Source organism: Perissodus microlepis, chromosome 6, assembly GCF_051167445.1.
Source record: "Perissodus microlepis isolate ML-2025 ecotype Zambia chromosome 6, ASM5116744v1, whole genome shotgun sequence".
Classification (NCBI taxonomy): Eukaryota; Metazoa; Chordata; class Actinopteri; order Cichliformes; family Cichlidae; genus Perissodus; species Perissodus microlepis.
In genome coordinates this window covers 41,065,101-41,186,171 of record NC_140466.1, presented here as the reverse complement: position 1 = coordinate 41,186,171, position 121,071 = coordinate 41,065,101, and the positions used below count along the sequence as shown (strand labels likewise).

General features: G+C 42.4%; 4 protein-coding genes, 1 long non-coding RNA gene and 1 pseudogene across 7 annotated transcripts; 2 read left to right on the top strand and 4 right to left on the bottom strand.

The window, feature by feature from the left end:
• The first annotated feature begins 7,518 nt into the window (after positions 1 to 7,518).
• LOC146386264 (dual specificity testis-specific protein kinase 2-like) lies at positions 7,519 to 31,328 on the top strand. Its single transcript, XM_084932359.1, has 10 exons — positions 7,519 to 8,608; positions 19,762 to 19,883; positions 20,535 to 20,583; positions 21,062 to 21,208; positions 21,377 to 21,459; positions 21,825 to 21,915; positions 24,061 to 24,144; positions 24,454 to 24,540; positions 24,650 to 24,743; positions 26,034 to 31,328. The coding sequence occupies exons 1-10, from the start codon at positions 8,402 to 8,404 to the stop codon at positions 27,263 to 27,265; spliced, it is 2,196 nt and encodes a 731-aa protein (XP_084788485.1). The 5' UTR covers positions 7,519 to 8,401; the 3' UTR covers positions 27,266 to 31,328.
• A 4,079-nt stretch (positions 31,329 to 35,407) lies between these two features.
• LOC146386263 (uncharacterized) lies at positions 35,408 to 37,339 on the bottom strand. Its single transcript, XR_014800416.1, has 3 exons — positions 36,208 to 37,339; positions 36,019 to 36,111; positions 35,408 to 35,895 (listed from the first exon to the last, which is right to left on the bottom strand). It is a non-coding gene; the product is annotated as an uncharacterized LOC146386263 (long non-coding RNA).
• A 611-nt stretch (positions 37,340 to 37,950) lies between these two features.
• adisspa (adipose secreted signaling protein a) lies at positions 37,951 to 60,808 on the top strand. 3 transcript variants are annotated; one of them, XM_084932358.1, is made up of 6 exons: positions 37,951 to 38,188; positions 42,362 to 42,434; positions 44,030 to 44,166; positions 44,510 to 44,663; positions 46,651 to 46,751; positions 55,737 to 60,808. In XM_084932358.1, the coding sequence occupies exons 2-6, from the start codon at positions 42,416 to 42,418 to the stop codon at positions 55,773 to 55,775; spliced, it is 450 nt and encodes a 149-aa protein (XP_084788484.1). In that variant the 5' UTR covers positions 37,951 to 38,188; positions 42,362 to 42,415; the 3' UTR covers positions 55,776 to 60,808. The 3 variants fall into 3 exon arrangements, with proteins under 3 accessions (XP_084788484.1, XP_084788482.1, XP_084788483.1); XM_084932356.1 differs by having other exon boundaries at positions 37,958 to 38,188; positions 46,651 to 46,776; XM_084932357.1 differs by lacking the exon at positions 37,951 to 38,188 and adding an exon at positions 38,198 to 38,295 and having other exon boundaries at positions 46,651 to 46,776.
• Positions 52,768 to 53,076, bottom strand: LOC146386262 (pancreatic progenitor cell differentiation and proliferation factor B pseudogene; annotated as a pseudogene).
• Positions 60,809 to 63,647: 2,839 nt separating the features above from the next.
• On the bottom strand, positions 63,648 to 81,752 carry LOC146386260 (E3 ubiquitin-protein ligase TRIM39-like). The gene is made up of 11 exons (XM_084932354.1): positions 81,654 to 81,752; positions 77,519 to 78,035; positions 70,764 to 70,917; positions 68,519 to 68,614; positions 68,078 to 68,167; positions 67,839 to 67,982; positions 66,420 to 66,567; positions 66,132 to 66,176; positions 65,997 to 66,023; positions 65,606 to 65,781; positions 63,648 to 65,300 (listed from the first exon to the last, which is right to left on the bottom strand). The coding sequence occupies exons 2-11, from the start codon at positions 78,022 to 78,024 to the stop codon at positions 64,932 to 64,934; spliced, it is 1,755 nt and encodes a 584-aa protein (XP_084788480.1). The 5' UTR covers positions 78,025 to 78,035; positions 81,654 to 81,752; the 3' UTR covers positions 63,648 to 64,931.
• Positions 81,753 to 85,712: 3,960 nt separating this feature from the next.
• On the bottom strand, positions 85,713 to 112,015 carry LOC146386259 (zinc finger protein 638-like). Its single transcript, XM_084932353.1, has 25 exons — positions 111,900 to 112,015; positions 102,968 to 104,657; positions 100,867 to 100,928; positions 100,199 to 100,228; positions 99,391 to 99,587; positions 98,683 to 98,790; positions 96,136 to 96,314; positions 95,380 to 95,595; positions 95,095 to 95,193; positions 94,808 to 94,842; positions 94,367 to 94,413; positions 93,197 to 93,234; positions 92,963 to 93,082; positions 92,064 to 92,195; positions 91,873 to 91,914; positions 90,957 to 91,091; positions 90,447 to 90,611; positions 89,920 to 90,315; positions 89,340 to 89,840; positions 89,111 to 89,251; positions 87,394 to 87,568; positions 87,083 to 87,313; positions 86,771 to 86,896; positions 86,478 to 86,599; positions 85,713 to 86,166 (listed from the first exon to the last, which is right to left on the bottom strand). Exons 2-25 carry the CDS (start codon positions 104,297 to 104,299, stop codon positions 86,110 to 86,112), a joined length of 4,686 nt encoding a protein of 1,561 aa, XP_084788479.1. The 5' UTR covers positions 104,300 to 104,657; positions 111,900 to 112,015; the 3' UTR covers positions 85,713 to 86,109.
• Positions 112,016 to 121,071: the final 9,056 nt, after the last annotated feature.

Genomic DNA, 121,071 nt, shown 5'->3' with positions numbered 1-121,071 from the left:
CAGGTGCCCTAAAAACGTTGTCATCATGCTAGTCCATCACCATATTATTAGGATCATATTTTTTGGTGCTATGATTGTGGATTTTTACCGAGTTATATATCATCATATATATCAGACCTTCCCAAAGTGTGGGGCCCGCCCCCAGGGGGGGCGCAGAGCCATTGCAGGGGGGCACGGTATGAAAAGGGGGGGAAGAAAAAACAAAACGCTTGGACACTGCTAGCACGGGGCGCCCACAGAAATGCAAAGCAGGAGATGAAGCATCGCTGAATATGTTTCCAAACTAACTTCATTCTAAGCCAAAGACTAGAAAATATGGTGAAGCAAATCTGCCCTTTGGTTTCACCTGCACAAGTGCCGAGGTAGGTCTCCCTGCATAGTTGGTTTTCCCTTCATCGGGAGCAGCGCTGGGCTGTTCAAATCACGGACAAACAGGATCCCACAGCTGTTTATGTTTTTAAACCCATTTTGCACAGAGAGGCATTTTTTGAAAAATGCATTGACAGCAATGTTGAATATTATTACACATACAGTAAAATAATGACACCGTGACGCCTCTGCCTTTCTAAATGGAGGGACAGTAACTGCGTGTAAAACCTGCAGATAGTCAGATTAACAGTATTTTGTCTCTATCTGCCATTCTGCAATTCATCTCATGTAAACAATAACGTGGCGCACAGCTGACGTGAAAAAAGGCACATACCTTTGACGTTGCGTGACGAACTCTGTATTCCTCGTCCACACGTAAACGCAAAAAAAGAGTTTAAAAAAATCTCCGTTTTCGGTGATTCCAAACGCTGTTTACGTGGACGAAACAGCTGCGTTTTCAAAATCACCCGTGTAGGTGCGGACGTAGCGTAAAAGAGTTAGTAGTTTATTTTCTTACTACCTGTAATTTATTGCAGATTACTTGTATTTGCTTAATTGTTCACTAAATGTTTGAGGTGTGAAATAAACCGCAATGGAGCAAAATATGGGTGTGTGTGGTTGGAGGACGTGGTTGTGCGCGTGCATGCACGCGCGAGAAAGGGGGGAGGGATGAAAATTTTTTCTTGTAAAACAAAGGGGGGCCCAGCAAAAAAAGTTTGGGAACCACTGATATATATCATCACTTTTACTTCAGTTTATGCCCTATCCTATCATAAGTCCTTCTTTACATCTCACTACATATATTTGATTTTGTAATATAAACAATGAACAGTATTGGCTCCATTACAGACCACCCCTGGGGGACATCACAAGAAATGTCCAAGCATAATGAGGAATATTCTCTCAACTTCCTGTCATTTCCTGTCACAGTATTTCGCTTAAATAATAATAATTTCACCCTCTCCCTCTAGAACAGGGGTCGGCAATCCTAGGCACGCGTGCCAGGTTAATTGATGGTACGACCATAGCTGGACTGGGTGGCCCGATGGTGATTTTTTGTTTTTATGGGCCGATGATTTTTATTTTTTTGGTAACAGTATAAACAATGAGAGGTGGTGGATTGGCCAGATGCTGGCAGATGTGTAAAAATAACTCAGTTGTTTGGTGGTGGCTGTGGCGGAGCTTCCACAGAGGCCAGCAGGTGGATGAGAGAAAGGTGAGGCAGAAGGAGCAGAGACCCGAGGCGGCCGCTGGTCCGAATGTCAGGTGAACTGAACTTCAGGTAAGAAGTTATGACCTGCAGTCTATCTGGTCAGATATAAACCAAGTTTAGGTGGAGTTTATTCTCGTTATGCTGACTTTTTACTGTCAGTTACAATAACTCGTACTGCGTACTAGCTAGCATGACGGAGTCTCTATACAGCTGGGTGGGTGCTGTGATGTTACTGATAGTGAACTTTATTCATAAGGTTAGTTAGTAGAGTTTCCAACCGTCCCATAAAAAGCTGAATCGTCTCGTATTCAGAGAAATTATTACGCATTTCGTGTTGAGCTGCGAAGGAACACAGTTTGTCCTGTCCTTCAGCTAGAATGGAAAAGACACAAAGCTGGAGTTATTCTGTGTGTTTGCTGTCAGCTGCCTCTTCTCCTCTCATTCTCTCCCCTCTCTCTCCTGTTTCTACTTCAATCATGAAACTGATCAATGATCAGCTGATCGGCTTTTCTCTCTTGTTTATTTATCTCCCACTTTGTACCAGAAAGAGGAAACCAGCGGATGTCGCGCTAAACAACAGCAGCAGGTTTAAGCTTGATCAGCTGTTGTTAGAATTTATTTAATATTAATTTCTAGTATCAGCTGATGTTTGCTGGAGCCACAGCTGTAAAGCTGCTGGTCATGATGTCGGTTTGGATATGTGGTGAGAGGGAAACATGAAGATGAAACCAGGAGATGTCCTTACTGAATCATCAGAGCTGAACAGGTGATGGAGGAACAGGTTTACCTTTTAGGTGACATGAATGAGTTGAAGGGAAGTTATGAACTGATTCTGAGAGACAAATAACACCAGGATCCTTTTCTAAGTAGCTGACAGCTGGTAACTGTGCAGGGGCGGGTCTAGCAAAGTTTTGCCAGGGGGGCAGGTAGGGCATTAACAGGGAGAGGGGGGCACAAAGATATACTTTTCTTTCTTACTCTCATTTAAAATGTCTCGCTTTTATTAAATAATTATCTGAATCTTACAACCAAAGTTTTTATCCTACGTAAAATGTATAGAAATCACACATATACCAACAAGACTGTACATCACTGTCACCACAGCATCTGTTTACATTCAAAGGCTTTATGTCTCCAGTCAAAATGTCCGGGCTGTTTTTTCGTCCCAGTCCAGCCCTGGGCACGACACGCAGTGAATTAATCTGAGAAGGTGCATTAAAAAATAAATGGCCGGGCCAGCGGTGCACATCGCAGATTAGCTCGCAGAGACACATTAGTTGTGCTGCTTCTTAATGACGGTATCTTAGCTAACAACCCAACTACCAGATTCAACTTGTAATTGGCTAAAAATAACTTCGCCTACTGGTGAGAGGGACGTTGTTAGCTTTCCACATTCTGACACTTCAAAAGCTTCAGCAGCTGTCCGCTCAGCACAGCATCAGCACCGCGGAGATACACGGATACATCCGTAGACTCGAGACAGAGTTCACAATGCTTTTTGGGACTTTCAGGCGTTTGGACCAATGTTTTCTTTTCTGATCAAACCAGAAATCTTTAATGAGCAGCTGGATTTGTCTCACATTAACTGGCTGAGTTAATACCAGTTAATGCAACATCGAAGCAGCTGGAATCCACAGCTGTGTGTGTTCATGGAGCTGCATGTTCACCTGCTGGACACCTGACAGGTTTAACTGTCTTCAGAACATTGCAGAGGCCTTATTGACAGTGTTTGGCTCTAATATCTGTGTGAGCAGGTTTTCTCTCACATGAGTCCTCAGGTAGCCTCTGAATGCTGGACACTTGGAGACCTGTGTCTCTGAGTGGGAGACCAGAGATCACATTAACATGTGTGTCTCTGTATTAACAAACATGCCATATTGGCCCAGTTTATTTTTCTTATCACTGTTGTGAGGAGACCATAAATAGCATTTGTATTTTCTGTTGTTCAGTTCATTTGCTGTTATGGATAAAAAGTCTTTTTTTGTTTCATAATAGCTGATAACTGTTCGCTGATAGCTGCCAACATCTGCGAACAAATATGATTCTATAAAGTTGTTCTATCTAGTGTATAACTGTTAATATAGAGCGTTATTACATTTATTGCTAATGCATCATATGGCACACTGATATGGGCAGAAATCTGTGCCATCAGAAACTGAATTTGAATAAGTTAAATTTGAATTTGAATTGCTCAGATTGAATCTGAATTGTAACTTGAATAAATGCTTTTGAAAACTGAATTTGAATTAGTCTAATTTGAAATTGAATTTATGGTTTGAAAATGATCATCACTAAATTGAAATTGAATTTTATATTTTGAAAATGAATTGATTTGCTTTGAAACTGCATTTTAATAATTAATTAATAATTAATAGAACTACGTTTTACTAGCGGACCGAAAGTGTTACTGACGGGAATCTACAGCGTCTTGAGCTGAATTAAGACTTCAGAAGTCATTCGTCATGTCGAATGAGCAGCGGATAAACTCTCAGGTTGGTAATAAATGTATTACATGTATAAGAACAAGCGTCATGTTAACAAATGATAGCCGTACAGTAACTTTTATGCTTATTGTAGCTGTTAGCTCAAAACGCTAATTTAGCGTAGTTTGCCCTGGATTCAGCTTTGACAAACAAATATGATCGACTGTTTCTAGTAGAATTCCAGAGTTGTCATCTTGTACCCTCTCAGAGTACCCCCTCTGTATGCTTGCAGAGACCCCTACAGTAGGGAAACATGCAAAACGGTGTCCAAACCTTTGTGTTTTAGCTTTATTTATGTCTTACACAGCATCCCAACTCTTTAGCTAACTTAATAACTTTAGCTAAAGTGAATAGTTAGTGTAAGGGTTAGGGGTTAGGGGTTAGGCTAGGCAACCTGAACAGCGCGACGAAGCGTATACCGTCCCATTTCACAAGCCTCTCACTTCCGCACTTCTCGTACTTATAGTACGCACCGTACGTAGTACGCGTAGTGCGCGTACTTCAAGCGTGCAGACCCTGAATTGGGACACAGCCTTGGTCCGCTAGTAAAACGTAGTTCGACAGCAGGTTTACAAACAAAGTGATCAGGAATATTTTGATAAACGAAATTTGCCCTAATCCGGTTAAAAGAATTTGAGACCATGGAGGTTAAGGCGATAAGAAAAAAGTATATTTCACTTCCTCTTTCCCCTAAAGTAAAAGAGGTTCACTTTAAAATCATTAATGAGGTTTATCCAACCAATGAATTCTTAAGACGGAAATTTAACTTAGATGTGAACGCCTGCACATTTTGTGAAAATGATATTGAAAGTCTGGATCACTTCTTTTTCTACTGTGAATCAGTGCACTCCTTCTGGACTGACATGTGGAGCTGGCTACAGTCCAGGAGAATTCAGTTACCACATTTGACGGTGACAGTAATAAAATTTGGAATACTTGCTGAGAATGCAGATTTTGACCTGTTGATTAGGACGTTTTTGTTAATGGGAAAAATTTTTATTCACAAATGCAGATACTTTAAAGCTAAACCATGTATAAACAGATGGCTGAATGACTTTAGACTCTGGGCTAAATCGCTGAAACTTGTGAATAACAGGAAAGCCCATAAACTTGTTGTTTTATTTAAAGAATTTAACCTATGTTAAAAAAAACCTCCCTATTTTATAATCATGACTGCCCTTTTTTTGCACGTTATTTTTTGCCTTTGGTTCAAATCATTCAATGACTGTTCTTTCTTTTTGTGCTAACTCTTTTAGCTTTGTGCTTATTGTTGTTGTTTTTTTGTTTGTTTTTGTTCGTTTTGTTTGTTTGTTTGTTTTTTTGCTATAATGCTCAACCGAGGATGTAACATAATCGGATTAATGATGGTGCCTTGTATGTTATACTGTTGTTTGTAAATAAAGTTTAATTAAAAAAAAAAAAAAAAATAGTAAAACGTAGTTCTATTAATCTGCGCTTGAACCGGAACCGGATGTAAGTTCCAAAAAACTGAATTTTGGAACTGAAATTGAATGGTGAGAAGTGAAACTGAAATTATTCGAGAGTTGAATTTTTAAAGGATAAAATGCAGTTTCAAAGCAAATGAATTCATTTTCAAAATATAAAATTCAATTTCAATTTAGTGATGATCATTTTCAAACCATAAATTCAATTTCAAATTAGACTAATTCAAATTCAGTTTTCAAAAGCATTTATTCAAGTTACAATTCAGATTCAATCTGAGCAATTCAAATTCAAATTTAACTTATTCAAATTCAGTTTCTGATGGCACAGATTTCTGCCCATACACTGACCTCTGAGGAAATTTTAGATGCACTCATCATCAGAAAGGTTGCCGACCCCTGTTCTAGAAATACTCATGCATACTGTACCTGTAATCTCATTGAGTCAGTTAATGCTGGTGATGTGTAACTGTGTGATCTGAATCTGTATTGATTGTCAGAGAGTAATTTATGTTTATCTCAGAACTTTTCTAATAACATATTTCTAGTGATGTGTATCTGCAGTTTTATACAGCAGCACAACATGACTCATTTCCTATGCCATGCAGATGTTGATTAGCGGTTCTGAGATCTCTTCTATGACCCGCTCAATAATTAACAACTGTTATAGTGACATTATTACAATCAGTGGATATTTTCTATTCACACCTGTTTACAATACAGTTATTTCCACATTTATTATTATTTTTTCCAAATATATCTGCTCACTCCATCATGTCATAGAAAGAGGGAAACATTGCCTCTGTTGATGAATCCAAACCCATGATGTCATCCTCGTAGCTGACATCATTTTTAACCCTTTGCTTATTTTATTTTTAAAAATCTTTTATTATTATTTATTTTTTATTTATTCCTATTTCGCAGCCTTATATCAAACATATGAGCTATATTTCAAGCACTGAATTTACACTGTAATGATGTGTTTGTTTGGTCGTGCAGTAGCTGGCGTGCAGATAGTTCCCTCATCACTTCCGCCAACGTGAACAGGAAAAACATGTCAGTAGGACACAGAGGGAGGACCGGGGGGGGTCGTCACTCCTATGAATATGGTGGGGGTTGTTTTTTTATGTTTAATTGAGAAATGATCCTCCAAAATAAATGATGCCATGTTACAGCAGCAGCTGTGTTTCGTTTTTATTTAATACTTATTTCATCTGTTCGTTTATCTTTCTTCATCGGTTTGTTCATTTATTTATTTTAATTTCAAAATGTGTGTCATTGCTACAGTGCTGCACTTCCGGCTCAACTGCTGGTTCGGGATCGGTTTCCTGTACTAAGGCGCAAGTGTTCCCGCCACAGACTGACCTCAGATCAGCTGTTGGGGTGCGCCTCTGCCTCCCCATCTTCTCCAATCACAGCTCCGTCCTGTCTGTGCCAAGTGTTGAACTCGACAGAGGTGGGAGGGAGAGGGGGGTATAAAGGAAGTCGTACCACTTGGCCTTCAAAATAAGAGTCTGGAACTGAACCCTCAGGGTAACCTTACAAAAATGGAGAAAAAAGAAATACTTTACTTTCAAAGCACCAAATATTACCACATAAAGCATGATGATGTATCAACTCTTTCAATAATATTCTTGCTAATAACCTGTTGTGTGATTTGTGCAACCGTGTAGGTTTAAGCAGCCCTGTCCTGACTGAACTTGTTCCATACATGCATCACGTAGAAAGCATTTTCCCAGTAAACACTCCTGTTTTGTAGCGTTAGTTAGTACCTCTGTCTCTGCAAACCTTCCGTTTGTGTTGTTGGCCGCAGAACTCAGTAACCCAGCTTAGGCTTTGTTGCTGTATATTCAATCTAATCCATCAAACACACACACACACACACACACACACACACACACACACACACACACCCTGAATAAATACTCGATTAAGAGTTTTGCTGTGAAGTGTCGAGCAGGAAGCAGTCCGAGTGCCTCTCGGGCGCTTGGTTCGGCCACTTTCGTTTGTGGTATCCGTCCCAGCCTGCTCCCGGAGAAGCACGGAGGCACACGGGATTAGGAGCAGCAGATGCTCCGGTCCTCGGAGCGCAGGACGTCCCCGGTCACACCGACGTGTCTACCTGTGGAAGCTCCCGTTATCAGCAGCGAGGGAGGCGCATTACAGGGAGGATCAGGACGCTGCATCAGCGGGACTCTTTATTCTAAAGCAGCAGGTTTAATGGGGCCTGTCAGTCTTAGTTAGTCAGGCAGTCTGGTGGAGCCAGCCCGATGTGATTGGGTGGAGGTGGTGGTCACTCTGGCTGCTGGTGTCATGGTTCCAGTCGGAGATGGGCCCGAGCTCTTGTTCTGCGGCGCAAACAGCGCAGTGATACGCGGTGATGCGGATCGTGCTCTCTTGCTGTAAATCCACCTGCAGCCACAGTAAGGGCTGCTGTTCCTAATAATGTGCCTTTAATGCTTCCGCAGGGATCTGCGTGTATGGCCGGCTCCCGGTGCCGTGGAACTGCGGCATCCATCAAACTTGCGGGATGACGGAAGGAACCGAGCCTCCTCTCTCACCCACACGCTGAGGAGGCGTTCATGGGCAGCGGGAATTCCAAACACTACGTGACTTGAAAGAGTTGAAACTTTGTCAGCCAGGAGCTGTTGGGGCAGCATGGGGGGGATGATGAACAGATGAGACGTTTGGCTCAGTAACGGAAGAAGGACATAAACTGAGCAGTAACCTACAGCACACATTGGGGCGACCACAGCAGCGCCGTGGTTAAACAATACTGTCGGCTCATTGGTCTTTGTGACACTATGATGGTGGGAGGCACCATCACCTCGTACCCGAGGACTGCGGTGGTCTGAGAATCAGGGTTCCAGAGCATCTGGAGAACTGTCAGCACTATGGACTACCACTCCGAGTGCTGCTTCTGTGACCCTGAGGAGGGTCACGGCAGCCTAGATGAGCCAGCTCTGCATAGCATCCACGCACCCAACCGGATCCGGCCCTCCTCGTACCGAGCCTTGAGGAGTGCTGTGTCCAGCCTGGCCCGCATCGATGACTTCTTCTGTGAGAAGATCGGTTCAGGCTTCTTCTCGGAGGTCTTCAAGGTACGTGACCTCACCTGAGTCAACTGCAGCGTCAGAGTAGTCCTCTGCTGGTGTGCCCCATCATCCTCCCGTGAAGAAGCCATGTTTCCTTCATCTTCCCACACATTCAGATAGACAGACAGTGGCTGGGGTCTGACACTTTATAGCAGGTGTGGGGAACTCCTCGAGGGCCGGTGTCCTGCAGGTTTTAGATGTGTTCTTGACCCAACACAGATGATCCACATGGCTAAATGACCTCCTCAACATGTCTTAAAGTTCTCCAGAGGCCTGATGATGAACTAATCATGTGATTCAGGTGATATCTAAAACCTGCAGGACGCCGGCCCTCCCTGCCCTGCTTTATAGCCTTTACAGATGAGTTTCCTCTGCTGAGAAAATCAGTTTGTCCTGCTTTTGTTTTTGCTAGATTTCTGCTAGCTTTAGATGTTGGAGGTGAAAGGTGTGTGGGACAGTTGACAGTTTATTGTCAACTAATGCAGACTGACAGGAATTTGGAAAGTAGGATGGCATTTATCGTATTAATAAATGTTTCTGAAGTAGAATTTTCCTGGACGTGAATTTTTGATTCTCTGAGCACACGTTTTAATAAGACTTTGCAAAAAGACCACATTTGGAGAGTTGAGGGTTTAGCAGTGACACGAATCGTTTTGTCACTCACAGACTTTATTCACAATAGAACACAGAAAAGAAATACAACTTTTAAACTAAGAAAATGTACCATTTAAAGGAAATATTAGCCCGTTTGTAATTTGATGGCAGCCGTACAGCTCAAACACTTGGGACAGGGCTGTGATTCCCCCTGTGTAGCATCCCCCTCTATTCTCCGAGAGAAGGTTAAAGTCTGGGACCAGACTAGTACCTGGATGTTTGGGAGAGGACTATGGGCCCGCTGTCTAATAGAGGATTGTAGCTGCTCAATAGTCCTGGGTCGTCTTTATTGTAGTTTTCTGTTTTCCATTGCTCGGTGACAGTTGGAGAGCAGACAGGTCAGTGCACCATCTTGACTCTTGTACTACGAAGCCGTGCTGTTGCCATAGATACAGTGTGTGATCTGAGCTGCAGCCAGTTGCTCCCCCTGGATCATTTTTAGCCTTTTAGTTTGTTGTTTGTTTGTTTTAGGTGATTTTCAGTCACGTACTCTAAGTTATATTCGTTTATTAGACATCAGACAGTTAAAATGTTCTTCCTGCTGTGAGTTTGTAGTTGTTATTAATAATGCTTTGTTGTCAGCTAATAAGCTATTGATTTACTACTTATGCCATGATCCACAACCTGAAAAGAATATGTGACAGCACATAAAGCCACCCTTGGTGACAGTCATGTGTCCCTGCACTGTAGTGTTTGTGAGACTAAATGAAATATGAACTGGTGCAGGTTAACCCTCTGTACCCGGTTAGTATTCCCATAGAGCGTCCAGAACTTTGAAGGAAACACTTGAATGTATCGAATAAACCACTGAAAAGTGTTAATTTATATTTTCCATGAGGGTACGGTGGGATTTTAGATGGGTGGGGTGTAGGGGTAGGAGAAGTGTTCACCTCAGCCGGTCGCAGCAGATGGCCCCGCCCCTCCCTGAGCCTGGTTCTGCTGGAGGTTTCTTCCTGTTAAAAGGGAGTTTTTCCTTCCCACTGTCACCAAAGTGCTTGCTCACAGGGGGTCATATGATTGTTGGGTTTTCCTCTGTATGTATTATTGTGCGGTCTACCTTACAATATAGAGCACCTTGAGGCGACTGTTGCTGTGATTTGGCGCTGTGTAAATAAAACTGAATTGTATATGAGCTGAATAATAAACTTAGTCAGTCATCAGCACAAGACCATAATAAAATGAATGACCGTGTAGTTTGGAGCTGGCTGAACAACACATGGCTGGATGGCATGAGCTTCATCACACTCCTCCTCCACTGCTCCCTCGTCACCTCATTCTCTTCCTCCTGACCTGAGCCCTTACCTCCTTAGCTGACGTCAGAGCTGTAATGAAGGAAACTGTGCATAAACATGCAGAAATGATTTAGTCATGATATATTTGCAGTTATTGCCAGCAGACTAGATGTGCAACCCTTCTCTATAGAGAAAATAAAATAGTCTCTAAAAACCTGACAGCTAGCCACCTGTGATGTGATGCTAGGACCACAGATGCAGCCCACAGTGTCTTTAAAAAGCCACACTTCCTTGTGATAAAGGGTTTGATTACACTGGTACATCATCTGAGAGTTTACTTGCTGATGACGTCAGAGCGATGATGCTGCACCTCAAAGCTTCAGTAAGACCAGCACAAGTTTAGGATATCCTCGTCACCCCTTGGTTATCGTTGCAGCAGACGCTCTCTGACCTGTTTCACAGCCTCCTCTGGAGCACACGGACATGGATGCTTCACACTGGGCATGTTGACAGCGGAGCTAAACAGCCTTCTGACAGGATACAAACTACAGCCAGTGTGTTTTGATTTGTCGGGGAAACATGGAAACTATTTGATGCACATATATCTGTTTTTAATCCTAATTTATGATTAAGTGTCTCTAGTCTGTGGTATACGCTTGTCGGCCAGTGGCAGTTGTTATTAGTCAACAGTGGGATACAGAAGGTTAAACAGAGCATATGTGTGTGGGCGGAGTCACAGGCCCATTTTGGCAGTTTGGTTTTGATTGATCAAAGTGTTCCTGAGACGATTTCATTTCCTGTTGAGGAGTTTTTCCAACTTGTTATTAGTGGCACCAACTGTGCTCGAGGCACAAGCTTGGACCCGTTTTACGGCTCCGGTACCCACTCAGACCAGATTTACATCAACTGGTGCCAGTTGATCTGTGGCTATGGGAAGGGCTACCCCAATAAATTCACTGGTGACTGCAGGACACTTACCCCAGTTTTTGCCAGCTCACTCACGATACTATATTATGGCAATTTTCACCTTTTTTTCAGTACAAATGATGTCGTCAAAGTTTAACTTTGACAGTATCTGTTTGATCCAACATGACAAAGTTGTGGTATTGTCAAGCGCTGTCACTGAAACCTGGCGTAAATGTTGCCATAAGAAAGAGTCGTCCTGCTGTCGTCCTGCTGTCGTCCTGATATCAGTCTAACTCAAAGTTAGCAATTACATGGAATCTGTTTCAGATAGTACGAGCACCGACTACCATCAGAGACTCTCTGACTTTTAAAAAGGGAGTCCTTCCTCCCCACAGTCATCGTAGGAGATCATCTGATTTCAGTGCTATATGAGTGAACCATTATGAACCATTATAAACTGGAGATATACAAATGAGATTGTATTGAACTGAGAAGAGGAGACAAAGGAAAACCAAACATGTGCAAAGCTTTTAAGACTTGTTTTCTTCTTCCTTTCCAGGAATAGAAAACATTATCACAGCTATTCAGCAAACCACTCACAGCAGGTCTTCACTCCAGTGTGTTTATGTTTGTGTTAATGTTCAGAACAGCACAGATGAGTGATTCCTCACTGACGATCGCTCCTCTCTTTTTTTAATAAACGGGGAAAGTTTTCGTTTAAAGCCTTCATTCAGCATAGCAGTGGACACTTAAATTAGCACGTTTCTTCATTTGGCATCATTAATTGGAAATATCTCATTAACTACTTGAGTTTTCAAATACAGGAAACAGCTGTTCCTGTGTCAGTCAGTCAGTTTTAGAGCTTTTACTCTTATTTCTTTTTGATTGTACAGACGTCAGACTGACATCTTAACAAACTTCTCCATAGCTCCTTTTCAACAAAGACACAGTTTAACAATTTCCCAAAAGAAAAAATATTATTTGGAAATACACAAGTTAGCTTGTAAAACATTGATTTGAATCTACATTTTACATTTCTGATTTTAGCCTCATATAGAAACAGAAACTTTCCTGTGGTCAGATTTAGTGAATCGTATGTGTGCAATTTAAAACTCCATGGGGCGGAGCAACAGATACTTCCAGTCCTGGATGTTGTCTCATCCATGGATTGAGGTTTGCATCAGCTGCTGACAGCTCTCAGTGACGCTCAGCATTAGAGGCTGACGCGACTGCCTCGGTTAGTGCCTGATGATGTAGCTCCCTTAAACCTTGCATAGCAGTTACACTGCAGTAGGTAAGCAAGTGCAAGGTCTGTCACTGATTTACCAAACATCAAGTAATATTTGATGCTGGACCTACAGCAGGCAAGCTGAAGGCTGCCAGCATCCTTTTTTATTTTTCCAAAGACTGTTTCAGTTCTCATCCAAACAGCTTCATAATTTGTAAACTGCTGATGTGAAGTTCCAGATATTTACCCCGTAGTGAGGTTGTCACCTTGTCCTAATGGTAGCCTGTGAAAGCGCCAAATCACAACAACAGTTGCCCCAGGGCCTTCACGCTGTAAGGTAGAGGTCCTTAAATGACTGAGAGAACCCCAACGGCCTCCTACGAGCGAGCACAGCGAACCTGTGACCTTAATGACCTCATGTGACCACGCGCACTCGCTCTTTTTTTGTCTCGTGTAGACTTTTATTTTATGCTCAGCAAGAAAGAAGAAGCCGCTGTTGTCGTCTGTTGTGTAGTTGAAGATAATCACTCGGATGCTCCTGGGCCTTGGTCCCTCTCAGCAGTCCTTATACTCCACCAACTCCATCCACTCATGCATCCAGAGCAATGTGCATGTTGGCAAGAGTGTGAAATAGAGCAGCATATGTTGCAGCCACGGTGGAGCCGTGCAGCAGTGTCAGTACCAACAGTTACACAACTCTTCTGCTTCAGGTTTAGTTATCGCTGTACATTAGTGGTCTCTTATCATTACCATAGCACAACAGTAATGCTAATGTGGGAGCTAGGCAGCAAATGCTATCAGTCCCATCCATCTGCATTAATGGACAGTGTTCATTCAACAGGCTAATGCATCTGTGTGTTGTTGCAGTTTGAAGAAACAGTAGCAGCATAAAAAAACAGCTCTACCTAAAAAAGTGTTTATTATTATTTATACCTTCAAAGTTATGTTGCTCCCATTTTCAGAATTGTCACTGTTGGTATTGTTTGTATTACACGTGTTGCCGTACAGGTGCGTCACCCTGTTGGTGGGTTACCCTGCTGCTACTTTGATTTAGCCATATGTAGTAGTATACTCATGTGTGAGCTACAACCAGCTTCCAACATCAACTATTTCCCCATATTCTTGTTATCACATTATGTATGTGTATAAGACATCTGCCTTACATGCAAAAGAGCACTGGTTAGAGGTTGAGAGGAGACACAAGCCCAGCCGAGGGTCGTCACAAGCTGCTGTAGTCCTAGCCTGGGTAAATGGGACGGTTCCTTTATATGTGGCACAAAGACTTCTGTGGTCAACTTTCACACATGTGGTTTGATACCAGGATTATTCAAAAAGTCTCAGATGTGGTTGGGTTTCCAGAGCTCATCAAACAGCTAACATTTTTACATGTAAACTGGCTAAAGACAGAATAGTTACGAGTATGTGTGTCATTATTGTAAACAGCTGCACCTGTAGTGTGAAGTTTCCTGCTGCACTGCATCACTTCCCCCAAAGTAGAGCAGCTCAATCGCATTAAGTAAAGCTGCTGTGTGACTACAGTGTAGAGCTTTGTGTCTGCTGCTCGCATGCCTGCAAACTTGGTGCTGTTACACAAAAAGCCGAGTGTAAAACCTTCTTTCTTTATTTCCTTCCTTCTTTTTTTAATACTTCTTTTTGTAAGAAATAACAAATATGCAGAAGATGGATGGAAGCACATTTAGGGGCATCAACAACTTTCCCCTTTTGCACCACAGTTCACTTTTCTTCCAGGTAACCGTGTGTGTACATGAGTGATCGCCTCCTGAGCGGAGGCTCGAGAAGATGTGAAGGCATGCAAAGCAGCACGCCTTATTATTTGCTCAGGGAGAGGTTTATACAAAGTGGAGATTTTTCTTCTTATAAGCCAAAGCTTTACCCCCCCAGAGCCAAAGAAAGAGCAAAAGCTTTTATTGTCAGTGTGAAAGTGCAGACGTGAGTGTGGAAACGTCACCAGTTTAATTGTCTCACACATAAATGAATGAATGCTTTCCCACACTTAAACTTGGGTATTTTGCAGCTTGTTCTTGTTTGCTCACCAGAAAAATCAGTTTGCGCATGGTTTCATTCTCTAAAATGGAAAAAATTCAAGATTGTTATTTGCCATTTGTGCACGGGACCAACAGTCCATGCACATTTTAATTCTTGTGCAGAGCTCTCTAGGACAAGTCACATTTTAACCCTCTCAGGGCAGGCGTTGCAGATTTGCAACAGTTAAAAACGAACAACCTGATTACCCCACATACATCAATTATGAGTTTCTTTTACTCAGGAGTACCACTGCAGGACTTGGTTGTGCATTAGCAACAAAAAGTTTAATTTGAGCCTGAGACGGTTAAGAGGTAAAAGCAAAGCAATGGCTGCTGTGCAGGTCTTCTTAGGTTTGGACATGGGGACCAGCGGGGACAGACTGGATGGACCGTAGGGTCAAATGCATCGTGTCCACTTCTTTTATTCCATTTTGAAATGAGACTGTGTGTTTTAAGTTTAACAAATGCATGTTTGTTAAAGTAATTAATAATTACATTTGACCATATTCTGGGAGCGCTTCTTCCATGTTTATTGTTTTGTTTGTTTTGTAGCTAAAGACAACATATTTAAGATTGCATATTCAGCAACGTGGCTGAGCTCTAAATAATCAAATAATGGTAGCAAGCATGATGAGTCAGCTACATCTATAAACTGTGTAGATGCTACACACAGATGAGGTCTGCTGCAGTGCTGTTTGGCCCTTCCTGACTTCCTATTTTTTGTATGTTTGTTACTTAAATGTTTCAGACCATCAAACAAATTTAAATAGTAGACAAAGATAACACAACTAAATAGAAAATGCAGTTTGTTATTGAAGGCGTTAATTATAAAGGGGAACAAAAATCCAAACCCAGGCCTGATTACTGCCACAGCTGTTCCAAATCAAGAAATCACTTAAATAGGACGTGCCTGACAAAGCAGACCAAAAGATCCTCAAAAGCCGGACGACATGCCGCGATCCGAGGAAATGCAGGAACAGCTGAGAAACAAAGTTACTGAGATCTCTCAGTCTGGAAAGGGTTATAAAGCCATTTCTAAAGCTCTGTGAGAGCCATCATCCACCAATGGTGAAAACATGGAACAGCTGAAAGAGCGACGACTCATCCAACGGGTCACAAAAGAGCCCAACATCCAAAGAACTGCAGGCCTCACTTGCCTTAGTTAAATCAAATCAAAATCAAAGCAAATCAGTTTTGTTGTCACATCACATGTACACTGGTGCAGCACTGCGAGGGACATTGTTGTGTGTGAGCTTCACAAGCAACAGAGGTGCAAAATGCAATAACAGAAGAACAAGCAAAATATAAGAATGGGAATCTGAGAATTATAAGAATGAAGATATGTGCATTACTGAATATGTATATCTACGTGTGTGTGTGTGTGTGTGTGTGTGTGTGTGTGTGTGTACATATATATAAAAAAATAAAAATTAAATCTACAGAGGTTGGCAGTTGAAAATGTGCAAAACAAATGGCATTTATCTACAGTGTGGAGTGCATAGTGTTGAAGTTCTGGTAAGAGAAGATGAGGTGTCTATGAAGTGTTCAGCAGCCTGATGGAAAAAGCTCTCAGTCTGCTGGTTCGGTTCCTCCTCACTTTCTTCAGGCACCGCTGCCTGTAGATGTCCTGGAGGGAAACTCACCTCCAATTATCCTTTCGGCGCACCGCACTACTCTCTGGAGAGCTTTGGTTGTAAGCGGTGCTGTTGCCGTTCCAGGTGGTGATGCATCCAGTGAGGATGCTCTCAATGGCACAGCGGTAAGCCGTCTCATCACCTTTGGTGATAAGACCCACCACTGTAGTGTCCTCTGCATACTTCACAATGATGTTGGAGTTGCTAGTGGCCGTGCAGCCGTAGGTGTAGAGTGAGTACAGGAGAGAGTTATGGTCAGTGTTCATGACTCCAGGCCATTATTGCCCAGAGTCTTTCTTATGGCAGAGTTCAAAGACGAAGCCCACTGTTGAGCAAAAGAACCATAAAGGCTCGTTTACCAGAAAACATCTCGATGATCCCCCAGACTAGAGCAGGGCGATATGACCAAAAATATTTATCATGATATACATTTGAAAATTTGTGATAACGATATAACTGACAATATAATTGACACTAGACAAAATACTTTACAACTCCTCAACTTTATTAGTGCAAAAAAAAAAAATCAATGTATTTTCACTTAAACAAGCAGCTGTTTTTTATGTGCATTAAAGTTATATAAAAATGTAACAGTGCAAATGCAAATTCCTCGCTGACAGTTTAACCAAAAGGCATTTCCAGTGGAAACTGGCCGACACATCCTCAGCATAACCATGTATAACATCCACAAAACTTAAAAAGAGGTTATACACACACAATACGGTAATATTATGTTGAAGCACAGTACGTATCACTCCGCGAGGCTCCGCCTACGACAGCTGTAATGCTCCCACAATCCATCGAGCGGTGCGGCTTCGTAGCTTAGCAAAGTCGTACTGAAACATTTGACAGGTTTTCGAGCGCCGTGTACATAAAATCGTTTCGAGGTCAGTAAATTCAATTCAATTCAATTTTATTTATATAGCGCCAAATCACAACAAAAATCGCCTCAAGGCGCTTCATAGATACAGAGAAAAACCCAACAATCATATGATTGTTATATCAGTAAACACAACCAGAGTTCATACATAAGGCTCACGGGATTATAAGGGGCTCTGTCGATTTTACAGAAAATCAAAGGATTGATTTTAAGTGTGCCGTATTTTCCAAACAACACGGTAATAACGATGATCCGCTAGCATGCTCTACCAAAAATAGTGCTTTGTTGTGTATCTGACGGACGAAAGCTAAACCAGTTCCACACCAGTGAAGCTGCAGCATTTTTACAAACCAGTTCTGGTTCATCGTTTCATTCAACGATCTGCTTTCGCTCTTCTCATTCTGTGTCACCGCCATGTGCGTATGAAAACAAAGGCACTGCGCATGTGCGTTTTACCCATGTTCTATCGCCATATTTCATTTTCTTATCGTTGCCCAACATTATACCAGTATTACCGTGAACGGTATGATATGGCCCAGCCCTAGCCCAGACTTTTGGAAAAACACTCTGTGGACTGACGAGACAAATGTTGACCTTTGAAGGTGTGTGTCCCATTACATCTGGAGTAAAAGTAACAGCATTTCAGAAAAGGAACATCATACCACAGTAACATATGTTGGTGTTAGCGTGATGGTCTGGGGCTGTTTTGCTGCATCAGCACCTGGAAGACTTGCTGTGGTAAATGGAAGCATGAATTCTGCTGTTTACCAAAACATGATGGAAAATGTCCGCACATCTGTTCATGACCTCAAGCTGAAGCTCACTTGACAATGATCCGAAACACACCAGCAAGTCTACCTCTGCATGGCTTAGGAAAAACAAGATGAGGACTTTGGAGTGGCCAAAGTCCTGACCTGTATCCGATTGAGATGCTGTGGCATGACCTTTGAAAGGTGGTTCGTCCTTGAAAACCCTCCAATGTGGCTGAATTACAACAAATCTGCAAAGATGAGTGGGCCAGCAGTGCTGCAAGAGACTCATTAACAGTTACTGCAAACGCTTGATTGCAGTTTTTCTGCTAAGGGTGGCCCAACCACTTATTAGGTTTGGAAGGCCATCGCTCTTTAACACAGGGCTAAACACCTTCATCTGGAAACTGCATTTTGTGTTTACTTGTGTTATCTTTGTCTAATATTTAAATTTGTTTGATGGTCTGAAGCATTTAAGTGTGACAAACATACAAAAAAGTAAATTAGGGAAGTGGCAAACACAGTAATAACATGTTTACTAACAAATTTCACCCAATAAAACTACAGTAGAGTTCTTGGATTTTCTGTGTCACACAGCAGAGCATATTATTCGTGTAATAATTCCATTACAGTGCACAATAAGCAACAACAGCACAAAGACCACATAAAATGCAACCAGAGGAGCAGAGACAGCTGCTGCAGTGTTAGTCTTTAACAGTTTTTATTTCAAATGTTATCACTTTTACTTTACAATAAACACGTTCTATCAGTATCAGGACTTAAGTCTCCTTCTTGTCAGTTTGAAGGTCCAATCACAGCACCCAACTCAACAGTAGCCCTCCATCTCTGATGGAGGTGAGCTGGCGTACAGGGTGGAGGTAGAGAACAACCTGAAGCTAAACATCCTTAAAACCAAAGAACTCATAATGGACTTCAGGAGGCACTTCCACTCCCCTCTCATTATAAGTGGAGAACTGGTGGAATCAGGGTTCTGGGCACCCACATCTCTGCTGATCTCAGCTGGACCCACAACACTATCACTCAGGAGCCACGGCTGAGAACAGGAAGGCTGCACAGAGAGTCATTAACACCGCCTAAAAAGTCATTGGCTGCCCTCTGCCCCCCCTGGAGGCCATCACCAGATCCTCCTGTCTCAGGTAAACCAAGGCCATCACAGGTGACCCCTACACCCCGCCCACCACCTGTTTGACCCGCTGCCCCCTGGTTGGCTTTAGGTCAATCAGGTCCCACACCTCCAGACTCCTGGGCCATTCAGACTGTTAACAAGCACTGGTTGTGTGTATGTGTGTGTGTGCGCGTGCACACACATGCGCTCTGCTCAGTAACAGCCCAGTGGATTTGTGCAGATCAGGAGGAGTGATGGGAAATCCAGAAAGCCTATTAGCTGTACTATTAATATACGCACACAAACACAAACGTATGCAAGTGCTTGGAGGTGCAGACACTGTATCAACTTTGCAAGCACCAGTCAGTGACCCTGGTGACCACATGACCTACTGTAGCTGCAGCTCAAACCGTGCTCAAAATAAGGCGAGGGAGACAGAGTTTATGGCCTCGTGAGGCTATCGTGTTAAAATGTGCAGCTGTGACGAGTCACTTGGACCAAACATTTCTCCCAATGAAACATTCAGATGAACAGAATCAGCGTTCTCGGGGTCCAACGTTACAGGATTGTGTTACATGCTGGTCTCAAATTTCACAACTTGAGGTTTTGTGACAGACTTTGTTGAAGCAGAGGTGGAGAGACGTTCACACTGTTAGTCTGTGAACAATCATTCTCTGCCTTTGGCTTTCTCTTTCTCTGTACCAGGTGCAGCACAGGATCACAGGGCAGGTGATGGCACTGAAAATGAACACGCTGGCTAGCAACAAAGCTAACATGCTACGAGAAGTCCAGCTTATGAACAGGCTGTGCCATCCCAACATTCTTAGGTAGGTGTAAATGTGTTGATTAAACATTCACTGTTCAATGTTCGATTTTGATTACAGTGAGATTTGAAGAATATTTTGCCCCTTAAATAAATAAATCATCCTTTAAAAAATGCTTTTTGTATTTACTCTGCTGATCTTTGTCTAACATTAACATCTGTTCGATAATCTGAAATATGTAAGTGTGACATATACCAAAAAGATACAAATGAGCAAGGGGGCAAATAGCTTTTAAAAGCACCGTGTATATGTTATACATTAATGTTTGTTCTATATTTATTGCATGAATAAGACCTTTGCCAGAGTTAACTTCAGCACATTTTAACAGGTTCACTCAAAAGAAAAAATCAAAAAACGTTTTTTTACACTTTATTTTTGTAGACTTTAAAATGGAAATCTCATTTCCCCTCATAAAAGTCCGATCAAAAACAAATCATATTGTAGTTTAAAATGTGTAATAATAACAATTTACAACAATTTACAACAATTTACAAAGTCTAAAGTTTTAAAGTTGTGACACAAATGTTCTGTCGTTCCTCTGAGGGACACAAGGGGGTGCCACATCAACACATTCCAAGCTGTCCATCGATGGATGGGCGTCATGGTTACTGACATGTAGAAGTGATTAAATCGTGTTTCTTGACTTCCTGTCAGGTTTCTCGGGGTTTGTGTGCATGAAGGTCAGCTGCACGCTTTGACTGAGGTAAGACTTTAGTTTTGTCCTCTTCGTGCTGACAACATTTCCAGGTTTCCACAGCTACACCTTATTCTCATGTCTCTCCTCCTATATTCATTTAGAAGTTGTGCAAAGACGACATTCAAACATTCAAAAGCAAGAAATGTTAAGTCCCATTTAGAGAGGCCCATCAGGGTCCCTGGAGGACCAGGGGATTAAACCAGCCCACGTTTAGCAGCTCTGTATGCGTTTGGGAAGCTTTCCTGCTTCACATATTTTCCTTAATGCAGCGAATGCTTGCACTGGGTAGCAGGTCTGAGGTTGGGACACATGTTTTAAACTGTGTGCTGGGAAGAATCCCCTGACTGGTTTACAGTGGGAGACATGGCACCTGTGATTTGAGTTGGTCAGACCACAGGACAGCTTCCCTCTTGAGATAAATGAGCTTGCAGCATTTCTGGATCTTGCTTGTATCTGGCTCACCCTATCGTCTCTTTCTGTGCAGTACATAAACGGGGGTAACCTGGAGCAGCTGTTGGACAGTGACCTGTATCTGTCGTGGGGAGTCAGGATGGCTCTGTCGCTGGATATCGCCCGAGGGCTGCAGTACCTGCACAGTAAGGGCATATTCCACAGGGACCTCACATCCAAGGTACAGCACACGAGTCGCATACCTGCACTGATGAAAGCAACGACAAAAATGAAACTTTTTAAATTGTACTTCTGTCTCTCTCATTGTTCTTTATAGTTGTTAGAATAAGACTGTTTTTACCAGCTGTTGTTTGCATATATTCATTTCTCGACTGTTTATCTGTTGCAGAATTGTCTGGTTCGCTGTGAAAATGGCACGTTCACTGCTGTGGTGGGAGACTTTGGCCTGGCAGAGAAGATCCCTGATTACAGGTGCAGGACGAATCTTTTCTCTCCTGAGCTTCTATAAATTTGATCAAAACAGCTGTTTTGTCTGTGTTAGAGAGCGTGGTCTGTTTGTGCACAGGTACCAGAATGTGTCCCAGACATTAAAAGGAAAATGGAAACATCGTAACCTTCTATTAAAAAGTCAAATCCAGCGATTCTCCACTCCAGCTCTGGTCGTTCTCACATTAAAATAAATGGGACTTAATATTCAAACGTTATATTCATTTTTTTCATGTATGATCTACAAAGTGATCATTGGCAGGATTTTTTTAAGTGTGATTAGATAGATCATGAAGAGCATTCACATTAGGTTCCTAATGACAGACAGGTCCACTCCCCTCTCTTTACAGTGATGGTTCAGAGAAACAGCCTCTGGCCATTGTGGGCTCTCCGTACTGGATGGCCCCTGAGGTTCTGAGAGGAGAACTTTACAACGAGAAGGTGAGCGTCTTTGGTTCTGTAAAACTGGAGTACAGTATTAGAGTGTAATCTTTGACACATATTGTGACCCTCCTTCCTTTATTTAATTATAAGCAATGAACTCTTTACTCGGTACGAGCCAGTGGCTAATATTAGCTGATGTTAACAAACTGTCTGGATTCCTCGTGTTTGTCTTACCCTCTGTTTTCTCTTCTTTTTTTATTTGAACTTGTTATTTTGAATATGTTGGTATTTGTGTTGTCTTTGTGCGTTTGTAGAATTGACAAACGCAGGATACTGAGTGACCAGTATCCTTTCACACAGTTACATATGATGGGTTGGGGCTAGCTTACAACTGTGCTAACTGTGTGCTGTAACTAGCAGCTGCTACAACAATGTGTAACTATAGGAACATTTCTCAGTATAAGCAGCCAAGCAAAGCCACATAATGTTGTGGCAAATCCACTGATCCAAGAAAAATGGACCAGACATCAGTTATAGAAGCGATAGTCTTTATATAAGACTTCGAAAAAGGGGTGTACAACACAAAAACTGACCAACATCAGAGCAACATATCATAATGGGTCCCGCAAACCTTTTAGTTAAATATGAATAACTTCCATCTCTACAACAAAGGATTCTGGGAAATGAAGTCTCTAATGAAAATAAGTATTAAATGCTCTTTTTTGGCAGAAAATGAAATCTATAATTAACAGCTCTCACTAAATATGTGGCGGGCAATAAATCATTTACCACATAACCAAAATGCTGTTATCAAAACAATAAATTGCAACAAAGTTACAACAAGTAATAGATTCAGAATTCAGTTCTGATTCCCCCTGAAACCATAAAAGCATGTGTGAAGTGTTTCCACAGTCTGTGGCTGAGCGTTCTTCCAACAGATGACCAAAAATAAAGGTTATTCCTTTCTCTTAGTTTGAAATGTTCCTTCTTAATCTCACTCTGAGTTCAACACCGTTCACCAATTGCATGTGGAGTTGAGCTGACAGGGACCCCAGTCAGAGTCAGACGCTGATAGGAAACGCATCGTTGCCGTTTCCTCTTTCAGCCACGTCGAGTTTGCAGTTAAGATGAAATTTATTGCAGACATTATTGAAAACATACAAAGCAGCTAAAAGATCCCTTTGTATGTTTGTCTTACCCCCCACCCACCCAGTCACGGCAGATTGCCACCAGAGCGTTGTTCTGTTGTAGGTTTCTTCCTGTTAAAAAGGAGGGTTTTTCCCCACCGTTGCCAAAGCACTGTTGCTCATAGAGGTCATATCATTGTAGGGTCTCTACCTTATAATATAAAGCACCCTGAGGCAGTTGTTGTTCTGATTTGACGCTGTATAAATAACATTTATACAGCCCTTTGCCGTCGTGCCATCTTAGCTCTCCATGTCAGAATCAATGCACACGTCATCAAAGACCTGATCAGTTCGTTTACGTCCGGATCACAGATATCGATCCAAACGTGAGACTGGGGAAACCTTAATAAGGGCTACACTGAATGGATACTTCTACTTAACATTAACTGTACCAAACCAGCCTAACAACTTTCCCAGACAAACCTACTGTAAAATGAAATCTACCACAGTGTAACTCTGTCAATCATAAGGTCATGTTTGTGTAATTGCATTTAAAGTTACCAACCATTAGACTCTGCCCCCAAATTCTCCAGGTTGGGGTTTTATTGTGTTTGTTTTTGGTCTTGGCAGACTTCATAGAGCTCATTTAAATGAGTTGGTTTCCTGGCAAAGTCCTGGCTTTTAAGCTTAGTCCACACATTTCCAATAAGGTTGATTTCAGGGCTTTGGGAATGCTGTTCCAGAAGCTTAATCTCCTGTTTTATCAATTCCAAAAGTAGCTTTGGTTTATGTTTGTTATCCATGTTTCAACTGGTGAAGTTGAATAATTTGTTATTAGCAGGTTGTTTACAGTACAACTGGCAGCAAAGTAGCTCCAGGGCATGATGCTGCCACCTCGACCTGTATGAGTGGAAACATCACCTGTTTCAGAGCACATGGAACTGATCAAAGACATCATGTTCATCTGATGATGTTAAGAGTTAGTTTCATCCGTCTGGTTTTGAATTTTACTTCTGTATGAAATCTAGTTGGAGCCCTAACACAGCCAGAACTAACGGGACCTCCTCTCTCTTAGGTGGATGTGTTTGCTTATGGCATCATCCTGTGTGAGATCATTGGCCGGATTGAAGCTGATCCTGATTTTTTACCGAGGACAGAGGTAGGAAATAAATCTGTCCACACAGTCACACACATTCATACAGCACTTTGCTCTGCACCTTATCTAACATTCACACTGTGAGGGATGCAATCGAGGAACTGGAGGTTCAGCGTCCTGTGATATGCAGGCTGAACACCAACCTGCCAATTAGTAGTCGGCCCACCTGAGCTAGAGATACACATGGTTAGCTCACGTATACCCAAAACCAGTCATACGGCGTGGGACATGTAAGACCTAATCCCGGCTAAAGATTTGCCCTGAAGCATTTTGAAACTGTGCTAACTCTCCCAGCTGTGTGTTTGTCTCTAGGACTTTGGTTTGGATGTGGATGCATTCGAGAACATGGTCGGGGACTGCCCACCAGCATTCTTTAATCTCGCCGTGACCTGCTGTAACGTAAGTATACGCACAGCGTGTCATTGGTCACAACCCAAACACGACCGGGAGCTACTGAAGCTTTGTCTGCATCCTAAAACTGTGGCTCTGTTCGTCTGTGTCGTTTCAGATGAATGCAGAGAGTCGACCCTCGTTCTCTGGCATCGTCTTCACGTTGGAGACCCTGGAGAGAGAGGAGCAGGGAGAGACGCCTGTTGCACTTGGTAAAAAGATCCTTTTTATCTACTTATTTTTAAAGTTCTACTGTTCTGAATGTTTCACTCTCTCTGGGTCTTAGAGCAGGTTAAAGCCCGACCCCCTGATGTGTCCCTGCGATGCTTTGAAGCATGTTCAGACATCACTGCCACAGCTAACCGTGTTTCGTGTTTCATCTTGCTGCATTGTTGTTCTCATGTTTTAATCAACAAAGATGTATAATACAGAACTACACATGCTGTCACCACTTGAGCCCAGCCGCCATGCTGCTGCTGAAAACTGCACTGCATTGGAACGAGGCTGCTGATGATGTTAGGGATGCTAACATGTTCTAGCAAAAACTCGAAAAGTAAAAATCCAAAGTAAAACTGTAGTTTTTGTGAAAACTGAGCTTCTACTTAGTTTTATTTACTACAGCTGGATTCTGAACAGGGAGACAAAACCTCACCTGCTGCCTTTGATTAACCGTAAAGCTTTAACATGCGTATCGTTAGTCTTAAAGGATGTTTAAGGATGTTTGTAGCACATAAATAAGTCACAGCTATATATGTTGAGTTCTGGCTGTCTGAAACATACATGAAACTATGAAATCATAGCTCATATTTTTTTCACATCGAGGAAGGACATTACAGAATAATAAACATGTTTGTAGCTCGGTCCTCAAACCTTTATGATGGTCTGAATACTTTGAGACACGGATTAAAACGAACAGACCTCAGGGTGTTCTGACTGATGGATCAGCTTTGCAGGATGGAGCCTTGTCAGGTCTTTACACTGCAGACTGTTTTTCATACTCATGTATTTTTCATTTGCATGTACTTTATGTACTTTTTGCCTCACTTTTGGGGCCGGCTCATTGGCCACCACTGGAGCTGCAGCACTGCAGAAGAGGCAGGTAAAGAGCAGTTACAGTGAGATGATAACAGAAGACAACACACTCTTTTATTTGGAAGTATTATTTTAGTTTTATCTATCTCCTGTCAAAAATTAAAAAAGAACCCAACGATGTGACGTTACCCTGTGACTGACAGGAGGGATAATGATACCAGTGTAATAATAATGAACTCCGGCAGAACGAGGCTGAGGACAGAGCAGCCGTTCGCTGCAGCTGGTAGGAGGTGAGGGCAAAGAGGAGACAGAGGAGCATAGCGAGACCTTTTCACGGGGTGATGCCGCCTTGCCGCCAGTGAAAAAAAGAATGTTCTTACATGTTATGTTGTCTTTGTATTTTCTGTGGTTCGTGACCTGTCGTGCTCTCTGACTCTTGTTCCATCTTCCACCTTGTTTCCCTTGGTTAGAGCCTGTGGCAGCAGACGTCAGCCCGTACCGATGCCGAAGCTCTCCCTATCACCCTGCGGACCACACTCAGCTATGGCAAGGCTTGGCCAGGAGCCAGTCAGACACGATACCTCCAGGAAGCCTGCCTTCTCCTTTACTCGGGACCCCAGCAAGGGTCAACCCATTCTCTCTCAGACAGGACTTAAACGGAGGACGGTGCAAACTGTTGGACACTCCCAGCAAGTCCGTCATCTCGCTGACCTTTACCCTACCTGCACTTCCTGACATGTGCACCTCCCCCCACCTAAAAGCGTCAGGGATGAGAGTGCCTCCAAGAAGGTGCCAGTCTCTGCCCTGCACCCCAGAGCTCAGCCGGACTGTGGCTCTGCCCAGACACGCAGCGGGGGAGGAAGAAAAAAAGGATGAGGACGCTCGAGAGGCGGTCATGAAGCACAGGACGTGGGAGGATACGAAGGATGACACAATGAAGGGGACGAAGGTTTCAGAGAGAATTCAAGGAAGGCTGCACGTTGACCATGCAGACATGAGACATGAGCCAAGTGTGAGGAGAGAGTCTTTTGGAAAGGAAATACAGGTGGCAGAGGATCCTGGTTTTCCTGTAGAATTGGAAATGGTGTCTCTGGAGCGATTGGAAGAGGAAGATGACGAAGAAGAGGAGGAGAGCATAAGTTTTACAGAACCCATGGACTGCACCAAATCTCCTGAGGCAACAGACAGTATCGTGAACGCTACACCTGAAAGACCATTGCTCACCTCTACCTCCTGCAACTCCATACGGACCAAGGGCTGGCGGCTTCCCTTCTCAACGTCTGCCTTGCCTCCTCTGCCACGACTGAACAACAACAACGGCTCAGGCCTGGTAATCAGTCAGCAAGTGCAGTGGGGTCGAGGAGGCCGCTCAAGTGACTACAGTGGAGCCCTGTCCTCAGACCCAAGGGGGCCCTCTGAGCAGGAGGAGGCAATTTCCTGTCCAGGCTGCTGCCTGGTAGGCCTGAGTTTCCCTTCGGTGTGCCTCCGTGGTTCAGCTGCCATACCTGCCCCCCGCAGAAGGGCTTCGTTACCACGGCAGCGGCCCTACCGGAACCTCAACGGTACCATAACTGGTGGCAGCGCTTCGTCGTCAGCAGTCGCAACCAAAACATTACTGTGTCACAACACAAATGGATTAGTGGGGGCGGGGCCCTCTGTGTCGTGTGAGCCCGGCCGCTCCCTGCCAGAAGCCCAGTCGTAAGAATCCTCGAAGGTGCTTGTTTTGAACTCGTGGCAAAGTGAAGTGGACAAAGGCATAAACAATAAATGTAGTGGGTACTCAATGCTTAATACTGACTCTAGCAGCTGTGCAGTCACTGTAGCCTGTGCTAACATACTGCTGATTAGAGCGCCATCTATTGGGCTGGAGGATTAAACATAACTCTGTCACAGTGAGAAGCATGGTGGCATAAAGGAAGAGGTGGCCAGGGTTCAGCTGCTTACTTTATTACTTCCAACATTGTATGCTGAGCAGATCTATACATCTAACCAGTCAGGGTTAACGTTACTGCCTCTGGGATGGTGCTCGTTCAGACAGAGCAGCTAGTCTGGCTTACACTGAACTCCCATCTCCACTGAAGCAAACACGCTCTATGTAGAACTGGTTTCCAGACATGTGACAAAGAGGGGCAGGCCTGACTGAATCCACTTGCCAACTGGGCAGTCATTAGCCAATGAGCTAATCCTCCTTTTTGAAACGTGGCATAATCATCTTACAAAGTCGATTCAATTTTTTATTCAGTATGACGTCAAATCGAGTGACTGAACTCAGCAGCAAAGTGCCTCCAGAGGACTGGAAATCTTTTTTGCAACCACAGCTATCATCATCGGGTCCCTTGAGATGAATGCAGGTTTACAGGCACTTCCACATTGGCTTCATTTTTCCTAACAGGAAGCTACATCCATATTTTATACTGTGTCCTCAGTGATGAGTGACGAGAGCTAAATGGCTAAATTATTTAAATTATTTATTTACATCTCTGTATAGACAATTTCTAGATGTTTTAGTTTTCACAAAGATTGTGTCAATAATACATTTGAATTGGGAAAAATCAGAGTTTTCTAATAAAATAAGTGTAAATTAGCTAACTGTGTTTATGAGTAGTAATTAATCAGTAAATGATTTATAACTTGGCATACTCCCTTGATGACACATGTGTCCTAACATTAATTAGAAACTTGAAATTTTCATGTGCAAGCAGCTGATGTCACACCTTGTAGGACTGTAACGTCTCCAATGCAGAAAGTTAGATGTTGGTTATCCATCCATCCTCTTATTCTTTGTCGGGGTCGCTGGAGCCTATCACAGCTGTCTTAGGGCAAAGGGCAGGGTACACCCTGGACAGGTCACCAGTCTGTCACAGGACAAACACATAGAGACAGACAACCATTCACATTCACACCTATGGGCAATTTAGAGTTACCAGTTAACCTAACCCCACTAACTGCATGTGTTTGAACTATGGGAGGAAGCCAGAGTACCCGGGGAGAACCCACATAGGAAGACCCCGGCCTGATGGTGGAATTGAACTCAGGACCTTCTTGCTGAAAGGCAATAGTGCTGCCAATTTTGATAATAATATTATTAAAATTACCACCTTCTTCTTTTTTTAATCCAGACCTCCATTTTCTGCAGAAGTCCAAAAGATGAGATGCTTATACTCCCAAAGTGCCTTGCTTGTTTTCCCTTCCTAGTGCCAACACTAGCTAAGGGTAGCTTTGAAGAAACAGCTCCTTTTTGCCGCTCCCTTATTAACCAGGGGTCGCCACAGCAGATGGCTCTGTGTTTCTGATTTGGCAGAATTTTATACCCTTTATGAGGCAGAGATAGACTGTACTCTTGGTCTCATACCAACAACCATTCACGTGTTAGGCAAATGTGTAAACCACTACATATAGAGCTGCTGGTGCTAGCTTAGAAGTCAAATCCAGGAATGTCAACAAACATCAAGGTCTTCACAAACTTCACATAAAGACAAATAAAACATTTATGTAAGTTCACATAATATTTTGCTAGTGACAATAGCAAATCAGCTGAGGCTAAACAACTAGCTTTTATACTTAGTAACAAGAAATTTGGCAGGCACGCTAACGTGAGCTAACATTAGCTAGAGGAATGTTAGTTCTCTCTCACAAATGTAAACTCTGAAACTACTGTCAGTATTCTACTGCCAGGGCATTCAGTTTATAGTAGGAACATTTGTTTTTCTGTCTTTCCTCTGGTTAATGTTAATCAGTACTAGCGTTCCTGCTAACATGTGCAAATTGCAAGCTAGCCCATGTAACAAAATGCTAGTTTGATTTGGATAAGGATGAGTGATGCGTTCAAACTCCTAGGGCTGATGGTAACTTAGCTGAACTTAACTTAAAATTACTTTATCAGCTTTAGTAACTAAAGCGTTTGTTACAGCTGGTTAGTTTGTCAAATTGCTTTACCAAGGAATGTGATTCATAATCCTAACCTTATATAAGCTATGTAGCCCATTCCTAGCATTGGTTGCCCCAAATGTAGTTTTCATGATGCTGATACTCAGGTATAGAATATAGACTAGCCTCTATTAGCTAGTGTGATGCTGGAGGATTATTTGTATATCCAGACCTACATCCCTAGCACTGTGCACCACTGGAGTATGGTCAGCTGCAACCATTATCGTTCAGTGTAGGGCAAAAATTCATGTTTGCATTTCTTCAAACTAACTTGGACAGCACTAATCCCTGCAAAAGAGTGTTGGTAGGGATTGGTTTTCTGCAATTTATACACACCGATCTTTAATTTATATTGTATATAACAGATGGATGAAGCAACTGTGATGTCAACCATTGGTTTGTGGATTCTTCATTTTAAAGCCTTTAGCTATAGTGCTTTGGCTGGTGCCATGTTGATTCTTTGGAGCCAGACGTTAGCATATTCAGACCTGAGACTTTTGTAATAAGATATCAGCTAAAATGCATAGATGCGGTGCATTGATACACATACTTGCTAATTAAGAGGCTATAATATTATTAGAATTCCAGTCACTAAAGCTGGAGGATGAACTTCTGATACAGTCTGTACCGCATGATCATTTTATTAGCACGCTCACGGCTGAGAGGTCCAGTTTTAGTGACTCAGCTGGGGGAAGTAAGGTCGAACAGACAGATACCAGCTACAGCCGGTTGTGACAGCACATAGTGAAAGCGACCTTACCTCTAACATTAAGCCTTAATAAAACTGGAGTTATTCGGAAATTCACTTGCAATACAGCTATGAAGGTAGGAAAGATCCATAGAGACCAAAATATTTGCTTTTATGAATAGTTTCCAAACCATTGTCAAAAAACATTTGATGTGTGGTTGGTAGATTTTGAGTGTGGTGACAAGCAGATGGTATAAAGAATGAAATGTCCACATGCTGTGAGTCAGACGACTGTAAGAGATTTAGACGACGTATATTATTACAGAAAAGACTTAAACCAGGATGCTCTTCTAAACTGTGTTGTAGTTTTTGGTGTGGTACGGAGGAGCTGTATTTGTACACCTCATTTTGCTGACATGTAAAGAGGAAGATGAACGTGCGTTGCAGCTCTGATGCAGCATCCCTGATAGAAACAGTGCAGCGCTGCTACGGAGTGGCCACAAACTGGAAGATGTGATGAGCCTTACTGCTCCCAGCAGTCTGGACGCAGGAAGATAACCACATGCTTTTGACTTTGTGTGACTGTAGCTGACGGGGAGTATTTATAAAGTTAATAAAGATGACCTGCTTCCTATGTTTTGTTTTGTTTTTTTACAGACGTACACATTTGTGTGTATGTGTGTTTGAGATGGAGAGACTGGTATTTGTTGAAGGAAGAAGCTCTTCATTTAGATTCTTTATTTTTGCACTTGAGCGTGGAGCACTTTGCAGTAAGACACCAGGCTTCTGTTAGATGGGGCTTTATTTAAATCTGTGCTACAGCTGATTTTTTTATGTTTATCTGCGTGTGCATGTATTTCTGGCTCAACAAACTACCCAGCTCAGATATCCTCCAGTGTATGTTACTTATCTACATGTTCATTTTGATTACACTGTTGTAACTGGAAAACATGAAACCGGTATGCATATTTATTATACAAATCATTTCACACACTGTGTGTGTATGTGCTTTGGAGCGAAAGGTAGAGTGATGTATACTCACAGGATAATCTTTTATCCCTTAATTTCTTACCTTATTTCCAAGTTCTGTTCCTGCTGTACAGCTAGAAACCTGTGTGCAATCATCTGGTAATAAACAAATATAACTGTGGATTCTTTGAGTGCTGCTTTTTAACCTTTGCTGTGGGGAGATGACGCAGTGGAGGAGGGGATGACTCTTGGAGGTCTTTAAGGGAAAAATAAAGTCTTAAGGTGTTTTGGAGCCTATACAAATATTATGTGTCGATATGATCTGCTGGAGGCATGGGAGGTTTTGCAACCAGCAACATTCACTCTGGTTGTTTTTAGGTAATAAACCAAAAACCGGAAGAGTTCAAATTTCTTGGAAAGCCTTTTTTTTGGTCTCATAGGCTACGTTCACACTGCAGGCGAAAGCGCATCAAATCCGACTTTTCTGACCCTATGCGACCCATATCCGGTCATGGTCTGACAGTGTGAACGGCACAAATCCGATATTTTCAAATCCGATCTGGGTCACTTTCGTATGTGGTTCTGAATCCGATACATATCTGATGTTTTAGAAAGCGACTGCTGTTTGATGGTCATGTCGCATTAAATCTGTCTTTTACGTCACTGACACAAGACTGACGCTAATTATCAGCGCCGGAGACAAAAAAATCGGAATTGAGCATTAAGACCTGCAGTGTGAATGTAGCCTAAGTGCCTCATACTCACATTTTCATTTTCCTGTATTCTCAGTTCATATAAAGAAATTAGTTAAATCACCCAGTATAATTAACTAATAAATATATTTACTTTTCAGTAATCATTCACATAATACTTTGTTTTGGTCTTTGAAGTCTGTGGAGCTGACCTGTGCTGCTGATCTTGATAGCCGCACCTCCTGGTAGGGTCTCCCCAGGCCAGTGATGGACCAGACAAGGAAACACCAGCAAACAGTTTCACTTGTTAAAATTAGTAGTTGATGCCGGGAAGAAGATTGTTGGAGAAATGAAACAACTGGGAAGAGCAGCCTGTTCAAATAAGGCAAGGCAAGTTTATTTGTATAGCACAATTCAACAACAAAGTGATTCAAAGTGCTTTACAGAGACATTAGAAACAAAAACAAATAAAAAGCATGATTTAAAATTGATTAAAACAAGCAAACAAACAAACAAACTAATTAACAAACAAACAAACAAAACAGTATATAAAATCAAAACAGATAAAATCAGTAGTTAAATGTAAGTTTTGAAATTTAAGCTTAAAAGTGTGGATTTGGTGCTTTATTCAAATGCAGCTGAGAACAGGTGAGTCTTCAACCTGGATTTAAATAAACTAAGTGTTTCAGCTGATCTGAGGCTTTCTGGGAGTTTGTTCCAGATATAAGGAGCATAAAAGCTGAATGCAGCTTCTCCGTGTCTGGTTCTGACTCTGGGAACTGATAAAAAAACCGGATCCAGATGACCTGAGGGATCTGGAAGGTTCATACTGGGTCAGGAGGTCAAATAAAAGCAGGAATGTCACGGATTTAAAGACCGAGGCTCACTTGACATCCAGTCATTGTCCCACACTGCCACCTAGTGTTCACAGTGCATATTTTAAAATAAATTCCAAGGAAATGTTTACTGTACGTCTCGTTAAAAACCTAGATATGAATCACTTTGATGTGTTCACGTGCTGACCTGAACTTAAAATAAAGATATGCTGACAAGACTAAACCCTTATTACACTAATCATTGTTGCCCATTTAAAGGTTCTGTTTAAGTAAGCTACGCACGGAGTCTGAATAAACTTTGGAACCCGAAACTTACAAATTCATATTTCATTTTTTGTTTGTTTATTTATTTAGTGCTTTTATTGTAAGGTACTGTGTATGTTTACGTTTTCCACAGGACATAAGCTACTTTCTCCTGATTTCATAATAAAATATCGAGGAGCTGCCTTTTGTTTTCTGCTTGGTAGTTGATGGAATCTGATATCCAGCAGTATATGTTTTGTGTACGGTATATATTACATTGTGGTGTCATATAAATGTGACGATCTGTGAAAGTGTTAGGATAAAATGATAACGATAAATAATCATGATCAAAGGGAGCGAATAAGTTTCTAGTTTTGGTTACAGTGTGTTATTTGTTAATTGTTCTCCCTCCTGTATCAGTCCTGTTTTATGTTTCCCAGTCTAGTTATTTCCTATTTTATTTTGATAGTCATATTTCCTTTGTATTCTTGCTGTATGCTTCCTCTCTCTTTACCTTGCTTGTGTTCAGGTGTGTTTTGCACTTGTACCTGAGCCTAAGGAGCTATGAGTAATACATTTTTAGTTTTTATTTTCATTTAATTCAACAGTAAATAAAAGTTTATGTTTTTCTCTAGTTCCTGGTTCTTGTTTTATTACCTTAGTTCCCTTTTGTGTCCAGTCTGTCTCTAGTCTCGTCTCTGTGTTTTGTCATCTTTCTCCGTGGTCATGTCCGCATGTCTGTCTGCTCTCCCTGTGTTTTCATGTTGAGGTGTGTTTTGCACAGTGCTGTGGTGTCGTATCTGGGCCTAATGACCCCATTCTGACAGCCCGTGAGGCACATATTCTTAGTTTTTACTTTCAGTTTATTCTAAAGTAAATCGTAGATTAAATGTGTCTTCCTTTATAGTTCCTGGTTCTGGTATTTTTTTTAAGAGTATCATTGGGTATGAACTGTTTAGCAGCCTTGTTGAAAAACACATTTCTTCACCTCTGCAACCAAGCTCATGTGGATCACCGCCAATGCCGCAGCAGCCAGTACAATACTGTCTTCCAGCCTATAATGGAAAGGAAGCATGGTTCAACAGCCTGTTGGACTGCATCTGCCAGTGCCAGGTGCTCTGTAAAGATAGTAAAGATAAGTTATTACCTCGCACTCTTCCACTGTTTGTGCAAGCCATCTCAGACGTCTCAGCTAGCAAACAGTGAAAATTAGTTTTGAGTTTCAGTGTTGGTCAAAGTAAAGAGACTTTCAGAGTGTTTTCAGCAGGGAATCCCTGAGATGGCTCCATCCAGCGCCGCCTCACAAACTGAGCTGGAGCAGTTTGAATCTGTAGGAGTTGCCCTAGAGACTCTGCCCACACCACAACCTGAGCAACCAGAGACGGACTGCTCTAAGCAACCGGAGCCAGCTCGATGTACGCTCAATCATCCAGGTCAGGAAATCCCAAAAGGTTGATTCTGTTCATCTGGATGTTTTCAGTGGGACAAATGTTTCGTCATCATCCTACTGACGTCTTCAGTCTCAGCTGACTGCAGGTTTCAATCTTATAAGCAGCACATTTGCATAATGACTGAAACCAGCCCACTGAATGAACAATGGGCTGGGAGGTCAGTTCCTTGATCATTAATATGCAAATTGTCATGACCATTGATCAGCAACCACTGATCAAAGACCAGTGATCAATGTCCATGAGTACCATTCACAGAGAGTTGGTCAGGCTCGAGGGCGAGTGTCTAGTGGCTGAGCCTCAGCCCAAAGCAACTATGTGGGCCCACCACCCACCCACTTCTTCCATTTTGTATCGCTACTATATAGATGACATTCAGTCATATTTAAGCCCCAAGACATTTCTAAGCTACAGATCTTGCATAAGTGCTTAGACTCTATTAGAAGTTGGATAGCAGACACACTCTAAAAACTATTGTTCAAGCTCAACAAAAAAAAAATGAACGCAACAGTTTCCATTACTCTTTTTGAGTTACGATAACTTATGTTGAAATTAGATTGAACCAACAAACTATATTGAGTTAGGGGCATTAACTTTTCCTCCATAATCAAAGGGGATTTTAATTACCACTTATGTAATAATTGGTAGCTTAAAAACATATTTTTATGTTGTTTACTCATAAAAATTATGTTCCTCCAATTACTTTTTTTACATTATTTAAAATGATTGTAATTAATTACAGCAATTACAAAAACATTTTTTAAAGTTCATTATTTAAAATATTAAGTTGCTGATTTTCATCATTATTATCATCATTTTAGCTTTTTCTTTTCTTTTTTCTTTTTTTTAATCTTTTTTCTGTCTTTTTTTTCTTTTTTCTTGTAATAGCTTTTAAGAAAGGAATTCATTCAACATTTTTTTTTATCAAATAACTTTTTTATCTTTTAACTGCAGGCATTCCAACACTTTGTATTTAAAAAGTGAAAATAAACCAGAAATTTAGATTTATGCCATCACAGCCAAGTTATACAATATGCCTTTATGTATTTAAGACCACAGAAACAAATGTGTTCAATTGGTAAAAAATGTACTTTGAAAACATTTCGTTGCAGTAATACTTCCACGCAAGTGTTCAGTAAATGTTAACTTTCAATGCCTACCAAACTTTACAAGATGTTGCATCTTTCTTTTACACAATGCAGCAAACACCTTTAAGATCAATGTTACACATACAGGATTCAAAACAGTTAACAATGTTTGAAACACAGTCAGCATCTTTAACATAATACTGGTTCCATCAAGGTCAAGGAACAGCTTCTGAACAACTTCAAAAGTATATTTCAGATCCTTGCATTAGCTCAGACTGACAGCATACATTATGCCCATGAGTAACACACAGCCCTCCAGGATTTTTGTTCCCTCCACCACAATTGTTGCAATCTTATGTTAGATCCAGGGGTGTACCGGCCACCGATGATGGCAGTTTTCATCACCTGCCTTTCAAGGTTGGCCTTAAATTCTTCAGTGTCCTTGTAAAGCAAATTTTAAAAATAGGTTAGTGAATTATAGATTAGACTTAATGAATTCAGATGATCAATGGAACACACACACACACACACACACACACACACACACAATGCTGAATTACTTACACCAAACTCCATGAAAAGGTCCTCTTCCTTCTCTCCAAGGAATGTGATAAGGCAGCAGATGGCTACTTCTCTGTGTGTTTCAATTGTATTGTACTATTTAAGAAAAAATTACGTTTGCATATAAACTACATGGGTGACTGCCAACAAAGTGCATTTCAAAGATACCCAAAGTCTAAAGAGTTGTCCTACCTCAAGAAACATATCCTTGAGCTGCCTGATTCTCACTCCCTTAGCTCCTCCCCTTGATAAAATGACATCCATCAGTTTTGGGGTGCAATGGTCAAGTGTAGCCATTCAAGGCTTACAGTGGTTATTCTCTTGAACTCCTCCTTTATCTGTCGACCACACAAACACAAGAATTAAACCTTGCAGACTATTAGTTATACTGCATTAATGAATGCTCTAATACATTAGTTAAAGAAAGAAAGAATATGCTTGTGCAAATGGGTGTGAATGGGTGAATGTACAAGTTGGCTATATAAGAACCAGTCCATTTACCATAACCATGGTGTAATCTGTAATGTTTTGTAGAGGTTACGAATTTACACATTGTTCACTCCCAGCCCATTTTGTAACAAATGTGTCCCAACTTAACAAAGCACTAATGACCCTGGATTATCACACTATACTAACTGCTTACACAAAGTCTTGATGTTAAGTAGATTCACATAGCCTATGCCAGAATGATGCTACTGGAATGACATTAACAATATTTCACACAATCTGATTTTGTTTTTTAAAAAAGAAACAAAGAACAATACTTACTTTAAGCTGTATCACAATAGTAACCAAAATCATTTACAATGTAATATTACATATAGGTCATGCAAATTTTATAAAGACATAAAATAGGTGAGCCAGGGGGGAAAAGAAGCCTCTAGGTCATCCTCTGACAAAACTATTCACAGCTTAAAGGCGTCTAATTTTGGTAAAAAGAAAAACAAAATCAGCCTATGATCAAAATTAGATTGCATTGTGTAGCAAAACTTTAGCCACGCCTTTCCTGGCCACAGCAGCACTCTCTAGCTGAAGACTTTTGTCAAATGAAACTTTATAAGTCTTATCCTCTCCTGTGCTAAAGTTTAGAATGGCTAGCATTAGCTACGTGTGGTAGTGCAAAGTATCTCCTTAAATGTATGAGCATCACATCATCCAGTACAAGTGACTAGCACAAATGCTTTGCTTTGTTAGAACTGTTATTGTAAATGAAATGTTATTTACCTGGAAATGTCTTTTACAAAAGGTTGCAAGTCCACCATGCAACGCACCATATGTGAATTTGCCCGGGCTAGTTAAGTGGGAACTTGAAATCAGAAGTTACAGTGGAAATAAAAAAGTTATCTATTCAATTTCTTTAAGTAATTACAACTTGAATTTTATTTTGAACCCACTAACATTGGGATTTAATTTGAAATTACATATAAAATTAATTTAATGTAATTACCAACATTATTAATTCAACACAACCAAAAAAGAAAGTTTGCAACTTAGAAGGTCTATCTTAATCAATAAATTAGAATTTTTATGTTGCAGCCATGGATTTAATCAAGTGGAGGTAAAAAGGCCTGGTTACTTTTTAGAGTGCAGTTTTGTCCAACTTAATGAAGTGAAAAAAGAAGTCATTGTTTGTGTTTGTGCCACTGACAGATTTGTGCCTACCTTGGGTGACTTTTGACTCACTTGGCACATCTTCAGGTTGTTCAGAGTGCCTCTAAATGATACATTCTACATAAATGGGATGGCTGCGTCTCAGGAGATTTGGGCAGGTCATCTACTAATGGCAAGGTTGGAGGTTTGATCATATGTAAGTGGCAGGACTTAGGACAAGTACGGTACAGTACAGTTAACATTTCTGAGTAAAATCCTGAAATAATATATGGAAATAGTAGAAACAGACATTTTACCAGGTACACTCTGCTTTGAGTCTTACACGTGTGAGGCCTTAACGCCGCGGTGCAAACGGGACATTTGGACCCATCTGACGCGCCTTGTTATATAACGGTGACCATCTGTGCCCGCTGTGTGGCTGTCTGCTACACGCGCGTGTCCGCCGAGGAGTCCGCGCGCGGGACACGTGAGTGTGCATGTAGAGCACAGCAGCATCCTGCCAGCTGCCCAAAGACGGACGCCAGAGTGGGAAGCGCGCAGCTCGGATGATCTGAACGAAGCGGTACGTACTTCCTATGTGACTGCGTGTGTTTAGCTGTACCAGCAGGTTGGTGCAGGATGCAGACTGGATGGGTGTGGATCTGTGTTTGACGGGTTGACACAGTTCCTGTAAGTAGCACCCTGCTTTTATTATTATGCATCCCGAATGGTTATGTAGCACATTATTGCCCAGTGTTACAAAGCCCTCAGGTGCCTGCTTCCCTCCGTACAGCTGAGCAGGATGGGTGTTGTCCTCTTTAAGCTCCCGTGACACTGAGACGTTTCAGCTCTCGATATTAAAGTGATTCCAAAAGCTTTGTGACTTCTGGACACGCTGTGATAAAAACAGCACAGAGGATTTTCACCTTTTTGATTTCTGTGTGTGTAGCGCGGACACAGCAGCCCGCTGTACGGGATCCAGCTTCATTTGTGAAGCACTGCAGCAAAAAGCCATTTAAATGTATTGTAAGACAAATAATCGCTGGATTACTATGTTGTAATTGTTACTGATAATCTTGGAATGAGAAGAAAGCCTCTAATAATTTAATGGGCAGGCTACAATATCGAGTAATCATCATTCAACTCATTTCAGTTGAATTTCTTGAATTTTATGTCTGTGAAGGTTCTCAGTCATCCAGGTCATCGTAGTCAAAGGAGCTTGCAAAGAAAAGCGTCTGGACTTCTTTAAGTTACTTGAAGACGTTTCACCTCTCATCCGAGAAGCTTCTTCAGTTCTAAGGTCAAATGGTGGAGAGTCCCAGATATAAACCTAGTGGGAGTTTCCCCCCACAGAGGGACAAAAGGACCCCCTGATGATCTTCTAATCGCCTGAGCCAAGGTGTGAAACTGGGTGTGGGTCCCAATCAGCCAGAGTTTCGGGTGTGTTCATTGTGAAACCTGGCCCCACCTTATCATGCGAATTCCTGAGGTCAGATGGCCCAGGATGTGAGTGGGCGTTAAGGCGTCTGGGAAGGGATCTCAAAACTGGATTATAGATGGCAGAGAGTTGGTGTCGTAAACCCCCGCCTCTGTTCAAAGATGGTCGCTCACAGTGGACATAGATGCTTCTTTCACTCCTCTTTCAAACCATCTGTCCTCTCTGTCCAAAATGTGAACATTGGCATCCTCGAAAGAGTGTCCTTTATCCTTAAGATGCAGATGGACTGCTGAGTCTTGTCCTGTGGAGGTGGCTCTTCTGTGTTGTGCCATGCGCTTGTGAAGTGGCTGTTTGGTCTCTCCAATGTAGAGGTCTGGGCATTCCTCGCTGCACTGTACAGCATACACCACATTGTTAAGTCTGTGTTTTGGCGTTTTGGCGTTTTGTCTTTCGGGTGAACCAGTTTTTGTCTGAGCGTGTTGCTGGGTCTGAAATGTCATGCTTGGAGAAAACTCTCCTAAGTTTTTCTGATACACCGGCTACATAGGGGATGACAATGTTGTTGCGTCTGTCCTTCTTATCCTCTCTCGCTGGTGTTCTTGAATTTTACTAATTTTTTAAAATAATATTTTCTTATTTATTTAATTGAAATAGGGAAGCTTTACATAGTCAGGGCTCGCAAAATTTCAAAATCCCTGGTAGCCCTTCGGGCAGGGACTCTTCAGTTTTTGGTAGCCCAAAATAAATTTAAGTAGCCCAAATAAAAAAGAGAGCAATTTTTTGATTGATGTTTTGTTTCCTGTTTTGTTTCCGTTACAATATTATACATTAAAGTATAATATTGTAACGGAAACAAAACATTAATCAAAAAATTCTTTAAACACAAATTACAACATTGTATAAAAATTACAATCATCAACTCAAATACTTGGTTCTAATTGAACAGAAATTTCTATGAACTTGTAAGAACTGTGTAGGACATGAATCAGTCTGTGTCAGATCCTGAATTTGAAATTTCCACTGAAGTCACGAGTAAGAGGCAAGTGGGACCAAGATCGAGGCCATTTGCTTTTTGAAGTTTGCAAAGACTGCTACATTGTGCCAGTGGTAGTTCACTCTTTGCAACATAGTAGCTGTTCTAAACTGATTTTCAGGTTTATTTTTAGTTTGTTATTTGCAATTGGTGTTTGTTCTGGGAAAGCTATTGCAGACTGAGCAATAATGCATTTCTTGCATTTCTCATGGGTTCTAATCGGGGCCTTTCTTAAAATGACTGGTCCCAGTAACAAAGGCGCTTGTCGACTCAGAAATCGAGGGAAAACCAACAACACACCCGGCAGAACATTATGTTATTTACACGGGTGCACATAAGTGGTCCGCATGTGCGCATTCGCTGTCAAAATAAAAGACGCGCACCAGATAAGAAGTTGCAACGCGCGTTTGCGTCCATATAAAAGGCAGTGTTTTTGTCCACTAGAGTGGGATTTTCACGGCACATTCTGCGCCACATCTCTGTGCGTTCATCATTTGTTTGAAGCCAGCTCACCTCCTGCAAACACTTTTCCGAGAATACGCGCTTCTTTTGTGGTTCGGACTCCTTCTGACATTTCTTTGGAGGTGGGTGAACATCAGAGTAATTGCTTAAAGGAGCTTCTTCGACATCTTTAAGAGTTCTAAACAAATGTCTGTCCTCCTCCAGAAAATCTTATGTACGCAAACACGCGGTGCAACTTCTTATCTTGTGCGCGTTTTTTATTTTAACAGCGAATGCGCACCTGCGGACCACTTATGTGCAGCCCTGGTTATATAGCTCATCATATCGCAGCCACAGAAATTCTTTTGTCCATGAAACCATAAAGCTGCACTTTCTTTTTGCCTTATAGTCTGATTTGTCATAACTTTTCCGTTTTGTGGTAAGCTTTTCTTTGGCTGTCACTTCTTCACCCTGACCTGTCTTATTTGGCTCAGCAGAACTAAAATATATATCCTGCTGCTTTTACACACACACTCACATAACGCTCAGCGATTCTCTGCGCGATCAACCTCTCACATGTTTAAGCTGCGGGAGATTTCACTTGTCATGTTTGCATAGTAAGCTAACGATTGATAAGACGATGTCAGAGGAATTGGTGCGCAAATGATCGTCACTCACCAATCAGTGCTGTCGCTCTCTATACACAGTTCCTGCGATTGCAAAGTGAAAGCAAAAAACAAGCGCAAATTCAAACACGATTTCAATATGTCACATATTGACAGTGGCTCACCGATGCCAATGACATAATTACCCAGCTACATTTCCCAAAGAATGCAAAAGCATTGAAATATATTTTCCTATGATAGCCCGACGGGCAGGGCAGAGACAGATTTTGGTAGCCCGACTGGAAAAATCGCTAGCCCCGGGACGTCAGGCTAGCGATTTTGAGAGCCCTGATAGTAGAAGAGAGGAGATATCAGTACTGGTAATCAGACCACACAACAGTGAAAACCTGTGGCAGCAAAGAGTTTTCATTGTTACCATCATGTGCAATAAAAAACAAAAACTACCATAATAAAAACACCTATATGACAGTGAAATAGCAATAAATACATGGATCATATTTATTTTTTTACTAGCAGTGAAATAAGACAACCCATGACCTGTGATGCAGTGAACTCTTTATGCTCTATAACAAATAATTTAGCTGACAGCTCTCCTGTCTGTGGGCCAGAACAGCACACAGTGTCCTGTGCTGTGCATGTCTCCGTGTTGTGTGTTTATCTGACTCTGTAGAAAAACTACTGAAAGCAACAGCAAACTTTTGTGCGCGCTTGTTCTTGTTCCCGTCTCTGCCCATGGCTCCAGGGCTCGTCCTGTGGCTCTTTTCTGTCACCATGATCTGATTGCTGCAGTTTTATCTCTGCACATACTTTTCCTTTACAAGGCTGTTGCTTTGAGCTGAAATTAGAAATTGATCAAAATGAACTTCGGCTCCTGTGTTTTCTTAGTTCTCCAGATCAGACCAGCTGCAGGTCATAAAGGAGAGCTAGAGACGCGGTCCTGGTCAGTTTGCAGTGACTGAGCTTTAACAATCAGAGTGGCAGTTGTACTCTATTCAAATAATCAATTTGTGGTCTCGGACTGATGAAAAAAAAATCAGTGACAGATTATATTTGACTGGTATTCATATCCAAGGGATATAATAGACTAAAGTAAAAATGGGACAACAGGACAAAGAAGGACATGGAGGAAGAGACCGTGTGATATCGGTCTGTACTGTTCCATGTCCACCACAGAGCTGTGACACCGTGCTCTCTGTCTCCCTGTGCTCTCATACTCAGGTCAGTGATGACAGTACTCAGGTTTTGTCTAACCTAAATCCTAACCACATCACCATGGCAACAGGAAGAAAAGGTGAGTGTGATGCTGCTTGTGTGTTTATGAATGCTACTTGTGACTGGCCTTTATTTGAAACCACCAGGGGGCGCTGTATCCTGTTTAGTGATAAAGTGGCAAGTAGTACAGGTACAGGTGATTTGAATGAGCAGAGGGCCTGGCAAATGCAGAAAGCACATGATATTTTCTCACTGTGCTTTTAACGGCTCTGTTTGTGTTTGTTGTTTTTTCCTGTATGTTTCTAAAAATATGTGTCTGCACTGAAAATGAGCACCAAAAACAATCCAGCTCATCAAAATGTTCTGACTGCGTTATGCCCTGTAGTTTACATTCTCTCTACTGTAACTCATCCAACACTGAAGTTTTAGCATCAGTGAATCACAATGACGGGGTCCTTTGGTCCGTCTGTCGCTTATGTTGCTTTGGTCACAGATTCTCATCAGCCTCACACCTTCTGCTCGTCTTTGCAATCTAAGAGCAGGAGAATCTAAATCACCTACCTTCTGATTTGTCGATGGTCTGCTGAGCCACAGCTGCTACCAGCTGTTCTCTGAGTGCTTAAGCAGAGTAGAAAAGTACCACATGACAATCGGTGTGTGTCCTATGGAGCTACAACCAGTTTGGAAGCATTTTTCATATTGATTCACAAACTGTAGAGAAAGCTGTAATGTCTAACTGAGACAGACATGGGAATATCACATCGTGTCTGTGCTGCATCGTTCTGCAGCTGATGAGTTACAGTTGGTGCTGTGCTGTAGGAAGCACTGGTCCAGCACATAGTCCATCCAGATGTTTCTTTGAAGCAGCTGTTGCTGTGAGTCGCCACTATATAAATATATGTTTTACTACAATTTTTTAGGTTGTTTTGGCTCAACTGGCCCACAGCACAAAAGTCAATCTCATGACTTTTAGTTGGTTCTCAAATCAGTAACACACCTCCTCACCCACATCAAACAATCTCATTGTCTTCACACACACCTTTGCTGTCTCTACACGTGCTTCACTACTAAAGATTTTCATTTGCTACTGTGTTGATGCACTTCTCACTTAAGCATTTTGTACTTTTGTCAGCCACAGCTCCAGATCGCTCACTTTCCTGAATACAGTCCAGCATTGCATTTATGCTTTCAATCAAATTCCTGCTCATCCAAATTTCCCTTTCATGCACATCCCAAGGATGCTGTGCTGGACTGAAATCTGGTGCCTGTCGAGGCTGTTGGAGTCCGTCTCCTCTTGTCTAACCTTGATGATAGTAGACATGATTATGCAGGATAATCCCAGCCCATCGACAATGTCTGAAATACTCACAGCAGCCCGCCTGACATCATGAACCATGCCACGTTCATCTTTCTTACTTTGATGCTCAGTTTGAGCTCCAGCAGGCCGTCCTGTCTAAATGCTTTAAATTCCTGCTGATGTCAAAGGCTGATTAGATGTTTGGATTGCTGTGATGAGCAGTGGAACAGGTGTACCTAATAATGTGACAGTACAGTAGTTGGTGTTATGCTCTCAGATTGTATCGGTTTGCTGTTCTCCATCTCAGCAAACACGTTGACAGCAGTTGTGTTTATTTCTACGGCTGCCGTGGTTTGATGTTACCTGTCTGTCCCCAGGCTCTACGTCCAAAGCAGGTGGGGTGCGTTTCCCTGACGATGACGAGCCCCCTGGCTCTCCAACACGGAGAGATGACCAGTCAAACGTCGCTACGCTCATTGCTGTCTCAGAGAAGGATGGCAGCTACTTGGTGAAGGTGTGTCTGCACACCGTCAAACGAACACAGTTGTTCGTCATGATTTCATCATTGTAAGCGATTTTTCAGGTGAAGTGTTGATAAAATGACCACAAGGTGTTTTCATGAATGAGTAGAGAAAGTCTCCTGGTTTACGATTTGATTGATTTCCATGTTCATGGATGTTTCATCCGGATACATTTGTAAAATGTAAAGTCCGACTGAGGAATGGTGGAACATCAAAACAACATTAAACTGAGCCATGAAAATGTGACACCACGGGCTGTGTTAGCCCACATCCTCCTGAGCTATTTGATCCAATGTTTTCTACTCTTTGCCTCTAACACGTCGCTCCTCTGTCAAGGCTGGTTTCCTGAAGAGCCACCACTGTTATGAGATTGTCTTCACTGTCCCAGATGTCCCCACACTGGGCAAAGAGCTCTCATGTCTTCCCTCCTCTTCTCCATCTCGGAGGTCGCCCAGCCTGCGGGTCCAGCGTATTAACTCCACACTGGAGGGTACGTATAGGTGTACAGGAATACTTCAGGACATGCTTGCACATATGTCTAACCTGCAGTGTTGTCGAGCAGACTGTTGGGCTATTACAAATGCTGCACAGAGCAGGTGACCACGGTGGGTTAGGTTCTCTGCCCAGCAGTAAGTCTGTAGGTTCTCAGTAATCCAGGTCATGCTAGTCTAAGGAGCTCCTTAGACTCTGTCCAGCAGCGTCCTCACTTGTGTTATTACTTTTTGGGACTAATGTTTCTGTGGAATCTTTTCACACGAGCACAACACAAGTCTGTAACCAAGAAATGTATTTTGAAATTCAAATTTATATATCACCAAATCACGACAGTCGCCTCAAGGTGCTTTATATTATAAGGTAAAGACCCCACAATAATCATATGACCCCCTATGAGCAAGCACTTTGGTGACAGTGGGAAGGAAAAACTCCCTTTTAACAGGAAGAAACCTCCGGCAGAACCAGGCTCAGGGAGGGGCGGGGCCATCTGCTGCGACTGATTGGGGTGAGAGAAGGAAGACATCCTAAGGAAAATGTATATGCATTGTCACATTTCCCAACACCAGGAAGTGAAAACCTAAAAACGAAACCAAAATATGGCGTTAGTGTCTACTGTCTGTGGCAGCGTCTGCGTCTCTGTGCTGAGAATATTGGTAACACCTCGCTATTTTTGAAAGTACGAACCTAAATTAAAACCTTGAGTAACTGAATGATTGTATTACATTACACTGATTAGCCCGTGTGAATAAACTGAGCATAAGCCATCTTGGGTTAAAAGCGATCCTGGAAGCCTACGTAGAACAAAACTCGAGTCTGCCTCGTGTCAGCAGGCCCAGTATTTGAGCTCTCGTCTGTAATAGTATGCCAAAGCTCAGCTCTCCATACAGCTGTGACACTGTCTCTGCCTGACCCAAGCATCTCAGTACTGCAATAACAGATCTCTGCTCTCGAGCAGGTTTGAGATCAAGAGTCAGCTGACTGCTGTTGCCAGTGTCTCAGCAGAAACAGCTGGATTCATCTCTCCAGCAGCTCAACACCTCCCAGGCTTGGTTTAGCACTAAGGAGCTAAACCAAACAAACCAGTCAGCTCTCCTTCATTGCAGCTGCATGGATCTAGTCTTCAAAGGAACGGCCACAAAAAAATAAATCAACCACATTCCTGAATTTCCCCGTCCAGGAACAGCTTCAATGTCCCGGATAAGGAAGAACTGGGTTGTAATTAGAGGGGAAGATACCAACACATGAGTTCACTGGAGTGTGGACGTTCAACCCACTGTCACAGCAAAGTGTGTAACAGACATGCCGGTCCACAGTGTCCAAAATGGCTACCCTGGATGAATAAAGACATTTTCAATCATAAAAGACAAGAGGGAGGGTAAGGAGAAGAGTGTTCAGGTACAATAACAAGAAATGAAAGCACTGATGGCTTTCAGTGAACAGACTGAGTCTCTGAAGACGAGCTTTAAAGATCTGTGGTGCAACGAAAACGTTCTTCAAGCTTTGGATGTCACTGTTTGTTTCTGCACTTACCAACTGTCTGTCCTCTGGCTGTGTCCCAGAATACTTCAGGACAGCTTTTGTGCAACCACACCTAAAAAAACCAGACAGCCGTCGAGCCGAATACCAATCTCAAAGTTTCCTCTTATAGCAAAACGTTTGAAGAAGACTGTCTACAACTTATTTAAGCATTACATTAGAACATCGTCTTTGAAAAATTTCACTCAGGGTTAAGATGGCATCACAGTTACTGAGTCTGTGCTTGTTAGAGTTAGGAGTGCTGAATGTTCTGTTCTTTGCTGCTTGAGGTAAATGCAGTCTTTGATACATTAGACATAGATATGCTGCAGCACAGGGTTGGTACATCTGGGGCTAAAGTATTCCTTTAACTGCATTGATGATGTTTCTAAAGTTCATTGGACTCAGCGTGGTGCAAACTGCGTATGAATAACTTATCTCCTTCCTCACTCCCTCGTTCTCTTTAGGAGGTGTAAAGGTAACATGTGAGTACAGAACTCACCAGGAGGGGGTGCAACAGGAGGAGATCACCATGGTAACCAGAGGGAGAAAAGACAGCAGTCTAAAGGTCAGACTCCAGGCCAGGGTCATTGGTAGGTGCTTGTGCACCGACAGATACACACACATACGCACACGCGAGTACGCACGCACGCACAGAGTAAACAGGTCCTATTCATACAGGACTGCATCTTTATTACCTTGTTGACTGTACACAGATCAAACACAGTTCAACAGGACACAGTGCAGCACAGTGAAACATTATAGTATGAGTATTATGCTTCAGTACATCTGGAACTGAGATTCTTGTTAAGGTGGAAGGAGTCCTGAAGAAAGGATATGTGGAGATTTTAAAGAAAACTTGAGTCTGGATCATTGCTTTGACCTCCAACAGTCCAAAGCTGATGCAGCTTCTGGTGAAGAACTGCATCCAGAAGACCAAAGGAAACATCAGTGATTGGCCTTCACAACACCTTGACTTGACCCCCATGGAAAAACTGTGGGGTGAACTGAAGACCAAGGACCATCAAACCTGGACGAACTTTCTATGTTTTACAGCTCTTGGGGATTTTTTTTTTTTTTTCATAATGAGGGCCAATAATTTCGTCATCGTCTGTATAGTTGGATTTCTGCAATTTAGAAGATAGTTAAAATGCATCTGTTGAGCTGGCTGGATACTGGAGAGCCCAGTATCCAGCCAGTAAGTTTCTTACCATACAGTTTAATTTAGACCATTTTAAGGGACTTTATATAATAAGAAAAAGACCAGCAACAGTAATGATTAAGCAATCCCTGATGAGCAGCACTGGCGCTGGTGGCCTTTTAACAAGAAAAGACTTCTGGCAGAGCCAGGCTAGTTCAGGGGTCATAGACATCTGCTGAACATGTTGGTGTGTGAGGACAAGGACTGGGTGGAAACAGAGAAACAAAGGACAAAGCTAAACAAACTATTAGTTAGTACTTTTTGTTATGTTACAGCCGTAATTTAAAAAGGATTAAACTCTAACTAAGTCCTCCTGCCCCCTGTGTACAGTCCCAGCCACACTCAAGCACATCTTGGTTGGTTGTAGGAGAAGCCGTACTCAGGGCAGATACACATGGAGGCACAACCAGGTCCTCAGGTGTCTAGCTGAGAAAGTTGAGTGCAAAAGAAAATCCATCAACACTCAACCTTTCACTGACCAAGAGGAGCGTCAGCTTTCATTAACATTTGTCCGGGAAGGAGACAAGCCGAGGACAAGCCCCTCAACCCCAGACCTGGGCCCGCTGAAGGTTGCCAGGGATTGGCAGATGCAAGTGGACATGGATCAGAGGCTAATTTTTCCCACAGAGATCGTAACAACTACCAAACCTTGTCCTTTGGTCTAACTCCTAAAACTTGCGTACGTCATTGAGCTGACGGTACCATGGGAGGAAGCAACTGAGGAAGCAGCTGCGGTATGCCAACTTGGCAGCTGAGGCACAGGACAGAGGCTGGAAGATCAAGGTGCGCCCGGTGGAAGTGGGGTGCAGGGGCTTTGTTGCCAGTACAACAGCAAAACTGCTTAGAGAGATTGGGATCAGAGGACAGGCGCAAAGGCAGGCTATAAGAGAACTAGCTAACACTGCTGAGAGGACCAGTCACTGGCTATGGTTAAAAAGGGCTGACATCACTTGGGCAGCTAAGGCAGTCTGCTAACCACGAGAGAAAAGAAATACTCCGCTCTTCTCCCCTCTGCTCTTCTTCCCTTTTCTGGGAGGCAGTGGGGAGGTAGAGCGTACAGCCTGATCCGGCGGGGAGGTGTGGGAAGCCAGATCATGCTCTCTCCTGTCGTGTCCCTTTTGTCTTACTTCTCTCTATCACCTTTTCTATCCCTTTGAAGAAGTTAGGCTCCATAAATGTAAAAGAGGTAAGTATTATTCCTGTTGCAGTGAATAGATAGAAAATAAACTGTAGGAAACTAAACAGAAGAAAGAAGAAGAGAAATAACAATTTAATATAAACCAGTGACACACTCCAGGGCCTGATCAACCCTGGCAGGGCCTCCTTGGATGAGGGTGTCTAGTGATAATGGCCAAAACACCCAATGAATCCAAGTTCCACTACTGATGATGTGTCCCAAATCTCAATATGATAACCTAGATCAGATCTCTAATCCCACCCCAAAGAATTGCAGATTAGCTTGGGTAAAAGACCGAAAGTTGAGGCACACAACGATGTGTGCCGCTGGCAAAGTTTCTGGGCTGCCTTTCCTCATAACAGCCATCCCTCAAGATTCTCGCCATTTAAAGCAATGCACTATCAGGGACTATAACATCTAGTCCTTTTACTGAATCAGAACTCTGGAGTGATCCAGTGACCGCTGCGAATGGGCAGCTGACAATCAGGGAAAGACCAGATGACAGCCTGGAAAGACTGCTGACAGGAGGGAATAGACCCTAATGGGGCTGGTGTGGGTTAGTGCCTCATACCAGCAGGACCCAGCGCTTTTTAGCGTACCTGGGTACACCCATTATTGCTACAGAAGTCTCAAAAGAGAAGGGTCTGCGAGAGCAGGGGTGGAAGAAGACCCTTTCCGGACGGATTTAATGGCAACGAACCACGGAACGGTACCACCGATGAATAGATTAACCAGCATTGCAAATAATGGACCATCAATGATGGTAGGAAAGAAGCTGCAGGACTGCATTTGTGGCTGGCCAAAACTAACAACTGACATGGGCCTTAAAATCCACCAAGGCAGGAAGAAGTTCAATTCAATTCAATTCAATTTTATTTATATAGCGCCAAATCACAACAAAAGTCGCCTCAAGGCGCTTCATAGATACAGAGAAAAATCCAACAATCATATGACCCCCTATGAGCAAGCACTTTGGCGACAGTGGGAAGGAAAAACTCCCTTTTAACAGGAAGAAACCTCCGGCAGAACCAGGCTCAGGGAGGGGCGGCCATCTGCTGCGACCGGTTGGGGTGAGAGAAGGAAGACAGGATAAAAGACATGCTGCGGAAGAGAGACAGAGGTTAATAACAGATATGATTCAATGCAGAGAGGTCTATTAATACATAGTGAGTGAGAAAGGTGACTGGAAAGGAAAAACTCAATGCATCTTGGGAATCCCCCGGCAGCCTACGTCTATTGCAGCATAACTAAGGGAGGATTCAGGGTCACCTGGTCCAGCCCTAACTATATGCTTTAGCAAAAAGGAAAGTTTTAAGCCTAATCTTAAAAGTAGAGATAGTTTCTGTCTCCCGAATCCAAAATGGAAGCTGGTTCCACAGAAGAGGGGCCTGAAAACTGAAGGCTCTGCCTCCCATTCTACTTTTAAATACTCTAGGAACAACAAGTAGGCCTGCAGTGCGAGAGCGAAGTGCTCTAATAGGGTGATATGGTACTACAAGGTCATTAAGATAAGATGGAGCCTGATTATTTAAGACCTTGTATGTGAGGAGCAGGATTTTGAATTCTGGATTTAACAGGAAGCCAAAACAGGAGAAATCTGCTCTCTCCTTCTAGTCCCTGTCAGTACTCTTGCTGCAGCATTTTGGATTAGCTGAAGGCTTTTCAGTGAGTTTTTTGGACATCCTGATAATAATGAATTACAGTCGTCCAGCCTGGAAGTAATAAATGCATGAACTAGTTTTTCAGCGTCACTCTGAGACAGGATATTTCTAATTTTAGAGATGTTGCGCAAATGGAAGAAAGCAGTCTTACATATTTGTTTAATATGTGCGTTGAAGGACATGTCCTGGTCAAAAATGACTCCAAGGTTCCTCACAGCGTTACTGGAGGCCAAGGTAATGCCATCCAGAGTATGAATCTGGTTAGATACCACATTTCTAAGATTTTCAGGGCCGAGTACAATAACCTCAGTGTTATCTGAATTAAGAAGCAGAAAGTTAGCGGCCATCCAGGTCTTTATGTCTTTAAGACATTCCTGCAGTTTAACTAATTGGTGTGTGTTATCTGGCTTCATGGACAGATAGAGCTGGGTGTCATCTGCATAGCAGTGAAAATGTATGCTATGTCTTCTAAGAAGTGCCTCAGTGAGCTGAGAAAGGGGCCTTGCATTGACACATACTTTTTAAGAAGTAAGTCAAATCAGTCGAGTGAATCCCAGAGGCAGGAGAATCCCCACAGTCCTCAGGGTATCAGCACCCTGTTCGAAGTTCATTGTTGTACAGACTCCCCCATAGTCTCCAGATTGGAACTCAGTCAAATCCAGCCAGTAGCAGTTCCCAGTCTAGAGCTTAGCCAGCCACACCCAATATTAGATTGTAGCTCTAGCTTAATATCAGCCCCTAGCTTGGAGTTTAGCCACCAACAGCTAGCAACACATTTGTAAGCCAGCCACAATCAACACCATCAACCAGCCCAGAGCTCATTCAGAAACAGCTAACAGAGTCTTCCAACACTGAGTTTAGCCAACCACTAGCAGCAAGGGAAAGGAAGATGGAAGGTAGGAAAGATCAGATTCTGTGGCCCAGATCCAGTGAGAAAAGAGAGTGGGTCTGGCTCTTATACTAGATCAACAAAAGGGTCCAGTTGAAAGGAAGCTGGAGAACCTGGGAACCATCATCTACAGCTATGGGGCTGAGCGATGTGGGGTAAAGAACAAGACTCAGAGCAGAAAGGCCATTTCAACCAGTTAAATTCCAGGAGACAGCAGGAAATTGATAGATTAGTGAAAGAGAGAAGACAACTGAGGCAACAGTGGAGGAGGGCCTATGAGACAGAAAGGGAGGGACTCCCTGCCCTGCAGGAGGAAATAAAGCAACAACTTACTAAGCTGCGAAGAGCAGAACACCTCAGACGACAACGTAAGAAGAAAGAACGGACAAGGACCCTTTTCAACAGCAACCCATACAACTTTGTTAAGGGCCTTTTTGTTGAAGAGCAGAGTGGGTGCCTCAAAATTCCCATAAAAGACCTGGAAGATCATCTGAGGAAAACTTACTCTGATGATTAGAGGCATGAACCAGTTACCATTCCGACTGATATGCCGCCCATCCAGGCACCTGAACACCAAATGGACATAAGACCACCTACATGGAGTGAAGTGGAGAAGGTAGTGAAGCAGGCAAGAGCAGCATCGGCCCCAGGACCTAATGGCATCTCATATAGGCTCTATAAAAACACCCCACGAGTCCTCAAATACCTGTGGACGCTGATAAAGGTAGCGTGGCAGAAAGGAGTGATTCCAAAGGCTTGGAGAAGAGCAGGAGGTATTCTGATCCCTAAGGAGAAGAACTCCTCATCCATCAGCCAGTTTCGCCAGATCAGCCTGCTGAACGTAGAGGGAAAAATCTTCTTCAGTGTCTTGGCCCAAAGACTATCTGCTTTCCTGCAAAGAAACAACTATATTGACACATCAGTGCAGAAGGCGGGGCTTCTCTGGAAGTCTGGAGCATGCCAGCGTCGTCTGGCACCAGATTCAAACTGCTGAGAAAGAACAAAGAGACCATCACATGGTCTTTTTAGACTTTGCCAACGCCTTTGGGTCAGTTCTGCATTAGATCTTGTGGATGGCCTTCAACTATTTCAGCGTACCAAACCACATCACAGGACTGGTCAAGACCTACTTTAAGGATTTACAGTTTTGTGTGACAGCTGAGAACACCACCACAGCCTGGCAACACCTGGGAATTGGAGTTATGGCAGGCTGCACGATTTCCCCTCTGGCATTTATCATGGCAATGGAGTTGGTCATGAGGGCATTCCAGTGGGTAGTGGGAGGTGAGAGACTCAAGAGTGGCCTTCGTCTTCCTCCCATTAGAGCCTACATGGATGGTCATGTAAATTTCACCAGGGCCTGTGCTGCCGGCTTAGGCCATCCGCACCACACCAGTAACCCAAGAAACCCAAAGCAGGCTCGAGCACCAACAGAGAGGTCATTATTGGCTGCTTCTGTTTTTTTTAAAGTTTATTATTGGTTGTTAATTTAAAAAGTGAGGTTAGAGGAACAGAAGACGCAGCCACACTACGACGTGTACAAAAGGAAAAACAGAAACTAAGGCTGTAAACACGACTTCCTCCTGTCACCTAGCATTGGCTGATGGTTCGATTCCCCATCAAGTGTGGTGGCGTGGACCAAGAGAGACCACAGGATCATGAGGAGGTGGGGCTACCCGCATCAATGCTCCCAGTCGCCTGCTGCTACATCACCATCTCCCAGGAAACGCAGGTGATCTGACTGTTCGTCACCACACCCAAGACCCCCGCCTTGTGCTGTGCCTCCTTAGTCAGTGGGGTCATCCCCGGCTGCTTATCAAAGAAGAAGCTGGACTACCAGGTGCTGCAGTCCTGGATGTGAGGGATGACTTCACCACATGAGCTGCTGCTGGACGTAGAGCTGATGCACCTTTGATAGTAGTTGGTGGCCGCCACGAGAGACCCTCCTGCTGGCATAGCTGCCATTGTTGGGCTGCTGGTCACTGCACACTGTGCTGATGGAACCCTTGTGTGGACCCAGACGTGCTTAATGTTTGGGAGTACTCACTTCGATCAGCTGGCGAGGCTGGGGGAGTGAACTTTAGGCAACGGGGCCCATTTGAAAAGAAGTTTTGGGTAAATGTGTGTCACAAAACAGCTGTGTGCAAGCAGGAGAAGGACCCAAACGCAAACTCACCAGAACGGGAACTTAACTCAAAAATGCAGCTTTAATTGCTGAACAGAAATAAAGGTGATACAAAACATTGCAAACTAAACTGGGAAAAACTAATACACGAGGAGACTCAGGGAGAATCACACACAGCTATGAGGGAGGACGCGACACTAACAAAGAGAAACACAAGGCTTAAATACACTGAAGGATAACGAGGGTAATGAGACACAGAAGGAGAGCACAGCTGGGAGTAATTAGACTGAACTAGACAAGGGAAGCAAAACTAGAAACACTGACATGAGACACAGACCTTCAACGTAAAACAGGAAACACACTGACTGAACTCAAGACATGTAAACTTTACAGACTGGGGAGACAGAACATAGAGACCTGAAACATGGGGCAGAAAGGCACAGTAGACACAACACGGAACATAGGGAAGCCATCACACAAAACCTAAGAACTAAACCCATTTCCCATGTGTGGGACTAATAAAGGTTATCTTATCTTATCTTATCTTATCTTATCTTATCTTATCTTATCTTATCTTATCTTGACAACCATAACTGAAACCTAGGGAAATGACAGTAATCAAAACCGTACAACCAAGGACTTAGAACATAAACCATAATATAAAAATACAAGAACTCAAACTGGACCGTGACAATGTGACCCTCCAACGTTCGAGTGAGTTTCAGTGATGCTGTGGTATCTTTCTTTTTTCAGGCTGCACTCAACTTTATTTTGTTTGCAGTGAAGTGAGAGAGGTTAAGAAAAGCCAGTGGCAGCGCCACCTTCAGGCTGAATGGTGCAAACACGCATTACAAATGTTAAAAACATTGCTGGGCATACTTCCTGGCGTTCACCTGATGTCAGCGGAGAATCCAGTGCTATTACTTACCTGTCTGGTAGTTTCGGAAGGGGGACGTTATCAAGAAACTGATCAATTTTTTGATGGGTTTATCTGTGGAAAATACAGACTCTAAAAATTTTGTTTATTCTTTCAGGGTCATGTATTATGTTCCCAGATAAATCTTTAACAGCACATATAGTTCTTTTTTCTTTCTTTCTTTTTTAACTGGTTAGCTAAGAATTGACCGGATTTGTTACCGTATTCAAAAGTTTGCAAGCCAAGTCTTTGTACTAAGAATTGAGTTTTTTTAATTAATAATTTCATTTGATTCTAGTTTTGTTTTGCGTATTTTGTTAATTATTTCCTGATCTTGCTGGGACACGTAATCTTCTTATAAGGATTTGATTTTTTTTTAAAGTTCCTGAATATTTTTGTTTTCTTCTTCTACCCTCTGTGTCTATAACCATGTTGAGTACTGTAAAATTAACATTTCTATGTGTTAAAATTGCTGCTCCCCTTTGTCTAGAGTTATAGCAGGCTGAGAACACGTGTGTGTAGCTGTGACCTTAGCGTGCCCATAGTTATGTGTGTATGGCTAATGTCGCTTACATGGATGAGGAAATAGTTATGGCATCACCTTGAATCAACTAATTGATATTAATAAGTTAAACAGATGTTAACACAAGAGGATGAGAAAGAAAAAAGGATTCTTATCTGGAGTGATGTTACAGTCCCGATCAAAAGTTTAAGACCACCTGAAAAATGACACAAAATCATATTTTGCATGTTTGGATCTTAACAAGGTTCCCAGTAGCTTCAACGTGGAACAAGGAGAAATGGGAGTGAGACAAAATCATTTTCTGATCATGCAGTTTAATGAAAACAACGTTTAAACTGAAACAGGCTGTTTTACAGCTGATCAAACGTTTAAGACCACACCTCCAAAAAAACCTGTAAACCCCCAAAACAGAAATCAAAGTTCCAAACATGAACTCAGTGATGAAGACCTCCACTGTTATTCTGCCTCTAAACATCATTATCAGTCCTTCATGCTGCTCACTAACATTCAGTATTTATCATTTACTGTTACTGATGCTGATGTTGGCTGTTGCCGTGGTTTCCTGCTGTGTTGTTTTCTTTTTGCGTGTTTTTTTTCAGCAGGCCTTTTCTCTCCGTCTCTCTTCTCATCTGTTTCTCTTTCCTTCTCCTTCTGTTGAGTCTCTTCACAACTTCTCTTGTCCTTGTCTTTCCCGTCCTGTGGTGCTGTCCGTTCTGATTGTAACAACTTAAAAATATAATAAATAAATAAGTAAAGATTGAATAAACCATCATAATCTATTGGACCCATATACCAAAAGCTCTAATGATCCATTTGGGAAAATAAATCTTTAGCATTGCTACAGTGCTGGACAGGACAGACAAAAAAAGAAAAAAGAAAGAGCTCATTAAGTTCTCATAAAGAAAAGAAACCATTTTTCTGCTACTAAGAGCTAAAGTTATTTCAGTAACTACAGCCTGCTTTGCTACGCTGTCTAAGCATTTCATGGAATGTCACATAGTTTTTCCCTGCCGGCATCTCTCCATCTACTCTGACATCTTCCCCTTTTTTCCTCTGTCCAGACCCACATCACGGCACCCCCATGCTGCTGGAGGGGGTGAGGTGTCTCGGTGCCAGGAAAGATGCCCACACAAAGCACAGCAGTGATCGTAAGAAGATATGAAGTGTGTAACTCCTGAACATACTCAGTGACTGGGTCAGGGTGCAGTAGAGGGGAGAAACATGGATCCATACATAATAAGTAGAATTCATCTGAAGGACAAACAAACTGCCCTGAAAATGGACGATCACACATCATCACAGTCATGCAATTACATTTACATGAGGCTGCCATAAAGCCATAATGCCTCTGCTGCTGAGGCCAGTCAAACCAGTGTTACAGCACGCGCACACACACACAGACACACACACACAGGGAAATGTAATGTGACTGGCGTGAGTTTCACACTTGTGTAATAGTAATGACCACAGTAACCTTGCATGAGCTGTCACAAACACAAAGCCAGCTGGCCTGGTGTCATGTTCCCTGTATCTTCTCTGAAGCACCTGGAGGTAGAAAACCTGAAATTAGAGTGAAATTCCAAAATAGACGTTAAGTCTCTGAACGTTAATGCCACTAACGGGGTTTATGAAAGATAAGACAGACATTTTACCTGGTGACGGTGAGGTTGGACTCACCTGTATACTCTTCTTGTATCATCACCAATGTTCCCTCTAATGTTTCATGTGTCTGAGCGAACACACAAACTCCCTGAGCGTCCCTTGGACCACTGTGAGCGACAGCAGACGTGTGCGCTGTGGTCACGCCAGCATCCAAGTTACATGTTTATTAAAATAATCAAATTACAGCATTTACATTTATGTTAGACTACTTTTAATTAACTGCTTTAGCCCACTTACAATGAAAATTAAAAAAAAATCCTGTTCATGACCTGTGTAGCATGTTAACACTATTGGAAGTAAAAATAACTTGAACTCCAATTTTGAAAACACAACTTACTTTTCTTTTCTTTTTTCTTTTTATAAAGCTCTGACTTGTATTGTGAGTCTGTGGTCTGGGAGAGAGTCTGTAACTCTCTGTCTGCAAAATACAGTAAATAATGACCAGTGTTGGGCAATTAATTATATAGCTACTTCTTATATAAACAATAAACAATATAAACAACGACAGTATTCAGGAAAAAACCAAACATTGCAGATATTTTATCATAACTCTGGTTTTACGTGGCCGATCAACACAATTTAAAAACTGGTATAAAGTCCACACTTTTCCCGTCAGTTGTTCCGTCTGTCCTGCTCACATCTCCAATGGTTGTACACGTTGTCATTAACGTGGCTTCACTCCACATCAGCCGCTTTGCTAAAACACCGGTGTCGGCACATAAGGACGCTGTCATAGCCTGTCAGCGACGTTGATTAGCTGCGTATATACGAATGTGAATCGCATTCTTGGCTGGACTATGGGATAAGGTGGCATCGTTCTAATCCCATACGGGAGCAGCCAGTCACTTACTGACTAACACTGCAAAACAGAATTGTTAAAGTATTAATTTTAATTTCAATTCAGGTTAGATTTTTTTTGTGCGCAACACAGATTTTCTGTGCGCAGAGACGTGCCAGCAGTGCGCAATTGCGCACAGCTTAGAGGGAACATTGGTCATGACAGACTCTGAAGTTATCATGTAACCATACAGCTGTGTGTACTGTAGACCTTTTAAATCCCCAACATTACTGGCACCAAGCCTGACTCTGACATGTGTAATAGAAGTAGAGGCTCACTGCCTTTTCCTTTGTGCTGACCTCTTTTTCTAATTGCTATAAGCATGTCTTATGTAACCTTTTCCTGTGGCACTGTTTTGTTTTAATATGTTGAAAAAGTTCACTTGTGTGAAGCGATCCTGACCCCCAGTTTCAGTGTTTTTCTTTGTCCTTTTTGTGGTTCCGATGTCGGATCAGTCAGCTTTCCTGCTGCGTTCCTGAAAAAGGGGAGCCTGTGACTGCTGAGTGCCACAGACCACGCCCCTGCCACACTGTGAAATGTACTTTTTTCCCCAGTGGGCAGCGTGGGCACCCAAATTCCTGAACGCAGTAACTTGACAACAAGGCACCATAGAATTGTTAAAATGACAGCGCAGCTGCATCTACTAAACATACTGAACAGGTTTGAATCTCAAGTTTGACGTTTTCTTCTCTGAACTCAAACGATCACTGAAAGAAATGAACAGTCTCTTCATTTTCATGGTAGTTTTATTTTAATGAAGAGTATCAACCAAAAATCCTCACATAAATGTTATAAATTGATTTGCATGTCATTGAGTGAAATAGTTTGATCCTTTGTAACCAAGGCACTAAGGTCCTAAATGAATGTTGTGCATACCGGCGGTCAAATGGGTGAATGATGCTTGTAGTACTCAGCACGTGCTGTATAAAAAAGGCCATTTACCGTTTCATGGATTTAAGGGTCTCTGCTGAAGAAGCCACGTTTTTTAACGTTTCCAGTGGACAGTAATGATTCAGAGGTTTTTAGTTCAGATGAAACCAAACAACCCCACAGACACGGAGGTGGAAACTTTATACTTTGGGCTGTTTTTCTGCTAAAGCAACTTCACCAGGACATTAAACCATCACATCTTGGACAGGAGCCTCCTTCCATCAGCCTGAACACAGTTTGTGTTTGTGGGTGGTTACTGTGACACAAAACATACCACCAAGGCCTCAATCAAGTGGTTACAGAAGAAGCACATTAATGTCTTCAGGCCTCAGTATTCATACAGAACATTTGTGGAGTGAACTGGAGCTTCTAGTTTCCAGGTGGAAACCTGAAAGATTAAGAGAGTTTCTTTAAAGAGGAGAGCGATCTGTGCAAACCTGGGGACCAGCTACAGATGTCTAACTGCTGCTGTGTCAACAAGGTTTCTCCAGATATGCACTACGACATATTTTGCTCAAATACTTATTTCACGCAGTGACAAGCACGTCTATTTATAACTTTGATGTGATCTGTTTGTTTTGTTTGGGTGATATTCTGTCTCTCCATCTAATCATACTGTAAACTGAAATGCTGTGTTGAATGCTGGAGCAATGATTTATCAATGTAGGCTAACACTTTCTATTCCAGCTCAGTAATAATATGCTAATAATTGTGTAATAAGGTAGAAACAAGGTAATCATATGGAAGTGTGAGTTATTCCTACTCACAGAGTAACATTTAAATAACATAATAAGCCTGTATGAACAGTGAATGTAGCTGCGTAACATTACACTGAAATTCATATAACTGAGTTCTAACAGACCAGATACTGAGTGTAATAATGTGGAAATACATGTGACTGTGACACCAAGTGATGAGAATATTATAGCCTACGTCTATTGCAGCATAACTAAGGGAGGATTCAGGGTCACCTGGTCCAGCCCTAACTATATGCTTTAGCAAAAAGGAAAGTTTGAAGCCTAATCTTAAAAGTAGAGATAGTTTCTGTCTCCTGAATCCAAACTGGAAGCTGGTTCCACAGAAGAGGGGCCTGAAAACTGAAGGCTCTGCCTCCCATTCTACTTTTAAATACTCTAGGAACAACAAGTAGGCCTGCAGAGCGAGAGCGAAGTGCTCTAATAGGATGATATGGTACTACAAGGTCATTAAGATAAGATGGGGCCTGATTATTTAAGACCTTGTATGTGAGGAGCAGGATTTTGAATTCTGGATTTAACAGGAAGCCAAAACAGGAGAAATCTGCTCTCTCCTTCTAGTCCCTGTCAGGACTCTTGCTGCAGCATTTTGGATTAGCTGAAGGCTTTTCAGTGAGTTTTTAGGACTTCCTGATAATAATGAATTACAGTCGTCCAGCCTTGAAGTAATAAATGCATGAACTAGTTTTTCAGCGTCACTCTGAGACAGGATATTTCTAACTTTAGAGATGTTGCACAAATGGAAGAAAGCAGTCTTACATATTTGTAACCTGTTAGCAAAAAAAAAAAAAAATCTGTGCTGTGGACTTTTTTGTTTATTGACTTGTAGTGGTAACCTCATCATTATAAGGTCAATGCATTAACATTACTGTATTACAGTTACTGTATTTCAGTGCTGGAGCCCTGATTTGTGTCCCCAGGAGTGTAAAGGGAATAATCTAACTATTATGTTTAATGCTGTGGCTTATTACCTGGAAATGTTCAGTAACTTCTGTGTAATAACCAGAGAGGACTACAAAACACAAAACGTGCTATTCTTCTTGTCTGTGAAGGTTCTCAGTCATCCAGGTCATCGTAGTCAAAGGAGCTTGCAAAGAAAAGCGTCTGGACTTCTTTAAGTTGCTTGAAGACGTTTCACCTCTCATCCGAGAAGCTTCTTCAGTTCTAAGGTCAAATGGTGGAGAGTCCCAGATATAAACCTAGTGGGAGTTTCCCCCCACAGAGGGACAAAAGGACCCCCTGATGATCCTCTAATCGCCTGAGCCAAGGTGTGAAACTGGGTGTGGGTCCCAATCAGCCAGAGTTTCGGGTGAGTTCATTGTGAAACCTGGCCCCACCTTATCATGCGAATTCCTGAGGTCAGATGGCCCAGGATGTGAGTGGGCGTTAAGGCGTCTGGGAAGGGATCTCAAAACTGGATTATAGATGGCAGAGAGTTGGTGTCGTAAACCCCCGCCTCTGTTCAAAGATGGTCGCTCACAGTGCTATTCTTCTTCTTCTTCTTATTATTATTAAATCTAATTTCAGTTTAATAAGTTATTAAACCAGAGTTCAAGAAGTGTGATGATTACTTGGAAATATGTGTGGTAAAGTATGCGTAGTAACTTTGAATCAGGTCTGCAAAATACAAAATTACTATTACTACATTTCATAGTAAAATTGGACAATATTGGAAGCAGACGATGAGTAGGAATAGAAAGTTCTGCTGATATTATTTGACTGAACAGGTCGGTCTTCTTAACGTCTTAAATATGATGATACTCGTGGCTCACATACATGTGTGATCTGTATAAACATGTTGGTTGTGAATGTGTGGCCTCTGGTGTGCACACTATGGTGCTCTGTGGTGTCACTAACATCATGTCTTTCTTTGCATTGGTGACCTGATCATGTGTCTGTTTATGTGAATAAAGCACTGCTCACATGTCATTAAAATGACATGATTCAATGATTTCTTTATTACTATTATTGTTACAGTCTGTTGTAGTGGGTGTAGTTCTGAAAACAAACATGAAATTCATATAAATGTTGGTAAGAATCACAGCAGGACATTTACATGCAGCAGGGAATTATGAGTGAATCACAGTAAAGGAATTTAAGAAGAAAGAATTGAACCACGGCCCTCATCCACATCGTGTAACGCTGCATATTCTGTCCAAACATTATTACTGATGGAAATGACTCCAAAAAAGGTTCATAATGTCCCAGAACTAAAATCCTCTGCCTATAAACTCAAATAACCAATCAGGAGTGGCCTTTTACAAAACCACAGTCTTGATCTTCCAGATGTATCAGTATCACATCACAAATGTTGCCATTTCTTATCATTACAGCATTTTCTCAGAAGCGTATTGTTCATCCATCTAAACACTCATTAGTACATTTTAAAGCTACATGTTACCTGTACTGTTATTATAAAATGATTTCTCTAATGCACCTTCTTGAATTATTGATCATATTGCTCCTGTCAGAACAGAACATGGTCCACCTAAATCATCCTGGAGAAACTTTGAAAATATGGGAAGAAGAATCTGCGGAATACAAGAAGGAGCAACGAATTCATTTTGAAATCTATGAAACTAAGCTAAAGGCTTTTTTATTTCCATTCATCAATAAACGATTTAATCATTGTAATTATTCTATCAACTGTTTCAGTGATGAGTGTTTCTAAACAAAGTTTATAATATTAGAGGGAATATTTAGGCATTTCTCTGCCATACATACAGATGACTGCCATAAGCACCACGTCCACATGTTCACCTGTAAAATCTAAAAATCAGGAAGAATTTCACCAGCAGCTCCCTGCAGGCTGCTATCGCCCTCCACACTCTGCTCTAATCACATCACGACTCACATCCAGTGGTAATACATCACAGACCTATATCTAATCTTTATTAGATATAAAAAACAGCAGCTGAATGAACCCAATCTAATCACAGGACAGAAAGATCTTACTGAAGTCATCAGTGACCTGAGTGAGAAACTCTTGGTTCTCGATCTCACTGCTGTGTTTGATACTGTTGTTAATGACATTTGAATTAAAAGGTTTCATGATTCAGTCAGTTTAACAGGTCAGGTTCCTGATCGGCTCTCAGCGTATCTAAAGAGTCGACATGTCTTACATTTCAGTTATCTGTTTTAGATCTGCACAAATGTAAAATCAGTCACGGGTTCCTGGTCAGGGGTCAGGGGTCTGTCCCTGGACCACAGTCACACTTGGTACTGTCATAAGGAAGCATATTATATATCCTACCATTCCTATGCAGATGATACACAGTTGTACTTCAACCTTGGCTTGATTCAAACACTTCAAGAACTTTGTAGAACTGCACAGAGACGAGGCAGAAATATGTACTGTCGTGCAAAAACAACAGAACCTCAGTTCCTATTTATCCTCCCTTTCTCTTAAACACAGTGAGCGAGTCAGCCACGGCATTATTCTGGTAAGATTACCACAACTGGTTTCTTACAGAGACCCTGCAGGCATGCATGCAGTGAGATCTCTCAGGTCATCACAGCTCTTGTTCCTGTCCTGTCTGGCAGCTTTTTCAATCACAGTTATGATCTGAATGCTCTGTTGTGCCAAACACACGTTGCTCTATAACCTCTCTATGGGCTCGTTTGGTTATTTATTCATTTCTATTCACCTTATTTCAGTTATTACATATATGTGGCGCACAGGATGACCCTAACTGCCACAGCTGTAAGAAAACATACATGAAACACAAAAAGGGGGCCCAGGGGTCAGGGGTCAGTTCTTGGGAGCAAGCAGACCTGAGATCAGTTACATCTGTGCTGAGATTCAAAAACTCGCATCCTTCTTCTCAGTATCTGTGTGTGTGTGTGTACGTGTGTGTGTGTGTGTGTACATGTGTGTGTACGTGTGTGTGTACGTGTGTGTGTGTACGTGTGTGTGTGTGTGTGTACGTGTGTGTACGTGTGTGCGTGTGTACGTGTGTGTGTGTGTGTGTACGTGTGTGTGTACGTGTGTGCGTGTGTACGTGTGTGTGTGTGTATGTGTGTGTGTGTGTGTGTGTGTAGCACCAAGTTTAAGCATCTTAAAGTCTTTGACCTGAAACAACCTCTCTCTGTCTCAGATAGCATCAACGTTTTGCACTGTGACCGTCTAAAAGTCATCCATGGAAATAATTCCAAACATTCAAACCATGCTTGTCACATGTCACAGAAAGGAACAAGGAAATGACAAAGACATGTTTGAAGTCACTAAGATAACTACGACAGGTAGATCCTTTTTATCTGCATAACAGAGAGAGTGCATTCCCACAGTACGTCGACCTCTGACCAGCGCCCCTGTACAGGAAGTCTGGACTGGATCTCTGTTCCCAGAGTCCTAATGCCTGATCCTACGAGTATTACCCAGCAGCCAGTGCAGAGTTCAGATGGAGCAGATGCGGGTGAGGGGACTCGCTCGGCTCTCACTGCCCCACTGTCCGAGTGCCGTCCCTGCTTTTGTCTGATAAAAGAAAGCCGAGCCTCCGTCAGCCACATTCGTTATGGCAGCTTGGTAATTAACCAACCAACCAACCGGTAATTAACCGGGTTCATTTTTGGGTTCTGGACAGTAGGTCACACGGGCCTGTAACCAGTAAGAGCTATTCACACTAAAACTGGTTAATGCTCAAATTCTTACCTTCACAAAGGGTTAAAAAGGGAATGTCCACAATTTAGTCTTTTAGTTGCTGGAGTTTTTTTTAAGTATTTTAAAAAAGAAAAGCAAAAGCAGAATCAAATTATATTCATAATCACATAATAATGATCAAATCACATCAATTATACTTATTTAATTAATCTAAGAATTTATAAAGACAAAATAATAATCACGAACAGTGACAGAGGTGGCAAACATCATTCTTACATCAGTGCTGCCGTGCTCCGAATCACATATGTGTAAAACCCTCATTCAAAAACTCCACTGATTCTACTTCCAGATGATTCATCAGTAGAACACAGAATAGGACATTAACACAGAGAACATATTGTCACGCCCCGCTCTGGGGGTACAGGAGCGCAACAAGGGTTAAAAAAAGGTGCCCCGGTCCCCAAAGTCAGAAACAGCCAAGTCACAGATGAAGGTGAGGTTTATTGCTACATCAGTCGTACCAAAACTGAAAGCAGAAACTCCAGGGTGAACCAAAATCAGCCAAAGTAACAAAGGAAACAAGCTTTTCCAAAGAAGTGCTACCTAAACTAGACGAGGACAAGCGCTACCCCAAACTCCCAAATTTAATAAACAAGAGAAAACGTACAAGAGTAAGTGGGCTTCAGTGCTGTTTACAAATGGACAAAGCTGTTTACAGTACTATACACTATCCTAGCTGTTGTCAGGACACACACAGGGATTAAATACTATGACTTGGGCAGCTGAGCACAGGTCTGCTGGAGACAGCGGCAGCCAATCAGAAAAAGGAGAGACTGCAGAGACTCTTAAAGGCACAGAGCACACATAAAAAATGTAGTCCAGACATACCAACACACACACTGATTCATGACCAAAATATGGCCCTTGTAAATATTTTAAGGAAAATATTTTCCCATTTTTAATGTGATGACAGCAACACATCCTAAAGTCCAACTTTAGGAACACAATGAAGTGTTTCTTTTTGAGGACGCAGCTTTCAGGATTCTGTGCAGCAGTCTCTAAACGTCTGACGGCCGAGGAGAGCACTTCCTGATATAACAGTCCTGGCTCTTCTTTGGTGTCATTTTTGTTTCATGATGTAGTAAGTGTGCCTTTCCAGAAGTGTAAACTGCCAAATCCACAGGCACTAATGCGACTCCATGCCATCGGTAATGCAGGCCGTTGAGCTGAGGCTGAAAGCAGGCCAGATGGCCTCGCTCATCTTTAGTTTGACGGATGCAGAGTCCGTATTTTCCAGAAAGAATTTCACATTTTCTGCCAATATTAATCACAATGGCAGCTTTAGCATATGCTAACCAAAGGCCATATTCTTCTTTATTGTGCTGCAAAGAATAAAATGATCAGTTATTAGTTGCAGATGTTTCTGTATCCAAGTCTTGAAGCAGTACTTTAAAGCACTTGATATAGTTTATCATTCTGTCATTGCAACAGGACAGATGATTAGTGGAGCCTCATTCCGTCCCGATTTATTTGTACAGGGGCTGAAGAATGGATGGATGGTGTCAGAAAAACTATCTGTGAATGTAAACATTAGCACTTTGGCATCTACGTTGTAGAAGGACAACAGTCCCTTGTCATAGTCAACATAGATTCCCACCCGGGATGGTCTGATGTGAACCGTCAAGTTGGTCGATGGTTCTGTTCTGAAGGCAAACTCGGACTGATCCCGAAGGCTGAGAAACCAGTATCCATGGGCGGGGCTCACGGTGATTTTACCCTTACGGTTGATGGACCGACTGGCCACGCCGAGGTCCCAATCAGTCTTCCCCCCTACCTCCACCTGTAAGAGGACATTGTGGTAATGATTAATTTAGACATTGGACACCGAATTTGCAGTGCGCTTTGATCTTTAATGTGGATGCCATAGTTTTTCCAGTTATGATGGGAGATCCCCCATATGTTAAAAAAAGAAATTAAAAACACTAATTAATCAGTAATTTAGCAAAAAGAAACATAAAATCTTCTCACTAAACTCAAGATGTCATAAAGCTCCCCTCGCTCATGTCTCCACGTCCCCATCAGATGGACTGCTTTGTTTGTACATAGAGAGTTTAAACTAAAAGAGCTTGTTTCCATATTGCTTACCTCCCAGTAATGGCGCCCTGAGTTGAAGCCCTGGTTGGCCAGCAGACACACTACCCGGTCAAAGCGTTTCGGGTTGTCTGGTACCACCTGATGGCGATCTCCACAGTGAACCCTCTTCCCATCTGCTGAGACGGTGAGACGTGGGTGGGCTGTGGTGGGATCCAAAGTGATGTCAACTGACAGATACAGTGATAGAGCAATGGTTAGTTCCTCCATCCTGTAACACTGCTGACTTGACTTGAGTTCGGGTTAAAGATGAATGATGTCCGGTACACAAGTTGGACAGAAAACTGTAAATGCCAAAACGTCTTTGAAATGGAGTTTCTAAAAACCTGCCAGTTTAACTCGGGGCTCAAACAAAAGTAAACGCTAAAAGGATTTAAGTCCATACCTGCATATTCTTGAACCCTCCTAACCTCTGCAAAGAAAATGTGATAAATTGACTTCTTGACATTTTCTTCAAGTCATTTATTTGAAGAAGAATATTAACATGTAAAGAATTGTGTGCTGTCATTAAAACACTTACTCAGGTTGGGTCTAGATAAAGACTGGTTTGATGACGATTGCTGACCTACCAGTGCGGAGAGACACATTTTTGTAATGTTCAGTTAATATTTGATGTTTGTTAATGAAAACATGATCATTCAGAGTTTGAACTTAGAATTACATAATGCTAGGATGGTCTTTTTTGGCTACGTTGCTATTGTACAGACGTTCCATTGAGTTGCAAAGGTTTAGAGACACTATTTGCTCTTTTGAATTTTCAACATGACTTTACTGCCCAGTTTAACTTGAGGTGGGAATGAAGACTTACAGATTTCTGGCAGTATTCGCAGCTCTTTGTGAAACTGCTCCATCATCTGATTGACAGACCTGAGAATCACACCTGACGTCAGCTGAGATGACACAGAGACTCCGGACCAGTTCTTAGCCTGCCGAGGTGCAGACAGGGAAGGGAACGTCTGCAGGGGGATAGGAATGTCATAAAGACATACAGTCTATGTTACATATCATGTTAATCATACTATATGCTCAAAGTAGCCAAATTCCAGTTACTTAGGGCCAAATAACAAATTCCAGTAATCACCGATTTCATTTTCATCGGCGGTTTAGGAAAAGGTCCACCCTGGCTGCACTCTCTTCTGCACCTCTCTCATGCACTGTCCTTCAAACTCATCCATGTACTCCTTACATGTTCACCTGTCTCCCTCTCATTGAACTCTGTCCAGGTTCTACTAACCTTCATTCTCTCTTCTCTCCAGAACATATCTGCTTGTTTTCAGACTCTCGTCCATGCACTCCCTCCCCTCACTGCAGATTACATCTGGAAACATCAGTAGTTTCTGCTGGAAAGGTAGTTGGCAGTGGTTCCTGGAGTTTGCACCAAAAACCTCCCAGTAAATGCTTTGGTTGCTAGCAGATTGCTACTGACTACCTACTGGCTGAGCAGGAGTATAAGGTGTGGCACAAACCAGAAATGCCTACAAAGTAGAAGTTGTGCCTCAGCCACAGCCGATGTGTTTCAAAAGACACATTTAGTTTAAGCCTGATCTTCTCTTTTTCTTGTTTCACTTCAGCTCAGAGAATCTGTCGATTCCAGTGAACTACAGTGCTACAATATGCTGCTGACCAAATGAATCACAAACTTTTTGCCAGCTGGTTGGGGAAGGCTTCTTTTCTAATGACTGGTCGACTGGTCCAAGGCTTGAGGAAGAAATTTCCCACTGACTAACAGAAACCTCTAGCAACTGAATGGGCGACGCTCATCAGCTTTATTCACTCGTTCCCGTTGCCACCACGAGCACCTCTACAACCCTCTCCTCCCTGGTCACGTGTCTGCACCCTAACAAACGCTGCTTATACCGAACTGTTCTGTGAGCGTGACGGGGGCGCCCAGGCTTTTAGTGCTATGTGTGTAACCGTGGCTCTCACAATTCTCTGACAATCATTTGGTAGTTTTATGCAAACAATAACATAAAAGCATCAGGAGTAAAAAAAAGTGAGTGGAGAAGACATTTTCATGTCTCCCAGCAGCTAGTGCCTCTAGCAAGATGAGTAATCCTGATCCAGGGTTTCACATCTCTGCATCTCAATTCTCACCTCGTCAGTATATTCCTTAACTGGACTTTTAGCTGCTTTCTGGATCTGTTACTGGGAGTAACTAGTGGAGCACTGCAAATGTATTACGTCTGTATTATTTTATCTGGTGCCTCATTTCATTATTTATTCATACCTTGAGAAAGAATATGTAGTCCTCAGACAGAGCCAGCTGACTCAGTGCTGAGCTCCTCCGTTTAAGCTCAGCTATTTCTTCTTCCAGCTCTCTCAGCACGCTCTGAGCTCTGCGCTCTGCCGCTCGAAGAGTCATCTCTATCACCTGGGTGCCACAGAAAGGGTGTGTTCATGAATATGCCGACAATACTTTGAGACAAAAATAGTGTGTGCAGTATGATTGTCTCTGTAGTTGGTCACCTCCAAGACTTCAGCTTGGCAGTGCTCCACGCTGGAGATCAGCTTGGAAAAAGCACAAACGGCTTCATCCGTCTCTCTCTCTGCAGTATCCTGATTAAAGCACGAACAGCAACCAGCGGAAAAGTAGAAAAGAAGAATTCAGAGACAACCATAAATGCAAAATGTGACAAACTAAAGTGTGCTCACTTTTGGTATCTATTCTGTCATTTTCTTTTCTGAGATATTTCATTAAACGTGAACAGCTCGGCCACATGAATACAAACAGTTTTTAAGGACAAGAGTCAGCTAAAGATCTCTGCTCTCTGATTGGCTCCTGGAACAATGTAGCATGCTATCTTAACAAAACAAACAAACAAACAAAGTGCACGTGTGAGAGAATAAATACATACGATCCATAAGCGAAGCTTCTTCCTGCAGTCGTGTTGACACCACATCACTCACCTTTATCTCTCGCAGGGAGCTGTGTACCTCCTCCACTTTTCTCTCTCTCTCACTGATGAGCTCCTTTAGCTCCGCCTCAGTAACACCTAACTGAGCCTGTATGAGACAGAAAACACACACTGTGTCTAATAACCAACGCATTAAACATGCTCTGCTGCAGTTGCATGTTTATATACAATTAGATGCACAGTTTGTTTGTCAATGACAGTTGACTTTGATTTAAAATCAACTGTGGGAGTGTCAACTGACAAACACTGAAAATATGATTGAAGTGCAGATCTTCAGCTTTAATTCAGGGGTTTCACAAAAACGGTGGAACCAGGTATCTGTGTTACTGCTGATAGAAGTAGTATGAATTCTGATGAGTGAGAGAAAACATGATTGGATAATGGGCCAAAGCAAAAGCAACCGAAGAGCAGTGTTGGTCAAGTTACTTGAAAAAAGTAATCAGTAACTAATTACCGATTACTTCCCCAAAAAAGTAATCCTGTTACTTTACTGATTACTTATTTTCAAAAGTAATTAATTACTTAGTTACTTAGTTACTTTTTAAAAACACGATTTACAACCTGAATAGGTGATAAAGTGATAGATCTGTCAGCCCAATTCTACTTTTTCTGCATAATCCATCATACAAAATGTAATCAAATGGAAAAGTCTCTTTTTTTTAAACTTGTTTTATTAGTTTTAATCTTTTAACTTTATGCATCAAGCAAAAAATTTAATTATATGCACCATTCTCTGACTGGAAGAAATTAGTTTAACATTTAAACCTATTTTCTGCACATTCCAGCACATAAAATAATTATTTTTTGTGTTTACACTCAGTCTTTTAAATAGATGCAAAACACAGCAGAAAATAAATAAAGTCAAAGACTCGCGGTCCTGTTGCTCTATTTTCACCTGTAAAGCAGGAGTGGGGCAGGCGGAGGTTTACCCTGGTGCAGGTGTGCCGCAGCGGTCAGTGGAAGAATCCGCGAGTTTCTCTGTGAGTTTCCCATTACGTGGTAGCTACTCGGTGCTTGTTTGAAAGTTTAGGGGTTTTTTCGCTGTAAAAAGAAGTTTTCTTCCCACGCACAGCGGACACTAATGTTTTTGTCACTTTTTATGGAATCAAACTCAAAGTAAGGTCAGTACTTCCACGCTTTAAACGCTGCACGCTCATACTCTCTCCGCACTCGATATATTATCCACTGTTGATCTGCACACAGCTGTTGTCACGAACGTCGCACTCGCTTACGTCACTGACATGAGACACTCTCGCAAAAAAATCACGGTTTTAGTAACGCAGTAACGCAGCGTTCCTACGGGAAAGTAACGGTAATCTAATTACCGTTTTTGCAATAGTAATCCCTTACTTTACTCGTTACCTGAAAAAAGTAATCAGATTACAGTAACGCATTACAAGTAACGCGTTACTGCCCATCTGTGCCGAAGAGTTTATCAAGATAAAGAAATGGGATATTATAACAAAGTCAGTCACCCTAACTCAACTCTATAGAGCAGCTTATTGAATACAAAACTGAAGGCACAGAGACACACGAACAAGCAGCAGCTGGAGATGGTTACAGTTTAGGGTTCGAAACATCAGGGAGCCGTTTTTCATTAAAATATTAAATACAAGTCTTATATTTAAATGTGTGTGTATTAATACATAATTCAACTTTTAAAAATTAAAATGTTGAAAATACTCTCGTTCACCTTGAGCCTCTGAAAACGCGAGACTGTGTAGAAATGCTTCTAATTCCTGAACAGTGAGTGCAGGAGTTTTGCTAAAGCTGCTGAATTAAAGCTGAAAGCCTGCAGTCACATCTGGATTCATCTCAATCCACTGTGGTTCTGCACAGACACAAACCTAGAGACATAGTTCTAACAGACTGTGCATGATAGCACAGCTGTGTGGTCCAGACCAGAGTTTAGCAGTGAGGATGTTCACAGCTCCACCTGATACTCTGACCTTTGGACATGCCAGTCCAAACTGGAATTCATCGTTCCAGTTATTCTGTTGTGAAAATTAGAATCATGCCATGACAGCATATCAGGAGCCTGTGAGGAAAAAACCTTCAACATTTTGAAAATTAAAGAAATACATATCAACATCACAATAACTGTAAAAATTCCCAAACCTACAACAAAGTTGCAACAAATCCCCGCAGCATGATGGTTTAATCTTCTCAAAAAGAACTTTTACTAAACCAGCCAGTGAGGCCCAGTTAGCTGTGAGCCAACCACCACATGCACAAACCTTCTTCAAGTGCCACTCTCGTTTGGCGGGAGTGATGCTGTGTCCTAGGTGATCTGACGTCCCCACACACGTGCTGCACACGCACACGTTATCAGTGCGACAGAAGAATTCCAGACCTCTCAGGTGGATGGGGCACGGCGGCAGATCCGAGTCACTGGACATGTCAACATTTGAATAAAGCCGTAACATGTAAGTGACTGATTAACCTGTCGTCTGGTTTCCAGGACATATTATTCAGTTGTTTACAGTTTGACACGTGTATGGTTACATTTAGCTGTTAACACAAAAGGTTTCCTTACTCTGCTTTTCTTATTTCCTGTCATATGTACACTGATACTACATGCAAACACTCCTCTAAACAATCTGTTTCACACAGTTTTTTTCCCGTCCTACATGTTCATGATGTCATACTGACGAGATATCTTTGTGAACACAGCACAACCACTCACCTCCTGTTCAAACCTCCTGTTTGCAATGGGCAACCAGTCAAGAGACACTTGTTTTAGGCAGTGGGTGACCTGAGCAACACCCAGTATAAAACAAAAGATGCTTTTGAGCTGTGAGTAATGCAAAAATACTCCAGTGGTCTAAAAATGAGAATAGGAGGCCAGAAACGTGCACCATACAAATGTTTCTGTTGGCCAACTGTTGTAAACATCAGTACTAAAACCTTGTCTCACTTGAGGACTAATACCATTAGTAATGGTTAAGAAGTCTCAGTACTCCTTCCAAGAGGACAACCATTACTAGAGTCTGCGTCTGTTGTTTTAAAAGTGAAGAAGCCTCGTGGATGCCAGGCCGGATGTCTTCACAAACCTAAAGAAGCCCACTCGCCTTCTCTTCAATCGTTTGAAACTGCTGAGGTGGTTTAATAACATGTATATTTCAATAAGTGATGAAACATTTGAACCTTTTTCTTTTTTTCCAAAGGAGAAGAGTGGAGGGGCTCAGGTCGTTCTAACGCAAACGACGACTCGTGCTATTCATCGTAACAAAGGGAATCTCTGTGGCTTTGGACTGTTTATCAAACAGGCATAAACATAAAATGTGCTTAATACTGGAAAGTAGTTTTGTTGTAAAGTTCAACAGTCGGCGTGGTAAGGACTCCCTGAGAGCAGGGGTCGGAGACTATCTGAAGCATTTTAGCTCAAACTACCAAACAGCCACGAGGTGCTGATCTCTGCCATACAGCAGAGCACAGAGCAGCCAAACGACATATAACACTGTTATTAGTTTACAAACCCACGAGGAATGAAAAGTATTAGCAGGTTGTCTAGGCCTATATGTTTTTAAGACGTGTCTATAGTTTAACTAATTGATTTGTGTGAGATGGATGTTTATTCACGTAAAATCTATGAGTATGTATTTGATTGTTTTGTTCATTTTCCGATTTCTCGCTCCCTCATCGGGTCTGCTTGTCCACTGCTGCTGTTGAACTCAAGATGGCGCCGGTGAGGTCGGCTGCCGTCACGACTGCTCCGACCACCTTTTCTTTGTCTTTGTTTTTTAAGTTAGTTTTCAGCGTTTCTAAATCGGCAAAATCATCACCATTGGGTACATTAGGTATGACAGTGACACTCTTGTTTCTATTGGTATACAATGTACTCACAATTCGAAGTTTTTAACTCCGGATCCGAGCTGGCCGAGTGAGATCTTGAGGGAGAACAAAGGGAAGCGGCGGCCTAGAGGGAAGGAACAGGCTGAGAGCTCGTGCACACCGCACACCTCTGCCTAGCATCCTGCTCGCCAACGTCCAGTCACTGGAGAACAAGCTTGATGACCTCAGGGCCAGGATAAAGTTCCAGAGAGACATTCGGGACTGCAATCTCCTCTGCTTCACCGAGACATGGCTGAACCCAGCGGTGCCGGACCACGCCATCCAGCCGGCCGAGTTCTTCTCGGTTCACCGCATGGACAGGACACGGGACTCGGGGAAGTCAAGGGGAGGCGGCGTGTGTTTAATGGTGAACAACAATTGGTGCAACAGTGCGAACGTTGTTCCTCTCACACGCTCCTGCACACCAAATCTGGAACTACTATCCATCATGTGTCGTCCTTTTTATCTACCTCGGGAATTTACATTGGTCATTATAAGTGCCGTTTATATTCCACCACAAGCGGACACGGTCACCGCCTTATGCGAGCTGCATGAGGCACTCACACAGCACCAGACACAACACCGGGACGCTGCGCTTATTGTGATGGGGGACTTTAATAGTGCCAACCTCAAACGCACAGCGCCGAACTTTTATCAACACATCACCTGCCCCACCAGAGGTGAAAGGACACTGGACCACTGCTACACTACGGTCAAGGACGGCTACAAGGCACAATCTCGCCCTCCGTTTGGCAAATCCGATCACGCCGCCATCTTCCTCATGCCAAAATACAAACAAAGGCTGAAACAGGAAGTTCCGGTTCAGAGGAAGGTCGCGCGCTGGACGGATCAATCGGTGGCCGCGTTACAGGACGCACTCGACGACGCAGACTGGGACATGTTCAGAAACAGCTCCGATGATGATGTCAACGTGTTTACGAAAGCGGTTGTGGGATTCATCGGGAAACTAGCGGATGATACCGTGGAGACAAAGACTATCACAACGTTTCCCAACCAGAAGCCGTGGGTGGATAAAACCATCCGCGACGCTCTGAGATCCCGCACCGCTGCCTACAACACGGGACTCACGACGGGGGACATGGACCCGTACAAAGCCGCGTCATATAACGTGCGGAAGGCGGTGAAAGAGGCGAAGCAGCGCTACGGGAGGAAACTAGAGTCACAACTCCAACAGAGTGACTCTAGGAGCCTGTGGCGGGGACTAAGGACAATAACGGATTATAAAGCACCAACAACCGGTATGACGAACGCGGCCGTGACTCTGGCAGACGAGCTGAACACTTTCTATGCTCGCTTCGAGGCTGCAGCTAAGGACTCCAACGATGCTAGTGCTAGCGGCGCTAACGGCTGCAGACAGGAAGATACTGCCAGCACCGGAAACGTGCTCGTCATCTCCGAGCATGAAGTAAGGAGAGCCTTCAAGAGAGTGAACACCAGGAAAGCAGCAGGACCAGACGGCATCCCAGGTCGTATCCTCAGAGACTGCGCATACCAGCTAGCTCCTGTGTTCACTGAGATATTCAACATCTCTTTATCTCAGTCGGTGATCCCCACATGCTTTAAAGAGTCCATCATTGTTCCTGTCCCGAAGAAACCCCACCCTGCTTCTCTCAATGACTATCGCCCTGTAGCCCTCACCTCAGTAGTGATGAAGTGTTTTGAACACCTGGTCAGAGACTTCATCATTTCTTCACTGCCAGACACACTGGACCCGCTACAGTTCGCTTACCGTCCAAATCGTTCCACAGACGATGCCATCTCTCATCTCCGCCACACATCACTCACTCACTTGGACACTAGAAGAGGGAATTATGTTAAAATGCTCTTCATAGACTACAGCTCTGCATTTAATACCATAATTCCCTCCACACTCACCACCAAGCTGGAGCATCTGGGACTCAGCTCATCTATGTATCAGTGGATCTCCAACTTCCTAACTGGCAGACCACAGGCAGTAAGGATGGGCGGACATGTCTCAGCCTCCACCACTCTCAGCACTGGAGCCCCCCAGGGGTGTGTTCTGAGCCCCCTGCTGTACTCTCTGTACACATATGACTGTGTGGCCACTACCATCTCCACCACCATCATCAAGTTTGCTGACGACACCGTCGTGGTGGGCCTGATCTCTGATAACAACGAGGCGGCCTACCTGAAGGAGATTAGGAATCTGGAGAACTGGTGCCAGAGGAACAACCTCCTTCTAAACGTCAGTAAGACAAAGGAGCTGATAGTGGACTTCAGCACTAAGCAGGAGAGGAACTACCAGACCCCCGTCATCAACGAGTGCCCAGTGGAGAGAGTGGACAGCTTCAAATACCTCGGAGTTCACAACACCGTGGTGAAAAAGGCCCGTCAGCGTCTCTACCACCTCAGACGCTTGAGAGACTTCCAACTGCCCTCCAAGGTGCTCAAGAACTTTTACTCGTGCACCATAGAGAGCATCCTGATGGGAAACATCTTAACCCGGTTCAGGAACAGCACCATGCAGGACAGGCGAGCTCTACAGAGGGTTGTGCGGTCAGCTGAGCGCACCGTCCGCTCCGAGCTCCCTGACCTGCACTCAATCTACAGCAGGCGGTGCTGGACCAAGGCCAGGAAGATCGTGAAGGACCTCAGCCATCCCAACAACAGACTGTTCTCTCTGTTGAGGTCAGGAAAGCGATTCTGCTCCCTGAAGACCAACACAGAGAGACTGAGGAGGAGCTTCTTCCCGCAGGCGATACGGTCTCTCAATCACACCACCACACAGTACTGACCCACACATATAGTTCTTACACACACACTGGACATTCTGGACATTGTTTTTCACTTCATCACTTAATCACTTTAAGCATATTTGCACTGCACAAGACACTAAATAATGTGGCTTGCACAACACTGGTCATTATATTCTTCATTTCCAGTTAATACTTGTACAGCTGCTGCCATTGTATATATATATATATTTATATTTCTTCATACATTCTTATATAGTTCTATACTGTGTATTGTGTATTTGTTGTACAGTTATTTTATTTTTCAACTTTAATTTATATATTTTATCTTATTCTTTCCCAGTTAAATTTACCCTTCATTCTAATTTGTGTTGTACAGTTATTTCATTTTTAACTTTAATTTTTATATTTTATTTTATTCCTTCCTAGTTAAATTTACCCTTTTTAATTTTCATATTTATTTCCTATCTTATTCATAGCCTTTTCTTTTTTTCTTTAGGTCACGAGCAGTTGTCTAAGCATTTCACTGCATATCGTACTGTGTATGACTGTGTACGTGACAAATAAAATTTGAATTTGAATTTGAATTTGAATCCTCCCATCAAAGCGTTTCTGCTGTTGTGGCATCAAGCTAATGTGTCCACTTAGTAAATCTGGTCCTCTCTGTGGGAGCCTTATAGCATTTACAGTGGTATGCAAAAGTTTGGGCACCCTTGATCATTTTCATGATTTTCCTTCATAAATCACTGGTTCTTTGGATCAGCAATTTCATTTCCCAGTACCTGCACTGGCCACACAGCCCCACAGCATGATGGAAGCGCCACCACATTTTACTGTGGGCAGCAAGTGTTTCTCTTGGAGTGCTGTGTTCTGTTTCCGCCATGCATACCACCTCTTGTTATGTCTAAATAACTCAGTTTTAGCTTCATCAGTCCACAGCACCTTATTCCAGAATGAAGCTGGCTTGTCCAAATGTGCTTTAGCAAACCTCAAGTGACTCTGTTTGTGGCATGTGCACAGAAAGGCTTCCTCTGCATCACTCTCTCATACAGCATCTCCTTGTGTAAAGTGTGCAGAATAGTTGAACGATGGTAAATGGCCTGTATTTGTATAGCGCTTTACTACTCCCTGAGGACCCCAAAGCGCTTTACACATCCAGTCATCCACCCATTCACACACATTCACACACTGGTGATGGCAGCTACATTATAGCCACAGCCACCCTGGGGCGCACTGACAGAGGCGAGGCTGCCGGACACTGGCGCCACCGGGCCCTCTGACCCCCACCAGTAGGCAACGGGTGAAGTGTCTTGCCCAAGGACACAACGACGGAGACTGTCCGAGCCGGGGCTCAAACCGTAACCTTCCGATTACAAGGCGAACTCCCAACTCTTGAGCCACGATCGCCCCCACGAACGATGCACAGCGACTCCATCTGCTGCTGAAATCTCTGCGACAGCTTTTTGTATCCTTCCCTTAAACCATGATGTGAACAATCTTTGTTTTCAGGTCATTTGAGAGCTGTTTTGAGGCTCCCTTGTAGCCACTCTCGAGAGAAGATGCAAAGAGGAGAAAAACTTGCAATTGGCCACCTTAAATACCCGTTCTTATGATTGGATTCACCTGTGTATGTAGGTCAAGGGTCAATGAGCTTACCAAACAAATTTTATGTTTCAATAATTAGTGCTAAAGGTATTCAAGTCAATAAAACAACAAGGGTGCCCGAATTTATGCACCTGCCTAATTTAGTTTAAGCAACTATTGCACACTTTCTGTAAATCCTATAAACTTCATTTCACTTCTCAAATATCATTGCGTGTGTCTCCTATATGATATATTGAAATGAAATTGCTGATCCAAACAAATAATGATTTATGAAGGAAAAATATGAGAATTATCAGGGGTGCCCAAACATATACATGTACATGTGTACAGGATATGAAAATGTCTCCCCACATACCTCACCACTATAGGCATAGACCTGAAAAGTTATAAAGTCAAATTTGGAACAAATAAAAAAAAATATATTAAATAATTTATGCTTTGTTGTGGCACTACTCTCACAAACATTTTTTTGTGGCCCTCAGGTGACTGCTGCTGTGATTTGGAGATATATAAATAAAACTGAACAGTAGAGCAGGTCATCTACTAGCTACAGTGTTAGTGGTTTAATCCCTGGCTGCACTAGTCTGCGTGTCAAATGTCCTCAGTGAAGACAGTAACTCCAAGCGGCTGACACATCCATCAGAGTGTGAATGTGTGACTGCTACATGGGAAGCACTGAAGTGTAGAAAAAGGTGGCTGCATGAACGGGTGAGTGAGGCATGTATAAAGCACTTGGAAAACATAAGATCCAGTCCATTTACTATTAACGTGGTTCAGTCAAATATATTGTAATGCAATATTTCAGTATATTTCGGTACCTGGGGTAAGGTGGTGGGGGGTCGTGATGCTCCGTCCTGACAAAGGGAGCACCATCTCGACTCTGGCTTTGGGGGAGTGCAGCGTGAGGCAGCCCGGGGTCTGGCAGGCGCTGAAAACGTGACATCATTTCTGCAAAGATGTTCTCGGGCATCTCCCCCTGCCTCTGGAATCTGGATGACAGTGGTTGATTATGATGGGAAGGGGACCTGGAAGGCTCCATTCCTCCAAGTATTTCAGCCACAGGAGAGCCGGCCATCTGCTTGAATTGTTCAGTTATTTCCTTCAGGGTCAGGTTGATATGGAGAGCTGGTCTCTTGAGGAAGGACTCTTTGCAGAGAGGGCACTGGTACATTTTTGTACTGTTTCCGTCCCAGTAGGAGGAAATGCAGGTTTGGCAGAAACTGTGTCCACATGGTGTTGTGACCGGTTTGTTAAATACTTCCAGACAGATAGGGCAGGTGAACTGGTCTTCAGACAGGAAGGCAGCAGGTAGTGACATAGCCATTTAGTCTTAAGCTGCATATAGAGACAGACAGAAGATTAGAAAAATATTAAACCGTGTGCATCAGCAAACTATTGAATAAATGTCCCAGACATGAATTTCAAAAGCTTTACTGTTCAGATCTCATCTAATTCTCGTTGCCACAGGAAAAGACTGAGTTTATACAGAACTGGAGCTTGTTCATGGGAACTCCAAACTACACTGAATCAGAACCATCCATCCATTCGCTACCGCTTATCCTTTTCAGGGTCGCGGGGGGCGCTGGAGCCTATCCCAGCTGTCATAGGGCGAGAGGCGGGGTACACCCTGGACAGGTTGCCAGTCTGTCGCAGGGCTAACACACAAGGACAGACAACCATTCACACTCACATTCACACCTAGTGGCAATTTGGATTATCCAATTAACCTATCCCCACAAACTGCATGTCTTTGGACGGTGGGAGGAAGCCGGAGTACCCGGAGGGAACCCACGCAGACACGGGGAGAACATGCAAACTCCACACAGAAAGACCCCGGCCTGATGGTGGAATTGAACTCAGGACCTTCTTGCTGTGCAGCAACAGTGCTAACCACCGTGCCACCGTGCTGCCCAGAATCAGAACCAGAACTCTTTAATTATCCCTGAAAATATGTGTTCAAAATAGAAACAAAATAGCTCTAAAAGATACTAATAGCAAAGAATATTAAATATATATACATGGATATGTATGGTTAAGATCCCGTACTTTGTTATTTTCTCTGTAGAGGATGCAATAGTAAGGCTGGAACTACTGCACTGTGTGCTGTGAATGAAATGGAGGAGTTGTACAGAGATATCCAGAGACAGGAATGATATCCTGTCATTTAGTGGTGCATTATGGGTAATCTCATTCTGCTCCTGTGATTGGCCAGTGAGTGATGGAGTGGATGGAGGTATTATCTTGGGCAACATCCACCTCTCCAATACAAGCTGAAGTGATAAACTTTGAATTATTAGATGTTTTTATCTATCCATCCACCTGTTCTTCAAGTGTCTGACACACCCAAGCCACGCCCTCTGACCAGCTTCCTTCATTTCCTGTCGAAGCACCTGTTGGTCACTGCTATGAAAGATGGGAGCCATATTCCATTCAGCAAGTCCTGGCCCAGCTAACTTACTCAAAATTCATGACCGCAGACGAGGAACAGTCACTGTTACACAATAATATACAGAACAGTGACAGTATTGCTGCAAACACTCGCTTCATCCTGAAACCTGGATGAGCTGGACTGATAGGCTGGTTTCACTCGTCCAGCCTGGATATGCAGTCTGATACAGCCTAACAGCCCCAGTCTTAGCTCATACATTACTATCATTAAAATGATCTCATTATCACCGGTCTAAAGCTCGACTTCAGCAATATCCATCAAGAATCAAAAGTGAAGGACAAACAGGTGCCGAGAGGATTCATGCCCCTTTTTGCTGGGTAACATATAACCTAAGTGTACTCTAAAACATTCATTGTTCGCCTAATCCATCAACTGATTCAGAAGCTCTTTGGAGCTGCTGGCAGCATGATACGTGAGACTCTCAGTGTGAGTGTGCACTTCCTTAACTTAAACACACTAAAGCTAAAACACACAGTGAAAATATACAAAGGAGTAGTTGCGCAAGATCAAGAAATTCAGGCTCGGCTGGAATATTCTCGGCCAGGACGTCATCATTACCGACTTAAACGAGGCAATGAGGAAAAAATCCTGCAAGTCATTCGTGTTTCTTTAGTGTACTGAGATCAGATTGGCAGGATAATATGTATTTATGTCGTATAAGCACATCGCTCCAGCATTCAACAATAAACTGTTATTTCATGAATAAGAGAAGTGAAAGGAAGCCTGCTTATGTCACAGTGACCTCATGAGAGTGATCTTTCTGTTAGTTTCTTCATACCAGGCAGAAATGTGCTGTCGTGTTAAATTAGCAGAATGGAAGCTTCACAAATCCAAACATCAGCTGCTTTTTGTACAGCACTGGAAAAAATGATGGAACACAATATATGAGTGCTTTAGGAAGGTAAAGAAGCAAAACAAAATAAATAACAGACAGATTTACTGGCTCATGAAAACGTGCAAGCAGCCGCAGTACAGGAAGCACCACCAGCATTGTTGAGCCATTGCTCAACCGGTCGCAGCAGATGGCCCCGCCCCTCCCTGAGCCTGGTTCTGCCGGAGGTTTCTTCCTGTTAAAAGGGAGTTTTTCCTTCCCACTGTCGCCAAAGTGCTTGCTCATAGGGGGTCATATGATTGTTGGGTTTTTCTCTGTATCTATGAAGCGCCTTGAGGCGACTTTTGTTGTGATTTGGCGCTATATAAATAAAATTGAATTGAAAAATTGAATTGAATTGAATTGAATTGAAAATTGAATTGAATTGCTCAGTCATGTGGTAAACAATCTGAAGACAGTGATCATTACTGAAATATGCAAGATATCACAGAGCTGTCGTGTATCCTAAAGCTTCCTCAGAGAGAAGATGATAACATTTTATGAAAAGTAATGTGTAAAAACTGTGTGTAACACTTTATACCAGTGCTTTATATTAACACTGGTGAACCTATGATGGAGGTGAAGTTTTGTGTTGTTCTTTCAGTCACAACCTCAGTGCTAAGAAAAAGTATAGGTCACAATTAAACGTGTGAGATTAATAATCACTTTTTTTATTAGACAAAGATGAACTTAACTGAATACAAAACGGGGTTTTTAAATAGTGATTTAGCCACGCCTACCCAGCCCTATGTGAAAAAGTGCCAAAATGGCCTTCATGACAGAAAATCACTGTTGACCAATAAGAACACAAAGACCATGTGAAATTTGACCATTTTGACGATCCCAGAGACTTTGGGGGAAACTCTGGTATAAAACAAAAAAGCTGAATTTGAAACTGATCAACAGTCAGTGTGACCGACAATGACGCAGCTCATCACTGTCGTTGTGATTCTGTTTTTGGTTTATAAATCCAGCTTTGGTAAAAGTATCATGACGGCGCACACATGTCAACAACAGACTGTATAATTGTTGAGCACACTGGTGTCAGAGGCTTATATAAAGTTTCATGTGGCGTAGCGACCCACACCCACGGCTGCCTTTCTCTGCTGATTTCTTTCACGTCATCATGAAACAGATTTGGAGTATCAGACCGTACAGGCATACAGCTCGATAACACCTGCCTGCACAACCATTTCCTGAAGTTACATAGTGAGATCATTTAGCTTTGATATTAAAGCTGTAAAGCTGCAGTATAAACAGGTAGCGTGTGTCGTCTGCCATGTGTGACTTTTATATGCTCAGATAATTTTGTGGTCTGTTGAACAAAGACGTGATTTATGAGTTCTCCACCAACAGCCATGCTTTTACACACTTTCACACACTGCTCATAATCACCTATCGAAAGGTCAAGCACATAACCCATAAGTGTAACCGTGCTCTCTGTGGACCGTCCTCTGGATGATAACATTAAATATCAGTACTTATGTTACATATAGGCATATACAGAGCTTCCTTTGACATAGTACACAGACAGATGACGCTCTACAGGCTGCTGGGTGAACTAATCCTATTCAGACACTAACTAACAACAGGAACAGAGTCCACAGTTCACATGTTAGTTAACATGTCTTACCTGCAGTTTCAGCAGAGAGGTTATATTTGAGTGTTTGTACGAGATGTTCCCTGTAGCTCGTTCCTCTCCTTCTCTTGCTCGTGTCAGTCTGGATTTCACTTTTCACATTCGTGTCATTTTTCCTTACTTCATTGTTTTGTTGATCCCTCCTCTTAACCCCCCCCCCCCACCCCACCCACAACATTTATCCAAACAGACCTGCTCGACAGGTGCAGCTGTAGAGGTATGCTGTTTTAGATAAACTCTGTCTCAGCTCTTTAGCAAACACAGCTCTAATTAGATAATGCACATGCTTTTTATTTCAAGGAACATACAGGACACTTGATGCCCACATCAGCGTTTTGTACACTGTAATGATGCGTGTTTGTTCTGGGAGTTGAAACAATAAAGAGATAAAGTCTGTTTGAGATGCTTCATTACATGCACATGGGTGCATGTAATGAAGCATGTGGGACCAGATATCTGTAACTGCACGTGAATGCATACCTGACACGAACCAAGTAGGTACAACTGGACGTATATGTCAGACTGAGTGTGAGTGTATAGGCATGTATATGTGTCTATGTGTGTGAAAGTGAGAGTGTACGGGAGAAAAACCTCCTAACACATCCCTTAGGAACAAGCACTTGATGGTATACAAGGGGGGGTAGGCGAACTCCAGGCCTTGAGGACCAGCGTCCTGCAGGTTTTAGATGTGTCCTTGATCCAACACAGCTGATGTAAAAGGTTTCAAGTTTTACAGAGGCCTGGTAATGAAATAATCATGTGATTCAGGTGTGTTTACCCAGGGTGAGATCTAAAATCTGCAGGAAAACCAGCCCTCGAGGCCTGGAGTTCCCCACCCCGGTACACACGGATATATTCTATTAATTTAGCATTTTTACCTAACATGTGTCATCATGTTTTCTGCTGATGTAGGCCCATTAAAGGTGTTAGGTGTTGTGTTTTTTAAACCCTGACTCTCCATAATCTACCACCTTGGAAACAGCATGTGCAGGTATTTTGCATAGTCAGGCTTTGGCTCAGAACATTTAAAAAAAATGCGTTGATAACATATATTATAATTTAACAGATTTAAAGATCAAAATAAATTATTTCTAATTAGGGGAAATAATGCAGTAAGCATCTTTTATTATCTAAACAAAGAGGCAAAGTATAGTCATATCTATTTAAATGCACAGAAAGAAATAGAAATCCTATAAATCATACAAATGTCATTCCATGTTATGCAATCTATTGTATCCAATGTTAATAATCTGTGAGATAGATATACATACAACTACATGAAGATTAATCTTAGGTTATATAAATACAGCTTTATGCGGTCTATAAGTGATGACATGATGAATCCTGCTTCTGGGTCCAAACTGCTCTGAGTTTATTAAGGCTGTTGTGTTTTTAACATGTTTTAATGTTTTCTATCTTGTTCCATTTAATCTGAACAAGCCCCTAAAGAAAGGCAGTGATCACTGTCAGCCTCTCTCAGTTTTTATTATCACTGTTCATTTTAAACCCTTCCGGTGTAACTACAGCCCAGCACATGCAGCAGTATATTCCAGTATATAACCATCGGGAACCTTCACGTTAACTTTTATCGAGTGGAAAAAAAGTTAGCTTGTTTATATTATGCTAACATAGCTGTGTCGCTAGCGATCACGTAGCACATCATTATATAGCAGCTAGCCCAACTTCAGTAACCCTACAAACGTCACTGCTGTTTAGTTTTCTGTCTTCATTTATGTTGGAAATGATAGCAGAGCTGTACGTTTGAATTTTTCAGAAATCTCTCAGTCAGAACATGCTATATTATATTTAGGTGGAAGCTAGCGAGCTAACTTCCTGCTAACTTCATTAAATTTTAATAAATCCTGTTTTCATGGATGCCTGGATGTTAAACTTAATTGTTACATCTGGTAAAGCAGCAACGCTGATCATTTTATTACAGATGAAAGAATTTAGACAGTTTTTAACTCTCAGTGATGCCGCATTGTTTGTTTGACTTAGGGACCTGAAACACCTAATGACATCAGACTTAAAGACTGGATTACCTTCTATGGCAGCCATCTAGATCTTCTAAGGAAAAAAACTCCTTGCACTGAAATTCTAACAGTAGACTGTACAAACGCTATATTTATTAAATGTACTTGAAAAACTGTTGAGTGTACATTGAATTGAAGCACATAAAAAAAAAGCATAATCACTATGTTACAATATTTTTTGGTTCCTCGTACAAATTTCTAAGTTACTATTTGTTGCCATTCAAACCCTTGGAAGGGTGCTGACCCTGCTCCCTACTTAGTATTTACTGCTAATATGATAGCCTCCTTAGGAAACGTTGACATTAAATTATGCTTGATAGGACCAGATGTTACAGTCTCTAAAATAATTGGCACAGTTCTTCAGTAGGTTGAAGGTGGGGCAAGTATTCAATGTTTCGACCAGGGCCCTGTTGTGACAATGTAACTCTTCAGTAAGTTGAAGATTTACCACCAGTGTTGTGTACCCGGGAGTCATTGGGTGTTTCCGACATTTATCGCAATAGAGATCGAAAATGTGACGTCAAACCGCAAAGGATTGTAGGTACGAGTGGCAAGTGGCACTAGCGCACGCAGGTTTTCACATGAAAACAGTCACACAGCGATAAAAAGACAATAAACTGAGTGAATTACGAAACACTCATTTTATTTCTATTAGATCTGAAAATGTTGTGTAACACTACAACCTGAAACGACAAACAGATTGTGTTGGCCTGTACAGGAGATAAAGGGGAAAATGTAACGACAGCGGTGAGATGGAATAGTCCAAATCACCAAAGTAAACTGGACCTGGGCTTGTTGCAGGATCTGAAGTTACTAAACATTTTGTGAGTGTATGCACTCACACCTAGGACCATATAATAATAAATATGTGCGTGATGAAAGTTGGGCAGCACGCTAACATCCTTACTCCACTCTGTATGCTCGTGTGGGTCTGACCCTTTCACTCCTTTGATTTTTTCCTCGTACTTTTTTTTTTGCCTTTTCGTCACGTCTGTCTTTGTACAGACCTGCCGTGCTCTCCGTCGTTTTGTACATAACTGTTTTTGGGCCAAATAAAATACAAGTAGGGATTAAAATTAATGATTACCGGTGCTGGTAATTGATTTTGCTGCCACTCGTACCCATAATGCAATGCGCGAAAGTCACGTGGTCTGTCGATCTCTACACACCCTCATCCATGTGGTTTCACATGACCCATACTGCTTCTTTTTGTGATCACTTTCAATGATGTCTGTTTATGTCAATTTGATGTTTCCCTGGAGTTTGTTCAACAGGTGTTTGGCACATGTGTTGGTTGTTGTTACTGTTGTCATGTCATCCATGCGCACTGTGATTGGAGAAAGCTGGAGAGCATTCTTCAGCTGTTCCCCTCCATGGATAATCAACCCCATTGTCACAGTTAAGCTAATGGTGAGATGGTGCAGCCCGCCATTTTGCTGGACAGCTGTGTCTGCCTGTGTAATCAAACACAGAATTGGAGGCCCTGGAAATAGGTTTTGACTAGTCTTGTGTTTTCTTTTGGGATTTGAAAAACTCACAGGCAGTCCACAGCACCTCATGAGGCACTGAGCCAAAGGCATTGGCAACATCTAAGAATACCACATGAAGGTCTTTCTTTTCCTTCTTAGCTGCCATTTACCATTTCCAAAATCTGCTTTTCCCAACCTTCTGCACTGATGTGTCAACTTGCCTGTTTCTCTGCAAGAAAATCTCCACAGGGCCACTATACTGAAGTAAATCTTTGCTTCTGCAGTCAGAAGACTGATTTAGCTGAACTGTGTGATGAATTAGGATCTCTACTGCCGTTCCACAAGTCCTGGTATGATTTCTTTCTCCAAGCCACATTTTTTTAGCTTGCAGTGACATAGAGACTATAAGGAATGCCCATTTAGGCCTGCACGGTTCACTATGTTCGCCACCTCACACTGAAGTGCTTCAAGTTGTGCCGCTTATTGGATGCTTATTGGATAACAGCTTGTGATGGACACATCTGGCCAATCAAAGATTACAGATGTGGGTGCTCAGAATATTGATATCTTTATTTCACAACTGAAATGAGACTCAGGAGGAAAACAATAGTTCACTAAAAACATTTCGATTGTGTACGATTCCTGATGGGGTTCATCTTCAGCCGCACAGTTTCCATCATTAATGTTATCTATCAGATGCAATCAAAATTCAGCATCCCCCACCCATCAAGAACCAAAATAAACATCAGATTTGGATGTGGCGACCGCCGTGAAGCAAACAGCAACTGTCTTTAGAAATAGCTGGAGTAGTTAAAGTGTTCAATGAAACCTCAAACATTACAAAAAAAACAAAACAAAAAACTTAACAGTTCAAGTTTAAAATGTGACAGTTTACAAACTAAATCTACATCGACATGAGAATCTGGACCCAAAGTATCAGGAGCACATTCAGCTGGAGTCGGGCTTGGCAGTCTCGCTTGTTGTTTTGGACGTCTTCAAGTATTTCTAGGAGAACGTGGACAAAATCCATAAGAAACCGATTAGAGCAGAATAAGTTCTTTGTGATCAAACAAATGTGTGGACATGTAAAATGGTCTGTTACAATCAGAGCTAAAAGTAGAAGATGAATCTAACCTAAGCCAGGTGTGTTTTACCTGTAAGGCTTTTATTTTGGTCACGTTAGCAAACCTGGGACTTCTTGCCTACTTAAGTCCTACTTATTTAAAGGTGCACTCAGACTGGTAATAAGTAGGAAACAAAAAACAGACTGAACTCCATCTTCATACATCCAGACTAATAACTGTGCGTGTTGCTACCTGCAGGGTCTCGTAGTGTTTGCGGGTTTTGCAGTGGCTGATTTCAGCCTCCTTGGAGCCGCTGAAGAACCGAGCGCACACCTTACAGAAAAAACCCGTCTTTGGGACCAGGAACTCCATACCTGTGGATGGACACACAAACACACAGAATGACTCTTGGTCTAACTGTGGGGCGCATTTTAGCATTAATGCATAAATCCTGCTGACTCTGAGAGTTTAAATTCAGATGTCAGGACATCCAAACAGCTGTGAATGAGCCATGCTAAACAAATACAGACAATACAGTTTCTTACCAACTGGGTTGCTGGGGTCAAAAGGAGGGAGGGAATGTTCTGTTTTTCTGGGAATTTCCATTTCTAATTTGGGCTTCTCGCTCTCCTCTTCAGCATTGGGGGTTTTTTCAGATTGCTCCTGTTTCCCTGCAACAGACCAGACAAAAACAGGGCTTAACTCAACCCCTCGATCTTATCCCAGGTGACCAGTGCTGTTTGTTCAAACAGAGTCCAGTGATTTCTTCGGGGGGCAAATCTGTGTATGACACCATCAGCCAACCACTTCTTCTTCTTAAGGTGCTAAATGTAAGAGGCTAAATGAATCCACCTCACCAGTTTCTGCAGCTGTCTCTCTCCTGTCCTTGTTCTCCTGATCCTGCACCTTCAAGTGTTCCTCCTGTTTGACCAATCCCATCTTCTCTTCTTCAACAGACTCACGAGGTTTCAGAGGATTCTCCTCATCGCCATCTTGGCTTCTTTCTGCTGCTAAGGAGGAAGCTGCTGCAGCTGCAGGGATGGGAACACTTTGGTCCTCTGGGGCGAACTCAGCAGTTAATGAGGTATCTGAAGGGCAATGACAGACTTCAGGTTCAAGTATGCCACATACAAAAGGGCTGAAAAAAAACACGATTTATTCAGAGTACCTGGCTGAGGTGTGATGTCAGCCTCAGATGGTTTATGCACTGGGCTGTGTGCAGGCTCGGCTCGTGAAGCTGGCGGTGGGGACACAGCAGCACTGGGAAGCAGATCAGCTGTTACATCCCCCTCAGGTGTGAGCTCACACTTCGCTGGAGCTGCTGTGACATCAATGGCTGCGTCCTAGAAGTAGAAAACAAGAGGCGGCACATGCTGCTGTAAAGTTTCTCACACACACTCAGGTCCACCTCATGTACAAATGACACAAGGATCAATAATGCATACACCAAACCCACATTAAAATCACTTTCTCAGTATCTCTAAAGTTAGAAATATCCTGTCTCAGAGTGACGCTGAAAAACTAGTTCCTGCATTTATTACTTCCAGGCTGGACGACTGTAATTCTTTATTATCAGGAAGTCCTAAAAAGTCTCTTCAGCTGATCCAAAATACCGCAGCAGGAAATATTTCTCCCACAGTGGCAGTAAATCCAGAACTGAATTTAAAATCCTTCTCCTCACATACAAGTGAATTTTCAGGCTCCGTTTCATCTTCTAGACGGTGCTGCATCAGCCCACCAGAGCTCTCACACTGCTGTTTACCTGTTGTTAGTAGACTGGGAGGCGGAGCTCCTCCCTGTGCCAGTTTCAGAGGCTTTTCCTGTTATAAAGGAGTTTTTGCTTCCCACTGTGGGGTTTCTCTGTATTACTGTCCCAACCTATAATACAGAAATGCAGTGAGGCGACTGTCGCTGTAATTTAGTTCTGTAAAAATAAAACTCCTTCAGTGTTTAGAGCCTCTGAGTCCGTTTGGATTAGACGTGCTGGCTCTCTGTGACTCTCTCTATAACACAACACTTGTGCTGCTACAAAACAGGCTGCAGTCCAGAGACTAGCAGCTGTTGTTCTAAGACTTAGTCTCCCCAACACATCTTTTTGATTTCTTCTTATCAAACATGTATGAATAATTAAAAAGTCACTAAGATTGCAATTACTGACCGAAAGAATGGCCTGCTTAATGTAGCAGCCCTTACTCCAGCTTCATATCAGGCTTTTAAAGTCTTCTCTGAGCTCTGGTGTAGATTTAGTTTCAGTTTGACTAAAGAACTGAAACACAGGATCTTTGTTTTTACCACAAGCCTGCAGCATCCATTCTTGGATGTCTGTGGGTGCAGATGAAGCAGTGGAGTCATGAAGGTTAGGAGACTTAAAGTGTAAACACGGATAGAGTGATGGAGACAGGAAACCAGCCTGTGGACAGCTAAAACCAGGAAGGTCTGTGGTGACAAGAAACCAAACAGACCCATAAATAAATAAGTAATGGCGGTGTTACCGGTCACCCTCCTAGTAGAAACACCCGTGGTATCTATTGGAAGCTCCTAAAGCTCGTTCTCTGGTTACTGCATTCACACAGTTAGGTGTCCGTGCCACCCGCCTGGCAGGGTGATGGAAGCACCCCATCAGCCTTTACAGCAGAGGGGTAAAAACATATTCTGGGTATTTCTTCTTTATAATCCCCGAGAGCCTCCATATCATTTCAAAGTTAAATGAACTGCCACCCCTAGTGACAGGCTGGACTTCAGAATTCACCGAGTATAAAAACACCAGTGAGGAGAACAGAGCATCGGCTGAAACGTCCTTAATCATAAGTGATAATCGCAGGAGAATCAAAAGTCACTACCTGTCGATTTCAAGCTCTATGTGCACACAGCCACGGTGAAGCTACCTGTGGAGTGTCCTGTGGGACACGTGTGGGCGGGGTCTCCCCTTCTTCTGATCTTTTGAGTGGAAGCTCGGCCACATCTCCGACTTCGTCCACTGTGACAAAGTCACTCATGTCGAACGGGAACTCATCCAGCTCCTCCTCCTACGTTCAGGGAAGGACAAAGAAACAGAATTGCAAATAAAACGATGCCCTCCACACGCTTTAAACTTCAGCCTTTGCGTCTCCTCACCGCTTTGGTTTCAGCCTCCATACTGTGGCGCTCATCCCTCCCGTAGCTTTGCCTGGATCCCTCCGACCTGGAGGACAACCTCGACCCCGATAAACCGTTGCCGTGGGCCCTCTTCCTCTCCCTTCTTTCCCTTTCCTTCCTCTCCCACTCCCTTCTTTCCTCCTCCCTCCTCTCCCTCCTGGATTTTTCAGTCCACTCCCTCTTAGCTCTCTCCTCCTTCTCCCAGCCCCTTCTGTCCCTCTCCCGTTGCCTCTTCATTCTCTCCCTCACCTCCTTCTCCTTTCTTGCCTCCTTTTTCTCCTTCTCCTGCCTTTTCACCTCACCTTCCACACCCATCTGTTTTTTGGTCATCTCTTTAGTCTCTGTTGCTTTTTGGCCCAGCTTAGTCTCTGTCTGGTTTTCCCCCTTTTCTCCACTGGGGGGTGCTGCTCTGCTGCTGGAGTGGCCGGTGGGCCCTGTTCTGCACTCCACAAGCAGCGCATTAACCATGGCTTGAGTTACCTGGTTACAGCAGAAACACTGTTTTAATTGTCAGAGATCATTTTGTATGCATGTAATCACATGTTTTGTGCGTACACACCTTGGGCAGCTCGGCTGCTTCCTCAGAATCTGCTTTGCCATCCAGGCGAGGTGGCTGTGACTCTTCTTCTGCAGGAGTTTGTTCACGTTCTGCTTCAGATGCACTGACTTTACTCTCCTCTGTCGTCTTGATGTCAATGCCTGATGTTCCCGTTGTGTCTGCTTCTAATTGATTCTCCGGTGCAGAGTCACAAACCGTGAGCTCGTCTTTTTCCACGTTACCGTCTTTGCACGCTTCTAAAAGCTCTTCAGCTGTTTCCTCCCTGCCCGTCATCTTATTAGCATCTCCGTCACAGTGTTTTTCAATCCTCTCCTCGGGAGATTCTGAACTGTCTTGGTGTGCTGCTTCCTCTCTGTCTGCAGACGTCTGCTTTGCTTGGCCATTCGCAGGTGTATCCTGCAGATGCGCGCGCGCGCGCGCACACACACACACACACACACACACATTTAAGAAAAGCTGAATCTCCAGAAATTAGTAAATGTACATGGATGCCCTCTTAACTATAACCAAATATCAGTGGTAGTGACCTCAGATGAATCGTGAGGGGCAGTGATGGCTTTAGTCTGCGTGCTGGCTTTGGGGTCAGGCTTGCGGGAGAAGAACAGCGGGTTGTTCTGGATTATACACGGAAACGCCTGAAAGCGCTTGTACACGGACAGGGCCATGGCTGCAGTGGCCATCTCACAAATCACCTGAGCAGGAAAAGAAAACGTGACGTTAAGCACATGAGATTTCTTTGTTTTGCAAAATATTTGTAGGGACTGTGAGGGGTTCATGTGGACGTCACCCACTGCATTTTAAATGCTTACTCTCAACCACAAAGACAAACAAGCTTGTTAGCAAACTGCATCCATAAAGTGTATGTCTGCAACACACGGGCAAACACCTGTTTAATGCTATAAAGTTGAGTCCTATGTCAGTCTTTACAACATTCCTCGAGGTGAATGGACTCGATTGCAGGTTTTTAAAGCCGAGCAGCTGAGTGTGAGTCCTGGAGAACAAAGTGGTGCACAGCTGCACAGACGCACAGCTCTCACCATGCTGCTGAGCACGAGGGTCTTGATGACTGTTCCAAAGCGTCGCACCAATTTCTCGACTTCAGAGGACCCGCTTGGTGTGTCGGGAACATTCCCAATAACCAACAGGCTGTTCCAGCTGACTGGAGCTCGACTCTGTAACACGCAGCAACATTTAATGACTTGCAAACTAGCACCGGATATGGTTGTTGCTTCATTTCCTTCAACTGTATTTTTGTCATTAGATTTTATTTAGGTCAAGTAAATAATGAATAAATATATGGAACATGGAAAAATGTGCTCAAATGTGTTCAAAATTTCAAAATCCACCTTCGCCTTTTTCTCAACTTCCTGCATTCACAAAATGTTCAGAAAGCATGACCTGCCACTCAGCGGTGGATCTACAGGGGTGCCACCCCTACAGCTACTCCAGTTTTGCACATGACAGTGCAGTTTATTAAAGCAAGCTGACAGTAACACTTTTAGCATGGCTACAATAAACCTTAAATATACAGGCTACAGAAAATAAAGCTATAGACCATATGTATATGAACGTGTGTACTTACTGTATTTGAACCACATTTAATGCACATTACAGAGCTAACACCTGCATATGAGTGTAAAACAAATGGCTCTGATTTGGTCTCTAGATGCGTCCCTGCTCTGACCTTGAAGTCAACGTCACTGAGATTCAAAATGGTCCTTTTTTTATAGTACATACAGCTCTGGTGTTAACAGGTGACTTTCAGGAAGCCTGACCTTTGCTCTGGAGGTCACTGTGATTTTTGTAGACACACTTCTGGCATTAATTTAAACTCCTACGTCACTTCTCTCTCGAGCTATCTGATTTACAAACCACCACCAGCCTTTCATGACTCAGGGGGAAAACTCAAAAGACCTCATAATGTTGGAATGAAGGACGTGAAGATGTACTCACTAATGGATCCACTGGTCCCATCAGAAGATTGTAGAGCGCCACCTGCGTGAAGAGTGTTGTGTTTAAATCAATCATTGTTTAAGGAAACCAGATCACCGCTTTGTACAGATCACATCTTTCAAACTTAAGATGCATGACACAGAAAACTAGAAGTAACAGAGGAGTAAAGACAATCCACAGCCGAGTCGTACCGGTGTGTTGAAGCTGATGTGTTGTTTCAGGGGGGTCAGTTTAACCTCACAGTCTTTCACCTTGGCAGGCACAAACGTGTGGACCTTTACCATCTCCTGAACAACGTCCATGTCTGGCACTGACACAAGTGCCTAACACACCAAAGGAAAGTCATTTGTTATACAAACAGCATCATCATTTTCCACTTTCAACATTTCTGAACAAGGACACTGAACAATATCAAAGGAATCTATACAGGAAACAGTCTGCAGACATACTACTTATGGACACTATTAAAAGTGAAAACACACTCTTAAGAAATGTGTTTACTAATGCAAAAAGACGAAGGGGGAAATCCCACTGATCCAGTTCCAGGTACTGGCTTTAACCATCCTAGTGCGAGCTGATCCCCAGCCAGGCAGAAATATCATTTTGTATTTATGACATTTATTGAGAAACTAACCATAGAGACAGTTGAGGCTAGTCTAAGAGTTAACCTACAAAAGCCAAACCCATGTATGTGTAACATTAGCCTGGAAGAGTTGGTTTAGTCAACAAAGGTAAAAAAAGAACCTGGAAACTGTCAGCTCTGCTTTCAGTTGGTTGAAATCTGTGCATGCATGGTCACTAATAAGAGCAGGTCACATGACTCACTGCTGCTAGCTGCATAAAACAAACTTGTGAGTTGCTGCTCGGTGATGAAACGTCACATCCTCGACGTCATCAGTCATATGCACAAATGTAACATCTAAAGCAAACTGATGGGAGAGACGACACTTCAGTTCCTTCATCTTAACCTGAGACTTTTCAGTGACCCGCAGCAAAACTACAGCAGGTGAGGATGTCTGTCTCACGTCGCTGTGCAGCTGTGTCAAAGCATTTTCTCATCTATTAGAAACAACAAAGTTTAATTACTAACCTTTCCCATTTGTGTTGCCAGGATGATGTCAGAGGGAGTCCCAAAGGGCTGGATCAAGTTAATGATGTCACATTCTGACCAGCCGCTCTCAGGAAGTCCTGTGATCAGCAGCCTGCCTTTCTGTATGAGACAGGGTCGTTTGTATTAACCGATGTCTTTCTCGTTACTACTTTTCCCAGACAGACATAGTGGAATATGTTACACTAATTAAGCTTCAGTGTACAGATTATGTACCTCATTAGGCGTCTTCTGGTCAGCGTTGCCTTCTGCAGCTGAGAGTCATGGTGAGAGGGCGACAACATGAGTTGAACAGAGCTTTCAGATACAAAGGCAGCAGCCATAAAATACTCGTCTGCACATCAGCTGGGTGTTTAATTCATCTAAGACAGACAGTTCAGTGGAAGTCATGATGTTTGGATGTTGTTGAAGTGAGGTATTTGGATCATGTAGTGATGACTGAGTCTTATCTTCTGTTACTATGACTACATTAAAAGTTTGCCAAAACAATGTGGATGGAGCAGCTCTCATTTCTAGAAATATGGACGAATTTATTAAACCCCCCAAAATATGACCAGAGTTGGGACCAGGAAGCAGAGTTGCAGTCTTACACGCCTCTCTGCAGCTTCTCTCCTCCTGCTACCCCCCAAAAACCCATCTCCATAGAGACTGTGTCAGCTCCCAAACAGACAGAAAACAAACTAAAAACTAGCAGCAAACAACTTAAACATAGAAAATCACAAAGAAAGAACAAAACAGTATCCACATCTGAACCAAAGAGTAAAACAGTGAAATGTGGATTATTAAATATTAGGTCTCTCTCCTCCAGTTTGGACTCAGGAGACAGACACTATCTCTACTTTCAAGATTAGGCTTCAAACTTTCCTTTTTGCTAAAGCATATAGTTAGGGCTGGACCAGGTGACCCTGAATCCTCCCCTGGTTATGCTGTGCTAGCTGTAGGCTGCTGGGGGATTCCCATGATGCACTGGCTGTTTCTTCTTCACTCACTATGTGTTAACAGACCTCTCTGCATTGAATCACACTTGTTATTAATCTCTGTCTCTCCTCCACAGCATGTCTTTATCCTGTCTTCCTTCTCTCACCACAACCAATCACAGCAGATGGCCTCGCCCCTCCCTGAGCCTGGTTCTGCTGGAGGTTTCTTCCTGTTAAAAGGGAGTTTTTCCTTCCCACTGTCGCCAAAGTGCTGCTCATAGAGGGTCATATGATTTGTAGGGCCTACCTTACAATATAAAGTGCCTGTTGTGATTTGGGTCTGTATAAATAAAAATGTAAATAAACTGAACTGAATTTTTAAGAACCACAAACTACACATTTATGGCAGTAGCTGGTAGTTAAGTAAACAATGACTCATGTCTTTGGTGGTACTGCAGATGTTTCCTACCTGTGTCCGTTCCAGCTGCATCTTTGTTCTGTTCTACGGACGGTTTGCTGTGAACGAAAGCAGCAACAAATGATAAGAACCATCAGGAGGAGTCATTCTGACCCCGTCCTGCAACAACAGTCACGTTTTTCATTTTTTAATCATATTCTTCTTTACATTTTAATTAAGACAAAACAAGTATTTAGGTAAATGTTTGGAGGGTTTTTTTTTTACCTCTCATAAAGTTAAAATAGAGATTAGAAGAAACTAATAAAGGGTTCAATAAATAAGAGATTTAAATAATGTCATTATTACAGAGGAAGAACACTGAAGTTTTGGATAACGTGTGGCATTAGTTATAAAGATGAGACAGACTAACACTGGCCCTACAGCTGACTGCAAACAGAAACACATTACATGAAGTTTGGTAGTTCTAGTGTTGAGCCAATAACTGTGACAAACCTGTTAGCATCAGTGGACTGTTCTCCTTCAGGGTTCTGTAAGAAAGAGGGAGGAGCAGTGAAACACAGGTGTGTATTAACACTTCTTCATCTTTGCATCAGCAGGCTACAGGAGGGTGGCACAGAACACCTTCTGTAGGTGTCACAACAGTTGTTTTCAGCTTTAAGCCTCACTGAGGAAAGTTCTAGATTATCATCTTGCTCTGGAACCTTCTCAAGGCCAGAAAGCCGGCATTGTCTGGATTATTACACGGACATGATTCAAAATAGGAAAAACATTTCTCACACCTTAGCTACTGAAGCTGTGATGTGCTGCTCTCTGATGGAGAGGTTTGTGGAGGTGGCCAGAGCCTGGGCGTCTTCAGCCTTCACCATACATACAGAGGCCTGAAACACCAGGAAAGAGATTAGACTAGCCAGAAAGAAGGAACACATCCAGCAAACTAACAGATTACCACATTTACAGAAAGGATAAATGACACAAAAACCAACCGCACTTTTTATTTTTAGTTATCATCCGTTTAAAAAAGAAACACCCTGCCCACTGACCCACATCTGACACTTCAACCGCACCTTCTGTCCTTGGCCCTTCTCGCTCTCCTCTGAACACTGCATGAGGATGACATTATTGATCTTTCCAAAGGCCCCGACCAAATCGGTGACCTCCTGTTCAGAGGCGTCCTCTGGGATGCCCGTCAGATACACCAGACGATTGGCAACAGACTGAGAGTCCTGTGAGGCTGGAGTCACAGTTTTCTTCTTCTTCTTGGCCGGTGGAGGCTTGGCAGACTTACCAAAGAGAAAGCAACAGCACATGTTTAACCTTAGTTTGTGATCAACATGAGCATGACAGTCAATATGGGTTAAAGAACACAGGTTTAAGTTGGAAATATAGTTGCCAGTAAATGATTTGAACAAGATCTGGATGAAATTACACAGGTGAGGAGGGAAAAACAGTAACCTGTAGCACACCTTTACTGCCTTAGTTACCTTTTTTGCCAAGGTAACTTTTTTATTGTGTTGTCTCAAATTAAATAAGCTAGTCCTTGCTCTTCCAGCAGCTGCCACTGTAGGCAGCACCACATGTCTGACACTACATTACGCTACAGAGCTGCAGTGTAAGCGTAAGGATTATATGATCTACATGTTTTCTAGAACATTACTCCCTCCATCTGTTCTGCTTTTTATCAGTTAAACATTTACCCAACACGTTCTTCCACAGTGTTACCAAGTTAAAACTGAAAATGTGGACCGAGGTGTGTCTGAACTGTGGCTTTTGTCAAGACTAAAATAAACTATATTAAAGGTGATGTTAGTTTTGTCACTTACTATCTTAGCCGTCTTAGGTCCATGCTTGCTCAGAGCCTTAAGGCTTTTGGTGGAGGGCTGTGATGACCCATGCTTGGAGCCGTGACCCCCCAAGTGTGAGGCTCGATCTCGGCTAGTGTCAGTGTAGTGCTTGGCCGAGTCACCACGTGGACGCTTCACAGCAACGCGAGAGAAACTCGCTGAAACGGATATGCCGGGAAAACAAAATGACAGCATGTTGTACTGTGTATTTGTTTCATTACTACAAGCGAGTACATGTATAATAATATCAAACCGTTCTGTCAGGATCTGTAAATGTAGAAAACGTGGGATGGACACCAGAACCAAACAGGATGTTTCTCGTGCAAACACACACACAGTTACACCAGTGTATACATTAGAGATGCACATTTCGGTGCTTTATTTTCCTGAGATGTCATACACTTTGGATTCCAGCCAATCATTTTACCTTTGCAAGCGTAGTAGGCGGGTCCAGGTACGTACGTTCTTTTAGAGCAGAGCTACAGATTAAAAATGCCCAAGGCGAAGTGGTCAAAGTCTGGCTGTACTTCACAGCAAAATATGCAAACTCAGCAGCCTGCAACAAGTGCTTTAAGCTGATACTGTGCAAAGGAGGTAACACCTTGACTCTGATGAAACACCTGGTGACGCATAGCGTTTTTTTAAAAGCCGAGAAATGCACCGTATTTGATAGCTTGCTGCGAGACCTCACACCGAGCACATCTACTGCAGGTGTGGTGCCTGTTATCGGACCCGGAGTTAGCAACATCTCCCAAAAACCCGAAGAGTAGAGTCCTGGCCCCTAGCCCTGCCAGTGTAGCAGAAATGATGAGGATGATGATGCAGCAGCAGCCGTTCTTCTCTGCGTGAGTAGCTTAATGTTGTTCGTGTGTAATTTACGCTGAGTAGGCTAACCACGTTATTACATTAATGCACGTAAGGTGAACTAGCAAACACCGTCATAGCTACATGCTGCTGTCTTCTTGTTTGATGGCAGATACTCCCTTCACCCTGGCCAAAAAGGCTAAAATGACCAAAGAAAAAGTGGAAAACAGCTAAACATGAGAGGTTTTTGGACAAAGTTTGTGTTTTTTCCATTGTTTAAGCACTGCTTCCAGCCAAGAGTGATGCCATATATGCCCCATAGCTGCAGAAAAGGCTAACATTGTTATCTTTTTACAAAAAACAGCTGAACATGAGAGGTTTTTGGACAAAGTGTGTGTTCTGCATTCTTTAAGCACCGGTTCGAGCACCGGTTAAGCACCGGCACCGTTTCAAAAGTACCGGTTTGGTACTGGTATTGGATAAAACCTAAACGATACCCATCCCCATAGCTGGACTGGCCATCGGGCATACCAGGCATTTGCCCAGTGGGCCGCTGGCGATTTTTTGTTTTTATGGGCCGATCGATTTTTTTTTTTTTTTGGAAGGGTATAAATAATGAAAGGTGTTGGATTGGCCAATTGGTCATGATCGACTCTGGGCTGGACCAATTACAGCCGAGGAGGTCGGATGCACCCTCCCCCTTGTTTAACAATCTTATAGACGAACTAAAGAAAATGGAGAACAAAAAAAGGAAAGGAGGTGCAGAAAAAATTAGGGCCAAAAAGAAACAAGCCCTTCAGGCAGACGCTGCCAAATGTGTAAAAATAACTGAATTGTTTGGCGGTAGCTATGGCAGAGCTTCCACAGATTTAGCAACATCAGCAAGTGGTGGAGGCCAGCAGGTGGATGAGGGAAAGGGGAGGCAAGAGGAGGAGAGACCCGAGGCGGCCGCCGGTCATAGTGGCAGAGGAACTGAACTTCAGGTAAGAAGTTATGACCTGCTGTCTATCTGTGTCAGATATAAACCAAGTTTAGTTGTAGTTTGTTTTCGTTGTGCTGACTTTTTACAGTCGCTTAGAATAACTGGTACTGCGTACTAGCTAGCATGACGGAGTTTATATACTGCTGGGCGGATGCTATGAAGTTACTGATAGTAAATTTTATTTTATGCTTAAGGTTAGTTTCTCAAACTCCTCAAAATCTTAACAAATTGTGCCAATCCTTACATGTTGCACCAGGCTGATTTATCATCAAAGGTGGAGAAGTCTGTGACAGAGGAGACAGAAGAGCAGCAGAGAGAGATGGAGATGGAGAGATGACTTTATGTCATCCATGAGGGATGCATTTGACATATGTTTCACATATTATAGCCCAACAAGTTACTTATAGCAATTTAAATACGAGCAATCAGTTTTTGGCAGACAATCACTTTTTGGCACAACACCGGCTATTCTTCTTGCCATTTTTTGTGTTTCTTTTCATCGCTGTGTAGCTGAGTTCAATTGAAAGCCTGCATGCGCTAGTACCTCTTGCCACAAGTTCCCAGAATCCTTTGCGGTTTTACCCCTGAATGACATCACATTTTTGGTGGGCCGGTCTCTAGTCAAGATGCCCGGGCCGACTTTTTGTCCCAGTCCAGCCCTGCCCATCCCTATATATCAGACATGTGTTGGGTGTTTTCTGACCAAAACAAACAAAAACCCACCACACAGGGGTACTAACCTGTTGAAACCCTGCCCCTCCTGCCGCTCCAGTACTCTCTGGATGTTCGGTTCATATTAGAAGGACTGCGTGAGCCAGAGTGGCGGTACTTCAAGCGATCCCTGTGTTCTAAATGCAAAAAATGAAGATGAGTGAAGTCAGTGGTTTTCCAGCACAGCACCTCATACATAACAAAAGCATAGTGCACACCTTATTTAAAAGCCACAGGTTGCATCATATCTGATCTATGTAAATGGTTTTCATTAGGCTACTGGTCCTGTTAACTGTTACCAGAAAGTTAAAAGTGATTAAAGATTTGACTTGTTTAACTATGCGGCTAACAAGTCCAAATTTATCCACTAATTAAAACAGACTACACGTCTCTTCATTTAGCTGTGCTTCAGTGGTCTCCTGATAAATAAAAAGCTGCCTGTTAGTGGGAAATAAACACCCCACTCCACACCCCAAGCCTCCATACAATATAATTAGAGCCTATGCATTTAACCTACGGCTCAATGCAACAAAAGTCATCTTTAAAACCAAACCTAAAAACTGATTAGTGAACAGCTGAACTCAGTTTGGGAGCTATTCAAGGTGACTGCTGTTGTGATTTTGGGCTATATAACAAAAACTGAATTGAAATGGCACAAAATTATATTTCAGAGGAGTGCAGCGTGGTTACACATTGTGAACTGTGCACATCATGTTCCCTTCTGGCATGAGATGTACCTGTGTCATGCATCTGCTGTGGGTAACGCTGAGGGGAATTACGCCTCCTCTGTGGCCTGAATGGGTGGCTGTCCGCCCGACGTTTTTTTGAAGGAGGACTTGGAGAACGAGAACGAGACAGGGACTGAGACACGGAACGGGATGGAGAGCCATCCTTGGGATCCCACAGAGCACGGCTGCCATATCGTCCACTCCGACTAGAAACAGAAAGAAAAAAAGACATTAAGTTGTAATGACCCTTCGTTTTAGCCAGGTCTCACACTATGGAGAGACCCAATCAAAGGTCAGGCTCCTGTTTCTAACTGCAGGGGGCTTTGGCTCTATGATGGGACACATATCTGGATCAGGAGAGCGATGCAGGAGGAGCTTCATGAAATTCTGTTTGCTGTTTCTTTCTATTTGTCATCAATTTCTTAACAGCAGCCAATACTGCACAGACATGTGATTGAACATTTTTATAACTGGTCACACTGTTGTGTATAGTTAACCCTACAGTGTTCAAGTGCCCATACTGAACAATAACAATTTGATAAAGCTGTTAATAACAATAAAGCACATTCTATGCAAGGAAGCAAACTGTAGTGAAGATTACTTTTACTCATCCATCACATATGGACTCATTTATGGAACAAGACAATTCAGAACCAACTTCAAACGTATAAGCAACACGATTTCTAAGTAATTTCTCCTTTTTTAAACACTATCAAGTTATGTGAAACCTTTTCAAGCCATCTGATTAAAGTGACTTCCACCGGTTGTGGAGCTAAAAACAGTTTATGGGAACCATTAGAGGACAGGTCTGACTGACCTTGGCAGATTTGGTTTCCAGCCAGGGTACCTTTAGAGAAAAACAAGCAGATGGGATTATCAAGAGAGTCAGGAACCTATCAAATACAAGACTCTAGGTCTTTTTCCTCGGTATATGATGAGACGATCATATCCTGAGGAAAAATACCTTCAATAGCCTGGAAGGTATTTGTTTAAAAGGTCATTGTCCTTTTTTGACAGCTGAATCATTGTTGACCTCATCCCTTCCCCTCTCTAACTGTATTCTCCCCTGAAAGGTCACTACTGGTGCTCACCCCAACTGATCGCTGCACATGGCCCCGCCCCTCCCGGAGCCTGGTTCCGTCAGAGGTTACTTCCTGTTAAAAGGGAGTTTTCCTTCCCGCTGTTGCCACATGCTCTGTCATAGGGGAGCGTCTGATTGTTGGGCTTTCCTTTCTAATAGTATAGGCTCTTTTTGTCCAGACCACCAGCACCAATAGAGCTGGAGTCCACTTACATGACAGAGCATTTAACTTATTGCCCCGGTATTCATCTGTCACAAAGTAATTCACAAACAATATGTGTGTAACTTTGCATGCATTTCTTACTTTCTGACACCTAAAAAAGCACAACAGATAGCCAGTCATCACTGTTTATCCTGCTACACTGCAGGTAGAAGGTTTCAGGAACACATTAAAGATTCCTCACTTGTTGCGCAGATCTCTGCAGGCAGCTGTGTGGTTGACAGTGTTAACATGTTTAACCCAGTCCTGGAAAAAAAAAAAAATCATCAAATCTTCATCAAAGACAGAAAGTCAAAGAAATTGAATGTAAATTCTGCGTAATGGATCTTTGTGTCAGCTGGCAGCATGGTGTGCAAAAGGCCCGTGTCTGTGATTTGGTCTTTCTGCTCACATCATGTTACAGATGCTGGCAGAAGTGACCTCATTTGTTTATCTGGTTGCACTCTTCTATTTCCACCATCTGAAGTGTAGTTACTCATCTTCAAACTAACAAAAGTTTCCTCGCTGCCAGAGAAAAAGGCAAATGCCGTTCAGACCAATCCAATGTCTTTTTCGGACACTGGATTGGTCTGAACAGCATTATTTATGTACCAATCAGTTTCCTATGCTGTGGAATCCCTGTTAGATCCTGGGATGTATGAAAATGAATATATTCAACCATTTAAAAAGGTCATTATGCCAAGTGATGAGATTGTCTCCACCTTACTTATTCTGTCTTTTTGTTTTTTTAAGAAAAGCTAAACCAACTGTCAGATATGGGAAATGTTTTTGTGTCTCTCAACTATACAGGTTCTTAAAGTTATATTAATTATAAGCCTAAACATAGGTGATTACAGACAATTCAACTTTATTTATATAGCGCCAAATCATGTCAACAGTTGCCTCGAGGTGCTTCAAAGACAGAGTACAAACAATTTTCAAACTTTGATGTCTCAATGAAAACACAATCTGCAGGGATACCCACCACAAAACCAAAAACCAAAGCACTGAGTAAAAGAGTTTATTTAACAGTAGTAATTTTAAGAATTATTTCATTATCCTTGATTTTCCTGAGTTTTAACAACTTTTTAAAAGGATTTATTCAGTACACACGCTTATTACTACAGCTATTAAAAAACCAAGAAGTAGTATCCTGTTTAAGCAATAACTCGATGGAGTTTTATATAAAACAGCTAATCGGGAGAGTACTTTTTGAAAAAGCAGTTCCAGGTTTAACCTTTTGATAAGTTTGCGGAGTAACATGTTTCACAGTTAAGAAACAGCCGATTTCTCCTGCCATAGTGGCAACGCTTTCAAATCATTTAACTTCACCAGACAGTTGCCTCTTCTCTTGAAGAAAACCTGGTAGTGACAAGACCCTGAGGTTTCTGAAGAGGAAAAACCAAACGTCTGACTCTTCTGTTTGTGGAAGCACCTCCTAATTTGGGCGAGGACACGCAGATGCTGTCGGATGACTACACATCAACCCCCACCTCTAATGGTTGTTTTTAAGTATCAATGAAATCATTACGAGACAAAAGGAAGTAAAGAAAAATAGGTCTTTAAGTTGTTGCCATCTTAGCAAGTTGATTTCCCAAACAATCAAAGAACCAAACAAGCAAAAAACAACAAAAAAACCCCAAACCTCGATTTAATTACTATTGTGATTTAGCATCATGGATTCTCCATGAGGCTTTGCCATCACCAATGTTTTTTTTTACCTGTCCCCAAATAGTTGAAAAGTTGGTCAGTGAGAGGCATCTTAGTCAAAGTTCACAGGATGTGGCAACATTTAGAATACTTTAATAATCCCTAAGGAAGGAAATTATGTTTTCAAATAACCATTTACTGCACTCCATAGATATTTAAGAGTAATTAAATATAACAGGGAGTCATTTGAAAGTGTGGGATTGCTTTCTTTAAAGTGGGGAAACACATGAAGTCCCAATGAATTTTATTTAAAGCTTGTTAAGTCCTACCTACTGATGTTAGTACTTCCACAGGTCTCTTTTTATCCCTGTGGTAGGGTACGTTAGCAACACTTAAGGGAACTTCAGCTGTGACAACAGCTTATATCCAAGACGGTGACGGCCACGTGTAGCTGTCAGAAGTACAAATATCTGGCTTAATTATTGATGATTTCTGCCTTTTTTGTGTGTAGGAAACATCATCCATGTAAAAATATATAAAAGACAACATCTCGACAATTGTCTGGTGAAGATTGCGGACTACAATTTATTACTCAGAGGTACTCTTTTAGGAAAACTGTTGGACATTGTTAAATGGGCATTCACGAGGGCACTCACCTTTTCCTGGTCACACACTATGTGGCATAGGGAGCAGGTATGGGGATACACCTTTGGAGACACAGCTGAGAAATCACTTATCATGGTGGGTGTAGGTAACTTCTTGCCGCTGCTGTGTGGTTTTGACCCACACGAAGAGGACAGGGACCTTTTCGAAGAAACGTCACTCCTCGTTTCAGATGGCAGTCTTTGTTTGGTTCCATCACGCCTGTAGTCTCTGTCTAGATCACGGGATCTAGGAGATAGAGAAAGTTCTTTCCCTGGTGAATGACTGCTCTCGCGCTGGAGGCTGCTCGTCCTGCGATAGTCACTGTCTCCATGCTTGCTTGGTTCAGTGTGTTCCAAATGAACCTGCCGTCTTTCACTTTTATCTACTTTTGTAGCTGATGAAGAGGACAAGGCTGGGAACATTTTAACTGTCCGTTCACTAGACAGTGGTTCTCTTTTGAAGTTCCCCATGTTAGTGCTTTCGTCCTTGGTGCGACTGGCATGCCCATAGTCAATGACTTTACCGGCTGTCTGTGTAACAGTAAGGAGGCTGGGCACTTCTGGAGAGTGAGAACATGCCAATGCAGACGAGTGGGAAGGAGGCAATGGCATGTCATGGGCGCTGTGTGAAAACGAGGATGAGCTAGTGGAAGCCAAAGTCTTCTGTTTCCCTGACTTGTTGATTTGGATATCACGGAGTATGAACGGCAAGGTGTCTGGGGTTAACTGATCATCAGGGTAGTGACTCAGGACTTCCAAGTCCTCATTTGAAAGTCCAAAGCTAGCCAAGATACTTCCTGCGCTCTCTGGTGTGTATAAACTCGGACCCTCCCCACTGGCACCATGGACATGCCGAACTTGGTTCGAAAGAGATTCACATACAGACGGAGTCCAAATTGAGAGTCTTGATCCTGCTTGGGTGTTCTGAGGCTGTTGGGCCCCTTGTTGTGACTGATGACTTGAAGAAGGTGGAGGAGCAGCAAACAGTTTAGCTGGAGGTTGGTAGCTTGACCAATCTACTCTCTGGTGGTGTTCAGACTGACTGTCAGTGGGGAGGGATACTGGGTTAGAGCCAAAGTTTCCACGCTGACTGGTCCCAGAACCTTGGTTCTGGTGTGGATCTGGTTGGGTCATGTGATCAATCTGGCGGTGGTCCATGTCCCTGGCACCCCGGATTGCCAGTGCAGACTCAAGCTCATCAGGTAGTTGGGTCGGACGAGGAAACTGGAAACCCATCACCTGCATATTAGAGCGAGTCTGATGTTGATTCGGAGGTGGCTGACGAGGTGGCGGTCTGCCCCCATTAGAAAATGGCTGTGAGCCCTGTGGGTGTTGGTGATACATGGCAGCAGACAGACAAGGCCGTGTGGTTCTGTAGGTTTTATAGCTTGTGTACCCCACAGCCTGAGGTCGATTGAAAAGAGTCAGGAGGGCCAGGTGAGGAGGTAGCGCTGCTGTAAACCAGTTGCTGTGACACTGGCTGCCGAAAGTGATGGTCGCTAAAGCAGCAAGCTGCCGGAGAGCAATCTGTGCCTCTGTCTCAACCTGCGCCAATCGGAGAGCTATCACTCCAGCAAGACCAGCCGTAGGCCCAAATATGAAATGGGTCCCTCTGGTAGTGTCGGCGATGGTGAATGTCGCACTGGGCTCCAAATTAAGGACAGGAGTAAGATGTGAATTACTGTCTGTACGGACAGCGAGGCTGAGGTGAAAAGCAGAAATATACTATTACAAATAAACGAGAGTTCATTTTTCATTTCAACAGCAGCTTTTAAATAAAGTCTCTGTTTTATCTTCCAGGCACTTGAAAAAGTTTACCAGTCCTCGCTGTGTTTGCGGTGCCTTCTTGAAAACTTTAAGAAATTTGGTCAGCTTTAAGTCTAGTAGTGGAGCGTGTCGCCCATCCTGCTTTTCCTTTGTCATGGAAAAGCAAAGCAACATTATGCACAAACAACTAACAGTGAGAATGATGACCCCAAACAGCAAATACTAACGAAACAACCAAATTAAACACTACACATGTTAATCTAACCTGACAAGTAAAAACCTGAACATTTCATCCAAAGCACCAATCATTACCCTCCTATGTATATTAAACACAATGCAATGTGGCTATAATGACAGTCGTCTCCTGGGTAAAATGTACAGAACAAAATCACCCTACAAGTGCATAATGCAGTTTTACCTCCCATCATTCTAATATTTAGAAATTAGGATTAACACTTACCATTTGCTGAAAGTCAACATGATCAAGCAGAAACAACAACGCATTTTGATTGGTCTGTATGATTAGAAAAAGCACTATAGAAATCCAAACACGACATATTAAAGCTAATAAACTAAATATGCTTCCTTTAACAAGATGGACTAGTCGGGTTGAACGGATTTTTAAACAGCATGAGTAACCATTGCATTCTTTAATGATCCTTATAGTAAATAGCATGACCAAATTTTCTGCATCTGAGGTCAATGTTTTTGAATGAATCTTAAGAACCTTTAACCAAATTGTGTGTGTGAGAGAGAGACAGAGAGAGCGTTTGTTATTTAAAAGCAATGCAGTTTTTAAACTAAAAGGTAATCTAGGCTAGGGCTGTGCGATATGACCGAAATCTCTTATCCTGATATAAGACATCTATCGTCCCGATACGATATAAATCACAAACATTTAACATTTTCTGTAAATCCTGTGAATCTTCGGTAGCTGAAGTGTTTCCAGCTGGGCGTCATATACCTGGAGTCAAGTGTTTTAACCGATGCATGAAACGATACATTTTTAGACATAAGTTGTAACGGCCGCCGTTTTCTTTGTGAGTATTTATTACACGGCGTGCTGCGGGGAAAAGCCTGCTCTAACGTTTGAGTCTAAGGTTTATTTTTTAGCACCTGGCGGCTCTTTTTGCTTCTCATCCATAAACACTCTGCATACTTTTTCACGTGATTCTGTTTATTTTGAAAAGTCTCAACAGGATCTTGAGCTTTATTGTGAAAGGTTTATGTGGAAAATAACCCAGCGGACACGCGATGGTTTTACCATCGTTGTTGCTAACGACAACGCATAAAATATCGTCATCCGATATATATCGTTATATCGAACAGCCCTAATCTAGGCTGTTCAAACGCAACATTTTTCCATCTCTAACAGAGACTTGAGTTGTCAAAACAAACAAACAAAACAAAATGGATACACCGATATCAAGTGACAGTAAAGCTTACTGCTGGATTGGACACATTTGCAACATCACTGATACCCTGACACAAAACATGACACAGCATGGATGCAGACAGGCCCAGCTCCTCCGTCACTAACAGCTGACGTAGTTGATGTTCACAGCACCAAAGGACACATCATGAGGAATTTCAATAGATTAGTAAAACTCTCTTTTCCACAGCTATCCAACAGTTATAAATGTTCACATGGCTGTTAACATCAACCAACTATTACTGACTACTAGGGCTGTGCGATATGACCACAATCTCATATCCCGATATAAGACATCTATCGTCCCGATAACGATATAAATCACAAACATTTAACATTTTCTGTAAATTCTGTGAATCTCGGGCAGCTCGACTTGCGTGAAGTGTTTCCAGCTGCGTGTCATGTAGCTGGAGTCGAGTGTTTTAACCGATGCATGAAACGATACATTTTTAGACATAAGTTGTAACGGCCGCCGTTTTCTTTGTGAGTATTTATTACACGGCGTGCTGCGGGGAAAAGCCTGTTCTAACGTTTGAGTCTAAGGTTTATTTTTTAGCACCTGGCGGCTCTTTTTGCTTCTCATCCATAAACTCTCTGCATACTGTTTCACGTGATTCAGTTTATTTTGAAAAGTCTCAACAGGATCTTGAGCTTTATTGTGAAAGGTTTATGTGGAACATAAACAAGCGGACACACGATGGTGTTACCGCCATTGTTGCTAACGACAACGCATAAAAACAGGCGCTTGTCCGTCCGTAGTGTGGTTATATTACATATAAGAGAAAGAGAACTTTAAGAAATGAATATAGCCACTACAGTGACCATCAGAACCATGAACAAATATTGCTGTAAACAGTTTATTTTGCGACACCACGAAACAAACGATAGCGTAAAATGAAACGACAGACGTTTTTATATCGTCATCCGATATATACCGTTATATCGAACAGCCCTACTGACTACCTTGACGTCGGTCTTTCAAAGTCCTTCTTTGGACACTGGCTGCTTTTTCATTTATTTTCAGTCCAATTCTTGTACCTGACTATTTTCAGAGAAATGTTATCTTCTTTGTTAATCCACGTGATGCTGACATGAATCACACAAATATAAAAAAGGCTCTTAACTAGTGGAACAAACCAGTGTTGTGCCTACATATAAACAACAAAGAACCAAATTTTAATTTACTGCACTTTTTTACTAGAACCCTGCCACAAAATACATAACTTGGTTCCATTTTCTCAAATTGAATCTATAAAAATGCTAAATGTAACACAGTTTAATAGGCATAAAATAAGTTTTACACAACAAGGTGAGTTAACCTGGCGTATCTCGGCTGATGTGCAGCATATTTTGAAATAGTCAAGAAAAGTGAATAACAAAAAGAAAAATTGGGAGGCCTAAAACCCTTTAGCCAGTGGTATTGGGGATCTCATCAAAACTGATGGAATTATGAAAGAAGAAAAGTGCCATTAGATCTATCTGGAACAAGACTCCATTTTTCAGCATGACATTGGACCAAATACAGACCCTTTCCAAAAAGATAGAGTATCATGGAAAAGTTGATTTATTTCTCTAATTCCACTCAAAATGTTAAACTTTCATAGATTATAGATTCAGGACCCACAACTTAAACAATTTCAAGTACTTAGTTGTTTATTTGTACATGATTTGGGCTTCCAGCTTATAAAACTCACGAAAACAGGAATTCAAAAAATTAGAACACTGTGAAGACATCAACCCAAATTTTACAGGGCATGAATGTTTTAATTCAAACAGAGAAGATTCATGAATCTGGCAGAGATCCAGAGAGAGGGGAACGAGGCAGGAGTCACAGCTTCGAAAACCACCACATTCAGACGCATGCAGGAGATGGGCTACAACTGTTGGGTTCCTCGGGTAAAGTAAAGTGTGCTTTTCATTCGGGAATCAAGGTCCAAGGGTTTGGAGGAAGACGGTGAGGATTACAACCCAAGCTGCTTGAGGTCCAGTGTGAAATATCCACAGTCAGTCTTGATTTGGGGTGTAATGTCCGGTGCAGGTGTTGGTAAACTCTGCTTTCTTAAATCCAAGGTCACCACAACAGTCTACCAGAGTGTTTTAGATGACTTCATGATTCTGTCTGCTGAGGATCTGTGTGGAGATGCAGATTTTATCTTCCAGCAGGACCCGGCCCCTGCCCATAACACCAGAAGCACCAAAACCTGGTTTGATGGCCATGCCATCACAGTGCTTGACTGGCCAGCAAACTCAACGGAATTTTCTGAAATCCTGTTTTCGTGGGTTTTATGACCTGGAAGCCCAAATTATGTACCAATAAACAACCAAGTACTTAAAATCATTTAAGTTGTGGGCCCTGAATCTATAATCTATGAAAGTTTAACGTTTTGAATGGAATTACAGAAATAAATGAATGTTTCCATGATATTCTAATTTTTGTAAGGGGTCTGTATTTACTCATATTTGCATGGAAATATTCTTACCCTGCACAAAAAAATTAGTTTGCACACAAAGTTACCGTTAGATTTATGAAACATGCCCTATTTTGTTCTCATCATGGCGCTAGTAAATGTGAATTATTTGGAACCAAAGGCAATCTCCATATACAAGCTCCAGATTTCTTCGTACTGTCCCGCCCCAGTTTCTCTAAATAAGTAGACATGTTTACCTCCAGATGAAGAAGACATTAGTAACAGAGTAACAGTGTCTTAGGTCCAAGAAGAAAGCTAGAAGAGGTGCAGTAATCCAAGGCGTTTCCGTGGAATTGACGACCGCTTAAAATAAAATGTAAAAAGCATCAGACCGACCCTGAGACACTCAAGTTAAAAAATACAATTATGGAATCAAAGTTGATATGTACCGTATGTATCAAGCTTGCACCAGTGCAAGAAAAATCACGTGACCGATACAGCTGCTGTGTCATGTAGCGCTGAGGTGGCAAATTCTGTTCATTAGAAAGCACAACAGTGGGTTCATTTGCACTCGTGCTGAGGAAACCGTCTTTGGTGCCGTTTGTGTGTTTATGTTTTCAGCTCGTCAGCGGCTGAAATGACCTTCTTCCTAAAGGTGGATGGGCTCTGCAGTGAGAAGTGCAGTTATTACGGAGGGATTCAGAGTAGAGTACTCCCACACATGTAAAGGAGACGACGTTTATCACTCGTTTGGTGTCCACATATCAAACTGGTTTAGTTTCTCTCCACACTCTTTATCCAGGTTATATTGTTTGAAATCCACCAGATGTCACTGTTAAGCAGCACACCAACACAGTGTCGACACAATAAAGGCAAAGTGCTACACACTCCATGAAGCACACTATTAGCTGCTGTTATCCAGCATTAGTGACATCATGGACTTGGGCACTTAGGAAATAAACTCAACGTGAGAATGTAATCAAACTGTTTATCAGAGCAAAATGTGAGTTTTAGGACCCTCAAGCCTAACATTAGCTGACATAATATTGGCTGTTGTTGTTTAGCCAGCTTGTTGTCCACTGTCTGGAGACGGGAGGGTCTGTATTATCTGCTGACAGTAACTACAACTATACTGTAAATAAATCAGCCTTTTAAGCCCATTTTGTGTGTTAGAGCCCTGACTTAAGGAGGAAAAGGATGACATCCAGATACAGGTAGCACTGTCTCTTTCCTTTGTGTTTTCACGCCTTTGGTGAAGGGGACCCCTTCTCACATGAAAAACACAGATATGATGTGTTGTACCTTACTGAAGCCAATGAATGAAACACAAACTGTGTATCACATTCTCCAGGAAATATCTGTGCATTAACTTGTGCAGCAATTGATAAAGTATTGTTCTACTTGACTCCAGTCTGCCGATGAGTGTTTTTCACACAGGATGAAATACACCTGTTCAATCCATCAAATCTTTTCACTTTGATCTGTGACAAACTGAAGCACTTTCCACATCTCCTTTATCAGGCTGTGGGACTGTAAACTTTAATGGTTACATGGATCCAATTTAAAGTTTCATAGCTCTGGTATGCAGCTGTTACCTTAGCAATAAACAGCAGCACCAAGAACGCGCTCGGTGATAAATTAACTAACTGGACTTAATATGTTTATTTTATTTGAAAACACATTTTAGAATGTAAATGAACTTCTATATAGTTATAGTTAGGGATGGATCAGGTCACCTCCCTTAGCTAGGCTGCTGGGAGCCAACCGGCTGCAGCAGAGTCTGCCTGAGCCTGGTTCTGCCAGAGGCTTGTTCCTGTATAAAGAGTTTTTCCTTCCCACTATTGCCAACGCACTTGCTCGTAGGGGGATATCTGACTGTTGGGGTTGTCTGTTTTCTCTCAGTTATTGTATGGTCTTACTTTACACATATAACTACAAGTTGTGATTCGGCACAATATGAATAAAACTCAATTGAAGTCTTTACAGACTTTTCATCAACCTTTGATAATGTCTCTGAAGTAGATGTGACCAATCTTCTGTGGAAGAAGAGTCATGTGATCTATGAAACACCCAGATTGGTTAGATGTGCCTGGAGCACTTCATGTGATCAACATTGTCAGTGTAAATGAATCCAGATAATGAAAAGGTACCCTCTGTGCTACAGGGTGCTGCCAGTGGAGAGAACAAGCCACACATTTCATCCTGAGCCTGGTTCTGCTGGAGGCGTCTTCCTGTTAAAATCATTCCTTCCCACTATTGCTAAAGCGCTTGCTCACAGTGGGTCATATGATTATTATATTCTACTGTTTTTACATATTTTAGTGTTTTTACTATGCTTATTATTTTATCGTATTTATTATTCTTATTGCATCTCTGATATTTCTGTTGTTCAGCACTTTGGTCTTGTGTGTTTTTAAAGTGCTATATCAATAAACTATGATGATGATGATGATGATTGTTGGGATTTCTCTACTTTCTTTGCATTATTGTAGGGTGTTTATCCTTTATAACAGCAGGGTGCAAGATGCTAGCATGCAGGGCATACATGGAAAGCCATAACCAAGTGGTTGTCATAGTATACAGAAACACCTGTGCCGAGTACGGAGACGCCACCACCGAGCTAAGATCCTGTGGGACCCACAGCAGATATGTTATAAGGATTTTTACAGCTGCTGCTGATTCCACAAATGTAGATTTTGGGAGAAATCGACATCTCAGCTTGATATTTCGGACAGGAGCCACGCCTCGTCATTTCACGCAGCACTGTTTTCTGACCATCTAAAAGTGAAACTATCCGCAATTTCAGGTGCAGATGGACTGAAAGCGCGCAATCCTCCGGACACGTCCAGTCAGAGCTTCAAGTGCGACAATGTCGCCGTTGCACTGCGCGCATGCAGAATGCACAGGGCGAGCTTATTTTCTTATGTCTGTCTTGTACTGTAATGTTTCTGATTTTCACAACCCCACAGAGACTTCGTGAATTTTCTGCACGGTGCGCAGAAATCCGCTCGTGATGCAGGGCCTACACAGGGAGGTGCTGGTGTTCTGAACCGGGAACAGCTACCTTATTTACCCTTAGCGTTACCGCTTACACACCGGTGCAGACGTACAATCAATCGAGTCCCTAAATGGAATACAACAGCCTGCGCTGGAGTAAACGGAATACTATATTTGTGCTAACGAAAACCGGGAAAACACTGAGTCTCGCTACATACCAGCCATTTTGGCTTTAACTGGTTTTTAGCTACCAGACCCGCTAACGTCGTGCTAGCAGTTCCGTCACACGAACAGTCACCGATACAATTTCCAGAACACGTCCCTGCATCTGAATAAATACCTTTCACTGTGAGTTGACGTTGGTCTTTGTTTTTGTCGAAAACCGCGAACCCTCTTCAGCCAGTTAGTGTTTGCCCGTGTTCCGCCATCGGCTGCAACGGGAAACGCTTCCGCCGTAGTTTTTCAAAATAAAAGCAACCTGACCCTTACCTCTAACCATATTTCAAAAAATATTCATAATAGTAATTTGGGTGCATTGTGTTAAATCTGTATCTCACCAAAAGCAACAAAACCGAGTGTGTTTCTCAAAAATTTTGTTGCTGATAAACTGCAATGCCGCATTCAGACCAGTAGGGACAGTAAAGTCCCCCCCCCCCACACACACACACACACACATCTGTTAAAGCACTCTTTGCTTTCAGCTGGTGTGATGAAAGAGGTGTGAGAAACATTTGTCAGTCATAAACTGGACTCCATTTACTTTTCTTCTTCATAAACACAAACCGGACAGCCTCTTTCATACTACAGTTTGAATTACGTTTTTTTTAATTAATTGAGGCAAAGACGGCGCACCTGTCACAGGTACTTGCCTGTTGGCCTTACAAAAGAAAACAGAAACCTACAGAATGGCTGGATGGAAATAACAACTAGCACAGTCTAGGTATGTGAAAAATGTGAGACGACAGCTCCTGGGTTGTTGCCACTGGAGAACGTGAATCTAAATACGTTATCATGCAAAATGCACTGAGGCTGTGGAGATGCACTAAGCTCAGATAGGACATACATTCTGTTATCATTTTCTTCTACGTGCCCTGAACAAACAGCTATATTTTCATCATTTATAGAGGAAAACAATCCCAGGTTACTTTTCAGTCCTGTAAACACTGTACAGCGTAGTGTCGAGCCTCGTATTCATTTAATTCTCAGTACTAATGACTTCATGAACCTCTGTACAAATCAGCTTTGCAATTTATGTTTGGACTGTTATAAACCCAATGATCTCTTTCGTGTGGGACAGTTAAGTAACTGCAGAAGATAACCTGCTCAGCAGTGTCTTCATTTACACTTCTTTTTAAAGTCTGATTAGTTTGCCTTAATAGCACAGCCTTTTTGTATGGGAATAGTTTAATAGCTTTAACTCATGACAGAAAGGGTTACTGTGAGGAATACGGCCGTACACTTTCTACGTAGTATGTCTATTAACTTTAAATGTTCTTGTCACATGATGCTCATGAAATATGAAAGTCCTCATAGTATAATATCCCAGTGAAGCACTTCACTCTCACAGTGCACATTTGGTTCCTATAGTTTCCAAGAGTAGGGCGGCAGACCCTCCGTGTTTGGGTTCAGACTCCTTGTCTGGTTTCGAGATGACCTTTCTGTAGCTACACCCTTCTTATTATTTGTTCTTGTTCCTCAGGACTCACTAATGTGTGTTTTTACTGTTGTAACTATAATCATTAGTATTATATTGTCAAACTGATATTAGTATATGCACTTAGTACCATTCTTTATCTGTTAACTTAAGCAAAACAGTCAAAAACAGTAAATGAAAGAAACAGTCCTGGTAACTGTTGGAGCGAGACGGTCAGCACAGTTTTAAATATCTGAATCATAGATGTTGACAGCAACACAAGTCATGCTCGTCCCTTATTGTGACAGATGCAGTGATATAGCTCGGGATTTCTTACTTTACACAGCGGAGTTTATGTTGAAAAGATTTTTTTTAAACTTTCTAATGTAGTAAATGTATACTTCTCATGATCAGGGAAAACACAGTTAATGTACAATAATTTGCTGTGTTTGAATTTACACTGTTACCACTGTTTGAGCATTGAAGGAAAAAAGGCTTTCAGTCGTCACATCAAAGTTCAGCATCAGTTTGATGAATGCAGCAATTGCATCTACGTTTTCCTTCTTAAAAACGACCGACAGAGTGGGCCTACCCCCCTGGATACTCTGTGACATTTCAATTTAACACGAATAGAAAATAGTAATTGAAGTTTCATTTGCATAGGCAGCTCCTTGGGACTCCAGAACAGTTGTATTTTTAAAAATTACTAGAAAATGTTCAGACATCATTAAACACACTGAAAGACGCCGATCCAATTTACTAAGTTAACCTTAATTTAGTAAATCTGGTTCACCAAGTTAATCCTTATAGATAATAATCTCTACCTCACAACTGATCCTAACCCGTTATTTGAAAGATTGAACTGTTGAATTCAAATGTAATGCTATGGAAAAGTATATAACATGATTCCTATAAGCTTGTGTTACATCACATAAGTATTATTATCATTGCTACTTAGGCCGATTGTGGCTCAAGAGTTGGCAGTTCGCCTTGTGATCAGAAGGTTGCCGGTTCGAGCCCCGGCTCGGACACTCTCGGCATTGTGTCCGTGGTCAAGACTTTTCACCTACTGGTGATGGCCAGAGGGGCCGATGGTGCGATACGGCAGCCTCGCCTCTGTCAGTCTGTCCCAGGGCACGCAATCCATTATTATTTAAACCAACTGTTAACTGTATATTTCTGTACATTTACGTATTATGGTTCATATTGCCACATTCGTTGACCTTGTTTATAGGTAATTTCATTGTTTGATCACGTTAAAATGTTCCTAATTTAATGTCTAAAAGCACTTGAAAAAGGCAGAATCCCATGTAAAATTAGCACAACAAACCCTATTGTCATTCCTGGAAATAACCGTATTTTTATGAGGAAGTTATTTTCTGTTATTTTACGGTAGCATTTTGGCGCCCCAGCTGCCGGAATATGACCGTTTTTTTAAGGTGTTTTTTTAACAGTGTACTTTAATGACTAGATGCAATTTGCAGCTATTGAGAGGAAAAGTGTGCACTTTATTGGAACTTTAATGAATAAAGCTTCATCAAAAAAGTCTAAGGAGCTTGGAAATAAAGCGATTTAAATTCTTTAAGTTTCTTAAAGACGTTTCAGCTCTAATTCGAGAGGCTTCTTTAGTTTTAAAACCAAGTGGTAGAGATTTCCAGGTATTTAAACCTTAGTGGGAGTTGTCCCTTAAGAGGGTTGTTGACCCACTGTTGATCATGTGTGATGAGCCAAGGTACGAAAAAAGGTGTGGGTCATTATGAGCAGAGGTTTCGGTGAAACAGGTGAGAGATGCATCACCCTATCGTGTGTCCCATTGAGATCACCTGATGCAAGATGTGAGTGGGGGTTGAGGTGCCTCGGAAGGGATCTCAAATCAAAAGCATCTAAAGGATAAAGGTCACTCTTTCGAGAATGCCATTTGTCAGGTTTATATTGTTGGATTGTTATTTATGCTTAGAGGTATATAATCGATTGCATATTGATAGGATGTCTGATCCTTAGTAGTCTGCAAGTGCTCTGGCATGCACACACATCCTAAGGTCATGAGAGAGGTCGTACCTTCTCTTCCTGATTTATAGTATAGGAGGACACCTACTCTGTATCTGTTTAAGTATAAGAGCCCTTTGTTTAGGTGGACTGCTGGACTCCTGGCACCAGCGTTGGGGAGTCCTTCGTAGGGTCATATTTTGACCCACACACATACACACACACGTACACACAGACGGTACTCTTCGTTCACATATATGCCTGTTTGAGATGTCACATGTTAATGGAGCTATGCATATTCATGTAACCACAATAAAGAGCAGTGCTACGGGGGAGCAGACTGAGAGTGACTGGGGTTCGAGTGGCAGGAACAGCGCTCGTCTCAGTCATCTCCCTCGTGCACGAGATCACACAAAGAGCTCTGGTGACTTGTGTCTTGCTTTTGCCATTGTAGTAGAATTGTCTCGGCTGTTCCAGCAATAGGTTTGTGCCAACATAAACCTAACACCATAGTTCACATTTTGGACAGACATGATGGTTTGAGAGAGGTCGTTTATGTACGCCGTAAACGACCATCTTTGAATATAGGGTGTGGCTTACGACAACTGTCTGCAACTTATGATGCAGTTTTGAGATGGCTTCCCAGGTGCCACAGCCTCCCACGCACATCTTGGGTCAGGTGACCTCACTAGGTCACATGACTGGGTTAGGCAAGCTCTCACAGGAGGTGTCACACGAAACCTCTGCTGATTTTCACACCTTGGCTCATGTGGTGCGGTTGATGATCAATAGTGGGTCAATGAACCTCTTAGTCGATCCGAGTAGATACTAATGGAACTCCCACTAGGGTTTAAATACCTGGGAATCTCCAGCATTCGGTTTTAGACCTGAAGAAGCCTCTCGGATTAGAGGTGAAACGTCTTCAAGCAAGTTAAAAAAGTCCAGTCGCTTTCTTTCCAAGCTCCTTAGACTACCATGACCTGGATGACTGCGGACCTACACACACACTTCTTCAGAAAAGAAAACACTATCCCATTTTCTGTGGTGGAACTCGCTACTCAGTTGAGGAGGCCCACCGTGTAGATAATGGTTAATTGAGCTTTTGAGAGGGATCGAACAGCGAGGGAGAAAACAAGCAACAGGTCGGAGAGCACCTGAAACAGGAGGCATGATAACAGAAACAAGAGCAAATGAAAATCTAGATTACAAAGAATTAAAAAGTCCAAACTCAAAGACCTAGGGTTAAGAAGCTCTATTTCTTTCTTACTTCAAATTCTGAGGCGCAGTTTGAAGTTGTAAACTAGAGTGTCCAGCACACCTCTGGATAATATTTGACTCAAATGTCAGAGTAGCAAACTCCCCTCTACATTTCATAGATGACCTGTTGGTTAGTGCCACTATGATTAATAGGCCTTCTTGCTGATTTAGAATCTTACCACTATAGAGTATATAGACTGCAGTCTTTGTCGAGCAGTCAGACATTAAAAATAAACCAAAACAACTCTCTCAAGTTCAATTATGCAACGTATGTGTTATGTGAGAGACTCAAGTCTAATGGCTGCAATGTGGTCATCTGTTTCTGCAATGAGTTTGCACTGCTGGCTCATTTTAAACTGAATGTCAGGGGTTGAACTTTATTAGCAACTGTTCACTGAGTGTGTGTGTGTGTGTGTTTTAGCCTTGTGGTGATGCGTTATGGCTTCTTGTCAGCTGTGACGGAGGTTTCTGTCTGTCATGTCTCTCACACTTTGTTTTGAGGTTGAATCTTGTAAAGCTCGTCAGGGCTCTGTCTATTTTAGTATAGCTTTCAACATAACTCCCATTAGTTTGATGAATTTGAGTCGCTGACTTAAATCACACTACCACTGAGAATACTTGGACACATGGAATCTTGTTCAGGATGAGCCACATGCTGTGGAGTTAGACCTCATGTTCCCACTCAACTCGATACCTGTATCTACACCCAGATACGATTCCTGCCTTGAGTCATCCAGATGACTTAATTAGCGCATCCATATCGAGTGTTTGCATAGAGAGTAGATTAATATACTGTCAGGAATAACAACCACTGTTTAGGTCATCTGAATGGAGCAGAACAGGCTGGAAGTGTGGTGCAGTTTCTCTGAGTCGGTGGTACCACAGAGTCTTTTCCCCACAGTCACAACATGCATGTAAGCGTGTTTATCTAAACTGATTGTAGCAGTGAATGTGAGCAAGAAAGGTTGTCACTCTGTCTCTGCAATATTCAGGATATTCCCCAGCTTTTCCTCTAGTCACAGTATTTACACACGTCCACTATCTCACACCAGTAGCTGCTTAACTTTGGGAAAGCAACATGGCTCAGTTGTGGTCTGACATAGTGACTGATTCTAGCTGCAGTCAGTTGGCAAAAGGTTTTTGAACCGAGTTCTGATGATACTCTGCAGCTTCCATGTCCACAGAACATTAAATGGGCTTTGCTCCAGAGACGCAGACGGCAATGTTCACATGCGGCTTCTTCTTTTCACAATGCAGCTTTAACCTGCAGGAAGGCACAGTACTGTATTCACAGGCAATGATTTATGGAGCTGTTCCTGAGCCCATGCAGTGGTTTCCACGACAGAATCATGCTTGTTTCTAAATGCAGTGCCTGAAGATCACGGAGGCCCACTGTTGATTTTCAGCCTTGAGATTCCTCCAGATTCTTGGAATCTTTTTTAAAGTGATCTTCAAAGTCTTTGTAATTTTATATTATAGTTTTTTTACATTATAGTGAAGGGTTAGGGTTTCCCTTTTTTGACTGCAGTTAACGGTGGGTTCATCTGAATTTAACTGAATCATTGGTGTTGTGTTTGCTCTCATTTGTTCATATAAAGTATTTATAAAAAGTGTGTGTGTTTAAAGGAGCCTAATTAGCAAGTCTATACACCACAACAAACAGTGGTCACTAAATTATTTAAATGAGTGAGTCTTTAATAAGACAAGCTGGCTGTAGTTAAACCTTTACTCAAAAAGCATCTCTAGACCCAGCAGTCTTAGCTAATTATAGGCCAATCTCCAACCTTCCTTTCATATCAAACGTCCTTGAAAGAGTAGTTGTCAAACAGCTAACAGATCATCTGCAGAGGAATGGCTTATTTGAAGAGTTTCAGTCAGGTTTCAGAGCTCATCACAGCACAGAAACAGCTTTAGTGAAGGTTACAAATGATCTTCTTATGGCCTCTGACAGTGGACTCATCTCTGTGCTTGTCCTGCTAGACCTCAGTGCAGCGTTCGATACTGTCGACCATAATATCCTATTAGAGCGATTAGAACATGCTGTAGGTATTACAGGTACTGTGCTGCAGTGGGGCCTGTTTTATCTTAATGACCTTGTAGTACCATATCACCCTATTAGAGCACTTCGCTCTCGCTCTGCAGGCCTACTTGTTGTTCCTAGAGTATTTAAAAGTAGAATGGGAGGCAGAGCCTTCAGTTTTCAGGCCCCTCTTCTGTGGAACCAGCTTCCAGTTTGGATTCAGGAGACAGACACTATCTCTACTTTCAAGATTAGGCTTAAAACTTTCCTTTTTGCTAAAGCATATAGTTAGGGCTGGACCAGGTGACCCTGGATCCTCCCTTAGTTATGCTGCAATAGGCTGCTGGGGGACTCCCATGATGCACTGGGTGTTATTTTTTCTGTCACCTTTTTCTATGTGTTTATACACCCATCTGCATTTAATTAATAGTTATTATTAACCTCTAGCTCCCTTCCACAGCATGTCTTTCTGTCTTCCTCCCATCATCCCCAACCAGTTGGCCCCGCCCCTCCCTGAGCCTGGTTCTGCTGGTGTTTTTTTCCCCATTAAAAGTGAGTTTATTCTTCCCACTGTCACCAAAGTGCTGCTCATAGGGGGTCATATGATTGTTGGGGCTTCTCTGTATGATTGTATGTTCTACCTTACAATATAAAGTGCCTTGAGTTGTTTTTTTGTTGTGTTTTGGTGCTATATAGATAAAATTGAATTGAATTGAACTGAATTCATGAATTTACTGCAAGTTTACCCTCCAGACTTTGGCTGGTATGTTCCACTCTGCATTGACTTTACAGTGACAGCTGTGAGTCCAGTACAACTATTTTAAGAGTCTGTCTAAACAAGAACAAAGTTATGGACCACATGAGCTGGACAGCAGAACCATGACTCTCTACTTTAAATGGTTGTCAGTTTCCTTGATGTCTGAAGGTCAAATAGTGTCTGTCTGTGTGTCTTTAACTTTTATAGATCTTTTTATTATAAGTACTTCTCTATGACCTATGTAGTCACGGTCAGGATTAGGGATAATTCAACTCGACCATCTATCCAGACCTGTGTGGGCCTCAGGTGCCGCTTCACTGTAGGGACTCACAGGAATAGATCATTTTGATAAGCCCATTCAGCTGTTATGGTTCCACTGCATTGTTAAATTGATTAGACATGACTTCAAAGCATGCTTAAATGGCACAAGTTATGTAACAATGGGCCCAAAGCAATGACAGCAGTCACTTTCTGATGGTCTTTAGAGAGAACGCAGGTGTGGATTATCTTTTGGCTGCCTCTAGTTTGGTATTAGTTATGTTTCTCTTAGATCTTCTGTGTTAGTCTGTCAGGTTTCTTATCTTCTTGTCCATGTTGTGAAGTTGTGTTGTCATGTCTCCTGATTTATTTTGAAGGTCTTTGTCCTATGTCAGTGTAGTCAGCTTTGCTTCCTTTGTCTGTTATGTCAGATTAGTGTCAGCTGTTTCCCCATTTGTTTCCATTTCCCCTAATCACCCTTGTGTGAATTTAGTCTGTTCATTCATTGTCAGGTTGTCAGTTTTTCTTCGTCATGTTTCCAGGATTTTCCATGTTTAAGGTTTTGCTCTTTGTATTTTATGTTCAGCATTCAGTTTTCCAAGTTTAGTTCGAGTTAGTTTCCCCCAGTGTCCGTGTGCCTTTTGTTTTGCAATGTTTTTTTTATTTTTATTTTTTTATCAGCCTTATTAAACGACTCGCTTTTTGTTAACATTGAAGTTTTGTTCCACGTTCCTTGGTGTGTGCGTTTTGAGTCCTCTTTGTCCCTCCATTCAGTCTGCCTCTGCCAGACTGTGACAGCAGGTTTATGATGCTTTTCCGCTGGCTTCACATTTCAGAACTGGAAGCTGTGCATGTCCACTGTTTAGATACAGTTGATGATCACGGACAAATCATTTTTGATATGGGTGGTGTGAGTCTGTCCGTCTGTAAAAATTAGATTAAGCAGTTAGTCAGAGATGGCGAAGCTTCAAACGCCATCACTAAAATAACTGTAGTTCAAAAAAGGCTGAGACTGGATGTGATTGTCTCCATGTACGTGACCGTCCAAGAAACCGTGAAAGGATGTGCTCAAGTGCTCTCTCCCTCCCTGTCTGTGTGTCCAGGGAAATGGCTCCCATATTGTCTGTCTTGTGACCGGCGTCTGAGAGCTGTCTGGACAGGACAGATCATAGCGGCTGCTCGTCGTAAAGCTGTCTGTGATTGCAGCAGCAGGGGGATCACAAGGTGCGGACTATAAATGCCAAACGCCGTCTGCTGTAGCCTTTGACTTTTATATAAGACGCAACAAGCAGCAGGAAACTTTACCGATGCCTGATTATTTGATAGTGCCGAGAACATTTGTTTTTAAAGTTAAATAAAAGTGCTACACACACGTTTCTGATCTCACACGATGCATGTCTCAGGTGGTGTTGACAGCAGCATTACTGTCTTAAGACCTGTGAGAAGTAACAACATTGGCTTCATCAGACAGTGAAAGTGATGGCACTTTGAACAACGTCCACTGTGTTTGTGTAATATATAGGACGAGTCAGATTTATTATTATTATGGGCCATATCTTTAGTTACCAGCACACATCCATATACACTATAGCACTTTGCTC

Bases quoted from the DNA above. Each gene is read 5' to 3' on its own strand.
- LOC146386260 (XM_084932354.1), bottom strand. From the start codon at position 78,024: ATGGCTATGTCACTACCTGCTGCCTTCCTGTCTGAAGACCAGTTCACC. The intron at 68,168-68,518 runs GTGAGTGATGTG...TGCTTTAATCAG, and splicing joins GCTCCCTGCGAGAGATAAAG to GATACTGCAGAGAGAGAGAC. The intron at 65,301-65,605 runs GTAAGCAATATG...GTCCTCTTACAG, and splicing joins CAGGGCGCCATTACTGGGAG to GTGGAGGTAGGGGGGAAGAC.
- adisspa (XM_084932356.1), top strand. The intron at 44,167-44,509 runs GTGTGTCTGCAC...TCCTCTGTCAAG, and splicing joins ATGGCAGCTACTTGGTGAAG to GCTGGTTTCCTGAAGAGCCA. The intron at 44,664-46,650 runs GTACGTATAGGT...CGTTCTCTTTAG, and splicing joins TATTAACTCCACACTGGAGG to GAGGTGTAAAGGTAACATGT.
- LOC146386264 (XM_084932359.1), top strand. From the start codon at position 8,402: ATGGACTACCACTCCGAGTGCTGCTTCTGTGACCCTGAGGAGGGTCAC. The intron at 20,584-21,061 runs GTAAGACTTTAG...CTTTCTGTGCAG, and splicing joins AGCTGCACGCTTTGACTGAG to TACATAAACGGGGGTAACCT. The intron at 21,209-21,376 runs GTACAGCACACG...TATCTGTTGCAG, and splicing joins ACAGGGACCTCACATCCAAG to AATTGTCTGGTTCGCTGTGA.
- LOC146386259 (XM_084932353.1), bottom strand. From the start codon at position 104,299: ATGTATCACCAACACCCACAGGGCTCACAGCCATTTTCTAATGGGGGC. The intron at 96,315-98,682 runs GTTAGTACCCCT...TATCCGTTTCAG, and splicing joins GAGGGGCAGGGTTTCAACAG to CGAGTTTCTCTCGCGTTGCT. The intron at 94,414-94,807 runs GTTTGTCACAGT...TTTCGTTCACAG, and splicing joins CAGTCCACTGATGCTAACAG to CAAACCGTCCGTAGAACAGA.